This window comes from Scomber japonicus, chromosome 4, assembly GCF_027409825.1.
Source record: "Scomber japonicus isolate fScoJap1 chromosome 4, fScoJap1.pri, whole genome shotgun sequence".
In the NCBI taxonomy this organism is placed as follows: domain Eukaryota; kingdom Metazoa; phylum Chordata; class Actinopteri; order Scombriformes; family Scombridae; genus Scomber; species Scomber japonicus.
Genome location: NC_070581.1, coordinates 16,908,246 through 17,050,563, shown reverse-complemented (window position 1 = coordinate 17,050,563; position 142,318 = coordinate 16,908,246). Strand labels below are relative to the sequence as shown.

Here is a 142,318-nt window from a genome sequence, read left to right as displayed (position 1 = left end):
CTCAGAAACATCTGAGAGAAAACAATGGATGGCTATGAACTGTAGTTTATGAGCCATATGTACCAGATGTGAAATATATACTTGTGTCTGTTTTTTATTACCTCCAGCCCACATATCAAAGGTCTTTGTCTCTAAGAGCTCTCCTGTCACCCCTGGAGCAACAAAACATTAGTAACATGTTAAAAATCACACATTTAACAAGAGCTTAAACTATTAATACAACACAGTGTGTTCACCATACCATTAACCAAAGCTATGTTAAGTCCTCTTCCAACATTGTTCTTCACACTGCTCACTAACCTGTTTGACAGAAACACAAGAGGTTGAAGTGCTAACTGAAGCTCTTTAGGAAAACACTCCCCTGCATGTATACATTAATCTACATACTTAAATATGCTGTCTAGCAATTGAGAAGCTTTCATAAATATGAAAAAAACTAAAGACAAAATCAAAGAAATAAGGGACAGACAGACTGAAAGAGTACTTGCATTCAGCTCCCCAGACAGCTTTAGAAGCCCGGTTATGCACAGAGGGGGGAAAAGAACAGAGTGTGAAATAAACAAAAACAAAAAAAACAAAAAAAACTCAAATTGAGACAGCAGGGGAGACAAAGACATCGCTGAACAGAAAGAGAATGGTAAACACTGGGTCTCACATCTTGTCCTCCAGGCAGATTTTGGGCCCGATCACATTGGCAGCACCAGACACAAGGCGGAAAGCCAGATGTTTTGGGGGACACGGAGCTGAAAGTCCACATTTATACCTTCGAGGGCGGGGTTCAGCTAAAGCATATGATACATTAGTCAGTGAAAATAAAAGAAGACAATAAGGACACAGCTTCACCAATATGATAGTTGATATGGTCATATGATGCTGTTCTGTATACTTACCGGGTGTTGGTTCTTCGCTTGTGCCTGCAAAAATAAAGCATTATTGTATGATCTATCAGAAATATTTGCTACAAACTAGTATTTTATCAGTTAAGCTGTCTATAGTCTCTAAAATGTCAGACAATAGTCCACTGCAACCAAAGTCAAAAACCCAAAGATTTTCAATATTCAATTATGTAAAAACACAGCAAATCCTGACATTTGAGTACATGGGAGGGGCATTTGGAATTTTTGGCTTAATAAATGCTCGCAACAACTCTTTTGTTTTACTCATTTGAAAGACTACTTGTACTTCTCTTACCACTGAAGAAATGCCGCACAGATGAACCACTTTCCCCACCAAATAAGGTGTTTGCCAGCAGCCAGGTGAGACCCACCAACAGCAGCACAGCCACAGCTCGCATGGGACCTGTCAAGATAAACAGGATACACCAGCTCAGAGAAAACATACTTAAGATTTCAACCAGACCAGCAGTTCCCATGTAAATGTGATGACATTTTTCAACCAACCTGTTAATCTCATGTTTCACTGTCTCATAGACCTGGACAGAAAAAAAGAGAGGGTGGCTAAATTAGGACGGTTTTAATTTCATCAAAGTTTGCATAGTGTAGTTTCACATAGTGGCATAGGTTTGGTGTATTTTTTCTATTCATTATGACATAAGGGTGTAATGATGGAAATGAAACTGTACTGTCGTTTCTTATAAAAGAAGAGTAAGGAGAAGAAAAATAGGGCTGCAACAAACTAATATTATCATTATCGATTAATCTGATGATTATATTTCTTGTCTAAGTGATTATTATAAGCGAAACCTAACCTGCAACACAACCAGTGAATGTTAGAAATAAAGGTGAGCTCATTGAACAAATAACAGAAGTCAAGTATCTGGGGATAAGTTTAGATTTTCAGTTACATTCTAAAAGTCATGCTACTGTTTCAAGATGATAAGACACTGCCTGATATTTGATTGTGCCTTAATGTTCATAAATTCAATGACACTGTCCTTTAGTGTACCCACTGGCTAACCAGTCAGTAATTACATCCATAGTCACAATCAGGCCCTGAAATCTTAGACAAAAAGCAAAAAGGGTACCATCATTGCCACATTCTCAGTAAATACAAATTTTAACTTTTAAAAATTATCGATCCTCATTATGTAAAGCTTGTGTTTAAACATTTAAACGGACTTGCTTCTCAGCCTCTGCGCAAAAATCAATAGACTCCAGAGCTCCAGCAGATCCATCTGAGCAGCTTCAAGGGAAAACTGTTAAGTCTCATTCTACATAATGCATTTTGCTCAGACAGCTTTTAGTATGAAAGGAGCTAAAATCTGGAACTTGCTACCTTTCCATCTGACATTAATTCAGCAACAAAAACCTGTACTCATGTCTAGTTTTATATATGTATTTTCTTGTATTGTACCATGTTGTATTTTTTATCTTCTTCTTACCCTGTGCTTTATTGCATTTATTATATTTCTGTATTCAGTTTACCTCCCTTTTACTTCACTATTTTAACCTATTTTCACAAAAGCCCTTCAGGGACAGGTGTTGCAAATTAGCATCTGCAATAAACACTGTGACACTTGCATGGGACAGCAGTTTCAGCCTGTCTATTATTGTCACTTTCATTATTAAATTGATCATAATAACAACAACAACAATAATAATAATAATAACAATAATAAACTGTATTTATAAAGCACTTTTCAAAACAGCGTTTCAAAGTGCTTTACAGTGCAGTAGGAAGTTCGACAGTACAAGATAACACCATAGAACAGACATAAAAATGTAAACATAAAAACAGGAGATAGATAAAAGAAAAATAGGTAAAAAGATAAACCTCAAATAAAATCAGGAAATGCTCTCTGATAAAAGTATGTATTAAGATAATAACAATAATAATCAGTTGCTTGAAAAAAAAGTTCACAGTTTACTTGGCTGCTGCTGATTTATCGATTACTAAAATAGTTGGCGATAAATTTAATATTAATCGATTAATCGACTAAAAGTATTTCCAAAAGGCCAAGGTGACATCTTCAAATATATTGTAATATCTACGATAGTCCTCAAACCAAAGATATCCAGTGTAGTACCATATAAGACTTAAGAAAACAGAAAACATTCACATTCAGGAGGCTGGAATGACTCAAAAAGATTGAACCATTTATCAAAATAGCTGACGATTCATTTAATAGTTGTCAACTAATCGATTAATCACTGCAGGCCTAAGAAAAAAAGATAGTGCAATAAAACGAAGGCAGATTAAATTCAGTGTATGTACAGTTACCTAATCAAAAAATGTCTTAAAGTCTTGGAGGGGGAACAAAAAATATCATACCACTTGCAATTCAATTAGTCACGGGGTAATTACATGTATTATTCATATTTGTATTGAGTCACTGAACTTTCTTCATGACTGTCTTATCTTATGAGTCTTTCTGTGCCAGATGGCCCAGCAGGAATCACGTTTGAAGGGAATTTTAAAAAACTAAAAAAACATTGCAGACACTAAGCAAACGCAGAAGTCCCTTGACAACACCACCCACCTCTTGAATATATTCAAATACCTCCCCCTACCTTCTATGTCCAGGTTTCTAGAGAAATGCTGTCGTTTCTTGTCGACTCTGATGGGTCGTAATGAACAGTAAAGAAAAGCTGTTGCTCTTGCCAAGCCGGGACTTTAGTCTATTTCTTGCGCTGTTTCCTCATTGAGGCTCTCCTAGTGTAAAACAGTTGTCATAGAGAACACAAACTAAAGCCGATATGCTCAGTCGACCATTTACACGAGTAAACTTCACGCTTTCAATAGGCAAGTTGTGACAATTATCCTCCACATCTGTCTTCCGGAAATAGTGCCAGCAGCCAGCCAGTGCGCACGGAGTCTGCGCAAGGCCGTCACGTGACCAAAACAAATTAGATTTTAATTACATATTTATTTCAATTTATCATTTCTGCCTTTAAATTGCCTGGAAATCTGATGTTTTACAAATGGGAAAAATATCTAAATATATATTCTTTTAAATTGAAAAAAAAAATGCCGCGCGAGCACAACACCTCCTCCTCGTGCACACGCGACAACTGTACTCCAAGCTCAAGATGGCGTCTCGTAGTGCTGTACTGTCCATGTCCAAAATAATCAGTCCATTTTGGGGTGGACGCCTTGGAAATACGGTTAAAGTAAGACAAAGAAAATACGAAACTTATTCTGTTTAGTAGGTTGTGAATGTTTGTTGTGTGGCTTTGAATGAAACGCTGTTATTTTGACTGGACACAAGGTCAAATGGTTGCTCTCACACAGTCATATTAGCAAGCTAGCAGGCGTCTCCCACATAATATAATTTACTGCACAGCTGGTTGCACTTACAAAATAAAACACATGCTCTAACACATTTATCTTAATTGTGTTTTTCAGGTATTCGGAACAACTGTAACAAGTCACAGGAAAAAGACCTCGCTCACTGTGAGTCTGTCAGAATGGGTTAGATGTGATTTTGACAGATTTATTGCACATTAATTGGTTTCCAGCTTAACACTGAATTAGGATGTGAATAAAGAAAGCACTGCTACTCATTTGTCTATTTCTTTCCAAGCTGTTATGGCTTTGGGATACACGTGGATACTTATTTTGTCTGCTTTTAAAACCTGGGAGTGCTCTGTATCTGTTTTTCTACTCTCTGGGGGAGGAGAAGTTATAATTCCTCTGTATTTGCCTCTATTTGGATTTAACATATTCCTCTATTAAGCTGTCAAACTTACTCCTGTCCTTCTGCTTTCCTTGCTGTCCATCTTCATCAAAAGAGAGAAAACATTGTAAGTATCTGACTGGCATGACCCACTACACTACAGTGCATCACCTCACATTTCTTATTCTAAGGCTGGGTGATATACAAAAATATGTAAAAGAAATTAGCACAATAACTACACAATTGTTTATTGGCATGAAAATCGCCCATCAAAACCACTTGGGATTGCAGGGGACTGTTACGTGACCTAAGAACAAACCAGTATGATAATAATATACAAAAGAAATATTTCTGAGCCTTACATTACACCAGCAACTTGTCACTGGCTAACATTACCCCATTTGCCTTATGTCACACACATGCTTTAGCTGGAGATTTTGCTTTTTTTTAGTCCATTAACAATCATTTGTGCAAATTGTCAATATTAACAAAAGCATTCCAAATGTATTTATGAATACTGCGTACATTGCAGGCAGTCTGTATTTTTTAAATTTAATTGATTCAAGTCAACCATATTGCAATTTCCTTCATATAATTTTTGTCAAATTGCATTGTTATTGGGTGGGAATATGGTAGCAAGCAGAAACATGTTTTACCTGCCAGATATTTTTTTAATTTTAAAAAAAAAAAGAAAGAAAAATAATAAATTCACAATACCATTTTTATAGCGTCCATTTTTTTATTTTATTTTACAGGGTTTAATATGTGAGATTGGGAATGCAATATTTTCTGGCAGTGTAATCAAATATGAATGTGAGAGCATCTTTAAAAGCAAAATGAAGTTTTCTGCTAGCACCTGCATTACCATGTTGCAAACATGTTACAAGCAAAAGATAAATAAAGAGAGGCAAATACATATTCACTGGGATGAATGACCTTTCTCAAGAAAGTATTGAGTCTCTGCAGGGTGATTTTCATACTGTGCTGGCATTCATTTATAAATGGTAGGTTGGAAAACAATCTAAAAATATAAGACATATGGTAACACATCAGCAATGATGTATATGTGTATAAGTGATTTGTAGTTCAGTTATCAAGTTAATGTATAAAATATGTTACAGCCCCCTCCAGCAAAGTATGGAGGCAGACACACTGTGACCCTCATACCAGGAGATGGAATCGGTCCAGAGCTGCTCAATCACGTCAGAGAAGTTTTCAGGTTAGTAAGACTGATATTAAATCCTGTTTGAAAGTGTTAAAACAGTATAGATAGATAAATTAGTTAGTTACCTACCTACCTTACCTTGTGGTTTGTCACCATGCTGTAGGTTCACCTGTGTGCCTGTGGACTTTGAGGTAGTACATGTCAACTCTGCATTGGAGACTGAGGATGATATTAGTAATGCCATCACTGCCATCCGCCGTAATGGAGTTGCCCTCAAAGGTAAGCAACCCTAGTTTTTCCCATGTCAACTTCAAAGTCACAAGCAGAGTGTGATAATGAGAACTTGATGCTGTAGTTTAACTTTGCTTGCTTAACTTTCCTGATAGGTAACATCGAAACCAAACATACCATGCCACCATCTGTCAAATCCAGAAATAATCTGCTTCGGTAAGAGTTTTAGAGAAATATTCAGTTCCCTTGATAAAGGCTTTCTTTTGTCTGATGGGTCACATTTATTTTATAATAAAGTACTTTGTTTCTGGTAATGCCATTCTCTCTCTCCCTTGATGTGTATATCTACAGCACAAGCTTAGACCTGTATGCCAATGTGATGCATTGCCAGTCCCTCCCTGGAGTTCAGACTCGCCACAAGAACATTGACATCATGATCATCAGGGAGAACACAGAGGGAGAGTACAGCAGTCTGGAGCACGAGGTCAGACACAACAGAAACACAATCAGTTGTACTGCCGGCTGCAACACACACTTACATTCCCTCTTTTAAAAACCATTACTCTTCCTGTGCCTGTCCTGCCACCTTCTTCTCCTACTATCCATACACTATTAAAATACTAACAAAAAGCATCTTTCTGATATACTTGATCGGTATTGGTGCCCATACTTAACTTATTTAACAGATTGATATTGATCCAGATTAGATAAAAGGGAACGAGAATGTTGAAATATGGGCCCCTTCAACTATAGTGAAGAAGTGATATGTAGTTACAGCCTTACAAACAGATAAAGGACCTAAGTCAGTCACAATCACAAATTACTGGGAACAGTAACTACTGCTTTCTGGTTGACACTGTCTTTGTTTACTTTCTTCCTTATTACCTTTGTTATTTTCCTTCCTCTAGGCACCTTAACTGCATTCAGTTTGATCTAGTTTGATCTCGTTTAGTTTGCAGTAGTCAAACTTTCATTGTCATTTATTCCCCATTGGTCTTGTCCACTTTTAGAGTGTGTCAGGGGTTGTGGAGAGTCTCAAGATCATCACGAGGAACAATTCCCTCAGGATTGCTGAATATGCCTTCCGATTGGCCAGGGAGAAAGGACGGCGCAGGGTCACCGCTGTTCACAAGGCCAACATCATGTAAGTTATTCTGGACCAAATGTATCCTGAGATTGGTCTGGCCTCCTGAGTCTTACATAATACTTTCTTAGTGCTTGATGTGTTAAATGTTCCACTCCAACAGGAAGCTTGGTGATGGCTTGTTCCTGCAGTGTTGCAAAGAAGTGGCCTCTGGTTACCCAGACATCACTTTTGACAGCATGATTGTGGACAACACCACCATGCAGGTGAGAGTTGGTAACATCTGCTTGCATCCAAAGATTTATTTTTTTTTAAATGTTGCACGATCCAACTTCTGCCTCCATGTGGTATTTTAGCTGGTGTCCAAGCCTCAGCAGTTTGATGTGATGGTGATGCCTAATCTGTATGGGAACGTGGTGAGCAATGTGTGCGCAGGCCTTGTGGGAGGGCCTGGCCTTGTGCCCGGGGCCAATTATGGTCATGCCTACGCTGTCTTTGAAACGGTGAGTGCTAGACAATTTGTGGTTAGTACAACAGTGAATGATGCCTGTGTGATAAATTGGAACTCAAGATTTTTGTCCTTTTTTTGGCCTATATTTCTGGATCCCTCAGGCCACAAGGAACACAGGGAAGAGTATTGCAGACAGGAACATTGCTAACCCCACTGCCATGCTGCTAGCCAGTTGCATGATGCTGGACCACCTGAAGTAAGTTCTCCCAGCTAAAATACTTCCAACACATTTCCTTGCTGTGTGTGTTCCATCCAAGATGCAATGATGCAAGTAATGTTAATAATTTTTTTGCCTGTTGTTTGTCTCCAGCCTTAACGACCATGCAAGTTTGATCCGAAATTCAGTCCTCACTACCATGAATGAAACCAGGGTGAGTTTTGCTTCACTGATGAGGCCCCATCTCTAACCTGAATCACTGCCATAAAGCTCAACAGTTGTCTGGCATGGGCTGACAGGCCCTGACAGCAGGTCTGACTTGTTTCCTAGTGGGCATCACAATACATTCACAGCGCAGCATTATGTCCTTTCATTGTAACAAATGTCTTCTGAAGTGCTACGCTGTGTGATGTCGGCATTAATCACAGCCTTCAAGCTCATTTTAAAACCTGATCTTATTGTCCAAGGCAGCAGACCGATTTTTAGAGATATGGTGTGACATTAATTTTATTTTCCCCCGTGGGAAACTGTTTGCAAAGCTATACAGAGAGACTCATTCATCAATGCAACAATTTCAAAGCATTTGGTGCTTTTGAACTTAATTTGATTCATGTCTGACCGCATTAGTGAACATCCCTTTTTTCTTCTCTTTTTTTCTCCCTTGCAGTTGCACACAGCTGATATCGGGGGTCAGGGCACCACATCAGAGGTGGTCCAGTCCATCATGAGGAACATCCAGAGTAAAGGGCAGTTCACAGCTGATCTCTAAACCACCTATGACGACACTGTACTCACACACAGACACACTCACTTATCAGGGGTGTAGGTGTGAGTTTGAACAGGTGTCTCTATCCAGAACAGGTGCATAGTATGAGAGAGGATGTCCATGCATGTCAGTTTCCATAGCGTCAGGTCTTATCACTGATGTTTTCTTTTTTTCCCTTCTTGTTAACACAGCTCATCGACCAATCTGTATGAACAAACCTTTGTCAACAGCTGTGTGTTTCACATATCATAATGACCTTTTGATTAAATTCCATTGTCACTCTTGTTAAATGATAAATGTTACTGTAAGCATCAGTCTATTTCCTGAGTTCACCGGGTTTATTCAGTTGGAAATCTGTGTTCTGACAAATTGTTATGGAACATGAAATGGCAGGATATCAGTCACCACATTGTGACATTATTAATATTTTAGCTTTTCCAAAGCCCCTCATTGTTGTATCATTATTTATTTTCCAATTTTGTTACAGCCTTTTCCACCAATCTGCAATTTTTCATTTAATGCCTTTTTTGTCACCCTAACTTAAATATCAAGTTGTGTACTGTACTGTCCTGTATGTTCATATCAGATCAATTGTACTATATGATTGGTGATGTAGCTATTTCATCTATACTGTACTAAACAAATAGAGTAATGCTTGTGCCATAATAATCTTTTCACAGATGTGTGGATCACATCACAAAGATGTACTGTTGTCTTAAATTCTAACCAGATAAGAGCTCTTAAAGTCGGAAATGAAAAGGTTTTATCATGCCCGTGGGTTGCATATATATTGTATAACGTATATAGTATCAATAAAGAAATGGTCAACCTTAAACTGATCTTTTTTGACATAAGTCTTTATATGAACCATATCTGATAGTGACCAGACATAAAAACGGTCTTTGTATCGCTAAAATCAGTTATTGCTTATCTTGATTCTTTGCTTCTGCTTCCAATAAAGAAGCTCTTTTCTGGCATCCTGCAAGATTATTTTGCTCCAATTAAGATAAAGCTCATGATCTTTCCGTTTGTTTTACAATTTCACGCTCCATCAGCATTTCATGCTCCATCAGCCTCTTGACGAAAAACACTGGATGACAAGTTGCTGCTTTAGATTTAATCACTAGGGGGCAACACCACTTCTTAGAGTTGCCACTGTTACTTTGAGCAAATTATCTACAGCTGAATGCATGTGTGCTTCATTAAACACACCATCTGACAAGGACAAAATGCAGGATATATGTGATCACTGCAGATCACTGTATGCATGTTACTACTGCTCCTACTGGTGTGAAAAGGCTGCAGAGAAATTAGGGACACAAAAACCTCTGGCAGACAAATTGTTCCACATAATTGGAGCTTAATTCTTGTACTGTGATTTCTATGAATAAGGCTCTTGGGCTCAGGCCACTTATTTTTAAGACTAATGTGAAGATTTTTGGCTCTGCTCTTTGTTGAAAGTATCCCAATTTAGCATAAAACCAAGCCACTTTATTATAGTTTCACCTAGTAAAACTAACCACATTGTAGTTTCATTTTATTTACTCTGACCACACTGCCATCTCATAGTGCCATTTTAAAGGAGTCCCCTGAGCCTAGGGGAGGAGCTGATGTGTTATAACGCCACATCATTCAACAGTGACCTCCTGTTCCCATATATTGTATAAATAATCCCAGTCCGTCAGTGATTGGTCCTGTGGTCACAGGGGCACATCCCATTGTAATTGCACTGACCAATTTATCTTGTGTCCAATTCTGTGGGAAAGTTTCAAACTGTTCCCCTGTGTTTTAATTTACATGTGGAGTTCTTTGTGTTGAAGATTTCTTTTTTTTTCTTTTTTTAAGATTTTAATAGTCCCAAGAATCACTAATCATACAATGTGAGGATAACTGCTTGTGTATCTCGAGCTCTGCCAAGTGGCCGTTTTTAAAATCTTTCCCTCCCTCTCCATTCATGTCAGTTATTCACTCTACAGAGACATGGAGTTGGCTTGTTTGTATCTTCACTCTATTTAATTCACAATCAATCTTTCTTTGTTGTACTTTCTGTAGGTCAGCTTTTTCTCATCATCTCATTCCACCTGGGTGTTTACTTCACACTGGCTCAAATCATTTTCATCACTGTACATGGCGTTACACCCTCTTTCCCTGGTCACCCCCTCACCTCTCTCTCTTTCTCTCCCTCCTGGGCCCTGTCCCCTCTGAGCCTCTGCTGGAGCCAGGCCATGAGGCAGAGGGTCACATTTTATGGAGAGAAGGGAGATGTTGCAACAGACCATCAGCCACTTAACCTTTATGAGCCACCATTCAGTCTTTGTATAAACCTGCGAACGGCACATCCAGCTGTGCAGTTTTTGCTCCAAGAGCTGCCTCTAAAGGGACTCAAACTCTCTAGATTTTTTTCTTGTACATACCTCATTCTCTGGTGTTAGTTAACCATGCAGATAGCTGAATGTGCTCATGTTTTCAGATATTTATCTCAGATATTTGTGCTTCTATCCCAATGCAATGGAAAAAATGGAAAGGAATTTGGTTTGTAGTGCATACAGCATTGAAAACTGATTTGGAAAATTCGACACCAACAATTTCTTTCCAGAAGCTGTGTCCCTTTTACGCTGGATAATTCGCAGACTGCACCGTTCACAGCATGTTCTGATTATCCAGAATAATAAGGACACTGCCTGGAAAGAGATTTTTACGAATTTTGAAATGTTATTCTTTAACACTGAGCACCACAAACACATGTTTGTACTTATACTAATTCAAGGCCTGAACAAATTAATCAAATCTATCTGCATGCCAAGCCACCAGAGAGGTAACTCTAACTATATGGGAATATTTTTGTTTTTATAATTTGGGCAAAGTGATGCTTTACCCTCAACTTTACTCTCAGTCCATCCATGTTGTCCTGGTCTCTAAAATATGATGATCTCACTGACTCTGTTCATACAGGGAAATTCTGTGATACTATTTTTTGTAATTTCTCCTCATTATTCTGTCCTTAAAAGAGTACATAATTTTTGTACCATATACAGTCATACAGGTGTGTTTTATCTGTCTAGCACTCAAGTAAACATGTGGATGCTGGCTAGTTCACCAGTTTGGATGTCTTTTTATATTTTTTTTCCTTGATCTACAACTTCTCCCTCCTTCTCCTTCATTCCCCTGTTCTCATGTCTCTGTTTAATGTTTACATCCGCCTCTCTAACATAAACGCAAATCTGAGAGGTTCTGTCTACCCATGGGATATGATGCTGATATTGAAACATGTGGGTTTATTAGCCATTAGTTTGCTCCAGATAATTTTGGAGCCTTCCCTTTCTCATTCTTTCTTTCTCTGTCATTCTCTAAAACATGCACTAGTCCGGTGTAATCCAAGATCCAGTTTCCATTTCATATGAACATGCTCCCTCTTTCATGTTGATCATCACCACAGTGCAGGTGAATGTAATCAGTCAAATTGCCTCTGATCAGGCTCTGCAGAGCACAGCTGCATCCAGTCAGCCAGCTTTGCTCTCTCTTAATGGGGCTTTTCCCCCCCTCACAGCTATGGCTTAGCTACATTTAAGATACGTCAGCGATCAGCTATTCTCCACTAGTTAGGCCAGCCTGTGTGTGTTTGGGCCTCTCTGTGTATTCTCTTGGCTTTCTCTTCAGAGGGGTTTCTAGGGGCTTCCTCAGCATCTAATCAGAAAAGAATTATGAACAGGTAGTTTGGAGAAGCTAGTGGTCATGTTTGCATTGCATAAATCGATGTAAAAAAAATGGCATGCAGAAAAATCAAGTTGGAAATGGACGTGTCTGGAGAATGGACTCAGTAAAAGTGGGGAGGATAGTGAAGTTTTGGTTGGGAGGGGGAGGAAGCACGGCATAATATATCTTGAAGACTTGGGAGTTCACTGGTCTGTTCACTGAGCTGTTGATACACTTCATCACCACCTTATCTTTTTGAAAATGACAGGAGACAATAAAGCATTTCACTGCTGCACGTCTCTTTATCAAGGGCTGCACAGTTATTTTTCTTATCCAAGGTTGATTTTAACACCAGAGGGATACCACCTTGTGAGATAAAATGCTTATAAATGCAGCTTTTCTAGCAGTGAAATTATTATTCAATTATCCTCATTTGAAAAATTGTATTTTCTCCATTTTCAATTTGGAGTACTGATAGCTAGTCCACCTGCAGTGCATGCACTACTTCACTTAAGCACACACCAAAGAGCATGTGCAGGCTGACATGGTGCTTGAAACTGGGTCATGTAGTTAGACAATCTAACACCCTACATAGATAAGGGGGGTTCCCCACTCTGACCTCATAGTTAAAACAAAGTTACTTATTTGAAAAGAAACACATATGCTTGTTTTATGTGTCTCTCACACATGTATGCAGCCAGTATGTAACTCACTGCAAATCTTGTCAAAGAAAAAAAAAACTTCTGTTGTGCTATCTGTCTTTCCAATTTGGGGCTCCAGGCAAAGTTGTGCTGTTTTGCGCATTCCGGTGTCTTATATGTACTTGCGCATCTACAAATGTTTTTACTGCAGCCATGTTGTCAGTTCCAGGCAGTGAAACTAATTCCACCTGTGTTACACGCGCAAGACCTTTACATAGCCTTACTTTGGTATTTTGCACTGTCAGAGGTCCAGTGTGGTTAAATGTTGCATGGGGTGCTTTATTGCATTGTATCTAAATAGGAACCTGTCTGTCTTGCTCACGTTTCCTCCACTACCACACACATCCTTTTTTCCCCTCCACCCATCACTGAAAGCCTCTTGGCAACGTTAGAGTGAGGAGAGCCTGTGAGCTATTTCTGTTTGGTTTTATGTTTATGATAAATTAGAGGGCTTGGGTTGCTAGCCGGGTCTTCTGAGAACATTGATATGTTGTCTCTCATCGGAGAGAATCTGTTAGGGTCATTGCAGTACTTTAGCCAGCTGTACACTGGGAAGGAAGGGAGGGAGGGAGGGAGGGAAGGAGGGAGGGAGGGAGGAGATGTAAAAGCAGTGATTGATTGGATATTGATGGGCTATTTGTTCCATCTAAAACCATTCTTCCATCCTTGCCAATATTCCTCCTGTTCTCTGTTTTCAGCCCGCCTTTCTCTCTATCTCTGACTTTCGATCTCTCTAATGCTTTTAAATGTTTTACCATCTGTGCCCTCCCTGTGAGTTCAGGGGCCACTGCCACAGTTACATTACATCAAGGCAAGCATGTTGCACTCATGACAACCAGCATTACACTGCACTGATGTCATTACAACTGTGCTTCCCTGAAATCGGAGTGGCACTCTGACAACTCAGCAACCCCCCACTTTCCACCTCTGTGTTCCCTGCAGATCAACATGTCAAAAACTGTGTGTTCACTCGGTTGCCAAAACAAAGCATATTTCTCAGTGACACTCACGTAATTTAATCTAATACATCTCTCGAGTCCAATCCCTGTCCAGTGACTCAGCTCTGTGTGCACAGTGAGCTATCAACCTGGCTAGGATCATCTCCCACCTGTTGCCGTTGACATGCTATTAGGAAAGTAAATATCAGACATAGTATAGTATCATTACTACCTCTGCTAATATTTACCCCATCATATAGAATATTTTTTGGTCATATATATGAGGTATATATGGAATATATAAACACATATGGTTGATGTAAGTGTGTGAAAATCTTAATTGAAAATTCCATAAATAAACAGATATAAAAGAGATATGCAATCCTTTTACATCTCCCAAAATGAGAGGTGACATTTTTACCCTAAAGCAAATACATTGTGCCATTGTTAATGTACCACTTTACAGTAGCTGTTACAGTTAAAAGGGCATAAGCTAAGTTTCTTGAGTTTCTCCCTTTTCTCTGTCTCATATAATCTGACACTGTTTCCTGATTTCCAGCTATTTTGACCCCCTCCCCTGTCTTGAATGTCTGCAAGACCCCCTCGCTCTCTCCAGGTGAAGCATCTCTAAGGAGTTTTGATGAAAACAGATTTCTGCAAATCCACCAGAAAACACAACTTTGATTATATTTTTCAATTCACTGTGACAGCTCCAAAGGATTCTAGTCGGTGTTGCTCTTCATAAATGCTGTCTGAATTAAATTTGAAGGCTTGGGGTGGGGGGAGAAGAAATACCATTGTTCCAACAAAACCTGAAGTAAGTTACTGAGGCTCTGTGGCAGACGGAGCTCATGTTATTGTGTTCATCTCTCAGGCTGTGAATATCAAGACAAAATTATATTTAAAAAGCGGTAGAAAGAAAATGAGCATGCAGCATTATCAGAGGAGTGGGATCTGGGGGCTGCAGGAGTGAATTTGTGATGCATGTGATCCTTAGTCTCTGCAGACAGGAAGCACTGTGTAATTTTAACAAGAATTCACTCAGGGCAGGCTATCAGTGACATACTTACTGTGACCCAGTGCAAAAGGCAGCTGAGATGAGGAATATATGAAAACACAGTATAATGATGACCCAGCTTCCAGTTTCTCTTTTATCTCACCATCTTTGAATAGCACCAATCCACCCAGTCTTTGGCTAAATCCAGAAGGAATGAAGAAGTAAGCACTCTCTCTCAGACTGTTTTTCGCTGATCTACTGTAATTAGGTTTTCTCGCTTGGGACGTGTTTCTTGGCTGGAAATTCAAGATGTAATATTAAAATTATTTCTTTCTAACCTTTATCCTGCTTTCGATGGTGTCTTAGGGAACAGCTGGGAGAATCATAAGAGACTGAAGACTGAATAATGGGACCATTCATATATGTTTCCTTTATATGTATTTTATAAACTGATAAACAGGGTTTTTTTGAAATATATGATTTCCAACATTCATATCCTCAAGAAAAACAGTTGTTATTGACTGTGAGGATTCTGCACTATTTTTTTCTCACATTCTTTCAGTGCTGACCTGATACTTCTTTCAGCAACCCTTCAAGTGCACATACCTGTCTGGCCCCTTGCCCCACTTCAAAGCCCCTCCACCAGCCTTATCCATGGCTTCATATCATCCTATTGCCCAATCTTAAAAAAAACAGCACACAGAGCCCAGCTAAAGATAAGCAATGTGTTGGACATATGGCTTCATTTTTCAGATTTCGCAATGACCTCATGCTGTAGTATTACCAAACGGTTACCATGTATATATGATTTGCAGTTTCTTGAAGGTGCTGGTGTTAACAGTTTACTGTGTGCACATTAAAGGCACTTATCTGATTTAGCCAAATCTAAGCTCTTACACTAACTTTAGAAGTGCAAAATCACACTGTGTCTGTGTGGGGCTTACTTTGTGGTGTGTTCTGGCTCATTTCTTCTAACTACAAGCCAACAAATATTTCTTCTACACTCTCCTTGTGTATCAATATCAATCATTAAATGATTACACTGAATTGTGGAAAGAATTCTAAAACAAGCTATGTGCTTATGTGTGATCACCCAAAGATGTTTTTAAGACTTCAGAAAGGGAGAGAGTTTACAGGAAAGGGAAAAAAAACTGAGTGAATCCTTCCAGGAGGCAGGTGGAATTAAAGACTCTGGAGAGTGTGGAGTGTGGAGTGACACTGAATGGCACGAAGTCAGGACAATCATAAAGCTCATGCAGGCTGTGATGCCTTTCGTTCTCTCTCAGCTCCTGCATTGCCGGCTCATTTTCCATGGAAATATAATACAGAAATTAGCTTTAATCCCCTTTCTGTAGCACAAACTGCATTCTAAATATAACCCTTTCATGTCTATTCGCAACCTTGTTCACACCCATTCAATGCCATACAGTCCCATAAAAATTTAATTCAGACCATTGGTTTTACTTGGACTTCACAATCAGGACATCTTCACTGCTGCTTTAGAAAATGCTTTAAAACCAACAACAAATGACATGTATGTATTTATTACTATGGAATTACTCAGACTAATGGCAACATGATGAGTAACATATGACCCTATTAGCCAGGCCGGGCTGTTTATGTAACTCTCAACAGTATATGACCTATTGTGCTCAGGAGATCCGCTGTAGAGCGAGGAAGAACAGGGGCCACCCTGGGGTGGTTTACGTTATATTTTGTGCCTTACTTTAGCCCCCTAATGCGGCAATCTGTGTTTGGTTTTTTTAATGTCATATTTTTGGGCTTTTTTGCCTTCATTCGAACGTAGCTGGCATAGAGGCCAACATATTCTGCAGTTACTTATAAAGGTATGATATGGCATTCAAAAAAGTGACATTCACTTGAAGCAGGAAGGACTCACAGCAGGAAGGAAGTGGAGAAGAGAACAGCTATGCACTGTCACTCACTGAAACTTGTCATCCATCCCATTTGGCCAGTTGAGAGAGCATCATTGCTGCCATGTCACAACCTTGTCATCATAAACACAGGAGTCCAGACTGAGCAGGAACAGATGGAGAAAGAGGCAGAGCTTGCGCTGCCATGTTACGTTGCCAGTTCACTTCAATTTATGCAAGATAACACGGGACATAAAGCAGTTTGTTCCAACAATCCCAAATTCCAAAATTGAAGTCACACTTCTGTCTTAAGAGAGGGAGAGAGAGAGAGAGAGAGAGAGAGAGAGAGAGAGAGAGAGAGAGAGAGAGAGAGAGAGAGAGAGAGAGAGAGAGAGAGAGCAGAAAACTGGTACACTTAGATCTTTTTATGGCCTGAATAGTTGAACTTGCCAGAGCAGGCTCTGTTTTCTCTCCCTAGGAGCTGTAGGGTCATGCTCCTTGAGAATATGGGAACACTGTCATAAACACGGTCACACTACAGTACCCCACTTTGTCACCTGAGATTCGATGTCTTTGATGTGAATGTGTAATCTTTGATGTGAACGCATCAGATCTGCTGACAGTCGATTACAATCTCACAGCACATTACCATGCTACTATGTGTGTCTGAATATGGTCTAACAAAGTTACTCCATTAGATTAGTATTCTTGGTCAGGCTGACACTCTGAGCCTGATCAGGTGTTAAGATTAATTTTACCCGTGAGAAGACTTCTTTAAACAGACATGGGTATACAGGCATCCATGCACATGCACATACACATGATTGCATGTAGCACATACACACACACACACAGAAACACCAACCTGAGCAAGGAGGGCTTCTCTATGAAGGACATTAACCTGACACCTCACACACACACTACGGTGACTGACACACTTAATGTTTCATTGACTGTAACAGGAGAGGAGCACCATCTTCCTAAACACCCTCATTTATGTATGTATGTGTATTTGTGTGTGTCCTTTTTAATAGCCCTAATCACTTTTCCTGTAATTCCTGCCTCCTATTATCATGTCAGAGATTTTCCACTTCATGACCCAGCAATTTCCTCCCAAAGGCAAAAACAAAAAGTCGGCTCCTTTTCTCTCCTTTTCTCTCCGCCATCCTCTGATCTCTTTCCTCTCCCATCCTCCTTTGGAGCCTTCCATCCTTGAAATCCTCCTCTGTCCCCCCACACCCCACCCTCGCTTCTTTGCTTGTTGAATAATGAGAACCAGTCTGGTCCTTAGCATCTTTAAACTCAGGAAAAACTCAGATCTGCAGTTAAGACACATAGCAATGGTTTCCGTATTATTTGAACCGTGCCTCAAAGCAGAGCAGTGAGTGTCTGAAAGAGATAACACCCTCATATAAACACATATGTCTGGTTAAGTAGATTGCAGTGGATGATTGCACTGCAGTGGTCAGTATGGTTCAGTGCAGGAAAGTGCATTTTTCCATGTTTTCCCAATCTGTAGTTACTTTTTATTTCCATCAGATTTGCCTTGAATCCTCCTATGAAATATACTTCCACTGAAAATTCTCAGTCCAAAGCAGCATCATGTCAAACTGGGATTTACACTGCCTGCCACATGGAGGTGGTTTGTATTTATACACTGTGATAAATCACAGTGGTGAAATAATTAGGAGCAAACCTTTTAGCACACTCTGCTTTGCATAAGTCAGACATTAGTTACAGTGTAGAAAGAGTTACTAGATGAAATTACATGCAGCAACATATCATTGCATGACACTTAGTATGTAATGGACATAATGGTTAAATTATAGTATGGGGAAGCCTGGTATTTCATAGTGGAAACCCACACAGTAACAGAGACGCACAAACACACAGATACCATCAATCAGAGGAAGAACTTACATTGACATGTAAACATACCACAAGTGGCTCTCTCTTTTCTCTCGTTTGCCACACAGAGAACTATTCACCCCTTTTTCCCAGTCTGCCTCTCACTTCACTCCTTCTCTCTTCCTGGCCCCGCACTCCGCTCTCTGCAGCCCCTGACACTGCACTCATTCAAACCCCATCCAACTTTTTCCACCTCCGCTGATAAATAAACACCATCATCATAATCATCATTAGCACTATGACGTCAGAACTCTCACACACGCAGAGCCAGGTATGATAAGTTAAAAATTTGGAAACATGCACATACATACATGCAAACATGTGCACACACACTCCCTCACCGTATTTGAACTGTTCCTTTCCCACTGGACATAAACAAAAGCTTGTTTTGATAGAAAGCACAACACCTTTAATGGGGCATGAGTTTGAGGTTGTATGTATATGTTCACATTTGGGCGACAATCCATCTTCCAACTTCAGTCCTCGTTATGTGAAACTTCTACAGATGATTATCAACATGCTTGTACAGAAGATTTGCTTTTCTCCTCAGGCTTCCTCTTCCGACTCTTAGTATGTACAACATGAGATTGATACACCTCTGTTGTCAATGTTTTGTTTTTTTCCAACCGCAACTCTTTATTAATCTCTTCTATTTTGTGTAACACTGTCTCACTCAGTCCGTCTTAAGGGGTTAACAGAGGGATGTTCCAGGATTCAGGCAGATCTGTCTAAACAAACAGCTGCAACACATCTGGTTATCTACATTTGAACGCCATTTCTCTCTGCTCACATTACTGTTCCTGATTGTTAAAAATCTGTCTTGCATCAAGCTTCATGCAGGTACACATGGCATGATTAACCGGCTATAACAGGCCCCACAACAAAAGTGAGCTAATGGGCTCCTATTAACCATCTACACCACCCGCTCTCTATATGCATTGTGTATATACCCTCTCTTTTGCCTCCAAGTATCAATCAAGCAGAGCCCACTACACATGGCAGTTTAATTATATTTTGCCTAGAGCAGCAGAAACCAACTATTACTTCTTTGCTGGGATACCAGCTGACCCCAGGTTTGCTGTGTGTTTGTGGTAATTTCATTAAAAGAAAAAAATTATTTAGGATTATGCATCATATCAGCTAAAAGAGTTTCAAACAGTATTTTGCCCCTCCACAACACAGGGCCTCAAGATTATGTAATGATTTGGCCTCATTCTAAAATACACACAGCAAAAAAAAAACATATCAAAAACATGGAACAAAGATTTTCTTGAGCATGGGAAATGTATACGATGTATATAATTAAACAGGAAATATACTATAAATAAACACCATGCACCATGTCCTGAAAATAAACACCAAACAAATTGTTACAAATAGAATTGAGGCGTGGCACAGAATAAAAATAACTCAAGGTTAACGTTGCTTACGATTATAGTGGTCCTCAATTTTCATTGTGGTGAGTAATAACAATGCAGGAGCCCCATTAAGGCCTTCGTCATTTCAACTAACATTGTGCTATTAATCAAATAACCACTAACCAGTTGACACACAGTGAGCCAAAGGCTTTTGAGAAAATGGTCTAATTCAATTATATACATTCATACGGAGAAATTTTGACCTGTGGATTTACACATGCACCACTAGTGCATCCTGCCCTGAGTGCATCCTGCACACACTGCAGTCCTTGAATCCAGATGTAGTAAGGGGTGTTGGCTAATACTGAGAGAGTATAAGAAATATTGAGGGCTAAAATGTCTTAACACTGCCAGTTTATCCCAGAGACCCCTGAAGTGCACAGACTGCTATTCACCACATCTGCATCTCCATCTGCATACTCACTTCTCACACTCACGCTACTCTAAACAAACTTCCATCTGTATGGAAACATGCGCTGCACTGCGCTGCTAACTCAAGTATACGCTCTGTGTAAACACATATTCACACGACTACACCACCTCCCACAAGCACTTTGTGCTTACAGTCTGTTTTTTCTGGACCATCACAGGCACAATGCTCCTCAACAGTGCTCTTTGGTCCACTCTGACGTCACTGGTTCTCCCATGTCCTGTTTTCTCCTCACTTAATACTGACAGATACCCCCCCCACACACACACACATTCCTCCACCCCTCCCCACCCACTTATTTACCAAGCTCTCTTCCTTTCCCCTTAATCCCCCTAATTCTTTCTCTTCATGGTGTCTGTTTTTCTTTTTCCAGGATGCAGATATCCACCATGCAGTGTCCACTGCTTTCCATCCATTTTTTACACTTGAATTACAGCAGATCCAGATTTTCCTGTTCCCAACCACTTTGTTTGCCACAGAAGATATGCAGGATTGAGGAGGATAGATAGACAGATAGGGAAGAAAACACTTCTGGGAAGAGAACATTCAAAATTTATTGCAGCCTCCCTTGATTGATTGTTCAAATGGCACTTAAACATGGTTCTCATTGGTGGATCAAAAATCATTTTTCAAAAGCATCTTCATGCTGAGCTAAAACTATGAAAGCAGTGTTCCCCTCAATTGTTTAAATGACTTGTCTCTGGCTGATTTTCCTCTTTTTTTTCTCTTTCCCCTCTTTTGTGTGCCCTTGCTACCTGGTTCTTTTCTGATGTCAATATGTTTGCTTTGTTGTTTATCCTTCCCTTATCTGAGGCTTTTGTGTGTTTGCTGTGCACACAGAAAATCCATCATTGCCATCTAGTAGTAAGGGGCTCTGACAAATTGAGCAGAGAAAAAGCAGACCAAGAGAGGTGCCACAAAGAGGATAAGAAACAGATAATAAAGAATAAAACAGACTTACATTTTTTTGACAGCTGCTGTTTCTGCATCCCTGCAAATACAAACCCCAGACCTTTCTGGTTCTCAGGACCTCTGTATGGTACACGCTCACGTACTGTAAATATCAAAGCTGCACATAAAATTAGAAATGTATGTTTTCCCAAGTCCTACTGGCTCCAATTTCAGTCTGATAGGATGTGTCTTTGACTGCTGATTGGCTCTGAATCAAGAAATTAGCCTCTCCTTGGTTTCCTATAATCTTGTATGCTGTCATGTTTTAGTATACATTCATGACGAGCAGAGTTTCTGTGTGACAGCTTCTCTTCATAAAAAACAACTAATAGGAGCATTTTAGGGTGGCGAGTGCACCTGCAAAATGTTGCTGGAATAGATACAACAAGATGCACGTGTTGGTCTGCATTTCAACAGTTGGAATATTTTAAAAGGGAACCATTTTAACAGCTTTCATGTTGATCATAATGCCTGGATTGGGCTAATCAAAATGCCTGGATTGGGCTAATCCCACTCCTTCTGTTTGGCTCAGAACATGACATTTCACATACACACATATAGCATACTTTCAACCCCATCTTCATTTTTATAACTATTTGTCTCTTCTCTTCTCCCACAAATAGATGAACAGAAAACACACAGTTTAGCTGGCTGATTTTTGATCACAATCATAGAGCAGTGCTTGGTGTAACTTATTCTTTTTGATCAAGTGTGAGATACCCCTGTGTGATCCATCTGTGTCTATAATGGCCAGTGGATCTCATCATTCTTCACAAGCTTTCATTAACATCTAATTTGGCAGTGGGAATCAGTTCTGCCGCTCAGATTATCTATCTATGTCTCCCATAGCTATTAGAATGACAAAGCATGCAAAGATAATAGCTGTACTCCACCATGAAAAGTGGTCATAGCTATCTTACTGTGACCATACGCAGAGCTGTGATATAATGAATTAATTCACCACTCCACGCTTAATGCTTTGAAGTTTCGTAAACAGATTATGTCATGGACAATCTGTCTTTACAAATGAGCATAGAGTAAACACGACACATTTGCATCTATGCTCTTTTTTAGCAGCAGTGTTTATAGAGAACATCACGTCGCTGAAAGAGCACAAACTGGATCCTCAGCAACAGCTCTGTGTCCTGCCAAAGTACCTCTTCAATACAGATGTCTCCAATTAGCTGCATCTATCTCACAATTCTAGTAAAAATTTGATTAGCTCATTAAAACCAAAGCATTGATAGTTAGTTTTATTCCATTGGTGCACTGTTACTTTAAAAGGAATCAAAAACACACAAAAAATGTATAAAGACATATTTTTGATATCTGTAAACCTGGAGTCCTGCAATGTGTCACTAACACTGTGCAGTTTTCAGTGGAACTCGATTTTTCATTTGTCTCACATTGTGATTGTCTAGAGGTGAAAAGACGGATATGTTAAAACCTCCACAAATAAAAGAGAGACAGACCAAGAGACAGAAAACATTTTTTGTTATTTGGGTAAACCCTGTCAGTGAAGTGGTATTTATTATACTTGATTAAACTATTGACAACTGAGGGTATGAGAGAATTAACTACTTGCCCAAAATGGAGTTGGTATGTTTATTTTTAACAATCAGCAACAGGTTTGCAAGAGTGATTCATGCGTGTAGCATCTCATGGAAAAAAAGCTTTAAGAATAATAACAGTAATAGGACCTTTGATAGAAATAAAACTGCCCTGTATTGGCAGGGTAATATCCCACAGTGTCTTTTTTTGGTTAATATGGATTCATGCTAGATGAATCCCAAATTCTTCGTCTGTCTCTGTTATTTATGGGTCGGCTGAAAGTTAATGATTCCCTCAGATGTGCCTTAACTTTGCACTGCCAGCTTTGTCAGACCAGGTGCTGTTCTGTACTCCATGCACTTCTCTTCCTATAAAGCATGGCCTAATCCAGGTCGTCCAACAGTAAGACAAATAGCTCTGTAGGACTTTTTGTCTTTCAGAGCAAACATCCACTTAAGCTTCATCTCTCTCAATGTTGAATACGATGGAAGCCATGTTTGTGGACTCTGGCTGAGTCTAGAGGAAGCCAAGCCACACTTTGGACTGGAAAGTGAACTTGATTGAGGGACTGTTTTTGGATTAATATCAGTATATTTCAGGACTGTCTCCACATCTGTCTTGTCCAGGCAGGGGAAGGCCTCTGATTGACCACACTTCTGACTCCTATAATCTCAATGCCACATTTTTTAAGATGATTGTCAACACTTTTGTTTGAATTAGGAGGCCTCTCAGAAGAGTCAGTGAAAGGTCTTTGCAGAAGAGACTCCCTCTCAGAGGAAAACAGCTGTCCTTTTTATTTCTGGTACAATACTAAGAGCTGGAAATAAGTCCCGACATGTGGGACAATGTCCAACAAGAAATCTCAGAGGAAAAGTTGTCATAGATTGAGACATTTAAAGGTCTCAACATTACTTTTAAGCTTATTGGAGTTCTGCGACTGCAAATGATGCACAAGAGATGACTTGATGATAGATATTAGTATTAGTGTTATGATTGATGTGTTCCCAAATAACACATATTAATATTTTGTACAGTGTCTTTTGCTACAAGTTTGTGTTTACATAATCAACAAACTCTTATCTCTTTGTCACCCAATCATGATGATTTAATTAGCCAGATAAATCCTTTTCTATTGTTGCTACAATCTCCCTGCCTCCCTTTTCTCTTGCTTATCAGTTGTCATGTGTAGCTATTAAACAAACAAAGTGGCTGGTGGATTCATTTAGCTGCTTTACCACTTTGTGACCAAATGTCTCCTAAGACCAGAGGACCCAGGATAATCACATTAGAGTGATTCTCAGGGAGCTTACAGCCCCACCTCCTCAGCGGCAGGACAGAGTGGTTCCACTGAAGGAGATATCTGATGTGAACCCGGTGGCACCGCTGGGGGGAGAGAGCCAGGTTTTCTGAAATCACGGGACAATCGTGACTCGGCTGGCCAAGGATCAATGGTTTGGGGTTCGACAGACAGAAAGTGCCCCATGGGTGCAGCATACTGTCTGTGAGTGCAGGGCTACTGGATATTATACTTGCAAAATGTCTGTGAACTTCAGTTACCTTATTAACTGTAGCTTTGAGGTAGAAAGTAAGAGGAAATTGCAATTTAATTGTCAAAACAAATTTTAGCACACACCCAAAATTTGCCTGTGTGGTTGGATTGTGTGTGTTTGTGTGTGTGTGTACATGAATTTATAAATTAATTCATTGTGTACACCTGTGAGTGTTTGTGTTCATACGGAGAGTGTGCGTGTGTTTGTATGAGAGGGAGAGATAGAGAGAGAGAGAGAGAGAGAGAGAGAGAGAGAGAGAGAGAGAGAGAGAGCTTTGACATTAAAACTAAAAGACAGCAGCATTTTTTTTCTTTGTTTTTTTCATGCATTAACCTTCACTGCTCTTTGTATACACCAAAGGCGTGACCTGCCGTGGGTCCGGCTGACTCAGCCATACCTTGGATGGGTGGAAGTAGCTCCACCGGCTCTTGTCCACGAGCAACAAAGAGATGGAAAAGAACAGAGCGCAAAACCGAGGAGGGAGAGGTTTGAATAAAAAACACGAGCGGCATGTATCAATGACTTACACAACGCATAAATCATTACAATGAATAGGTGGTGCTTCCCTCTTTTTGTGTCACTCACACACACACACACACACACACACACACACACACACACACACACACACACACACACACACACATATAAACATTAACTTCAGAGCAAGTTTGTTCATGTAGGCTATATGTTTATGCACATGCACACACATACACCACGTGCACCTGCAGATAAACAACTACCTTTCTCTCTGTGTGTCTTTCATACACTTTATAAGTATGTATACACCCTCCCTCTACTGGCTGCACGCTCCACCCTCAGTCCTAGAGGACAGGCTGGTTGACCCAGGAGGAGGGGATAGTGGGGGGAGGGAGGGGGCGAGGTAGGAGCGCAGGCGGATCTCAAATTCATTTCTGCTGGTGGTGCTGGAGGCACAGCACATTGCAAGAGGAGCATAACGTGACGCACAAGGAGACACACATGGCAATCAAATGGATATCTCTGACATACATTTTTGAAGTACAACACAGCAAGGACAATACAGTCAGCAGGCGCACAAACGACTTGCACAGACCTTTTCAAAACTTCTTTGTCATACTGACCAAAAAAACAAAAAAAGCTACCTGGATTTGAGGTAGACACATTGACTTTTGTTGTTTTTGCCTGATTCATTCAAGAGCCAGCTGACACTACGCTGAGCGAAGAGGACTTGGATTGACATAATTGAGGATGTGAATCTTTTGGATACAATTTTGGACAGCCTCTTGTCAGACAGCTGCACCGCTAGAGTGGATCATAAGTGGGTAAGTGTCTTTTATTTACTCTGTGATGGTGGTTTGATTTATGCAGTTAATAATACTTCTGATTATAATTCTCCTTGAACCACTGAATGCCAAGTGTGCAGCAAAGTGGTCCATACTATAGGATTCAACCTTGTTCACATTGTATTTGAATAGATTTGTTTACTGTCCAATGTAGGTCATGTCTCTACCTACAGCCTGCATTAGACATGGATATGTCACTCAAGCTCTGCATTCAATACTTTATCATTTATTCTGTCTCGGTTCATGTTATCTTTTTTTTTCATTGTATCATCAACGTGTGTGCTGTATAAATAAGTAACAATGATACAGCTTTATTTTCACTGTCTTATTACATTTTTATGAATGAAGAAAAAATAAACAATTAATTTTCAATAACACCATGCAATTCACCTGTTTTAGAAAATACAATTATAATATGATTTAAACTAATTAACATATAAATAATATGTTAGGTATATTTGAAAATATTCCCCACTCTTTGTTAAACAATTGCTCGTATTTAAAGAAACACATTTACATGTGACATTTACATTAATATATGATCCTTCTATACAAATTGTCTGCATGTTGTCATCTGTTTATTTCAAATGACTGAATGTCATGTTCACTTGATTCACCAAAGACTAAACATACTACAAATAAATCCTTTGATGAAGAAATTATATTTACAGCATGTATGTGCCATCTGTCAGTCCTGATTTAAACATGAAATATAATTTAACATAGACAAAGAGTATGTTGCACACAGATGAGTGTGCTTGATTGAAAAATATCTTTCACACAGAGCTTTTACACACAACCTAATTCAACATTTAAATAATCAATTAATTAAAACATGTAGTCTTCTTAAGTTTTTTTGGTGGATTAAGAAAAGCTTGAGGGAGCTGTCATGTAATGATAATGGACTGTACTAGTGATGGCTCTAATGCTTTGTCCCACAGCCACTGAGACGAGGGGGAAAAAAAAGACACACACCTAGGGAAAAGGACACGCGTGAGAAAGCTTACCATGCACTGACAACAAGGTGAGAGGCGACAGAGGAGGGAGGCTTCTAGGTTCACCTTCGGGTGCTCGTCTTTTATGTGTGTGTTTGTGTGCCTGTTTCTTTGTGCATGTGTATGTCCTGCCCATATTTTTAAAAGGCAAATCAAAGGTCTTCAGATGAAAAATTAGATTTGTGATCCCAGAGCAGCTGTGTGTTTATGGTACACACACATTCTCATCTTCAAAGTTCGTAGATTTATGGTCAAAATACCTTGAAGGGATTTTTCCATCAATCTTACACTTTCTTTCTTTCTATTTTTTTTTTTGTGTTTGGCACGGTCTACAATATGCACACATGACTTCTATGATTGTAGCCTCCTTGAGGAAAAATCATCATCATCATCATCATCACTGTTATTTTCACGGTCAATTTAGTCTGGTCTCTAACAGGGAATCATTTCATTGTGTTTATTTCATCATGTGGTATGGATATGACCATATCAGCTACAAACCTCCAGGCCTACTTTAGCTGATGTGGTAGCAAGGCGGCCCAGTTTCCACTCTTTGGGGGAATACTCTGAATTTTATATCAGTTGCATGACGTAGAAATGCCTTTTTTTTGTTTGTTTTTGGCACGTGTTGGTTGGCAGTGTGCTGGTTAATAATCAATAACAAGAAAAACAGTCAGTGGTCTTATAAACAGGCTTTATCAGAGTTGATAAGGGGTCTTGGACCTTCTTCAATACCAGACTAGTATTATGGAATTAAATTCAATGCAATGTTTGTGAACACCAAACCCAACATGAGTGGTACTGAAATGTTGGTGAATAATGACTGTATGAGTGTGTGCAGTGAGGTGTGGTCCCGTGGATTAACATTTAATGGATTGTTTGGGCAAGATACTTTTGTTTCTCATGTGGGCTGCAGTCTGCGGCAAAGTCTTTAACCTGAGTGACACCCACTGGAAGAGGACGAATAAATCACGGGTACAGAGTAGCGAATCTGATTTTTAATGAGTACAGCAGGTGCCTCCAGAAAGTGGAATGCATAAATATATACAATGAGGATCCACCTGTAAATTAAACCCACTCATTCATATGGTAAACTGGTGCTGTGTGAGAGTGCCAATTGGGAGCTAATTTACTGATATGTGGAGTTTTAAGAAGAAAGTGTGGTCACATCTGCTTTATCATGCAGATGCAATGCTGCACAGCCACAGCCCAGTGTGTGGCACCACATGACTCATCTGGACCTTTATTGTGCTAGAATCTATTGATCCCTATGTAAATTAAGTCTCTTGCGTTACTAAGAAAGCAGCACAGAATGCCAAAGCTCAAGTATATCCCATGGTGTGATCTATGCTTGAGTCATATTGTTTACCTTCACTCAGGCCAGATCATTTGAATTCTGCTTCTTGATGCCAAAGTCTTTTAATGAGGATGTTAATTAACAAGCATATCAGAAACAGTTTCCTCTGTAATTTCGATGCTAAATGACAGGTGATGGTGGATTGATTATAAGACAGAAGGTGAGAAAATACAGTGTTTGGGTGAATGGAAAGAATTGGGAGAAAAATAACAGGTGAGGAGAAAAAATACAAAGGGGCAAAAGAGCACATTAGAGAAATTGGTGATGGGTTGTTTGAGTGTACAGTGTATTTGAGTGTGTGCTAATGAAGACAGAAAGGTCCTCATTAATCAAATTGGGTCAAACCAGGTCAAAGGGAACTAATCAAGGGACTGACATGCAAACACAAGGAAGTGATGAGTCTTCCATTATGTTTGGATTATTGCTCCCAGTGCCAGAGCACCTGTTTATCTGCCACTGCTGCCACCACCGTTCCAAGTTAGAGACTGATTAGCTTAAAAGCTGCCAGGCAGGCCCATCCACACTGTCAGTGTCTTAAAATGCAAATAAAAGGTGCTCTGTGCATGAATAGTGAGTGAAATTTGTTTCCCTCTCATGTAAAGATGACAAAACAGGAATACAGATGGGCAGTATTTTGACATAATAACATATAAAGACAGGAGGTTCAATGTCCACTTATGTTTCCTATTTTTATTTAAAATTTCAATTTCTTATTTGATCATGCGTAAAACCTTACGATAGCTGCATTTACACATTCAAAATGAATTAATTTACCATTTTCTACAAATCCAAATATACTTTACTTAACTGTTTTGCAAACTTTTTACTTTTGCTGCTGAGACATTTAAATGCATTTTCTCATAGTTTTTCCACATACTTTCACACATTATGAAACTTTGTTAGCTCATTATAGAAACCTGATTGAGTTATGAACTCCATCACAGTGTAGATCAAGTCTGCATTGTTACATTACTGCGAGGCTCAAATGTCAGATCAATGTGTATCAAACTGCATTACCACACAATGATAATGCACTGTTGTCAGAAATGAACGCTGACGTGATTTTTGCTGTGATTGATCGTGCAATGTAAGTTTCAAAAGTCTTCTAATTGATGTTCATATCATATTGAAAAACAATGGCAATTTGGGAGTGTAAAAAAGTTTTTAAAAAAATGCTATCTATCTACATAAAAGTTAAGGCACTAAACACTTGTAGACACACTGGTATGGTCGTTTAAGTTTATTCTTTTTATGTTTCCTTCGACAAACTACATTTTAGTTCAAAATTGTTTCACTTGCCTGACACCCAATTATAACCTCTGCAAAAGTTCAGAGTTAATTGTCACATTATTTGTTCTTGCGGTCAACCACATCTTGGATTACTGAACTTTTTCTCACCCCCAAATGTGTCTCTTTGATACATTTGGTACTTGACATATTTTAGGATGGTTAAAGAGGGCTTTGACACAAACAGATGTGGCCATAGCTGGCACATGATGTTTCTTGTCAAAGCGACCAAAACATGTGTGAACAGCAAGAAAAGGGGAATCAGATGTTGAGATATGTGAACAGTTGGTAGCTGTAATGTTTTCTTGCGCACTTTAAGTACCTGTTTCTGTCATCCCTGAGGCACCGTGCTGCGTGGGGGAAAGCTGTATAGGATGGAGAGGACATGAAAATTGATGGTTGCACACCGGCTTGCCTCTGGAGAGGAAAGTAAGGGAGGGATCGACTCTCTCATTAATCTGAGTGAAAGCTTTAGAGTAAAGAGAGGAATGAATGCACTGCACTAACTGCTAAAGGCAGCGTCCGCAGTCCATCCAACACAGAGAGATGGAATAATTTGTGCTTTACATTAAGTCGATCAGACAGATGGGAATGCTATGCTGTGCTTGTGTTATTAAAGAGAGAGTAAAGCAGAATACATTTTCAAAGACAGGGTATGTAAAGGAATACATTAACTATATCCAACACAATATTTACCTTCTCTATTTACCTTCATTTTACAGATTTGCTTTAGGACAGGAAATGTCAGTGCCAGAGGTTTTGAGCTATGTGTGGGTCTCCTGTGGTTGAGCCATTGAGCAATTTGAAGACAATCGATCTTAATTTCTTGGATGTGCAATCCATGTAAATGAGACATGAGCATATTTGGAGAAAATGCAGGAGTTTAAGACAACAGGGACCAGTTCCTGAATTTCTTAGGAAAACATTACCAGAAGGCCAGAATGATCTAATTGTGAATCTGTTCTGGATAAATGTCTCACACACTTATAACAGATAAGTGTTGAAGTGATTAGAGACAGCTCTTATTACCAGTTATAAATCCTTTCATTTAATTTTATTGAATACTAATTGAGTGTATTATTTAACATTATTAATACCATGAATACATTCAGTATAATAGCGCCTACGAAGTCATCAAAAATCGTCTACACAGAGGCATACTTGAAAAGGGATTTCATGTCAGAAATTAATCACATGGGCAAATATACATAATGAGATTATAGGGCGGTGTAAGGGACCGCAGCAGCACAAAGAATCCTCTTATGAATTATACTATAATTACAGAGAGGGGTTCCAACAAAGAGAGGCCAGGAGATTCTTGATGAAAAATAAGGCCTTGTTGTATAAACTCTTAATAAAAAAAAACTTGAAAAAGAAAAACCATAATTAACAGATTATAAGAACGCATATTGCTTGCTTTGAATTATAGGCATAAGGACAGACTCACTGCGTCTGTCCAATGCAGATTTAAGAAGAATGTTTTAGAGGCCTGACCTGGTTTCACCATTTACAGCAGTGCTGTGGTCACCCACTGTGACAGAGATTCACTCAAACCAAAGAGTTGTTGTCTGACTTAAGAGAAATTAATCCGCTTAGATTCTCCTCTATTCACCTTCATGTTCGGGCGAGAGGTCCAGCTGGCCTGGCATGTCATGCATCCATCTGAATACATTCCTCTGGCAAAGCCAGCATGCAACACCTAACAATATGTTCTGCTGTGTTATCCTAGTCACCCAGCAGCAAGTGAGCTATTAGTAGCAAATTGGCCATTAGGTCTACATGGAGTAGTGAGAACCACCTTGTAATATCTTGTTAGTCACAGTCAGCTGTACAATACTATCACTAGAGTTTTCCTTCCACGTTTAGATAAATGGAACATTTCTATGCATCCATTAAGTGTGTATACCTTACCACTCCCTGCACATTAGTCAAAATAATTTGTCAATAAACTGTCACTCTGTGATAACTAAAACCACACAGCTCTCTTAAGTCCTACAGTATATTTATCCAACTCCCCTTTCATTATCTTATCATTCCCCAACTCTATTCTTTTACATTTCTGGACTGTTTTTTCAAATTGTCCTACCCTTTTTCCACACTGCCTTTATCACTTTTCCTTCATCTTCCTCTGTTTCTCCTCCAGACTTTCTTCTACATGCAGTTTATTTGACCAATACTTCCCCCAGCATCCCACAACTCTGTTTCTTAAATTGTCATCTCATTCCCATCAACAAATAAATTGTTCAAAAGAACGCAACATTGTTATTTTGAGCAATTTATTTATATGCAAAGAAAAATAAACAACATTTATTGAGATTCGAGAGACCGAGTGGGGAAAAAGAAGAAAAGAATGCTTGGATGCATGAGAGAAATATGGAGCAGGGGAACAAAAACACAGGAAAAAAGGAATGTATGGGGGTAAGCATGGGATGTGAGCGATTATGAGAGCGGAGGTGAAGGGATACGAGTGGTGGGATAGAGGGAAAGCTGTCAAATCAACCTTGAGAAAGTATGAAAAAGAAAACAAACTATGCTGGACTTGCGTCAAACAGAATGAGAGGAATTAACAGATGGACAAACATACAGACTGAAGACTTATTAAAAAACTGGAGACACAAACATAATATTCACATGACTGCATGATTGGTACGGTCTATAGCTTTCATATCTTTCACTAACACGTCATAAAATGGCTTAATTTAGAAGCTATTCATGGTGCACAGTGTTAAATTGTAAAAGATGCACTGAAATCAAGTGAGGTCTTGTGTTAAATCCTTGCATCAACAAGAATCTTTAATAAAAGCCCAAGTGTTTTAGTTTGATTCTCAGTAGGGCGACAAAGATAAGAATTACTCAGCTGACCAATTTGTGGGCATTTTGCATGTGATTTAATCAAGAGGACAGACATGATACTGATGTTATGATATTTCAGAACAAGAAAATTGTTTGTTCATAAAATCTTGGTAGAATCTGAGAAAAGACAGTCTTATGACCCTGGACCATACTGACTCCTGATGACCATTTTGTGTAGGGCCATTAATTTAGCACTCTCCACAAAAAACAAGAGGTTTCATTATCTTTACAACATTAACACTTTTTCTTGTTTCATAGGAATGGCAAGCATCAGTGTGGAAACAGACTGGGATGGGCTAGCCCTCTCCTCTCTGGTCGCCACAGGAGGGAGCAACGTCTCTTCTTCGTCTTTGTTTGTGTCTGAACTGAACTCCCTCAACACTTCTCAAAGCCGGGGATCCTTTTTGGGGTTTTTCCCAGATAATGGTTCAACTACCACGCCTCACACCCTGCCCCAGCCCAGAATGAGGGACCTGGGCCTGGCCCGGGCAGAGATTGCAGTGCTCGGGTTGGTGCTGGCTCTCACCACTCTGGGGAATAGTTTTGTTCTGTGGGTGCTGCTGAGGAGGAGAAAGCACAATGCACCGATGCATGTGTTCATGGTCAACTTGTGTGTGGCAGACCTGGTGGTGGCTTTTTTTCAGGTGAGTTCATACTTGAAACCATTGTAGAAATATAAAGTATTAGAGTTGATGCTTTGTTACTGTCAAATATGAAGATTTTCTGAGGGGGTTCCACAAGGGTCAATTCTTGGACCTTTTCTTTTTAACTTGCCACATTGCCCCCCCCCCCCCCCCCCCTCTCTCTCTCTCTCTGTCTCTGTCTCTGTCTCTGTCTCTGTCTCTCTCTCTCTCTCTCTCTCTCTCTCTCTCTCTCTCAGTCTCTCTGTCTCTCCCTCTCAGTATTCATATATGTATATATATATGTATATACACACACATACATATATATACATTTATATCTATCTATAAATGACAGGACTGTCTGTCTGTCTGTTATTCGCATATCTCTTTTGAACCGTTCATCCGAACGGATTTCAAACGTGACAGGTGTCTTGCTACGGGCACAAGTAAGTGCAGTGCCAAGTTTGACGTTGTTTGGATAAGAAAGATATAGATAAATATATCAGTATAAGAAGCACACATTTGCTGTTGCCACTCTAGCCACTGGCCACTCCCCCTCTCACACAGCACACTGAGCACAGCGCAGGACCAGAGTTAGAGAGGGTATAAGGCAGCAGAGCTTTGGCAGCTACAATGTGAAACACACTTCAGACCCTCAAAAAAATGGATCACCCAATTAGATCACTGTGATGTTCTCTTTGTCAGATATCCCAAACCAACAAGGCTCCAGCTCATTCAGCATACACTATCCAGAATGCTCACATGTACACAAAAACATGAACATATTACTCCAGTACTTACATCACTTAAGTGGCTCCCAGCGCATCACAGAGTCAGCTTTACTATGCTACTTAAAGTCTTTAAAGCACTTAATGGTTTGGCTCCCCAGTCAGACCTCTCAGGTCATCAGATGGTGCTTTTAGCTGCTTTGGTCTTTTTCACTGGAGCAAACTGCCTGATGAGAGTTGGTAATGTTGAGGGGGGGAAATCAGGTGCTCTTCAAGGATAAGGCAAGTAGTCAAGGAAGGATAAAAAAACCAATGACTCTGCAGTTTACTTTTAATAGAAGTCCATGGTATTGATTGGCAGTCTAAAAATGTTGGCACTTTATTAGGCCTGTATATTTATTAGTTATTCAGTTTTTATCCATGATTTATTAAAGGATTTTTAAACTAAAAACTTTTCCTATTTCCGAGGCTTGTTATTAGTTACAAAACCAACAATTTGTTAGTCTTTTAGTCCATAGCTCATTGTTCTATTCCGAAGACATAAATCTTTGAAAGTGGCTCACAAATATATAGTTTAATTTTTAAAGAAGGCTCAGTACCTTCCTGAAACTACTGGGCACTCTAGCAACTAATTTGTTTGGGACTACGTTCTGCTGCGGATTTATGCAAATCTTGTGCTCTAGTAAATGTATATGGCAACATGACAGTTTATGTGAGAATTGAGGTAAACTATTGACTACAGCGCCCATGTTTGGGCAACAAATATGTGGTTCGCTGATGCGTTTTTAGACAAAAATGGATTGTCCAAAAACTGTTGAACTAAAGTATGCAAACATGGACACTGTTCGTTTCTAGGATTTGTAGGATTGGGTCTTTTATGGTATTTGTTAAATATCACCTTTGTTTCTTTTCTCTGTTTGTAAGGGGTTGAATGCTCTGCTTCTGAATGCTATATTAACCACTTTAAAAAATAACAGCCTGTTGTTTTAATCTGTGTGTCCAGGTTCTTCCCCAGCTTATATGGGACATCACAGAGAGGTTTCAGGGGCCTGACTTGCTTTGCCGATCCGTCAAGTACTTGCAAATTGTGGGCATGTTTGCTTCCTCCTACATGATAGTTGCCATGACAGTAGACCGGCACCATGCCATCTGTTGCCCACTGCAGGCTTACCGTGGGGGTGCAATGTCCCGCTGGAACACTCCTGTCATGGTGGCCTGGGGCCTGGCATTAGTCCTCAGCATACCGCAGGTAGGGAGGGTTGGACACACACGCACACACATACACACTTACAAACACACACACACACACACACACACACAAACCAAACGTATGTTGAAATAGGAAATGAGGGTTCAGTGGGTGTTCACACCCTGATTTCTACAGTAGAACTCAAGACGTTCTAATTTTAGCACCATGAGGTCACTGAAGTTCAGTTGACGCAGGAGAAAACTGGCTCATGTCTGTGGGTGTGCTGACCCCTTCCTTTATTCGATTTGTCAGGTGTTCATCTTCTCTCGCTCAGAAGTGGCTCCTGGAGAGTACGAGTGCTGGGGTCATTTTGCTGAGCCATGGGGTCTGAAGGCCTACGTCACCTGGATGGCAGCGGCTGTCTTCGTCCTGCCTGCCCTCATTATTACCATCTGTCAGGTAATGCTGGTTGTACTGATCGATTTCACAATCTGCACAATCCACAAAGCCCATTGACTAAGATGACGTGCTGTAGGCAACATTATCCAACAATGAAGCATGTGGCATGTATAAAATGCTGTTTTGTTTTCATGGCGGTGCATTTGGCAGGCATCATTTGATAATTCATATGGGACTGTGGTTGGTGTTATGTAGCATCCCATGGTGGATAGGCATTCTCGGCCGTCTCCCATCAGCCCTACTACTCTATTTAGGGAAAGATATTTCCAGGGTCTAGTTATTTCCCCTAATTAACACAGCACTAGGAAGACCACTGCTGAGACGGCTGCTCAGAAAATCTGCCCACACTGAGAACCTCCTGGCAGGAAGTGGAATGTACCAGATCTCAGCCAAACATAGAATCCTTGACCATTTTTCATTATCGAATTTCAGATTGAGAGGCCTCTTTAGACACTTTGTCAGAAGTATGAAGCAGAAGGAAATAATTCTGAAAGTTGCAAGTGACTCAGATGAATAAGTATCATTATACTTTACTGTACCATATGGTGCTGTGGATTGGTGTGTGGTGTCCAATTAAATCATGCCCTCATAAATGTGTTTTGAAAATGAAATGTGGCAGAAGAGATTGTTGACGGTAGCAAACTATAAACAATTGAGTAAAAATATATGGAAATATGGGTGACCTGTTGTTACTGGATTTCAAATTACTGTTTTAGTTGCTCAGGAGAGTATGAGGAATCATTTTCCTCCAATAAAATTTTATGGTAGCAGCTCTGTAACAGAGTGAATAGCAGTATTTAATAATGATGCGTAAAAATGTCTGACACTGGTTTTATGGCTGATGGGGAAGACCAGTACACACTCTCCTTTTTGTTTCAATCTCCTGTGAATGTTAAAGCTGAAATGAAAACAAAGCTAGTATCTGTATCTGGCATGTGCTAGTCCTAAAATTTAATCCTCAGGCCCAGAGGGATTTCAGTGATGGAATGTCTTTTGCACGGTTTCCCTCATTAAACTGTGCAGATTCTTGAAAATATTGTTATGTTTCAGATAAGAATCTTTCGGGAGATCCACAATAACATCTACTTGAAGTCAGAGAGGATGGTGATGGCTGAGCTGAAGAAGAATCAAATCCTTTTCCGTTTCCACAGCTTTAAGAAGGAGGATGAACGGGCCCGGGAGAGGGGGAGACAGGCATCTGGAGGAAGGGGCAAGGATGGGAGAGGAGGACAGCTCCTGAAGGGTGTGAATAATAACCCTCACAATAACAGCCAGGTGGGGGAATGTTACGACTATGTACCATCCGCTATTCAGTATAACAGTTGCCGTGGTGAGGATGGGACAGCAACATCGCCAGCACAGCAGCAGCCACTGAACAACTCAGATTGTCAGGAATCCTACACATCCTACGAACTGGCCTCAGGCTCACCTCGCTGCTCCCTGGATTATGCTCCTGCTCCTGTTCATCCTCCAGCCACTCCACCCCCAAGCATCACTAAAGCCATGTCCAAAACAGTGAGAATGACCCTGGTCATCGTGCTGGTCTATACTATCTGCTGGTCACCATTCTTTATTGTCCAGCTGTGGGCGGCCTGGGACCCCGACCCTCCAGACCAAGGTCAGTTACAAATATGCTTTATGGGTGCTGCTTATCCATGATGTCATTTCAAAGAGTTGCTCTGGTACAACATTGCAACATTCTGCCCGACTGTACAATTCACCCTTAGAAAACATCAAAAAAGTGTTATAATTACAATGTAGTTGTTTTTCTCAGATTCTCTTTAGCACATTTTATCCATAAAATTACCCTTAATGTGCATCTGTTCTGCACATCAGGCAGCCAAAAACAAAAACTTAACGATTGGATCTGGTTTATCACAACAACCTCTGATCAGTGCTGTTGCAGTGAGTAAGACTGAATACAATCTCACTCATTATTCCATGCAACACCTAGATGCAGCTCAGATGTGGTAACCATGAGTGAAAGTCAAGGTAAAAAGAACAATGTTTGTTTTGATGCACTGCCCCTGGATGACATCACTGGCCTCTGTGCATTTTGGCAAACAAACAGCATCTGTTAATGTCTTCACTAGCAGCAAGCAAGTAGTTACTGTAGCCTTAAGTTGTGGCTGATATAATGGACTGAATGGATGTCCTCTGTCATCAGAGGCCAGTAAATAACTTGTTTATATCCCCTGATGATTTGGCACCACTGCCAGATGTTGACATTTCATCACACAGTGTATGGTATGTCAGCTTCCACACACACATACACACAAAGTGTATTCACATGCAGAAGTGTGCATTTAGATGAGTACTTTCAGGCTAGCGGCTCAAATCACAAACACAGCTGATTACTATCAGCTTTGTATTCTAAAATCTATTAGTTCTTATCTGTTGTCATAAATTGGCATAAGCATGTTTAACTTATTACATAAAAGACTTATATTAACAGAAAATCAGAAAAAGGAAGTACGTAGAGGTTTGTCCATCTGTGATATTTACAGTCCTTTCTATTCCTGAAGGAAATGAAATAAAAAACAATAGTCAGGGTTAGTTTATATTCAAACTGAATAGATAAACATATTTATGTTCTGTTCATAAAAGAGCAAAGAACAATGTGATATATTTGATCATTTGTCCCCAGTATGGAAAAATCTTACAGCTCACAAACTGTTCTTGTGAAAATGAAAGTTTTCATGTTTGTTTCTGCATCTGTGTGTATGTGTATTTGTCCTCTGCAGGAGTGGCCTTCACTATCATGATGCTGCTGGCCAGTCTAAACTCATGCACCAACCCATGGATATACACAGCTTTCTCCAGCAGCGTGTCCAGAGAGCTGCAGAACTTGCTGCATTGTCGGTCGCGACCTGGCCGCCGGGGCTCCCTGCCTGACGACTCCACTACCACACACACCTCCACCACCAAGGACAGCCTGTACTGACAAACGCAGATGAGACAGAAGCAGACATACAGAGAGACATGTTTGAAAAAGTCACGCGTGTGTGCACACAGGACCGTTGCAAGGACTTGCTGTAGGGCACAACCCTGCCACCACCACCACCACCTCCTCCAGCGTCGCTGCCTGAGAGCAGAGACTGCTGACCTCCACCAGATGTTTCCATCAACAAAGGACAGATGTACCATCAACAGGGCCTCTTTCTGCATTCAGCTGTCCACTTCACCCCAGCAGTGAGGAAGCGTGTCATTGAAGATGTCAACACCATATTATGGGTGCACTATGGATTACATAATGGCAATCAGTAATAACATCTGTAACGCAACTTGGCCTTGATGCAAAGAGATTTTCACCTCAGTTGCTCTTGAGTTCGACCTTGTGCATTGATTCATAGAAGAGAAACTCTTGCTATACTCAGACAGAGCAGAACAGGAGGAATGCAAGGGGTGGATCACTGCATTAATGGCTTTGCGGCACGCCTAATGTACAAAGCAGCAGACAAAGCTATGGGTGTAGAGAAAACAAAAGAGCAGTCTGAGGGAAAAAGAGAGAGAGACACACACACACATGCATGCAGACTGCTGCTGGAGTGAAAACAGACAGGGGCTGACATGGATGTTAAGGCTGCAGGAGCAGTCCTGAGAAGGTTGTAGTTGAAATTTAATAATGTGAACAAGGTTTGTTAAATCAAAGAAAGTGGATCAGAGTCGGATGCTTGAGGCTGAATTCATAATCACTCAGGAGGAATACAGTTTCTTGGAACAATGGTGATTTGTTAGTGAACTGGACAGGGATCCATTTAAGAGGACGGTGCAGTGGAGTCAAGTCACCGCCACCATGAGGACGTGGAACACCATGGATTAACACAGACAGAAACACTCACAAACAAACAGAAGTGTGAGGGGGCGGGTTAGGCCTAGAAGAATACAAATGAACAATCCAGGTTTCCGCAACCAACCGGGACACAATTATGTGATTGTATTTCATACAAACACACCATATGAAGTACAGAAAATGAGCTTCCTGTCATGCTCTTCTGGAAGAACACAAACGTCACAGGAAGAAAACAAGGAATAAGAAACATTCAACAGCATTCCATGAAAAGTGACGAAAAAAATAAAGTATATTTATTGAAAATGTAAGGCACATTAGATATTATTACATCTTGTGTTAGATAAATGTTGAATGTAAATCATACAATTATAATGGTCCGGTACATGTATGTTAACAGAAAATAAGGAGATTTCTAAACCAAAGATTTTTTAAAGCTTGGCAGTAGAATCAGTTCAGGTCCTCTAACAATGAAGATTCTCCAAAGCTTCAACAGATGAGACATTATGTCTATTAAGACATTTAAGAAAGTGCTGCATGTCAGTTAAAGAAAAGCCTCATATCAACAATGAAAATACTCCCAGTCAAAACCAAGTGCCTGTAATGTCAGAGGACCTTTTCAAAGGGGCCTCCCTCACCAGATTAATCTTCGAATGATGTCAGCCATGTTATTCTTAGGCAGAGCTACCAGCAGAGCAGGGATCATTGGATATATTATATCACACCATGAGCCATGAATTCTTTTATCTACTTATTTATTGTTGTACAAATGAAAATATACACATAAATATACATTTCAGTTTCTGTTACTGATTGATAATTGTGTACAGTTTTTATATCACATTTTTTCAGTGTAAGTAAATATGCCCCTTAACTGCATGATAGACTTAAATGATAATGTTGTTTTATTTGTTGTTGTTGTTGTTGTTTTTTTTTAAAAAGTATGATTATATAAGCTACTGGACATATGCCAATGTGATAGGTTTCTGTGTGTATAAAATGAGATTAGCCTTTACTGTATATGGTCAAGATGGCTCAGATGAGAATATCTGTGTTTTTTTTAAGCTGTTCAGTCACTTTGGGCGAGTTCAGTATATCCTTTTTTTCCGTTATGCGAGTCAATGGGACAATACTGGGATGCTTTCAAGGTGTCTTGGGAGTACACGTCTGGGTCGAAGGAGAAGCCTCACCTTTTCCTCTTTGCGGCCAGGGTGTTTTGGCTTTCGGCACGTCGCTGTGTATTTGTTCCCCAGACACAAGCCTCCACTTTGATTCTTTGCCAAATGAAAGGCTAAAGCTGCAGCATCCCGTGTCTCACTTTGTTATATCAGGAAATAGATGAACTTCTCCCAAACCCTGAGGGTGTTCATGTATTTTTCTCTTCCTGACAGGATGTGGAGAGGTCAGAGGATGATTCTTCGCTGTTGAAAGAGCCAAACTTCACATCCATCCAGCCTTTCAGACTGATGAGAGATGCCAAACATACTTTACTGTGCATCACACTGTCTGTACAGCCATTAGCGAGCATTACAGAAACTAAATAATGAATGTACTCCAATACATGGAGAATCTTGCTGTTACAACCACCTACAAGTATCCATTATAATTAGACCCATCATTGCAGAGAATCTCCCTGTGATTCTGCTTTGTTTCAGAGGGCCTGACCTCATCTGTTATCACCCCAACCACCATCACCCCCCTTGTCAGAGCATATGATAGATGGTCTATAGGGTAGGTCATTGCTTTTTGTAATCATGCACTGTGTGTCTGTATGCTGAACATTCTAATGCTCCAGGTTTTCAAGCTGAATTGAGGTTGATGTCTAAACTCAAGGTCACTTCTTCATTACAGAGCTTCCTGGCAGGCCTGTGGGGGTGGGTGGGGGGTATAAGGGAAATAAATGATGCGGCTTTGTGGCTGTCACAAGGGCAGGAAAAAAGGTGAACTTCTCTCTTGAAATCATTTAGGGTCAAACAAGGAGTGCATACAGTGGCTGTGGAGAATGACGGAGCACCCCCAGCCTTGACAAAAGTCAGTATAAATCAGACCTGGAGCCAGGAGCTTTACTATACTGAGCAATGTGTCTGCATTGCTTAACTCTAGACCCCTCTGCAGACCTGATGACTGCTGGCGCTGCGAGTAAGCTCCTTCCAAGACACTGGAAGGCATATCTGGCCCCGAAAAACTTACGCAACTAGCCCCAGTTTGCGTGTTAGCCAAGAGCACTGGAGCATCATACTTTATAATCAGAGGAAGCAAAAGAAAAATAAGCAGAGCAATCTATCTTGACTTTTCAAAACATGCAATTTCTTTCACTCATCTCCCTTCAGCTTACTTATTTTTTTAACTTGCTGTCTGTTAAAGCAGCTGAGAATTCATTTTGAGTTTGTTGCACTCAAAAACATTTTCTCACATCGAAAGCATCTGCACCTGGTGTCTTTATTGACAACAATTTCACTGCAACTATTTTCAAGGGGATTTTTGCCTAATATAGACACACTATACCTGTAATGGTGGCAATTATGATTCTTTAGAAATTCAGTCACTTAATTCTTGAGAGAAGACAAAGTGCTCACTGTTTTTAAAGGGGTTATTCCCAGAGCCAGGGGGATCAAGGCTTTTATCGCTTGCACCCACCTTGTTTTCATTACTTAAAGCATGCTTGTGTCTACGCTTCAACGGGGTTACTTTTCTTCATAGTAAAAACTGGCATGTGGACAGTATGTGATAAAAGCCATTTTACGGGAGCTCGTTCAACATGCTTTCATTGGATTTATAGGCAACAAAACAATTTGTTGTGGTGTGTCTGCTCCTGTTTAACCTGCAGTATTTCATGGCTCATGGACCAGTTTTGAGCGCTGCACGAAAATGAAAAAAATGCTCTATTACAGTGGTTGATCTTTCAGTGTGAAATGTGGAGAAGATGTCTAATATGATGAAGGTAAAGATTAACAAATAAAAGAGAGAAAAGGGGATTTTTTACCCATATATGGCTGGTACTGGTGCAACAGCATCAATAGGCAAAGCAGACTAGAGAATGCCCAAACAGGACAGGAAGAGGGAGATAACAGAGGAAAGCACAAAAGCTTGGAATTGACTGTGAGTTTATTCACTCCACTCCAAACATAGTCCAACTGTTGTGGTTGAAGTGGCTATACATATAATATGCCTGTACACTGTACACGGACCTGTACATCCGTGAACTGAGCAGAACAATAATTGTTATTGTAGTGTAAGGAAGGGGAAGTGGACATGAAAAGATACTTTTTTCTGATTATTGTGTTAGTCTACAGTTTGTTGACCTTGTTCAGCTTTACAAAAAAAGTGTGAAGAACTAAAAGTAAAAACAGTGCTTGTGGCAGAGACAGAAAGTGTGACTTCATGTGAGAATCATTTGTGTGACGCCAGTTTCCACATTGCTGAATCTCACTAAGCTCATTGGTGTCTGCCCCCAGAGTTGGTGCTTAACACACCTCTGTCAAAGCAGATTTGCTCTGCCTCACAACACACACGCATACACAGATCTTTCTACAGTAGCTCCTATTTCTTATTAAAATTATGTCTTATGTAATAATTAATTAATTAATTAATTAATTACAGACTTATGCATACAGCATATCCACAAAGTTACAAGGTGCTTTGCATTGGTAAATCAAGATTATGTTGTGTAATTATATAAAAATAAATGTGATTCAGATTTGTTTGTTTAATGTGACCTCGAATTAGTATCTGAAATAACAATAATAATTACTATTATTTTAAAAAACCACAGATAAACATTTCACCACTGAAAGGATAACTTCCTGAGATTGCAATCATTGTGAAACCAAAACAAAATATTTTATTCCACTTCCGCAATTATCTACATTGCTGTGTGGGCTGGAGTTACACACTCTGAACTCTAACACACAACAAAGAGAGAGAAGTCTTGTGTCATCATTGACTCAGCGGACCTCTTTGAGGGTTTGTTTGTTCATTCCATTAATACCCCTCGATCAAGCCATCCCTCACTTCCCAGAGTTTAATAAGTGACTTCATTCGGGATTGTCTGGATTCACTCTGACTACTGTCTTTTCTGAACTACCAACACTGTGATGTCTCTATTGTCTCTAGGAGAGGACGAAAGCTGAGATGTGCTTACACCACCAGAGTGTCTTGTGTTTGTGCTGACAAAGCTGCTGAAAAACATACGATAGTTCTTGTGTACACTTTACATTGTGTTGCGTTTATGTTCGTGAATCATGTTACTCACAAAGTTTACACTAGTCTCATGGGAGTCAGTGAGAAATTGCAGGTGTGCTCTTCTGGACTAAAAGTCAGGCCTCTCTGTTCTGTACAGTGTGTGCAAAGAGTGATTTAGGCCAGCTACAGAAATAGACACGCTAAATTTAAACCTCTGTAACAAATCAGATGTAGAAAAGCAGAAGATTGTTCTAAGTGCCGATAAGTGTATAAACTGAAGTGAGGTTAATGTAAAACATAACAGGGGCTCAAAGACCATTATGCCATGTGTTGCATTATGTTAGCAACAGCTGATACTGAACCAGTAAGAATCACGTGTAATCTTTGCATGAGGAAATAACTGGCCTCACTCTGTGGACAACTGGGGATTTAAAAACAACACAGAGCTGCCACAGTGTGTTCAGCTGGTGGCACTGCAACACAGCAAGCCAGGAAGACCAGGAAGGCTCCCATGTCTGTTTACCCATTTAGTACCTGTAACGTATTTTATGTTGGTGTTCACTTAAAGAAAACATGACAGGACATTAGCTGATGGTATGCAGCAGGGTATAGAGCACAAACCTCTCCATGAATATGTCATTTCAGAGGGACAGTTATGTCTCTCCTCTGTGGACAAAGATAGCCTCAATATCCAATGGGAGTTCAGCTACGACCTCAGCATTGAACATGTTTATAGCAGCAAAAGCAGAGTTTTGTTGACTACTATAAATCATATTAAATATAGTCAGACTATCAATTATTTTATAGTAGGAATCATTTTTCATCAGCATTATATATGGATATTTCTCTATGGAAATACTTAAACTGTTAATCAATTCAAATAGCAACTACGTCTTAGAAATATCTGCACAACCAATCTAAATCTGCTTGGGACCAGTTATTGTTTGATCTAGATGAGGTCAAAAGTCTGTTGAATCATCTAGACGTTGCCAATTTACCACTGGCAACCAAATGAATAAAAAATATAAAAGAAAAAGGCTTAATTGTTGACCTATTGCTATGGAACAGAAAAGCATGAATCTTCCAAACTGTCTTGTGGTGAAAGAGGAATATGTAGAAAAGCCAGTCTGTGACTGGATTATGACATGAAGCAACATATTACACTGGAAGAAAAACAAGCCATTTATTCATTTTAATGGAAGCGACAATATCAACTTAGCCTGTTCAGGCCAGCCAGTGCAGTCACATAATTGTCAATTTATATGCACAGAAGGCTTGACCTCTCTGTGTTGGTATTCTGCACAGCTGTACAAGTCCCACTCTGACCAGTGTATCCACCTGGAAGGACCAGGGATAATCTAGTCTAGATGTACAAGCATCTTTTAGGGCAGGACCAAATACAGAAAATATTCTTTTGTTTGTTTTGTTTATTTATGTGGTTGTGGTGAATTGATCTGGTTTTACAAAAGAAATTAATAATAATTACACATTTCCAGCCATACTGAGAAGACAAACTTGTGACAAAATGAATCTGTTCATTGATAAGACTGACCGCATACAGACACAGTCTGAATACAAAAATACAAAGACTGCTTCTCTTGCTCCTCATCCAAACGGAGATCACGTGGCAAGGTTCTGCTGGTTTGCCACAACACTGGATGATGGATCGCTGGTTGAGCTATTCAGTCTTTAACGATCCAGTGGTTTAAAAAAAAAGGATTGTGGATCAGTTTATGCTTGGATGGTGCTCTTTGCACTGAAAGCCATGTAGTAGACCAGAATACCAAGAAGGGCAGCCACCACCTCAGTAGACACCCATGGGCCGTTCCACGCACCCTGGAGAGAGATTTTTAAAAAATGGGATGTTACTCTTAACAGGTCAATCATACCTTTCATTTTTTAAATTAAATAAAATAAATTATGAAGAAGAAACACTAGAGGATTCATTTCTGTATTTTTCCCCCTCCCCTCTGAACAAAATCTACATTTTTCAGTCCAATAATTCTGTACAGTTAAGTACTACATCATACATACTACAAACTACATCATTCTCTCCCCTGGCTAGAATGGACTACTGAGCATCTTCATAAAAATGTTTTTCATGAATGAAGGGCTTTGAGGTAAGACTTAGAGAATGACTCTTTTCCCTATAGAGCAGCATGGTTAATGCAATAGTGTCCTGGGAGTTATTAGATCTCATTTACCACAATTCATAATTACAAAATGCTTGTTTAAAATTAATGTCTACTGCTTCCCCATGGTATAATAATTGTGATTGCACTCTTGTGTGTGGTCTGAGGGTCTGTAAGAGGCTCACCCTGTGGTCAATGTTAACAGAGAAGAGAGGCTGGATGGCATTTACATCTTCATTATTTCTCTGGGCCTGGAACACAGAAGCAGCACATATAATTCAAATTAAGAAGCTTTGCCTTAACAAGACAGCTACATTTAAAAACAGCTGCATCACACAGGCATTAAATGATGAGCTTATCAACTGAACATTACACACTCACCTTGCGCAGGGCACTGTAGGACTCCTCATCGAAGAATTTGACCTGGTATGTTCCAGAGCTGGCCTGTTTGTGAGGAAGACTCCAGGACACCTAGTGGAAGAAGTCACATATTGACAAATTGTTAAAAATGTATTTCAGCAATATCTGAACTCTAAGCCTATTTGGACAGTCTCTCCTCTGACATATTAACGGTGTTGCACTCAGTAGCACATAGTACTCAAATCAACCTTTAAGTGTTTTGGTTTAAAAACAATAAACGAGAGCTTGAGCAATGTTAAGATTCTTGCAACTTTCACACCTTATCAATCGCTGGCTTCAACTAATGGTTATTATTTTAATTACCAAATAATTTTTATTATCAATTAGTTGGCTTGTCCTTAAAATGTCAGAAAATGCTGATCACTGTTTCCCAGTGCCCAATGTGACATCCTCAAATATCTTGTTTTGTACACTTTTATATAAAATAACTTAAAATGTCAAAATAGCTGACAACTGATTGATTATTTGTTGCAGATCTAAGTATTCGTTTCATAAAGCTAAGATAAATTGTGGAATGCATTTCTCCCTGTGACACGTTGTCTGTGTTCATTGAAAAATCTGATTTGTGATTTGGATTTGTGACACCACACAGTTGGGAGCCAATCTTGGTTCAATGTTCAACTTGGAAGGGGTGATGTGGAAATTTAAACCTTGCAGAGCACATACACTGAGAACTGAAGTAGTAGTGGGAGTAAAATAATAGACATCTTGTGTCTGAAAGCTAAACCCACTTATATCTTGAAACAGGTCTGGAGGGGGATCTTTAAACTAACCAAAAACTTACAAAAGTTGTGATTGAAGCCAAGCTCTTAACCAAAAACGTGTTTTTGTAGAGTTCTGGGTGGTCCAGAACAAGGATCTACGTGTGTAGTTAGCAACTGAAATTTGCAATTGGACCACGCTCTACTGCTTATCTAGTGGTTCTTCTCCCTTTGAGATCAAGTACTACCCATAAAACACAAGCACAGTGAGATACAGCGAGAATAACTGCTGTCAACAGCGTGTATAAACTTTAGATCATTTCCATACCTGGTACTTGCCCACGTCCTGTCCTCTAGTCACAGGGAACTGTCTCCCATTGACATCAGCGTACAGAGTCACACTCTGGAAAAGACAAGACATGACCATCAGTGATCTCTAAAACACTCCCATACACAGTCTGAGTGAAGTGTTGCAGGAGGACACTTACCTGTGCTCCGTTGGCACAGGCCAGGCTGAGCTCAACGATGAAGACAGACTCTGAGGAGATGACGGCATCTGAGGTGGTGTAGGCCGACGGAGTGATCACTGGGTCTGTGCAGCTCTCTCCTGAGGGCAGAGCTGAAGTTAGCTAAACATCTAGGACAACAAGGCACCCTTCAAGCATCTCACTACTACTAATAACCCCCGTAACCTCGTTCATTTAGGACACGTGTGGAAATGATGTGACATGAGCCGATGAATGAGGTGCTAGTTAGAGCTGCTTAGCACTCCAAGCTAACTAACAAACCTCCGACAACCAGAGCTACTCCGCCGGCTCGGTTCCCTGCTGACTTACCTGAGCAGACGGCCACTAGTAGGGCGAGGAAGGCGGCTATCCGGATCATCGTGGTGTCTCAGGTGTTGCTAGTTGTTTACGGTCTCCAGCTGCTGCAGCTCTCGGCTCCTTTCTCACTGAGCACAGGGAAGAAGTCCACCTCAGCGCACAGTCGGGACACTACTGCGGCTGCGCAGCAATGACGTGGACTGTACTGCCGCAGCGTATTCTGGGAAAGAACTCTGGGCGACACGTCATCTTACCTTCATTTATTTTTCTCTGGCATATCCCAGTGATTTTATAGAAATTACAATTAATAATTGAAGTCTATGGGAGAAATGATAGACCTCAATTGTAAAGTTGGAAACTCTTTGCAACTTTGAAACTAAACTTCTTTGACACACTTTGGCCCACAGACTGTCCAAACTGTAAACGTGTACTATGCAGGATTTTTTTGGTTGTTGTTTGCAAACACAGAGTTGGCCCCATCTCAGCCCAATTTCTGAGTTCCTAATTGGAAATCTCGACTGGAACACCCCCTTAAATCCTCACCAGCTCCAACCTCAAAATCCAAGACAGTGGCCCCAAGCATCAACAGTGTGAAAGTTGTAGTAATGTCCTGTTTATTAGCAATATTTCCTTATTTGTGTCAATTAGTAATACACATAGCACTGTCCAACAAAATACACCAAAATGCATTTTTATCAGCTGGTATTGCTATCAATGGCTTACCTGGCTGGAATTTGTTTTCTGACTTCTAAACTGGAATGATTCAAACTTGGGTGTGACATTGTTCCCGGCTCCGACTTCCAACCTCAGAGGTAAACGGAACACCGCATGTGAGCAGAGAGCGAGAGAATGAGCAGCAGGCCCGGCACCAGGATGAAGTGATTGCATATTGTACCTTTAAAATATTGCCACAAGCCTCCTCTCTCTCAATGTAAATATATCTCCTATACAAGTTAAAGGTTTTGAGATCTATACCTTAATAGATAGGATATTACACATTGACACAAACTTCCAACATCAGGCTGAAAACAAGAAAAGCACATTTTACATAGAGCTGAAATGATATTTTGATTCTAGGACAACGAATCAACAACCATTTTGATAATCTACTGTTGTTGTAGTTACTTCTAGGCTTTTTAATTTCAGTTTCTCAATCGTGAGATTTGTTGTTTATCTTTGTCTTTTATGATAGGAAATTGCATACTTGGTTTTGGACTGCTGGTCTGACAAACAAGCAATCTGAGGACTTTATTTTGGGCTTTAGAAATTGTGGTTTTATAGATCAATTAATTGATTAGTCAGAGAAAATAATCGGCAAATTAATCTAAACTAGAAAACAATTGCTAGTTGCAGCCCTAATCTCACGTGAGTAGGGCTGAGAAATGAAAACTAAAATGTCATGGACTTATTTATTTTAGAGGCAACAACAGACACTTCTTAAAATTCTAGTTTACAACAACACCCGTAAATCTGATTGACAACTGTAGATTTTATTTATGTAAAAATAACCATATAATTCCATTAGCAGCACAATTAATTTCAGTCTCAAAAAAGCGCAAAAAACTACAAATTCCAGAGAGAGAGAAAAAAAAAATCATAATCATGATGTTGTTGATTAAAAATGAACAATTGTTGTCATTGTTACACTCTTTCAATTGATCTCTACTAATTGAAATTAAGCTTTGTCGTAAGATCAATAAGGAAGATCTCTATAATCACACTCTGTCTTTAAATAACAAGGGTAAACATTACTATTTCTCTCTCACTTCCGCTTTCCAACAAAATCACCACAACTGACCAATGATCTTTTTAGGTGCGTTCCTCTCTAGCCAACCAGACTAGTGCTGATCTTCCAATATCATTGCAAGTTTATTCAAAAATGTAATTTTTCAAAGAAATTACTAACATTTTCTCAGTTCCTTCATGATTACTAGTGATAAAGTATCATGAAACATCAAGCACCTAATAACTGATGACTACATGATTCCTCTCTAATATGGTTTTAGTTTGAGTTTGAAATGATCCCAGTCATGACCCTTTTTGAGTTCTGTGGTTTAGAAGACACATGTTGACTGCACAAACAGAAAAAGCCATCTGACTATGGATTTATGAAAGAGCCTCTTACAATTCCTGGTATGACTTTCAGTTATCTGACAGTTATGGGTTTCAAGCCTCACTATCAGTTATCTAACAGTCATACTTTGCAGATTCAGATTTAATATTTTAATATATGATCATCTCATAAGATATGTTGCATTAAACTGCCCAGCCCAATAATCTCAGTCTCAACCAGCTTTTAAAGTATTAAAGTGCTTTTTACATGTTTATGCAACAGCACAGGTGTAACTAATGCTGACAGGCTCATACAGAGCTGTCCCTGTGGAGCCATCATTGTGTTTTTCTCCAATACATTTCTTGAAATGGCATTCTTTTTAACAACCCCATTTCATATTTTTAGTTTTTGTAATACAATCTGTTTTTTGATTCTGTTATAATAATATTTTTTAAAAAGCCTACCTATAATGAGGACCTAAATAAATGTATGAAAGTATGTAAAACACCCATGTTTTGCAAAAACAAAAAGAAAGCTTTCAGAATAGACAAAATATTTATTTGGCATGTTGTCTAGATATACAGTTTAAAACAAGTTACAAATATTTAATATATACAAATCCCTTGCAGCAACAGTGTTCACAGTATTCTTATCAACTTTGTGCCTCCATCTCAGTTTGGTAAACAGACATTTGAAGAAGCGTGGGTATGTGCTCATATGTAGACGTGCAGTGCTGACTTAAAGTCACTGAGAAAAATTGGCCTTAACTGGAAATAGTTGAATATATCAACTACTATACAAATGAAGATATTCATAAGTTATAACTACATCCAATCATACACAAGTATAGCAGTGCATTTCAAGTAGGTTTCCACATGATACTGCATGTCTACAGTCAAAATGGGGCTCTGCTGTACAAAACACGAATGAAAGAGCTTCTGAGTATCGAGCCACACTGAAGAGATGCCCAAACCAATCACAGGGACCACAGAGTAGTGACTACGGGTCAATAATCTAATTTTCTAGAAATAGATGTGTTGAAAGCCACTGTCAGGGCACCCTACACCTCAGTGTTCATTTGTATCATCTATTGTTGATGCCTGTCCCCTCAGTCCAGTGGATCTGCCACTTTAAACAGTCATACTCTCCCCCTGCGTCCATCCTGCTTTCCTTTCCTTTGTAGAGCTTGGGCAGAGGGAGAGGAGGCGGTGGAGGAGGGCTCTTGCTGCGTTTGCTGTGTGGCTAGCTCCTTGAAGACTGAGTCCATCTGGCGATAGACCTCCTGTAAGATGAAATAAGCAATGTTGATGAGAAAAAGACAAAACTGTCATTGTTCTCTGCATTGCCTTCAGCTCAAGAACTTCTGATTTTGTTATAATAAATCACTTTTATAATGGTTTATCATTGATATCTAATGCTTTCCTTTGTAGTCATCCTTCTTCAGTATAAACTTGCTTTTTCTTTTGAGCTTTCAGGTAATTACACAGATTAATCTATTGTCCCACCTTGTCCCCCAGTGCTGCAGAGCATCTAGACCAAATCCATTTATTAACAACATATTAACATTTACAGCTACATGCTTGATGTGTTGTGGTAAAAAAAAGAAGTTATTAATAACTTAGATATTGTAGTTGATTGACTAATTTCTGTTGATGGCTCCTTAGAACATGGTAAACCCATGACCCTTTGTTAATAGACCATTAGTAAATCATTTAATAACCTATTAGTCACAACTTAATGCACATGCTGCCAGTACTTTAAATCCAAATGAGAAAGAAGACAGACCTTGTCTACTCTTGCAGTTTCCTCAGAGGATAAGTGATCCTGACACCTGTATGCAGAAAACACAAAACACATTTCATATTTATTTCTTCGCGTAACCATGACAACTCAGATGTAACAGTGCGACATTCAGTGCTACTCACTCTCTGCGCACATAGCCAGGAGAGTGGCCCCGTCGTGGTTTGCCCTGTGGCCCCAAAGGAATCTGGAGCATTAACTTTCCCGCTGAAGTGATGCTGCCCCCTATTGGTCCCCCTGCCAACTTGTTATGGTCAATGGAGCTGTTGCTGTTGGTTCTTGGACGCCCTGCCTTTTTCTGTGGAAGTGCTGCAGACGAGCTGGTGCTTTGGTCAGCTGAGAATCCCATTTCCGCCTCTGTTTGCGCATCACATTAAAATTGTTTTATTTTTCAGAGACACCATCACAGTAAAAAACTAATACAATCATTTAAACTCACCATCTTTACTATGAGAGTACTCAGCGTCCCCATCTCCTTCATCGATGATAGGCTCGCTGTGATGAAAACATAGTTACATAATCAGTCTATTATACATTTTGTTAATGTTGTGTGCATGCATGTGAATGTGTTTTCTCTTACCAATCATCCTGTTCCAGTGTCATGCACTTCTCGTACACAGGGCCTTGTACTTCACTCTGGCTGGGGAAGATGCTTTCATGCTGAAGGATAATGTTCTTCACCAGGGCATTGATCTGAGGCTGCAGGGTGACAACATCATCATCTTGGTCCCCTCTTACCAGACTTGGGCCAAAACACACTGCCAAGTTGTAAGGCTGCATCATGTTCTCATCACTGTACTGAGACACACTAGAGGTAGGAAGCAGCAAGAGAAAAGAAAATAGAATGAAGCATTACAAAAGTACAAAAAAGATGACTTGAGAGGCATATAGAGGGAACATCTCCAAAATATTTAATAATACACTATTGAAACTAGTTGTTTTGTATGTTTGTTATTTAACACAATAGTAGTATAAATAAAATGTGAAAAATACATGCCCATCACACTTCTGGCAGATCAAATGTGTATAAGACATTAATAGAACTAAACATTTTTATTGTTTGGTCCCATTAGCTCCTTTCCAGAAAGACACATTTTGATTTGAATGATACACACAATTCTTTTTGCCTATAGATATACTGAACAGTGATGGCTGCATGAGCTACAATACTCACTGATGAAGGAATGCAAAAAGGTATCTCATGACAATGATGACTGGCTCTGGGAAAGAAGAAATGACCATTTTGAGCTGAGTAGCTCTCTCTGACTCGTTCTTTATTTCTGAGAAAAGATGATGAAAGATATAAGCTTGCGTGGTCATTCATGGCCACACTCATTTCACATTTCAACATACACCAACACACTCACGGGCAGATTCAAGGAGTTGGCTGGTGCTGTCGATGGGGAAGAGTGGACTCTCCAGACCTCTAAAATAGAGTTTCAGCACTCCGGCAACAGAGTCCAAATCATATCTCTGCTCACCAAGGGGGTCTTCTCCTGCAATGAAGCCCACAGCACACTGCCCCACATTATTAACGCTCCACAGCATGAGGAGCTACTTTAATGTTACATACCTGACATGTCAACATACAAAAATTTAAAAAAAACACGGGTCTACCTTGCTCAAATGCATCCCTCAAATTGTTGACCACCATCTGAGACCCTGGCACCCTAAAAATCCCCTCATGGTGGAGACCTGATGGACAGACAGATTATTGCAGGTCATCAATATGTAAAATAAGTCAAGACATCTGGATTAAATTCAAAAATATATTTAAAGCCACTATGAGTTGAATTTTTCACATTAAAGCATCTATTTATTCTGCAGCACTTATAGCATTTATTCTGATGGCATGTAAAAGGATGCTAATTTTCAGAGTCTACACAGAGATTTTAAGTCACATTTTTACCTTGAATATGTCTTAAATAGACCTCTCAGTTTTCAGTCTTAAATACTCACCATTAAGGTTGATAAAGCGAATGCAACTTTCCACAACAATTGGAATCTGTTGTCCTGAAGCCTGAAAGAAATACATTTAATGATTAATTTTCAAAAGCAACAAGTCAAAAAACAAAAAAACGAAAACTGAATATGCAGATAAACAGAAAAGTCTGAAAGAGGAAATGGTGAGATCATGATGGTAGTTACCTGTATGAAAGACAGCATGTCTCCATTGAAAAGTTTGTGATTGTGTATCAAATTGGAACTTGAGTGATTTTTCCTGACACGCATAGACTTTCCATTAAGCCTGCAGAGCAAGATACCACACCATGAACACAGAGTTTATTCTGTCTTGTTACAATTGTGTAACTTCTACAGAGTTTCATTATATATCTTATAATTATTATATATACACTATAAGACCTCATAAAATATTTATCCCTACCTTGGCTGATGTTCAGTTGACGCTTCAGCTAGGAAGATGGGAAAAAAGGGGGGGGGGGGGGGGGGGGGGTAAGAACAAGAAATGAAGAAATGAAGAAATGAGAAATGCATTAGAATGATTAAAAAGTGAACACTTTACTTACAGTTAAAAAAAGGAACAACAATTTTATTTTATTGGTAAATAATGCTGTACAATGCATTAGTTCCTATATAACACTCAGCATTTGGCCTTTCCCTGTTGTGAGAAATACAGAAGTGATACCTTTTTCAACAGCCACTTTAAGCAGGTCATGCTTGGCTTGCAGTTTAGCCACCAGAGAGCTGCCAACAAGGTACTCTTTTACTCTCTGTAAAATAACACAAGTTTTAACTTTGCTGTTGACATCATTTTCTGTGGTTCTATCATCATCATCATCAGTGTCAACCAAACCCTCATCGTCAAACCAAAAAAAACCACATCATAACCACCAACTGTATATTATCAAACACCTTCCAAAATTGTGCCATTTCTGGTCTATTACTTAAAAAACAGACTCACAGTGAAGTAGAGGTTTTCTATTTCCAGCAGGCTGGCCCTGCGACGGGCCACAGTGTGCTTGACTGCCAGGTTCTCAGTGCTGCCCTCTTGAGATGAAGTGCTGCCGCTGCTGAGTTCCAGATCATCGTCACTAATACCCTCCAGCAGGTTGGACTGGGCTGCTGACATGCTCTTAGTGGCCTGTGTGACAGTGGCAGGGACAACAACTGGTACTGACCTGTAGCTGAATTGGCTGGGTGATCAGCTCAGAATATGGATGACTCAGATGTTCAGTCTGACTCTGTACTAACTGGCATTTTGATGATGATGTGTAAAATAGCAGTGTCAGAAAATATTATGTTGGTTTCAATCCGATTAATAAGCTGAGTTTGAGTTGAGGTTTAGTGTTTTTGTCTATGTGCATATTAATGATTAGGACGATTTCTAGCAGCAATTACTGACCAATAAGTGTAAATTACTTCTAATAAATTCTATAAGTGCTACGGTGCTTCTTTCCATATTTCCTACAGGCCCATCCTTTCCATTCCATGCTTTGGAACCACACAACATAACATGAGTAGATACAGTTGAGCCATAAGGAAAGTGATAAGGTGGTGTAAATGGGTTGTGTGATGTTGCTTTACCTCCTCGGTTTCCTGGATTATTGCCTTCAGTCTGGTTTGTATCTGTTTGAATCTGGTTTCCAGGTCACATATCATCTCACAATCTGCACTAACTTCAGAAACCTAAGAGACACAAGAGGTGATGCCAGACAGCTAAGAAATGCACACACTTACTAAAAGGTGTTTACACAAAAACACACACATGCACACACCTGGTCTCCATCATGAGGCTGATAAGGGAAGCGAAGGGGCATACAGAAGGTGTTCAAGTGGTCCTGCAGCAGGGTGTCTCTGTCCCGGCTCTGATCCAGTTCTGACACAGACCCTTCGAGCTGCTGCAGTCCTGTGCTCAGGTTCTGCTGGGCCCGCCATCGACTGGACAGGTACGCCTGCATCACCCGGCCCAGAGAGACGTGGTACCCTACATCTGCACACTGAGGGTGACAAAGAAATCTCAATATCGCCTGTTTCATGTGGCTGCTTTCAGATAATCATGTCTTCCTTAAACACAAACTTTTAGGTGTTATGGCTGGCATTACAGGTCTGACAATACACTAAGATTCAGCATCTAAAACCACACACACACACACACACACTTACATCAATAAGAGTTGAGATGTCCTGGAGGTAGTACTTATCCATGGAAGCATTTGCCGCAGCCAGGTTTAGGAGGTATTCATTTCGGGCCTTGCTGCACTTCAGATATATATCTTGGACTTTAACTTGTCTCTGTAACCCAGAAACAATCACCAATAAGAAGTGAAACAGACATGCATAGACATTTCTGACCATAAATCTACATAAAGGGTATTTATTTACTTTTTCTATCAACCTCTCCAGTTTTTTGGCACTCTGCTTCTGTTTTTCTTCCTGTTTCTCTGCCTCCTTTAGCTTCCCCTCTGCATACACATAGTCTGAGTGGTATTGGTAGTATGTCCGCCATCCCTGCACAGACACATACAGCAATACTTTTCTTTGTTTCTTTAAAAAAAAAAAACCTGAAAAATGTTTTGGGCAATTGGGTTCTCACTTACAGTCTGTAGCTCAGTGGTAACCTTGAGGAGTCCATCTTGTAGCTGAGTACAGATGTCTTTACCCTGGAGTGGAGACAAAACAACAGTGCAAGTGAGTGAGAACACAGTGAGACACTTTTTTTAATGGGTAGAAAGAACTGGAAAGACAAGTGGTAGCTTCGTTTGGATCAGGTGAGCTACAGTGTGCAGGCACAGACTTGTCAATCCTTCCAAATGCATAATGACAGGCTAGGTTTGTGGCTTATGGGTCAGTGCTTGCATCAGTACCTTCTTGGCAAGACGTTGTGTGTACTCCAGGCAGTTTGTGAGGGGTTGGATGAGGAAGTTGCTGCAGCTCTCACTCAGTCCATTGTGGTCCTTACTTTCTTGGCGAGTCTGGGAAAGCAGAGCCAGCCAGACCTGAGACACGGTGTGACTACTGGGTTCTTTTCTGAGAATATGTAGTGAAGAAAAGGAAGGGAAATAGGGACAAATATTTGAAAGAGTCGAGGAAAGCGCAAATGAACTGTGTGTTAATATTATAAGCCCTATCAAAAGGCACAATCACTTTTACCTTTTGATTCTGGAAGTAAACCTTTCTGCAAGTTTTTCCAGTGAGCGGGAGTACTCGCTTTCAATCTCGCCCCTTCGCCGGAGGTAGTCTGTTAGATCCTGCAGCTGCTGGCTCTTCTGCTCAAGTTGCAAGTCCAACACTTTCAGCTGATCTACAAGTTGGCAACGCACTTCTGAAAAAGAATGAAAGAGTTGGGGGTGGGGCAGATAAGGAGTTACAGACGATGCAACAAGAAACAAACACGTACAAGAGAATATGACTCATTGTGAAAGTGTTGCTGTAGGTGACAAACTGATTATTTTTTCACTGTAAAAAAAGAACACGTGTGAAGATGGTGTGTAGTAAAGAGGTGGAGTAGACAAAATGTTATACATAATGTTCTTTCCCTTCACATCATTATTTTTACCTTTTATTTGTGTGTCGTAGTCCACTGTACCAACCTTTCTGAGTTTTACATGAGAAGTCATTGTTGCTCCAACTGGGTGGAATTCTGTATAAACAAAGTGATTATTTTATCATCCTACCATGTAGTGTGAAATATCAGCCGCTCTGTTACTTTTATCTCTCTTTCAAAAATAATACTTTATACTGGTATTCTGATCTTATCTGCTAACAAAGTCTGACAAAAAAAGACTTTCCACTGTCACACTCAAGCATGCATATCTACCAACAATGACACTCCTCATGCTGAAACACCCCCTGCACAGACCATGCAAACTTCCTCCTGCTACTGAAAGAGCCAAGACAGCGCCTTCATCTTACTGTAACACATCTCTTGAAACGGGTGCCCCTCTGCTGTGCTCTGCTGAACGACAGACAACTGGAAAACCAGTTGGCATGTGTTGTCTGCTGCACCGGTCAAGCTGCAGAATTGCATATGGAGCGAAAATAGCTCTAGCAACATCTCAACTGGCCTAAAAATAGGGGCGAACCGTGAGGCTTACAACCCTGTGGGGATGTATGCTCAAGACTAAAGGTGGTTTTACTAATGAAGTTGCACTACAATCGCATCAGTACGCTTAAAGTATATTCTGTGTACTCAAAAATAAAACAGTGACCACAGCTACTTTCGACATTGTACTTTTACAGTTGATTTCCCGCAACTTGGACCACTGGAAATATTCAAAATGTAATCTTGTTTAAGTTTAAGAACTGGGGCGAGTTGATCTGACTGAGACTAAGCTTTAGACAGGATACATCTCAAAATTAAAAAAGGATAGATTTGCAGTCTGTCCTAAAACAACAGTCAGGCTGAGTCAGATGCTCAAATTAACACTGAAAGCATTTTTCTAACTATAATCATTCCTCCTGTTCATACTAACCATGAAGAGATCCCTCCATAGTGCATTCTGTATGAGGGACAAAATGCACAGTCCTGCTTCTGTGTAAAAGTATATTTAAAAGTTTATTTGAAGCTAATGTGAGGCTGACAGCTGTTCAGGCAGTCAGGTTGCTGAACAGCTGAAGCAACCATATGCACTTTGTTGTTATCGTGTACTGTATATTGTGTTTATATGTATACATATGAATGTACCGTGTAAATAGCCTATAGGTCTGTAGTGATGTTTTGCCGTTTTGGGATGTTGTGTCCTTTGTGTTACAACAGAGAGAGCCAAAGTACAAATAACCCATTATGTTTTTATTACACGTGACAATAAAGATTAACTTGTGTCCACCATTTGAATAAGTCAAATCAGTATCTTTGAAAGTTTCTGTCTTTCTAGTGCCAGATTCTCTCTTTTTATCTATCACAATCCTTCGGCTGCAGCTGAACAGGAAGGAACAGGAACACTGTCGAGACACAGAAGGAAATTCTTACTAAAACGACTAACTGTGGAAGATATCCACTCTATTTGACTTAGTCAGACGGCCAAAGCCTCATACTATTTTCAGATAAACTTTCAAATACTTCTTTGCTCAGTCTCAGGCTTGTTTTTCTTATCCAATCTCTTTCACTGTAAACACACTTGGAGCTAATGGTAGTACAAACAGGAGGAATGATTACAGCGAGCAAACCTTGTTTCAGTTTTCATTCGGACACCTGACAGTTGTTTTAAGACGGACTTGAACATCTGTGTATCTATGCTTTAAGTGTCCTCACTGAAAAATGTATCTAAGAGACTTTGGTTGATTTCTTTTTAATCTTGATGAATAATAGGAATTAATACCAATACACATTATCTTGGCTTATTCCCAGCATACTAAAGATGAAATGGTACCAAAGAGACTATGACTGGAGTACCTCAATGCATGACAGGATATCTTTTAGAGAGTATCAGAAAGGGGAAGAGTAGCGCTTTTTTTTTCTTGCTGGATTATAACCTCATGTACACACTCTCTCACTCTCTCCCTTAACTTCTCCTTTTATCAGAAGCCAAACACCGCTCATCAGCACTCTTTTACTGAAAAGTGCAGTCATCACTTTTTCCAACTGAAACATTTACCAATTGACCTGCTAAAATGAGTCTGCTGTGTTACAGCAAACCCAAAACTCCCTTTAAAAAGGGGAGAGACTCATTTTTCCAGCCTATGTCACCCTTTTCCATGAGCCCTTCCATTCTTTCTCCATGTGATCAGCAGTGAATCATCACCTCCTGTCGTCACAATCTGCTGCAATGTTTTATTAAAGCTAATCTTTAACTCCATTGTAAGTAGGTTTACAGTTGCTATTATAGGAATGCTGCATATTTCACAAGTACCAACACATAGATGCTGCCTCAACTACTCAACGGATTGGCCAGAGGGCTATGTCTGCAGCCAATAACAACATAATTGTAATAATCAAGTGGCGCTATCTTTCATAACACCCTCAACATGCAAACAAAAATATGTTTATTAGACCTAAACTGGCAAACTGTCCTATTTTGATGAGACATATCTGTAAACAAAAATCAATGAAAGTTTAATACATGCAGTAAAAAAAAAGAGTCCTACCTGATGTAGAGCAGTCCTGACTTGTTTCTTCTCTGGGCTGAGGCGACTAAATAATGCCAGTTAATAGCACAGAAAGCGCTCAACTGTTTCACCTCCCCCTCACATTGGACACGGATGGGTGTGGGTGGAGTAGAACTCATCTCTCTGACTCTCTCTCTCTCTCTCTCTCTCACACACGCATCTCGCTCACACATACAATTTGAGGCATCTGTGTGTGATTGTGCAAGTGTGAACAACTGAAAACCTCTCTGAGTCAAGTCCTTCCTTTCTCTTTCATGCTTCCTACTGAGCTCCACAGCAGGTTTTCAGTTCAATCAAACACCAGCTGTTTTCACTGATTAGACCTTCCTTACTGGTTATTCATAGGCTCCTGAATGAAATCAGCTGCTATAGTGTTTAGATGCAAAAACAACAATAACAACAACAATAAAAAAACAAACTAGAACACGCTGGGTCCTGTTGGCACAAGACAAGGCAATCTACCTTATCACGCTCTACTTTATAGCTACTTATCATGTCAACTCCTCATGTCACGTTCCACTGTTAAAAACCTACTTGATTAAAGAAAATAGTCACCACAAGCTTTCACACATATAAGTTGAAAAAAAAACTGTATGCAGTGTTGTTGCCCTCTGTCACCTGAAGGTGATGAGTGTTATATGCCATGGAGGTGTGAAACTAAGCAACTGCAAATTTGTGACAAACATTTTTCTGTAAAGGTCAATGTGCAAAATGTGCTCTTATCTATCTTGTACTTCTCTCTCACTGCTGTTTCCTTCCTCTAATAGACAATATGATGATGTTGCACGCTCAGCCTTAAATTAACTAAAATAACCCCTCTTAATCAGTTTAACAAAGGACATCTTCATTAAAGGGCTGTGATGTACTATTAATGCTTTCATTTTAAAGCTATGTCAAAACCATGAAACATTCCCCCACGTTATTTAATGTAATGTCCTTTTTAACTTTTGAGGTCAGATATTTGTCAACTTTATGTTGAGTAACATGTTTGTGACATAACCCAAAATGTTGCATTATCATTAAGATCTATATAGGATCTCATATAGGTTTTTTTGTTTTGTAGCTATATGTGGCAATCGTGGTGAGAACTACAGTCAGTGTGCAATGTGCGTCAGAGAGCTCTCACAGACAGTGTACATTTTTATGCTTCCACTGGGTGTCGCCAAAGTTAGACCTTCTCAAAAAAAAACTTGACAGTGCAAAATTTTTTTCTTCTTTTTTTCACACAGTCAATGGAAAAACATTTTATGGCTCCTGTGTAACCTCTTTACTTGCTGTGTAGATGGTGTTCCTGTACAAAGTCAAACAATGAGTTTAGATATTTCCCCCAATAATGACTGTTATCAGACTGTAACATAAGTTTATAACTATGAAGCAATGATATTTGCTTCACATCAAAAATGATTGACTTCAACCTTTTACTCACTTTTTATAATCCAAACATTAATATTTAATTAAACATTAATTAGTCGTGAAAAAAAATTGACAAATTAACTGACATTGAAAATAATTCTTAGTTGCAGCCCTACAACAGCTCCTATGGTCGCTTACTGAAATAAGTGCAAACCAAGAAGTTTTATTTGAAAGATTTATTTGCAGCAAATCTGTTAAATAGTTAAGAGACCAGATTGTGACAAATTGAAAAGCACAGGTTGTTTTCAATACTGTAACTCTCCCAACTTTGGGCCACTTTTGCTAATGCCGACAGCAGTCCAATAAAAACTTTAGGTAACACCCTGATTCATGTCATTATCCAAGACTCTTTGCACTTGAGAAAAAAAACAGTGATGGAGAAATATCATGGGAATGGCTTTGATGCAAAGATAGTCACAGTTTGTAAAGCCAGAGATATTGTCAAATACAGATAAAAAGAGGAAGTGGGGAGTGAATTTAAAAATGTCTAGAACTGCAGTGTCATTGTGAATCAGAGGAAGAATCTTTAACGTCTGTGCTTTCTGTTGCCTCGCTGACTTCACTCAGCTCTTTGCTCTCTCCTCCGCTGTCTCTCTCACTCTCTCTCTCCTGGTCGCCAGACCCTGACGGGCTCTGGCCAGACGGTGCTTCTTGACCCGAAACACGCACGCCAGGCTTTCTCAGCTGTAGGACACAAAGAAAGAAATCTGACATATAGAATCTGCTCATTTGAGTTCAGTAGTGCTAGCTGTGCCCACAAGGAGCTGGTGAAAAGCACATCAAAGGAGCGCTATTATAATTTGCCATAGTGAATAAAGATGGAGACTACCTCATCAGCCATGTGGGCGAGGTCTCTCTTCATGGCGTAGGCATCCTCCCCATCTGCATAATACTTAGGCTCTACCTCACTTATCCTGTGGAAGAACAACAAAACACATCAGTTACAGTCAGTGCAAATACCACTGAGGTCACATCTTTGATAGTTTTTGCCTGGGAGCATTGGATTTAAGCAACCTAGAGAGACGTTACAAATAATATTTTTTTTTAAAAACTTAGTGTTTTATAGGTTTATTTTGAACTGAGCAATGTATCAATTATATCGATATTGTGATAGGAGACTAAATATTGTTTTAGATTTTGGATATTGTGATATGGCATGAGTGTTGTCTTTTCCTGGTTTTAAAGGCTGCATCACAGTAAAGTGATGTCATTTTCTCAACTTACCAGACTGATCTTGCTGTTCTATTATTAACCTTTACCCACTTAGTCATTAACTACACTTTACAAATAAAATAAATAAATGAAAAAAAAAAAAATCAGCATTTGCCCAGAATTTTATTCCTAGCATTGTAAAGAAGGCTTTCAAACTTAAAATTCATAGAAATAACAATTGTACAGTTAATTGGACAAATGAAATATGGAAAGAGCAAATAATTGAATCATTTGTTTTTAGTATCTGGTGCTGTTGAGAGAACTTGTATTATCTGCAATAAATGAATATGGGGAAACATTCTTTAGCTAATATTCAACTAATATTATTGGTCTAAATCACTTCATGATGTCAGTGTTTCTGAAAATCCCAGGAATGGCTGTGCTACCTGTACAACAATATCCATAACGGTATATACATTTCAAATAAAAATACTGAATTAAAAGGTGGCACATAAAAGACTTACTGGAATTTGAGTGTGTTTGAGTACAGGTGCAGGGCTGCCCGGTTGCTGCAGTAGTATAAAAGTAAACACATATAGTCAGAATATGAGCACATTTTGTAAAACACGCAAGAATGTATCTGAACCAAACAAAGACACCAAGTGTACAGCGAGTAGACTGCACACTGTACCTTTTGCGGACATGAAGCGAGACATATTTAGCATTGAAGTTTTCTATCATGGCCCGGCTGGCCTGATCCATCAGCTTCTGAGCCAGACCCAGACGCCTGTGGGAGCGTTTCACTGCCTAGAAGACACAGAGAAGGGTTTTTGTGTTGCTCGATACAAGCCAACAACAATACTGTTTATGTGATAAAAGTACTAGAAGGGATGTATGAGATGTCTCTTGCCCAGTGCCCAGACTCACCAGGGATGTGATGTGTCCATGGGGTACATCATCTGGGTCTTCCTCCCTAAAAAGGAAATCAAATTAAGTCTTTGGAACACATAATAATTTGCTCAAGTGATGTCAATTTGAGAAATAGAATCCCAGGTACTCACATCTTTGCCAGCACATATCCCACTATTTTGCCATTTTCGTCCTCTGCAATGTATGAGAGCTGAAACCAAAAACAACAGACGATGTGTGTCAAACATACAACCTTAAACACTGTAAATGAATGGGTAGGAGGTGTGGTTTTAGCAGAAACAGCAGAAATGGGAAAGACCACAGTGACTGACCTGAGGCCAGGACAGTCCGTGATAGAAATAGTATTTCATCTGGTAGTTTTCTGGAAGACAGAGCAGGTTACAGTGCTGCATGTTCATGAGGTCCTCCGGCTGCAGAGAAAGAAAGAAAGAAACAGTGTCAGACAAATGAATGACACGATGCTAATGTCATAATCGGCGATATATAGCAAACGTGCAGGCTGCAGTAACTAGCTTAGCTCACAGTTAGTAGCCACAGCATGGCAGTCGAGAGGATTTCAGTTAACTTACCCTGGCGTTTCGTATATTCATCTTGTTAACTTTCTCGGTACCGGGATTGTGGAAACTGTAATCAACTATACTACACGGATCAATCAGTTCATAATAATTAGGCTGTAAGGTTTGAACAGCTCGTCCCGCTGGCTAGCTAAGTCGACTTTTTAGCAGCGAAGGGAGGGGAGGAAGGAGCGTGCCACAATAACGAAGCGTATTTCCGGTGTCAGTGTGTGCCCGTCCTTCACAATAATGGTGGCTTAGCCTTTCATGTGGCATACAAATGTTCCATGAATCGTTTTTATTTTGAAGAATGAGAAGAATGGGGATACTACGCTGCAGATCATTATCGCTAACTTATTAACTGTTGCTACATAATAGAGCTGAAGCAAGGCTGTGTTCAGGCCAGTGGTTCTCAAAGTGGGGTCTCGGGACCCCCAGGGTCATTGAGGGTGCTCTAGCGGATCCCCAGTAAAAAGGACAATCATTTATTTTCACTATAATTTACACAATTCCACAAAGACTTAGGCCAGATGTGTGCCTGTTCAGGGGTCCATGACTATCTAGAAAATTTCTAGAATCCTACGGGGCCCCAAAAGCCCCAGACTTACTCCATGTCTACTATTTGGAAGAGTGGCAAAAGAAAAAACTATTACTTTTATCAAAAGGAAAAGAAGAAGGAGAAGAAGACGAAAAAGAAGAAGAAGAAGTTACTTTATAAACATAAGCTACTGTAAACAACCATGGATGGAATATGAAATGAATGCTGAAAAACTAGTAGCCTATTATTAATGGTAGTTATTGTAAACAAGAATTAATAAAACTCCACATCACCTTGCAACATCATCTAGTTTTAAGTCCTTAATTATTTAATTATTTTAGTTTAAGTCTCCCACCACTTTTTCCCTTGTTCCTTCAGTTAGATGTTTGAGCTTTACTTTGCAATTTGACAGACTTTCACACTCATCTGCTGAAGTGGAAAGTTCCTCTGAACTCATTGAAAATCCAGTTTTAAGAAGTGGGGGCAATAAACTGGATTTGCAACATCACAACTAGTTTGGAAGCCAATCCTGGTTCAGTATTCAATTCACACAAGTTTTATGTGTAAGCACAAACACTGAACATTAACTTTACAGTGAAGTAGGAGACATCTTGTGTTCATTAGTTGAATTGGAATATATTTGCATATTTAAAGAATATGGATTTTTTAAATGAGGGAAAGGAGTAGAGATTTTAGTGTGGTAATAATAGGCTACTTTTTTGTTGAAAATCATATCAGACATACATTATTGTTCCAAAGAGAGTATTTTATAGTCTTAATACACATCTAGGGTGAATCTTTAAGCTATCTTGTGTTCACATGCTTCATATGTCTTAATATAGTTGCTCCCACACAGAAAACTCTGCGGTCCATTATTGCAGCACAGGAGCAGAACATACAGTCAGCTTTGCTACTTGATGGGAATTTGGAGTAGACATGATATACACAATATGAAGAGGGTGAGTGTTGAAGTCAATAGAAGCAAATTCAGTTTAATTAAGTAATGATGTGTCCCACAGCAAAAGTACTGCAGTTCCTATAAAACTTGCACTGATGTTGTAATGCAGAACTCGAGTTGTTTTAAGTCTTTAGGGTAAGTCCAATTTAAATGACATTCCTTATGTTCATACTATTAGAAGATCACTTACAATGTAAATGATGCGGGACAAAACCACAGTCCTAATGTGCAAAAATGTTTTTAGAAGTGTATCTGAAGCTATGAAGCTTCAGCCATCCAAATGAGTCGAATCAAGTGGAAATCTTTCAACATTACAGTCTTTTTCGTGCCAAAGTCCCTGTTTCTGTTACTTACTTCCACCAAAGCTCAACAGGGAAAACACAGTTCAAGCAAACACAAAGAGGGAATTTGATGCTTAAAAGACTGTACGATTACAGCAAACCTCTTTCAGTGTTCACATGGACACCTGGCTGTTGTTATCATGAGTTTTCACCATTAACATTACACAGCATTTGATTATGATACTTTTAAAGCTGTCTAATAGTGTTATTACACTTAGACAAATAAACCCTAATAATTCAGTATTCAAAGTATGTGGCCAATACTTGTCTGTAGCTGTCTTATTTATTTTCTGTTCTTGTGAGATTTTATCAAGTCAGAGTTAGAGACTTGAATGTTTTTGAGAGTCTAATCTCTAAGAAAGTCAAGTATCACAAAAGTCAAGTGTTAAGTCAACTGAAATGTACTTGAGCTCAGAAACTTCTATTCCCTCATTACAGCACAAGCATTACACATTACACACATTACTCTCTCAATTTGCTATAATTTGACAACCCCTTATTCCTTGTGACTTCAAATGAAAGGATAACATAGGTGTCCAGGAAATTGGTAAATTAGGGTGGGATGGGATTATAGGTTCTTTGTTGCCTTTTCACCCTGTTTAAAAAAATAACTTTGAATATGAATTTATGTCTTAATATATTCCATAAAAAACAAAAACAGAAAACATCTCCCTCTCACCATTAAGTTTCCACATCACACTCTTGTAAGTTACATACCGGACCAGAACTGGTTAGTCACAAATCATGCTAGTAAGTAGTACACACCTCAAATTCAGTTTTCAGGTAACACAAAGAAACTTCACACTTGCAGCAGAGGGGTGTGTCAAACTTTACAGCCCATTCATCCAAGTGAAGTTACAATAAGTTAACACATTTTTGAGTGGAGTTTGACTATAATATCACTGGTCCTATGTGTTTCACCTGAATGTGGAGTGTACACCTGCATTTCACATCCAGTGGCTTTAAATGTGTTGAACTGCATCAGCTTTTTACAAGTTTGTTTGGTATTTTAAAGGACTCACTTTACCGGTTATATCACCCCATGGCAATTATTATTAGTTTACTGTAACATGGTCCAATCCAGTTCTTTCAACAAACTCCATAAGGACTTGAGTTGAAGAACTACATTGCCTGAATACTCAAAGTAATTGGCCAATGTTTTAGTTAGTCTGCTTCAGGTAAACCAATGGCATCAAATCAGCAAGTCAACATGCAAATCAAGCAGGTGTCAGTAGGGAGGGACTGTGGAGGAAACGGATTGTTTTTTGGACAATAACACTCGTGTGCCAGGCGTTGTCTTCAGCATTTCACAAACGTCCTAAATATACGTCTTTTGATAATGTTTTCACCCAGAGGAAGATTAGCTTTCAGATAGGAGGTCTGTTGACTGATGGCGATGTCAGATTGCCAGCCTGCTGCTATTTCTTAGAGATGTGAGTTTAAGTAAAAATGTGACTCTTGGAAGTTTTGGCTGTATTTTTTGGAGAAACGGGAAAGAGCGACAACGACGTGGTTTTCGAGATGGAGACCGATCTGAGACTGGAGTCCAGTTTGTGGGTCGGGAATAAAAGGTACCGGGCGCTGCTGACTGGCTGGCATTTCCATTGGACCGAGGTAGATAAGAAGAATCGAGATAAGAAAACAAGTAGGTGGCACCTTCACTCCAAAATATCAGTGGAGTTATGATATCGCTCTATAAGGAATATTACACCGAGTTTTATTATGCAGGTCACATATGTTTGAATAACAATTATAATGTAACTACACACAAGGAAATACTTTATTACAGTCACCTTGTTTAAAGCCAGAACATGTTTCCTATAATTTGCTTTGAACCAGCATAATGGAAAACAAGATTTAGAAGTAACCTAGGAAACACCATGAACAACAATACAAGCAATTTTGGACTATTACAACGAGGGAGTGCTTTAATAACAACTACCTGCTGAGTACATGAAGAACAAGTTGAACAGCACAGGCATGAAATACAACCTGCTGGGACTTTACTGAAAACACATGGAGCCCTCACACACCTCCTGGGGCAAAGTTATTACATAGGGGTTGTCCTTAATCTGCTGTTGTCACATCAACACCACAATCACCATGGTGCCTTACCACATTTCTCTCTCTTTCTGTCGCCATCACACACTTATCCACAGAAAGGGAAGTGAAGAATGAAAAGCAAAAACAGTCCGTTTTTAGGACCTCTGTGTATGTGTGTTGGGAATAATAACCGCCTGTGTCCATTTAAAAAAAAAAAAACCCCAAAGAGAACATAAATAGTTCGGAAAATACATTTTGACTCATCATACAAGATCTGCAACTGGCAATTTTTTTCATTATTGATTAATCTGGTTGATATTTTCACTGTTAAAATGTCTATAAAATATCAGAAAATGGTTAAAAGAAAATGCCTGTGAGAACAGGTCAAGGTGATGTCTTCAAATGTCATTGGATGATAGACTGTTAAAGCTACCCTTACCTTTGTTACATTTTTACACATTTGTTTTGTTTAGGTTAAAATGCTATTAATAAGGTAATGGCACCAGTTGACACCAATGTCCACCAGGCATAGAAACTCATCATTATTCAATTCTCATAATACTCGGTGAAAACTCTGACCAATCATATTATTCGGTCCGAATGCGGGGATGGGATATAGGAGGGAGGAGGGGTTGTTGCTGTTCAAGTTGAAGTACTGTGTGAAATACAAGAAAGGTCAGAGTCACTTTAATCAGACAAAAGCAAGTTTTTCAAGTTTTTCATGTGTGACACCTCAAATCCTTATGACTGAAAGAGCAGAAATCTTTTTTTTTTTTGGCATGTTCCTAAAATAACTGACAGTAGTTTTCTATTGATTTTCTGTTGATTGACAAATTGATTGGTCTACTAATCATTGCGGCTCTATATCATACAGAAGTTTAACTTATATCAAGGACGATGTCCCAACTCCATAGCTTATAAGAGAGCCCTACCACTGGAACAGTTAAATGGGACACACTAATTTTTAATTTACATCTGTGCTGTGAGTTATCAGTAAACATGTCTGATGTGAGGACAGTCCATGGTCCTTCCAGTGGTTAAAATATTCTGTTCAGTTTACACTGTGTGTGTGTGATTAAAGTTTCAGTGCCTGTGTCAGAGGTGGTCGGCGTGGAGGAGGGACGGGTGGAGATCTTGCCCCAGAAGTCAATTGAGGACACAGACAAAGACTTCACAGGTGGGTTTACCTCGGAAACTCTCGGAACTAAATAAGAACTGCTTATCTTTTGCTGTTGAGGTTATAATGAGATATTAATAATTTACATACAAGAGCACAACACACCGGCCTTACATTTAATCAAATGTGTGCCTGTTATCTCCACATTGTAACAGTTAACACTGTGGTTTCCATCATCATCCCTCACCAGTTTTTTATGTGAAGCGTAGCAGCAGTGGGGGCTTGAATGGCTTGCTATGGAGACTGGGCCGGATCCAATTCAGCTGCCCCAGTCGGGTCCTCAGAGACCAGTGGACACAACACCTAAGAACTGCTCTAAAAACTCACAGTAAGTATTGACAATGAGACAAAGCAGTCAGGTGATATCGCAATAAATTTTCCTCCATCAGCTGCCTTTCAACAAACTGTCCTGTTTCTATTGTATCTTTCAGGTCCTGTGCACCCCAGCAGATTGTTGGTGTTTATCAACCCTTTTGGAGGAAAGAAGAAAGGAAGACAGATCTACCATTCTTTGGTCGCACCTCTGTTTGAGCTGGCCGGCATCAGTTGTCATGTAATAGGTAAGAAACAACAAAACTGTACAATACTGTAGTAAAGTTTAATTTGTCACTAATTCAGATTAATGCTCTTTTAAGTGAAGGATTATGTCCAGTAGTGGAAAGTAACTTGTACATTTACTCCAGTACTGTACTCAAGTACAAACCTGATGCACTTGTACTTTACTTGAGTATTTCAATTTTATGCTACTCTGCTCCACTACATTTCAGAGGGAATAATTGTACTTTTTACTACATTTGTTTACCCCTTATAGTTGTTAGTTTCTTTTCAGTTTAAGTTGGGTTTTTTTATACAAAAAATAGCATTTTTTAATATTAACTGTTGCTTAAATTGTATGTTCATTTCTCCTTTAAATACTTGCTATGCAATTTAGGCTGCAGTAGTGCATGAAAAGTCCTATATAAAGTATTGTTATTATCAGTATAAAAATGTATGCACTTGTATTTATTAGTGAGAAAACAAACAGTACAATATATTATAATAATAAACACTCGAAAAGAAGCCTACACACTTTAAGAACATTGTGCTGATAATAATTGCATACTTTTACTTCAGTAACATTTTGAATTCAGTACTTTTACTTGTAATGGAGTATTTTTAGACTACAGTATTTCTGCTTTTATTTAAGTGAAGTATCTGAATACTTCCACCACTGGTTAAGTCAGACAGATGCCTTAGTCTAACTTATTTAATGAAAAAGAAAAGATGATAATGATATTGATTTGAATCATAACTTTTTTGTTTAGTAACTGAGCGGGCAAACCAGGCCAGAGACCACCTCCTGAAGAAAGACCTGACAGGCTTTGATGGGTAAGAGAGATTAGCACCCGTGTAAACACTGTGGTGTGAGAGCATTGCAACTGCTATACTTGCAGAGAGATGCTTTCATAACAGAAGCCCTTGTGTTTGTTTACAACAGTGTGGTGTGTGTTGGCGGGGATGGCATGTTCAGCGAAATACTTCATGGTTTGATTGGGCGGACACAACAAGAGGCCGGCCTTTGTGAGAATGATCCCTCTGTGACTTTGCAGCCTTGTCCGCTTCATATTGGCATCATCCCTGCAGGTAATGACACTATAAGCAAGTATTAATGAGCTGATGGAGTCTGATTTACAGCTGTGACATACACATCCGGTTATATTGTGTCTGCAGGTTCCACAGACTGTGTGTGTTACGCCACAGTGGGAGTGATTGACCCTGTTACTTCAGCTTTGCACATTATCATCGGTGAGGAAGGATCTTCATAAAAATAATCCTTTAATCAACATTTACTCTTTTTTGGAAATCAACCACCTAAAATACCTGAACAATTTTGCCAATTCTTAGTCTATATAGCCCTCTCATTTCATACAATACCTTGCAGGAGACTCTCAGCCTTTGGATGTGTGCTCAGTACATCACACCAATGCTCTTGTGCGATACTCTGTGTCTCTGTTGGGTTATGGCTTCTATGGAGACGTACTGGCTGAAAGTGAAAAACACCGCTGGATGGGACCTCTCAGATATGACTATGCAGGTGTGCACTGATGATTCATTTAGAGAAAAAATGACTATATGCTTATTCACAACACATCCTGTAAGATTCTCTATATTTATATTTAGCTTGAAGATAAAAAGATTAACCTGGAAACTGTCACTGATAAGACTGTGACTAAGAAACAAGAACTTTGTGATACATGCTTTTTTTTAAAGCTTTTTATATATATGTTGTACCTCTAAGTTCCTAATTGCTCTCTTTTTGTCAAGGCACAATGGTGTATCTGAGCAACAGAAGCTATGCAGGCATAGTTCAGTATCTACCAGCAGACCCTCTGCTCTCCAGCCCCAGAGACAAAACACGCTGCCTCTCAGGGTAAAACACCAACTACTATACACTACATAAAGAAGGGAGTATACACAGTACAATTAAAAGCACAAAAAATAAATAAATAACATAAAATCAACCTGTACACACTATAGATCGCACTCCTAAATGTTGTGACGTGGTGATATTTTAACACCAATAAATGTAGGCTACTAATGATCTGGAAGTGCTATCTATTGTACAGACTTCTCTATTTTCATATGGACTTTGTTAAGCACTTAGTATTCACTGTTAACACATGACTTCTTCTGTGCATTTCCTGTATCACAGAGAATAACTGTTCATTATTTTACTTTTTCTATGACTGTGACTAAGCTACGTGAGGTAAACCAGGCCTCCCTTAAACAACAAAACCAAAGTGAGGTTTTATGTCATGTCTTTTCACAAGTCCCAGTTTTAGATCTGCCAAAGTGACTCAACCCTGAGAATAAGAGTATAAAATGGGTACAAAATGACAATGTGGGAAGAAGCCCATAGTGTTGTAACATATGAGCTTCTAGAAATGACAAATACTTAAAACAACAGTGAGGTTCCCAAAGGAACATTGAAACCAGTTTTTCCTGCAATGATCTTGCTGACCATTAGAAAATTCCTTGGTTATGTATTTACAGTGTAAGTAATGGGGGTGAAAATCCACCACCAACACTCTCTTTGTGCAAAAATGTATGTAAGTTTATCTCAAGCTAATTTGAAACTTCAATTGAGTCAAATCAAGTAAATATCTTTTAATGTTATAATCTTTTTAGTGTAGTTAATTTATTTATAGAGCACAATTAAAAATGACATGTTAACCAAAGTGCTTGTTAAAGCCAAAGTCCCTGTTTTTGTTACTATTCTTCCACCACAGCTCAACAGGGAAACAGTGTCCAACAAAAAACAAAGCAGGACTTGATGTTAAAAAGAGAAGTAAATGTGGCAGATATCTACTTGATACGACTAATTCAGACTGCTGAAGCACCATATACGTTTTAGATCAACTTTTAAATGCATTTTTGCACAAAATGACTGTGTGGCCACACTGTGGATTTTTGGCCCCCATTAATTACATTGAAAGCACATCTTCTAATAGGCAGTATTAACAGGGGGAATTACAGGACTACAGCGAGGAAAACCTCTTTCAGTGTTCATATGGACATCTGACTGTTGTTTTAAGACAGACTTGAACCTATCCTTTTAACCTTGTGAATCTTAAACGATTTTAATGAGAAAGAGAGAAAGTGTCCCTGGAAGAAGCATCATTATTATTAAAGTACCCGTGTAATGGTTCAAATTCACTGCTTGTGACACCGTAACTGCTACCACCCGCAGCAGGGACTCAGGTGTTGGGTGCACCCTTAAGGAGGGTAGGAACCATGGCATGAGGAACTTGATCTGGATGAAAGATGAGCCTTGGTCTCTTGTTAGAGCGTACAATGCCTCTGTCTTTGTTTGGTTTATGATGCTCTTATGAATAAATGACAAGGTCGTGGAGCTTGTTATTTCACAGACTTCCAAGCAGAGTGAAAACGCTTTGTGTTGCCTGTGTGTGTGTGTGCGTGTGTGTGTGTTTTTCAGATGCAGTGTGTGTTCCAAAAGCACAGAAAGACTTTTCCCCCACCCTTCAGATTCAGGCTCCTTGTACAGCTCCCACTTCAGCCAGTTCAGTAGTGACTCTGAAGAAGGTAATCACATATATACACATAGAAGTCCTGGGTTTGGGTTTTGTATATTTTATCTCATTTATTACAAATCATGTAAACTTTACTGCAGCGGTTTTGGTTTATGATCCCTTAAAATTAAGTTTATTTGCTGCCCCTTGCTTTTTGATTCAGTTGTACAATCTGTAGTGGGAGAAATTATCCATTGCTTTACAAAAAAAGTCAAAAAACAAAACAACTTTAATAACAAGCAGATATTCATTAACATTCGTTAACAACTTGCAGAGGTGTCAAAATCACTTGTAGTAGGCAATGGATCATATGTCATATCATAAGATAAAATAGTTGAAAGCACAAAGTGATGTAACATTTTTGGACTGCATTACCACACAGCATTGCTAAAAATGAGTCAATCAGAAGGCAAGGCAGTTTTATGTATATAGCGCATTTCATACACAATGGCAACTCAGTGCCATTATGTATGAGTTTCTGAGTGAGTCACACAACTCACTCAGAAATCCAAAAATATACAGTTTACAGTTTGTTTGGAGCAATGCAGTGTGTATGGTGGTCAAAAACACCAGTACGACCCTTCAGTGTTGTGTAGTATGTGCAGGCATTTTTTTTTTTTTTTTTAGCATAGCATCTTCTCTCTGCCTCTTCAGGTGAATGGGTGAGTGTGGAAGGCAGGTTCAGATGTGTGTCCCTCACTTGTATGTCAAGCTCATGTCCCAAAAGTCCTCTTGGCCTCTCTCCCTCTGCTCACCTGGCTGATGGAACAGGGGATCTCATCCTGGTATGGGACACTCACCCACTGGGCTTCCTCAAGTTCCTCTACAGGCACACGAGCACACAAGACCAGGTAGGTGCACTTTCACATCAGAAAGCAAGGCTAGACTAGCATGTTTAGAAGCTGCTTAACCCAAACTCTTTGCCACTTTTCTTAGTTTGACCTGCCATTTGTGGAGGTCCACCGTGTGAAGGCTGTCCGTTTTTCTCTCCCTGCTGGCAAAGAGGAGGAAGCGTTTGAAGAGACTGGTGGGTTAGATGAAGAAGAGAGAGGACATGTTGAGACTATTAGCAGGAATGGATCTCAACAGCAGCTGACAGAGAGAAGCATGGGGCAGGAAATAGCAAACGAGCAGAAATCGGCGACCCCCTTCCTGTGTGGTCTGTGCTGCAGCAAAGCTCCTGCTGCATCAGTGTGGAATTGCGATGGAGAAATTCTGCCATTCACCAACATAATTAGCAGGTAAGAGAGGACAACCATGCATGCTGTGTTTTTGGTCATCTTATATTGTATTTTCCTCTTATGGTTATAAACTGCAGCTCAACTCAGTCATATACTTACTAATACTAAAAAAAATGCAAGGATGATTATCTCCAATAGTAGCACTGTTTTAATAGTATTCCCTCCTCTCAGGATTCATGGCCAGTTGGTGCGTTTGTATGCCAGGGGCATTGAAGATGGAGCCACCATGCACAGCTGCAGCGAGGAAAACTGTGAAAGGGCATGAATGTCACACATATATAGTATGTAGTATAATAGCGTCACCTCAGTCTTGGATTATGAGAGAAAAGACTGTTTCGCAGCGCTAATTTTTTACCTGTTAGATTAGCCAGCCAGCCTCACAGTCTGTCATAGCCAAATATTTCCTAATATTTCAAGTACTTTAAAAGGTTTTAGCTTTGGAACAATGAAAGAAATACTATTTATTCTTGGACATGTGTGTTTGTTGAGTACTGCTTCTTAAAAAGAAAACTCTGTGCAGGTTTGTCTACAGAAACAATTTATCCCACCTGACACTGTCTACAGTGTGTATGCAGTTTTTGGCTTGTAAACTTTATTTATGTTCGCTTTCATAGAATATAATCATGACCCTGACTCCTTTTATGCTTTATTGTTCACAACAATAATTCAGCAAATGCAATTTGTCTTTTTAAGAATTTAAATTAAGAATTATTATTATTATTATTGCATACGGTAAAAATCAAACAACAAGAAGTTGCTTAAACACGTTTGTTTTTGCTTTACTTCCGACGGCCCTCTGAATACTGGAAATGGTCTGTTTAGTGTGTATGAATTTGTGTGCATGGGTGTGTGCTCGTAGATTGGAGTTCCCCTGCTAGGCCACACTCCTGGTAGAAAAAGACATAGGTGACAGGAAACAACATCAGTCGGGTGTGGTCAGTCAATAGATATCTACCAAATTTTAAAGCAAACTGAAGTCAAAACTCGCTCATGCATTGTGAGAGATCAACTGTTACAAAATGCAATATTCATGTGGTTTTTAGCAGTTTTGATTTGTAAATGGCTTAAAACACCTACCTGGAGGTCGCTCTTAACAGAAGTAGGACATTTAAACGTCCCCTGTGACTGACTGTTGACAATACCAGACCAACAGGCCCTGCTTGTATAAATATTATTTGGTGTAGTAGTTTTGTGTGCATCTCGTTCAGTGTCATCATGGTTTAGTGATGACAGTAAACACTGGCCTGCTGATTATAGAGAATAAACATATTTTCTTAACAAGTGACTCTAAATGAAAATAGATTTGATCCTATACTCCATCCACATAATGATGGTAAACTGGCTGCATTTATATAGTGCCCTTCTAATCTCCTGCCCATTCAAACCGCTTTAAACTGCATGTCAACATTCCCCCATTCACACATACAGCCATACAAGGTGCCAACCTGCTCATCATTTGTACTCATTCACACATCACAAACACCTTTATAAGCAATTTGGGGTTCATTATTTTGCCCCAGGACACTTCAACATGCATACTGGAGGAGCCGGGGATTGACCCACTGATCTTCTGATTAGTGGATGACTCTACCTCCTTAGCCAACGACAAACAATCATATTATTAGAGATTTTCGAGTCTGGTGTTAGGTGTGGGTAATGCTGTTTAGAAAAAAGAAAATGTGCAGGCAGAAGAGTGAACTAATTTTCAGTGATTACTGAAGTTATTTTAATGTTCACATTCATTGTTGTATGATTAGTGATGAAAGCAGTGGTATTTTTTTAGCATGCAGACAAAAATCAAACAACGATACAGCAGTGAATGATTGCAGTAAACTTTATTGTTTGTAAACTTGCTCAGTGAGTGTGAGTGTGTGTAACTGAAGGCATCATGTTGTGTGGGGCTGCACCCACTTGTATGTTCCCTCATAGTGGAATCCCACCCTCTTCACGAGATCATCTGCCTCGTTTGGTCCGCGGCTGTGGATCCAACGAAGAAAAGATGAGAGAAGAATGATCAATGTAAAGGAAAATGTGCAAGTGCAATGTGCATGTATGTATTTCTGTTTTATAAAAAAACTATTTTACCTTCCATATATGTAAGGGATGGGTTGTGTCTTCTCTCCCTCTATTTGGTGGAGGAGGGGGGTGAAAATTCTCCAGGCCTCCCGCAACTCATCACTGGGGCAGAAAAAGGTATAATTTAGGTAAAAATACCACATTAAAACTGAATATTAAAATAATGACCTATGACAGAATATGGCACTAACCTGCGGACAAAGTGCATTTGATTTCCACAGAATACGTCCAATATCAGTCTCTCATAAGCATCTGGGAGCTTCACATTCTGGTAGGATAAGACAGCAGATATTTAGCGACTGTGCATGCTTATTTCTATTTGCAATAATGTATCTTAATGTGAAGGACAGGCAAACAACAATGAAATGTCCATTCTAATGCAGTTCAGTCCAAAATAACATCTCAACATTCTGTCTGAATTACTGTGCTCAAAAAATGTCCACCATAGCATTATTGAATCTTTTACTTGAAACCAAAACCAGAATCTGCACAATCTGTAACGTCATTTTGATGTTTGTTGCTTACACATTTCCACTTGTTAGGTCTTTAATTGGATTGGATAGAATTGATTTTTTGATATAAAATATGTGATGTGAAATATGATCAGTAGATTATTATGTGACCAACTTTAGAGTTTTAACAACCTTTCTTAAACCTATTTGATCTACACTTATACCCAATTTTTAGTTTCATTTACAGCATCACTATCACCAAGATATATTGATTATCTATCAAATACTTTCATACACCAAGTCAAATACTAAATATTAAATTTCATGATATAGTTAGGTAACAGTATGTTGAGAATCAACATTTTATCATTCAAATAAAGAGCCACAAACTTATATCAACAAAAAATTACAATCTTTGTACAAATAAAGTGATTTATATTGATTTGAGAAAATTCTTAAATCAATGTACATGATATAATATTCAAGACTGACAGTTGGCCTGATTGATGGACCACTATGGATAATTTAAGTGAAGTGAGCCTGTAGTACCTTGTATCTGCTCCTGTAAGTGAGGTCCAGCTCAGTCTCCTCTGGGCTGAAGTAAACCCCCGGCCTCTTGGTCATCATTTTCAGGTAAATTGCTTCGTCCGGCTGCACCCGCACCACTAGTTCATTCCTCTGGCAGCTTTCACCAAAGATATCCCCTGGCACATCTGTGAACTGCAGACGCACTTCTGCCTTACGTTCGTTCAGAGCTTTACCACAGCGCAGAATGAAAGGTACTCCTGGTAGTAGGTTGGAAAAACATAAGAGGGAGAAAATCAGAGGAAAAGGTCACAAAATGTCAACCAAACAGTATTTAAGTGATAAAACAAGGAAGGAATTTTTTTTTTTTCCTAACCATCCCATCTTTCATTATGGACGTAGACCACCGCTGTGGCAAAGGTTGGTGTGCACGACCCTTTTGGTACAGTGGGGTCATCGAGGTAACCCAGCTTAGACTGGCCCACCCCCTCTGGGTCACCCACATACTGGCCGAGCACCACATCTGACATAGTAACAGGAGTTATACACTTCAACACCTTCACCTGAAGTACATAAAAAAATACAGAACAACAGCATTGCAGTGACATGAAAACATAACAAATATGCACAAACGTCCTGCTTTTCCCTATCATCCCATTTACCTTCTCATCCCTCACGTCATCTGGACTGGTGGAGGCAGGTTTCTCCATGGCAACCAAACAGAGCATCTGCAAGAGGTGGTTCTGCATGACATCTCTATGTTAAGAGAAAAGAACCAGAATCAGGACAAGGAAAGGTGCTAGTTTAACAAGATCTAGTGTTTTTTACTTTTATCTGAATGTACTGTCTCTCACCGAATAATACCAAAGTCATCAAAGTATCCTCCACGCCCCTGAGTGCCGAAAGGCTCCTTGAAGGTGAGGACCACACAGGCCACACTGTTCCTGTTCCATATGGGCCCAAAAATGCGATTTCCAAATCTGGAAATAAGAGAATAAAACACAATCATCAATGACAACCTTCTGCTTTAAACTGGTGGTAAAGATATGAATCCATTGTAATTTTGTCATCCTGTTTTCCATGCTGTATTTGTCTTCTATTCTATTGCCTTGTCTGTCATGGGAAAGCGATCACTCCTCTGTTGCTCTTCCTGAGGTTTCTTCCTTTTTTCCCTCATGTTGAGGGTTTAAGGAGATTTTTCTAATTCAAATAGAGGGGCTAAGGACAGGGCATGATGTATGTACAGATTGCAAATTTGTGATGTGTGATACACACACACAGACACAGACACAGACACACACACACACACACACACACACACACACACACACAAAATTGACTTGACTTAAAGTGCATGAAAATGTGTATGGAGTTTTCTACCTGAGCACCATGAGGTTCTGGACCATCTCTTTGCCCAGATAGTGGTCTATGCGGTAGATCTGGTCCTCTGTGAACAGCGAGGACAGATGGGCTGACAGCTTCTGTGAGCTCTGGAGGTCACGACCAAAGGGCTTCTCAACAATGACCCTGTTCCAACCTCTGCAGCAAACATAGCTGATTAGAATATTGTGATCAATAACAAGTAAACTGTTGTTTTAATAGACTAGTGAATATAGCAGACACTGACTTGAGGCTCATGCAGTGGGCTCTGATGTTTGTGCTGACATGGTGGTAGACAGTGGGAGGCAGAGCCAGGTAGAAGAGTCGGTTGGCATCTGCACCCCCAGGCAGAGATGACAGATGGGTGTTGAGTTGGGCGAACGAGCTGCCGTCATCGTACCTGCCTCTCAGGTAGGAGTTTTTACTGAAGAAAGCTGATAGACACTCACTCTCTTCATCAGTAACCTGTGAAGAAATAACAAATTCCAGCATACCACGGTCCAACATATGATATTATACATGAGATTATATTCAACTAAACTGCCTTAAAACAAACACTTTAAATGCGCTACCTTGAGATGAGGCAGGCATGCTGTCTTGATTTCTTCCACTGTCAGGTTGGACCGAGAAAAACCCACAAAGTAGGTGTTGTCTGGGAGCAAGCCATCTCTGAATAACCACCTAGAGAAGGAAGTCAGTCAAAAGCAGTGATGCAGAACATTGTCCAAGGGTCAAATACATCATAATAAAATGTGACTAACCAACTTTTGGCAACTCTTTCTTTAATGGGTGAATGAGCAGTGAGTCTTTACTCACCATAAAGTTGGATAGATCTTCTTTTTAGCAAGATCTCCCTGTGCAAATAAAAAAATATAAAAGCAGATATGATCACTGTGTCTGTAAAAAATCAATCGAGAGTCCAAAGAGTAGGTAAACTTTAGAAATGAATGGTCACAGTGTGTGGCGTGAGTGGAGTAATGTGAAATAAAGACCAACCAGAGAGTCTTTCAAATAACTTTGAACACACCCTCTTTGCACCTGAGATTTCACGGACAACTTAAATATATTGCTGCTATTAACAAAAAGAGGAAACGTAAATAAGGATGACAGATAAAAACTACATTTGCAAACTTGTGCTGGGCTCAACGTCAAAAGCATAGCCTACTGCCCAAATGTTGTTTTTTTGCCACAAATTATCCCCTTCTTTTAATTGCATGACAAAGGAAAAAGTAGATGCAGCACATTTCAGTCAACATGCACTCATTCCCCAGCTTTCTTTCACTGATTACCACACTGCAATATTCTCCTATGAGGCCTTTTGTCAACTCAGTCAAGTCGAACCCTTTTCTCAAACTGTCTTTTGGAATTAAAAAGTAGAGGTCTAGATGAATTAACTGACCTTAAGAAACATTACCATAAGAAATCAAGTAAAGGAGATATTTTTAAATTAATTTCTAAAGATCTTTGTTCAGCTGTTTTGAAAGGTTATTGAATGGAAAGTGTACGAGTTATGATTTTGGATTAATAGATAGTAGTAGTCATTATTCTAGTCATAGTGTAAGAAGTTCAGACAGAGTACTCACTGAGGCTCCCAGGATGATGAATATGTGTGTGTTGGAATGACTAGGCTGCTGCTCTCCATAGAGCTCCTTCCTAAGCTGTCCAAACACCTCAGAGCGAGTCAAAGGTTCAGCACTCATGTTCTGGGCCATCTGCTCTCAGTCTGTCCCTGCTGTGACCACTTTAATTTCCCTGTGGCTACATGACACACACATGCACACACACTATATGGCGAAATCCCAATTGTCATCGTTGCCTTGCAGAAAAACTCAGCGAGTTAATACTGCCACCTAGTGTTGCAAAGGAATAATAGCATCCTTTGTAAGGTATATGACCTCTGCACTTCAGTCCCTACAATCCAGCAGGTTGAGTTTATGGGACAACTCCACACATGAGTCATATCTGTAAATTCCATCAGATCCGCTTTGCCTGTCAATCTGGAAGAACTCCTTTAACTTAAACTCACATTTCAGGTCTATTAAAACAAAGCTGAAACAATGCGCAGGGTGTTTCTTGCCTCTAAACCACTCCTTAGATAAATGTTGCACAAACATTTCCTAGTACCTGTGACAAGAAAGTTTAGTGGCTTTGCTGTAGAGTTCTTATCTGTACATAACCTCTGGCGTGGCTATTATCACAGGGCTGTAAAGAGTAACGTGTGACTATGATGTCAACCTAATGCCTTATTGGTTGATTTTATTATCTGTAGCTCCTGTAACCACCACAAAGAGTCTCAGTTAATCATTGTTTCAGGATATGGTGAAATCAGTGAATAAATACCAACCAAAATGAACTAACATAAAAGCACTAACATAAAATTAGTACTGACATGCTGTACAGTTAACAAGGGCAGATCGAAGTTGTTGGTTACAACTAAACTATAAGTCCCTAATTCACTGGGAATCCTAGAGAAATACATTATTGGTGATAAATGATTGAATGATACCAAAGATTGTTTATGACACAACAAAATAGAATTTTTATTTATTATTATTTATTTATTTATATTAAAAAAAAACCCAGGCATTTCTTACTCCTTAGTCAGAATTGTGCATAATTTCACATTTCAATATTAATTGTCAGACTAAAATGCCACTAAAAAGTGATTTTACAGTTCTGAGTGTAAATAAATGCACTCAATTAAGATCCATGCAGCCCACAGCCGTTGTCCCGCAATCCTGCTGCCACTCCTGAATGCAAAGTCCACCCTTGGTCCGAAGATCCCCAAACACCTTTGAATGTCTCTCTTGAGCTTTCATCATGAATAAATTTAAAACAATTTAAGGCCACCTCAAGTGTCTTCAACAGTTGTGACTGTCTTCACTTTGTCCTCCATCTTTAACTGTTCACTGAGTATGGCCAAATGCCCCAAGCTCCACAGCAAGTTCTGCTGGATCAATGTTGAGTTGGCTCTTAGAAACCAAGTCTGAGGAAGGGGACACAAGGTGCCACAGATCAGCTGATGAGGACACTGGGAGGTCAGCTGAAGGACCAGTGCTGGTTGAGGTCAGCAGCATTACACGGTTCCATCAGAATTTGTCCTCCTCGCAGCTGTAAACATTTCCCGCTACTGGGATTCTTTAGAAGATTTTCCTGCAAAGTAACATCAGAGAAAAGGGTGAAACAAGACAGAAGCCAAAAATAAATATATCAATATATAATGCTTGTTTATTCAGCATGAAATGCCCCTCACCTCTGTAAGGACCCACTCCTGATGTGGCGACAAACTGGTTCCCTTCCCCTTTAGCTGGCATGGCTCGATCTTCACTGGCTCTGGCTGAGGTGTGGCATGTAGACACAGCTGCTTTCCAATGTTATGACGCAGCTCCTTATGAGACGTATACTCAAAGTACTAGAGGAGAAAATTGTCCAATTAGATACCAAACTGTCCCAGACAGAAATTATTTTCACTTCTAATCTTAATCAAGAGTGAGTCAGAGTCATTGTACCTGGTTGCCTCCCATGTTGTGACACTGGTACATAATCATAGCTTTGCCTCCTTGGTTGGCCTCACCAACATCCAGGCATGTTTGAGATCCTGAGTTTCTTAACTGGTGCAAACACAGTCACACAGCAACAGTAAGATACGACCACAGTTTTACAAAACACGTGCAATATCCATATAATGATGAAGAGAAATGGGACTCACTGCTCCAAATTTTACTGGGGTCAAGTCTGGAATGAAGGCCTCTGGGTAGACTGTGTTCAGGTACCAGGTAAAGTTTTTGCACTTCAGCCTCTCTCTCAGATTAACACGATCAGAAATGTCCCCATAGTTGTGCTATAAAAGAGAACAGAGGGTATAGACTCTAGCTAAAAATGTGTGGGAGGATGTGTGATGAGTGGCATTGTATTGATGTGCATTTAAGGTGACACTGACCTCTTTAGCCATAGTTGCAGCGTTCTTGTTGCGGCGATAGAAGATAGTCTTGTAATCGTCCATCCAGACCTCAGCTAGGCGCACCTGGTTGCGGGTGATGACCTCTGTGCCCTTGGGGAAGGTGTGTGGGCTCTTGGTGCGGAAGACATGGCCAACCACAGAACACGGTATGATCTCCAGCTGACCCCCACACTGCCACACCTGTAAATCACATTGCACACAAGAAGCAATTCAGACTGAGTTGATAACTACAGGGTGGCTTATTAACTAACATTTGGAACTGAGGGTAAAGAGACTTACCCTGAATGACATCTCCACGTTCTCACCACCCCAAATCTCCATCTTGTCATCATACGTTCCAATGTGTTCAAAGTACTTCATTGAGATTGAGAAGAGACCTCCGGCAAATGTGGGTGTTCTGAAATTTTCATAGGCAGACACAAAAGCTTTAGGCACTTAAATGATTCAGTGTGTTTTAAGTGAAACCAACGTGGTCCTTCTTACTTTACTGGGTAGGTTTCATCCTTCCGCAGCTTCCTTGCATCCTCAGGGATTTGCTCCCAACCGAAAGTCAGGCTCCAGTCAAAGTTACCTCGGTTGTAAGCGCGGTTGGTGGCCACGGGCTTGTTGAATTTAAAGTGGTTGAGGTCAATGGTAGTGATCTCTGGACTAACCACAGCAGTGGGCTCTTCAACAATGCGGGCCAACAGGGGCTCTAGCCAACCATGGAAACACTCACCTGAGAGGGGGGGGCAGAAGGACAGAGATAACTTGATATATTTTCAAATCTGTTGTATAAAATGGATTTTCTGCAACCATTTGGTTTCAGATGTAAAGATAAGTATAAACAGAGGGGAATCGCACTATAAATTATTTCAATAGAGGCTGTGGGTCAGATTAACTTGTGTATTGTTGTTGCTATTGTCATTTTGTGTGTGCACGTTTCCTCACAGTGTGCGTCGAGAAAGGTGAGTACTTCGCCCTGAGCAATACTAGCACCCAGTAGCCTGGCTGTGATGAGGCCCTTCCTCTCCGGCTGCCTCACTACGCGGACAATCTTCAGCTCACGTACATATTCCTCCAGTTGGCTCTTCAGGTGATCTGCAGGGAAAAACAACATATTCTCTTATCTTGACTTCAAGTAAATCAAACATTTGCTGCAGTGATGTACTCAGGGTACACCTTGACAACCACTGTGTAGTTACAGGTGCAACAGAGCACACATTTCCCCATATCCAATAATAAAAATGTTTAAAAAACAGCAATGGGTGTAGATCAATAAACTTTCAACCAGGATGTGGTCAGTAAAACAAGTCTTTACAGCCTAGTATTTAATAAAGCACAAAGCTTCCCCAGAGAAGAAAAAGTCAAGACATTGGTCATAACTGTGAGATAGCAATGAAGTAGAAATGCTGCTCGTACAACTGGGTCACATTTCCTTTCTAAAAGCATTTGTGACCACAACACATGCCATGCAAGTTTTAGTACCAGTACAGTCACCAACCACACATTCTCAGTGTTAAGACAAAGCCGTTGCACTGGTAGCAAAAAGGGAAGCGTGGGTACAGTAAGAAGCCTGTTAGCTAAAGCTAACGGCTCATTAACTTATGCAAGATATGTAACCTGTAAAGAGGATATTTCAAGCTTTCAAGGGTTATTTTGAGACCGGATTTGCCCTGCATGGCTAGTCAAGCTTGTGTCAACTGCTATGTGGTTTCTATTTTAATTAGAACAGCCTACAAAGAAACTGCTACATTATTATTAAGATATTAGAGGATGAAAATGTCCTTCTGTCTACTGTAATTTGGCTTTTTTTTCTTCTACACTCACTCAAGTTTGACTGACTTTTGGTGCCAGAACTTACAAGATATAAACACCCAAAATATTAGCTGTTTGCACCACAGGTGTCGCTTGAATGCTGCAATAATCTTTGCTCGCATTTTGAGTAAAGGCTAAAAAGCATGCTTCTTTTACCCATGTACAAGTCAACAATTTCCTATATATGTTGTATGTATGTCCATATATGTTTATAATAACAAACATTTATGGACAACTAGATAATGTTGCTACTCTATGATTATACATGACACTTCCCAAATGTGAACTGTTATTTTCTTAACATGTTGGAGTGTAAAACGTTCCTATGCAAAACACATTTCAAAGCTACACTCATATGTCAACAATAGGCTTCTCTTATCAGAATTGTTGTACCACATTTGCCAGTTCTGAAGGGTTAGATGTTCTTCATCACTCTATTGTCAAGTTGGTGCTCACTGCTGTAACTGGCATTTCAATGAAAGCCTTGTGCATATACCAATAGTAAAATACAATGGGTTATTATAATTTATGACACTGTTGACTCTTTGCACACAAACCTCTTCTGCTATTTGTAAAGACCTGACTGTGCAGACGTGTACAGTAAGCTGCAAAAACTACATCACTAACAAAACTCTGTTATCAATACTCTCACCTAACAGTAACTGGAATGCTCCTTTATAAATTAATACATACATTATAACTTACGCTCCCATAAAATCATGCGGGTGCTCTGCAGTTGTCCACATATATTTAAGAAATAAAACATAAAAGTGTCCCATTTTCTGTCCCATGTGTTTTAATAATGTCTCATCATTGTAAAACATTTCCTCCTAACTAACTGCCTGATTAAGAAATAAGAGTGGATGAAGTGACAAGAATGTACTCAGAGCCTCTTTTTAACCAAGTCTTTCCTCTGCAAGCGAGTCCACAACTATGTTTTGTCATTAGTGTTTCTTTTTGTCTCACCTGCAACACTGGCGTCATCTACTAGGATGATCTCTTTCAGCAAGATAGCAGGAGACGTGTGCAGGACACTGTAGACCGTCCTCAGGAGGGTGGACCAAGCCTCATTATGGAAGACTATAATAACGCTGGTTGTGGGTAGAGGGGGACAGCGACGAAACTTTCTGTCTACACACCTGGGAGAGATGAGTCACGTCAGAAATAAAACGAGAGACAGTGAGAGAAATTGCATAAGAGTGAGAGGCATATGTGATGAAGTGAAAGTCATGTATAACAGACCACTGTTTGTAGATATTCAAAGTCTACTCACTCGCACTTTAAATAACAAATTGTTCAAACAGTCATAAACAATACGCCCATTTTAAACTTTGCAAAAAGACATAGCTCAAGGCCTATGACAGCTGTGACATGTTCAGATGTCTAGTTGGACACATTTTTACGATACAGAGGCTGCACTTAAAGCAACACAGATAATGTTTCTCTAATGTCTCAGTTATCAAGTATACTTCTATGCTACACTCACCTTTTGTGGTTATATTCAGATTAGCTCAGTATGAAAATTAATGTAAATAATATGACACTCTGAACATGACCCAGACTAAAATGCAGGATATTATGTGGCCCTGCTGTGTACATGTTGGTACAACAGTGATTAGACCAAACTGTCAGATTATTATAAAAGGACACATTCTTACTCTGGAGGCCTCGTGTCATCCCCAAGACTACGGCTGAGCGAGATGCGGTCGCTGGCATACTGGTTGAAACAGTGCCTGGTCATGCCCTCCTCCTGCTCCTTCACCTCCTCTGGAGTCATGTGGTCTTGGTGAAATTCCTTCCCATCAGCCCCTTGGCTTGTGGGGTCCTGTGGTGGTCTCTCCAGATGAGGCTTGAGCTCAGCCTGACTATAGTATCCATCGGGGCATTTCATGTCCGTGGTGGACTGCGCCTGCACTGGTGGTGGCGGCTGTGGAGCTCCAATTTGAAAGCCGATATTGTTGACCGCATCTCTAACCATGACCATCACCTTGTCCCTCTTGTCCACCAGTTCCTGAAACCAGGGGTCCCCCGCAGGTGAAGAGCCAACATCCCTCTGAAGAACCACCAGAACCACCATGAAGAGAGTCCCCCCAAGAATGGCTAGTTTCAGGGGGCTCATGCGCCGGCGTATGAACAAACGCATGTTTCAAAATCGGTGTCTCAAAGCTGTTCAACAGGAAAAAAAGAATGAATTCCTAAGAAGCTGACTGCAACACATTTAAACAAGAAACACTACATTCAAAAGCCGTTCCTCTCTCACCTCTCTCACCTGCCTTTGCTTGCTAAACAATCAGTAAGTTATTCCGGCAGCTAAAGAAAAGGAGATAAGCTTGAGAAAAAAAACACAAACTGGTTTGTGCGTCTCTACAAGTGTCATAGTGGCAGGTGATCCAGCCAACCTCACTCCTCCCTCCCTCCCTCCCTCCCCGTCTCTTCAGGAAACAGTCCCACAGGGCAGGAGCAGAGAACATGAGGGAGGAGGAGGAGGAGGGAGGAAGGGAGGAGAAGGAGAGTGTGAACAAACACACCACACCTCTTAGTAAACACCTGAATTCACCTGCTCCGGCCATAGTCCTCCAGGACCCACGTGGCAGCAGGTGGGTGCAACAGTGACAGCACTGGCTCAACCTGAAACTCCCACATCGGTTAATGAGTGACGCACAGCACGTTGCTTAAGATACATGCCCCAAACACACCTCACTAGTGATGATCAACTGTCATCTGCTACAGGAAGTTTGCTACAGGGAGCATGACAGAACCAGAACTTCATAAAGCCAGTGCACAATAAGAGGCTGTTTCCTGCCCTATGAAAGAGGATATCATAGCAATGTAGGACATCTGCGTGTCCTAGGTGATCACTGTTCAGAAAGAAACTCACTCTTACTTGGTCATAATTAATTTACTCTATTCTCAAGCCAGCCTCCTTCATAATTGATTTCAGGGGACACTCTTTTGGTGTCCCAGAGAGGGAAACAACCAAGGTCCACTTTGCTGCTGACTCTTCTAATAATAAATTATTCTAGCCAGTATTACTGGAGTTTTGACCTCTCCAGCTGACTCTCCTAACCAGTTAGCCCAGTTTGTTGTCACCACAGTTGCTCTGCAAAAGAGGAGGAAGGAAAATATTCAACGGAAGTGACCTTCAACACAATATTATGCGAGCCTTAAAATGTGGATTGACTACATTACAGTATATTCAATCAGGCCAAGTGGCTACTAGATAATTCAGGAAGAAATAAAGATTCTTGCCAGGGACATTATTTCACAAAACACTTTCATACTTCCCAAAGCTTAAAATAAACTGCGGTTAAGAGCTACTGAGAAGTGACAAAACTGTTGCTCTTGAAAGCTGTTCAGTATCAAAATGCAGGAAGAGTTGCAAATTCGCTTTCATTCAGTCTGGGCAGGCTAATTCAAAACTCTGATAAGACATTCAGTTATGCTCTCTCTCTCTCTGCTCTGCTTCTCTAGAAATCACATATTTGACAGATGAATTAGGCTGACAGTCAGTGTCACCCTATGACACCCAGACGCTGCTTAAAAAGATGGACAGTCATGAGTTTGTCATTCTCCAACATGCCGTCTCTTACCTTAAAGTGACGAACACTTGCTGCTTATCTGTTCCGGTGTATCTATTTCTCAGTCCGTCTGTTCGGAAAGCTTCCAGGCGAACAGGTTGTAGACTTTGCCGTTTATCAAACAAAATACTGATCGGTGTTTTGAGCGCACCAGGACACGGCAGCTCAGTCTTGACCTCCCGGCTTTCCCTTTGAAACCAACAGGTGCCATTTGTTGAAATGATTAGCTGGAGTGAGTCCCCTGCTGGCAGCGCACGCCCTGAACATTTCCGCTCAGTGGTGATGAAAGCGTGAACAGAGTGTGAGACGAGTTCCTCATATCTGTAGACTACTAATGCGAACAAATGCAAACACCACTTCTTTTTGTTTTTTTTGTTTTGTTATTGTTCACATATAACAGATGCCCCCCCTCCCCCCACCGCCAAAAAAAGGAAAAAAAGAAGAAGAAGAAAGTACATGTATATTACTGCAGAGATATAACACAGCTACTACTAAACATGTAATCTGTGTAAATGTATATGATACAAAAATCACAGTGCACAAAACAAAACAGAGTAACATGATAGAGTGTTACAGGCACATTTACAAGTCCCTGTATCATGAGCCTATTATAGCAACATTAGTGCTTTTTCATCGGGGATTAGGAATTTATGTCGCTTAATTAATGCTCAGCATAGAGTGCTGTAAGTGAACATTGCCATTACCTCAACAGAAATTCATTATTCATGTGCAAGCAATTAAATACTCTCTCCTGTATCGCCCTCCTGAAATTGTAACCTGGTTTATTCAGAGAAGGAGAAGCAGGTGTTTCTCAGGTTACTGTCACAGGGGAGAAATCTTGATTGCAGGCTGATGATTGACATGAGGTCTAAATTAAAGCCAAACAAACACAACAACACTAAGTAGGTTGCACTAAACTGTGTTGTTGGAATAAACTGCAGAGGAGGTCATTTGTTGAAGATGATGAGAATGAATTTGTCTTTGATTTTTCCACTGTTGGGGTAGAAGTGTTTGACTTTTCTGAAACAGCAATAATCATAAATTTGTTTCCAGCTACCTCCAAAAAAATGGAGGTAAATGGTGCCCCAGTTCTCCTTTGTGAAATTAACTTCCAGTCAGACTCTACCCAGGTGTAACAACAGAAATAACAAACCGTGAACACAATCAATGCAAAAAACAGCCATTTATTAATTTCTTATCCAAGGGGAAATGAATCAAATCAATCATTGCACTATTTCTTCAACCCAGACACTTTTTAAAAGGAAAACGCAACAATGTTTGACATTTGACATGGTTGACATTTCATCAAAAGGACAGAAAAGAGGGACATGTGAAAGTGAGGATCTCTTTTGTAGCCTATTGAGGTGGGATTGTACTTTAGGCTCATACAGAAACAAATTAAACACCTGGTGTACTAAATATAAAATACACCCTCACTTTTCAGCAAATAAGAAGGCCAATCAATTTGACTTCTAGTACAATGATTCAGGGGTTTTCTTCAGTAGTAAATACTCTGTATTACATACATTCATGGTATTATTGTTTTGAATGACTAACTTGGGGAGGGGGTCAGGCCACCAAGGCCACCAAGTGCCAAATACAACCAGATAGTGTCAAATACTATAAAGTTTTGAATATTGATCCATGACGTACTCGGACTGTGGAACCACATAATGTCAAGGCAATACTTGTGAGCAAACTGCATACACTTAATCCTAAAGCTGTCAGGAAACCAGTTTATGCAGACCACACAACGTAACACAATCCAAAATATACCTTTCACAGGGTTTTGCTTATTTAGGTCGGAATGAAATCAGTCAAAATCACAGTCCAGTAAAAGGCGCATTATTCTCTTCAAATGATCATTTGACACAGGAAATCAGGAATGGACACACAATTCTGAAGAATAATATAAAACATGCCTTGCAGCAACCAGTTTGGCATGAAAGCATTGTCATACAGTATCATAAAAACCTCACAGTGAAAAGTTACAGTATGCCCCTTTATAGATAAAGATCAGCATTCAGTTATGTATGCTCACATAACCCACACACACACACACACACACACACACACACACACACACACACACACACACACACACGGTTCTCACGCACACTTATAGAAAAGGTTTCATAACAATTTAACAATCTTGCTTCAGTACCATGATACTAATGCAACTGTTCTTCCTTCATTTCATACTTCCTGTTTTGGCTCAAACCAAAAATACATTGCAGGGAGTGAGTAATCAATCATACATTTCAGTGAATCGCAGACACACTCATATCCAGACTGTGGCTAATCACAGGCTGGAAGAAACAAAAAAGGCCCTGATAAGAAACTCAGAAGTTCAAGCCAAGGTTGTTTGTGTTTTTCTATCTGCGTACATGTGCGTGTGAGTGTCCTCCATCATGAATAAGTCCACAAGAAAAAGAAAAGTGTTTGTCGCTATCAATGACAGTGACATAACCGTGGCCTTTGCTGTCAAAAGACAAATAAATTACTTAAGATTACTGTACGTTTTATACAGAATCATTACTGTGTGTTTCATATCAAACATTTGTTCTTTGGTCATTTTCATCCTTCATGTTGTCCTTGCATATTTTCTTTATTAGTAACATAGTTGTGTTTTTTGTTTACATATATTTTCTTTTTTTGTACAAGTTCATCACAAAAATCCATCCGCAGGAAAATAAATAATGACTCCAGATGAAATACTTGTACTATTGCTCATAAAACACAAGCATAGCCACTTCTGTCCTAAGGCAACTAGGCTTCATGATCTCTCGAGCAGCTTGGGAAAAAGCCTTCAAACATGAACAACGTCCTACATGTGTGCATCCGAGTGTGTGACAACATACAGACAGGCCAAACTTGCCTCTGTCGGACGCCCTCTGTCCCTAGTGTGTTTGCACCGTGCTTCAGCTGACCGCTCCGTCTCTCCGCAGTCTCTGTCTTGTCGGTGCAGTGGGAGTCACGCTGCGGTCGGTTGGCCGGTCTGTCGTTAACTGCCCGGGGGACCGCTGGTGAGGAAGTAAGTGGTCATCTCCCCCTTCCCCTTCACCTTGACAACACCTCGATGGTCCAGCTGATATCCGTTTTTGACCAGCACGTGGTACAAGTCCGTGGTCACCTAAGAGAGGACACAGACATTTGACACCCAGAATGTGAGACATTCAACCCTTCCCAGGAGAAACTGTGTCAGTCCTAGTCTCTCAGTGAATAATCTCCCTAAAGGACAATGATGAAGGCATAACATAAAGAACGGAATATTAGACACAGCTGAAAGGTTTAAAAAGAAGTGGATTTCATATCGTTTGCTGCTGTTGAGTACAGTATTCACATACCAACCAGTGCTAAAGCAACTAACTGTTAAGCGGTTTAACTGTCAAAACAGTTGGTTGGCAATAACTTTGATAATCAGTTTACCATGTTATTCAAGTTATTTATCAAGCAAAAATGTTGCTTTGCACCATGTTTAACAATTATTTCACTTTGTAACACTTCCCTTGCTAATGGGGAGTGCTGTCAATATAATGGTTTATTGATTCATTACCGTCCATCCTTATTAACCAATAAGAGATTGTTCTGGTTATGGAGGAGGGTTTTTAACATTTTTTAATCCATGCTATGACTGCTTGACTCTGATGAAGACACAGTGAGCGTTGTTTGCATCTGAATAAACTGCACAAGTGAATTGCGATGGACACTTTATACTATTTTCTTTTAAAACATTTAATAGACATAATGATTCATACGTTATTTAAATTGAAACAATTAGTCGATTAATCAACTGATCAATTGGAAGAGTGAATCTGCAATCTGCAATTATGAATTGTTACAGTTGTTTAATTAAGCAAAAATGAAAATGAAAAAAATAAATGCAATATCTTTGAGTTTTGGACTTTTTGTGGACAAAACAAAACATTCAGCTTCAGTTCTCAGACATTTCAAAGACCAAATGATCGAAACAGCAGACTTATTAACAACAAACACATTCTTTAATTCAAGCTCTAATAATATCCCTGTGACCTGCAGGAACACATATTGTACAACAGATGGCAGCATTGTTCTAACTGTAATCTTTCCTGCAGCCTGTGACACCTCACTGGCAGCCTGTGGCCCCTCAGTGGCAGCATGTGGCCCCTCAGTGGCAGCATGTGGCACCACAGTGGCACATAACTTAATTGAAGTCTTGCTGATCCCCCTGTCAACTCTCTCTCTTCCTATAAACTCTGATCTTCCTTTCTTTCATCTTCCTCGCTGTTTTCTCCACCCCATCAACTACCAACTCCCTGAGCAGTGCCTTCTGGGATACCTGATACCAGAATATCAAATTAACATAACTGTAACCACAAAATATGCGTAAACAAAATGTAGTAGAATAGAATAAAGAATCATGAAAACAAATCTGGTTGACAGTGAGTCTTTCAGCTGCCAACAGAGTGCCACAGGCTGCCACTGAGGTGCCACTACCTGCCAGTGCCACTAGGAGGATCCTGGCTTCTCTTTGTACAATTGATTCACTACAGCACTAAACTAAGATGGTGTTTATCACATATTCCACATTTCAAAATAAGTGTTCACTGTTAACGACATATCTATGAATGAGGTGGTGAAGACTCTGGCAGCCTTGCACTTGACTGATGCTGCTTATCTGAGGAACATGACTGAGATTTCCCTCTTGAAGATGATAATAATGTGGTAGTTGAATGGCCTCTGCAGGGGATTCAATTTAGCTTTCTGCCTTTCTGGGGGGAAATTAGAGCACCATTTTGGTTAAAAACAGCATGTCCGGTACTGAAAAGGATTCTTGCTCAAGGGGGTCTTCTGCAGAACAGATGTATGGACCTGAAATTCTCCAGCTCAGTGAATCTTCCTTCTCAATGTGCCACATTGCAGCCAAATAGCTAAATTAAACGGGGTGCACTCACTGTATCTGTAGCATTGTTATCAGCTCTGATACTTCTGATACTTTCATGCTGAGCATAAGCAAATGACTGTCTGACTCTTTCAGATACCAGAAACAATACTTTCAATTGCATGTGGATGATGATTAACATCGTTCAGTCAGAGGAAAGTAATCTGCTGTGTGAGCTGTTTTTCACAAAGAAGACATTCATGCTGAACTTGTGCAAGATTTCATATTGATGATTACTAATAACTTGACTAAAGTGCAGTGGAAAATTCACAGCTTTCACAGATGCTGTTGAAGGAGTGCTTGTTGAGGTATTTCATTTGGTATTTTGTAGAGCTGAAATGATCAGACAATTTGAACTATTTTATGACATTTTATAGTCAAAATAATAAATTGATTGATGAAGAAAGTATTTGACTGATGGTTCATGATGTGACATGATATGCTATGGTATTTGGAACTCAGGTCTTTTCAGAAATAATGATAGCATGCAACTCTAACAACAATTAAAACTGCAAAACACTTCTATGATCAAAGTTAAAAACTGCTGTGGATGTCTGTGTGTGATATTGTACCTGGATGCAGTCTGGTACTCCTGTGCTGTCCATCCGGCTGGCCACATTAACTGTGTTACCCCAAATGTCATACTGGGGTTTCCTGGCTCCAATCACTCCTGCTACCACCGGGCCCATGTTCAGTCCTGAGAACAAATCACCAGGCTGTGTTATTTTGTATTAGTTGCGCCATTTTAACTCAATTATAATGCTGAAAGAAAGTAAGTAGATCACTGTAGTTCTCCTTCAAGGAAACAAATGACAATCAAAAGCAATATTATTAGATTATTCAGGCTTACCTATCTTCATCTGGAAGTTGTTGAAGGAGTGCTCGTTAATGTATTTCATCTGTTCCCTAAGCCTCATGGCGTAGTCTGCCAGAGCCAGGATGTGTGAGCGGCCCTCTTTGTCATAGGTAGAGTCATTGAGGCCTGAGGCAGCCATGTAGGTGGAACCAATGGTCTTGATTTTCTCCAGCTGACGGAACTTCTCCTCACTGATGATCTACAGAAGAGTAATCAACAGTGTGTAAGAAGATGAAAGGAGACAAGCAGAAGCAACACTTTAGCACTAGGTCAACAGCTTGCTAAGTGGCAGAACAACACACACATCCAGGAAAAGGTGACTGTAAGCTGCATAAAATAAATATCTAACTGAGCCATGTTTGACAGTATATCTAATAAATGTTTCCTTCACTGATGTGTTTCGTGCTTTAATTTTCATTCATCTTTTCCCCCGGTTTTTACTCTCTTCTCACCTCGTCAAAATCTGCGATGATCTCGTTGAGCAGCCTAAGACATTCCACTCCCTCATTGTTAGCCTCCAGCTCCACATAAAACTCGGAAAAGTTGCTGATGGAGGCAAACATGACAGCGACACACTCACACGACTGGTAGTACAGCTCGTCATTCCGTCTCTCTCGTGCAAGAAAGTGGGCAGCTACGTCTTTGGGTAGGATGTTGTGGAGCAGGCGGCGGTTATATGCCTGCAGCTCCTCCATCTCCTCCTTTTCCTCTGTGGCCTGTGGAAGGTCGGGGAGATGTGTGGCTCAGTCTCACGGTCAGGTGACAGAATTCCTGAAGTACTCACATCTAGTTGAAGTTGGTGAGTTACATAGTAGTAGTAGCCTCTACTTATTTCTACTTGATACATAAAACACTTCTATTTACCTGCAGCTTCCAGAGGAAGTCAAGGCGTGCGGTGGACTCCACCTGCTGGCCGTGCAAGTAGAGAGCCAAGACAAACACAGTCAGAATTACCGGGGTCATAACCTTTAGGGATACCTTGGTCACGCTCTCCAGGCTGAGAAAAAAAGAGGAGTTGACAAGAGTCATGAATGAGTGTCCTGCATGTGAGTACAAATGTATAAAACCCAACAGATCCCAAGACATACAGAACAAGTGAAATATACTTACCACTGTTCTGTTTCATTGAAACCAAGTCTGGAAAGCAGACAAGAAAAAGATGTGTCTATGCTAAGTACCATATGAGTCACTGAACTACATTAGGCAGTACAAAACATAAAATAATGCAACTTACTGTTTTAGGGAATCATTGACAGGTGATGGCCTGTGGAAAAAAATAGAACATATTCAAAAAATAGGACATACCATGAGAAACTAGGTCTTTTACAATCTAAACCAAATCATGAAAAAGTAGACCATGTCCAATCAGAACCACACTATTATGAGAAGGAGCTGAACTATCCAGGTTGAAAATTGGGAAAGAGCGAGTGTATGCATTTGTGTGTGTGTTCCTGGCAGGGGACTCACAGGGTGTTGGCAATGACCAGCAGGTCTGCATTGTCAAACAGGGCCACCTGAGGCCATTCCACCAGCAGGAGGAAAGTGAGCTGGATGAGCAGCATCAGAGCCAGCTTCCCTATGCTGCTGATGTGGAGGAACACAGAGCAGGCCAGCAGGGTCAGCAGCACGCTGTAGCTGAAATACTGCAGCAGAGAGAAGACAGCAAAGGAGGAGGAGGAGGAGAACGAAGGTTTAGGAAGTGGACATTCAGACATACTGTCTGTACAAACAGTAAAAAGCACAAACTGTAGGCATGCACCTGAGTATTTGCGTGAACACACACAGATAACAAGAGCTGACACACATGCTAAAATGTTATGGAACTGACCTCAGGGAAATGGCAGGGCATGGCCTGGCTAGAACACAGAGTCAAGCCGTCCTCTGCTGTCTTGGTCAAGCTGTGCAGCAGGCAGAGAGTCGCTGATGTGTTCAGCTCATTGGCCACGCAATCCTGCAGTTTGTCTCTGCTGCAGGTAAACTGGCAGGAAAGGAGAAAGCAGTCATTAAACAGCCAATAAAGATTTAATAGCAATGAGGAGACAAACCCAAATGTTATGCTGAAACAAAAAGCTGCAATTATAAAACATAATACACAATATATCTTGCATGTTTAATGTATGCAAAAACCAAAGCTTAGTTTACCATAAATAGCATTCAGACATGAAAGTTATATAAATCTTCTCATCAAGCTCAAGTGAGTGTATTTCCCAAAACATCAAACTATTTCTTTAATCCACACATACACAATACTTAATAGGTTTATGTAATGTTGGTAAACATGGGAAAATGTGATGGCTAAAAATAGAATGAACCCCATCTGCTACAGTGACAGATTATGATTAATTACAGCTCAACCCCTAATTATAGCATTCCCCTCAGGCAAATTGGTCTTCAGTGCCAAGTGCCAAGATGTTGCATAACTTCTTCAAATGTCTTGAAAATCTCATGATGTAACTGATGGATTAATGGAAGAAAAGACAAATTAATAGGGCAGACACATAGACCCTTGCCTAATTTCACTGTGTGGAACAACCTGAAACATCACGTTGCGAGTCACAACTGTTACATGATACAAAAATGACAAAATGAGAGAGCCCTACCATGTTAGCAAAGGAAGAGATGAAGAGGAGGAGGATGGTCAAGACTCCCACCAGTGTGCTATTTGCACGAGACTGGACAATTTTCTTGGTTACAGTCTGCAAGACAGCTGGGAAGAGCTTATACACAGACAGCAAGAAGAAGATCAGATAAGAGAGAGTTAATACCATTAGTGATGCTGGCTGAAGACATGTGATAATGACTCTAATCTAAAGATGTCTGCAGGAAAAATCATATGAGTTGTGAGGATCCTTGTTCCTTACTTTGATGCAGGAGTAAATGGCACAGATGAAGAGGATGTTGGCAAGGATGATGAAGACGCTGATGTATAGACCAAGCATAAGTGTTGTTCTGCGGAAGAGAAGAAAACAGCCTAATTAGGATGTATAACTGTCATTAACTCCTCATAAACTAATCAAGACCACATTTCCTGTCCACAATTCAGTATAACTGGGAAACTGGGAAAGGCAAGTTATTGAGAGGAGACTTACTTACTTTGGGAAAATGATCATCTGAATGAAACAGATGCAACAGAAAACAAGGAGTGTGCAGGCCACATATCCCCCAAAACGATCATCAACCTTTTTGGAGTACTGAAAATAGAAAATCAATGAGAAATAAGTTGCTTTGTAGCTCAATTAGTGAGAAAATAATCTGTTTATTTTACAAGGAGTTATGGTGAATTTCAAACTAATTCTCATCAAAAACTGACCTTTTTCTCAAGATCTGCAGTCTGAAAAGTGAGTAAGAACTTTTTGACATGGTCTTTCCTCAGCTGGTCGATGCTGCGTGCATCTATAGCCCGTCCAAGAAACTCATCCACCTCATCCTCAGGGTTCAGGGCCTCCTGAGCACAGCGGCTATGAGGTAGATGGAACAATAGGTCACTGTGTGGTGTGTGTTTGTGTCTGTGCATGTGTGTGTGTGAGTGAGTTGGCCTATGCTGTGACAGGCACGATGACTCAGAGCTAATATGTTATTAGTGCTGGGTTGGATCTGACTGTATAAAACCAACAGTGGGCTCCAAAGCAAGACCACAACAGTGACAGTCTGCCGGTCAACGGCTAATAACAAAAGCCAACCCTAATAACAGAAATAGGGGCCAAAACACTCACTTGTCTTTGCTGGATGCTTCATCGATGCCCTGAGAAAAACAAAAGCAGAGAGAATTAGAGTGAAAACAAGAGCAAAAAACAGAGACAGTGCAGGAAAGAAAAAGAAGAGGAAATGGGAGAGATTATCATGTAGCCACAGTAGAACTAAAAAATAGACAGAGACTCAGACATCTGCATAGTTAATCCCTGTGAGCCAGACTGATGTTTTAATTAATGCTTGGAGGCTTCAAATTACACCCTCTTTGCCCCTAGGGCTCAAACCCTCTGAGATGCAGAGGACAAAATGAGGAGAGGGGAAGAATGTAGGAAAGAAAAGGAAATGAGACTTGTAGGATAAAGAGCAGGAGGAGGTGTGACAGAGAGAGAGAGAGAGAGAGAGAGAGAGAGAGAGAGAGAGAGAGAGAGAGAGAGAGAGAGAGAGTGAGAAAGAGGAATATCTCTAGTTGCAGCCTTATCAGATTAACTCCAGTCATAAATGATGTGCTGGGAATCCCTGGGAGCCCTATTCTAACTCCTGTTTGTTTGAATTGAAAAGGTCAATTCTTCTTATTTGTCTTGTATCATATTTATAATCATTTTGTCACATTCAGAGACACAAATTCACATTTTTTATTAATTTACTGCACAGAGCATTTCCTTCATTCAGTGTAAACAAGACTGAGTCTACAGCCCTGATAGCAACTCTGTCAGGCTGTGCTTAAGCACAATAACAATGTCAGCATGCTAACATACTAATGCTAAAAATGCTAACTGGTAAATATTTAAGAGGTTTACCACAGTCACAATGTTAGTTTGGCATGAGAACGTTTGCTAATTAGCACTAAACACAAAGTGCAGCTAAGGCTGATTGGAGTGTTTTGTGGGTATAAGGTCATAAACCAAAGTGTCAGACAAACTGAAGTCTGACCAAATTGGTGTACTGACCACTCGACTAAGCGACCGACCATCAGACGACACTGCTATCCAGTCACCCTGCTAGCATGACAACCACAGCAGAAAATAATGTTGACTTTTTCATCTGTTTTCAGGGATTCTACAAAAAAAGGGGGTTTGATTTAAGTATGTTAGGTGTATAGTGAATTTGTCTTTACAAAATACTTCTAACCCTTGCTTCTAACCATATAAGAAAAATATCTAATAATAACAACCAATTTGAGGACATAGTTAGGAAGGATATTTATGATTTGACTTCAGAGGGTGGGGAGGATGACACAGGAAACTGGATATAGACAAGAAGAACAGGTGCTGTGTGCCTGACTGAGTGCTCCCTGAGTGTGTCTCACCATCTGCCTGAAGACTTTGGACTCCTTAGTTCTGGAGAAGGATCTGTCAGGCACCCAGCGTGGCATCAATCCCTCGGCAGAATTTGCACGTGCTCGCTGCATCTTTGCCATCATGGCTTTCTCCTCTTTCTGCGAGTGAAGAGATCCCACCCGGTGAAGGTGTTAGAGTGGATGCTTCAACAAATAAGGACTTCTATGTCAGGTGACAAGCCATTATATTGTTAGTGTGAAATATAGCACTAGTGTGAAGTTCAGACATGAGTGTGTGTGTGTGTGTGTGTGTGTGTGTGTGTGTGTGTGTGTGTGTGTGTGTGTGTGTGTGTGTGTGTGTGTGTGTGTGTGTGTGTGTGTGGGTGTGACCATGTACTGACCCTCTTCTGGCTGCAGCCCAGCACTAAGAAGGTTTCAATGTTGTTCTCTTTCAGGTAAGCGTTCCTCTCTCCTCCAAATCCTGGTTCCACCTCATAGTCTCCGTTCAGATACTGCAGCGTTGCTTTAGTGATGTGGATACGCCTACATGCACGCACACACACACACACACACACACACACACACACACACATATACAGTGTCAGAAATTAAATGGCCTATTGGAGGATGCATCAGTATAGTAGCAGGTGGGGAGGGAGGGACTTACCCAGCCTTCCCCCCAGCTTCCATTTGGTTGGCAAGCGTCACGTCGTTGGACCAGACATCAAATTGCCACTTGCGCAGGCCCAGCACCCCACAGTGAACGCGCCCGCTGTGGATGCCCACCCGCATGTTCACATTAACACCCGTCACCTCTCTCACCAGCCTGCAGATGCACACACACATATGTACACGTTATTGTCAAAATCTAGTGTCACCTTCAGCCTCACAGTGTCTCGTCCATACCCCATGTGGCATAAACAAGGCAAGAAATCTGAAAACTTAACCTTCACTGGAAAATTACTGTATGACAGCAAGGGTGTGTGTGTGTATGTGTGAGTGTGTGTGTGTTTGGTTTGACTCACGAGATAGCTTCAATCATATCTACTCCCATCTCCACACAGCAGTGGGCGTGGTCAGCCCGGGGCTCAGGCAGCCCTGACACACAGTAGTAACAGTCCCCTAGGATTTTAATACGCAGGCAGTGGTTCTCCTGTACAGCAAGGACACACACACACAGACACAGACACAGACAGACAGACACACACACACACACACACACACACATTTAAAATATCAGGCCCTGAATTACAGTTAATACACCAGCATGCTCATGTCAAATATAGAGCTTTTTATGCAAAATTTAGATGACTCATCAGTCTCAGCACAGTCTAATTGATGTGTTACACAATGCTTAAGTAACCACCCCCACACACATACACCCACCACCACAAGTACATCATGATGGCTGTGTCACACCGTTAAGACTACAGACTGCATGGTTAAAGTATATAAGCATCAGCAGTTTAAAGTTTTGCTGTGAAAGTGGTGACGGCAAGTGTCAGTTCTCACCGAGGCCAGTTTGTCAAAGCGAGCAAACAGTTCATTCAGCGTCATGACCAGCTCCTGGGCCGTACACTGAGATGCCAGGCTGGTGAAGCCCTCAATGTCTGCAAACAGTATACTGGAGAGGAGAAGTGGTGGTGGTGATGGTGGGAGGGAGGGAGGGTTGGATAGAGGGAGGGGAGAGAGATGGTAACCAAAACAGACAGACAGGAAAAGAAAGACAAAGGAGACAGAGAATGAGATCAATCAATAAAGTAGAGAGGTAGTTAGCATGGTCTAGCGCCTCCCTCCCTCCTCACTGTCCAGCTACCATGTGAGGAGGGGAGAGAGTGAGGCAGACATTTGTTTAGCTCTGGCTCTCATCATCTAGGCCAATGTAGGTCACCTCCTCCAGCCCTTCCCTGTGAGAATCACCACTCCTCGTCCCCCTGTCTGCATGCCTTTCATAGCTAACTTTTGATAGTAATGAAAGTAATGAAAGGCGAGGATAAACAACACCACAGACGCTTCCAGTTGAAGGCGACAGATGGCGCTGTTGGTCCCGTGAGGTCATCCACTGGGGAAGAACTGGCCTTTAATTACAGCAGTCCACAGCTTGTCTGCATCTCCCGCCCTTACCACTGTGAGCTATGATGCATTAGTTTGTAAATGGTCAGTTCAGCTGATTTACAAACAAAAGAAAATCTAATGGTGTCTCGTCACATAGTAGTAGTAGTTTTAGTGAGTTGTAGGAGTTTTTTAGCACAGAGATTTCTGCCATCACTGTAAATAGTTTTCAGTGGGAGTATTCCTAAAAGTGAGTGAGAACATATTGCTCTTCTGTAGTTCGGGTGAACTGACCCTTTAAGGGCCCAATTAGTATTTTTTTCAACATGTAAAATCATTGACATGTTTACTTATGGATAAAAAATAAGCAGTTTTGAACTTCTTTTGCTTGACAATAGTTAGAAATATAGGCCTGTTTAATAAACATTAGTGACCTAAATAAACCCTCGACAGCATCAGAAAACAGTAACTTGGATTTGTTTTGTCTAGTTGTAGTGCTTTTAGAAAATGATCCGTGCATCAACTTGGGAGAGACAGCAGGTTTTGGTCTTGTGTTACATTTGGATAATGGATTGTCCCTGTAAGTTTACACCTTGGTAGAGAAGCAACGTTGCAACAGATTGTTCCACTAAGTACATCACCTGAATCTATTTGGGTCACCTCTGACAGGGGATCTCTGCTGCAACCTCGTTTCATTGTCCCCTACCACCATCTCCACGACAACCTGAACTACACCGGCTGGGCTCAACAGTAGGCTAATGGATGGAGAGCTGCAATCACCTGTTAGTACTGAGTTATTCCCACTCGGGAGGTGAAATCCAGTGGTGAGGGCTGAGACAGGGGGCCAGCAAACTTAAGGTTTGCCTCCCATCATTTGCTACAGAAAGCACAGCAGTGTGCCTAAGTCAATATCGTTACTGCAGCTGGTGCTGTCAGTGTCAATAAACAACAACATGCATAATACATGCTGTCAGGGAAATAGCTGTTGGAGTGACTCTATAACTGACATATCAGTCAGTGGAGTGAGGTCAAACCCGCTAGTGCTAGCTGTGATAGCAAAGTAGACAAGCTCTCCGACATCTTCTTGAGTGCGTGCCAGTGTGCCTGTGTAAAAGCATGTATGTATATTTATCTACCTAACATTGTCGTGTTTTTGGATGTAGATCTTGTGGAACATCATATCTTCCTTTTTGGCATTGATATCAGCCTTCATCTCCATGGCAACGTGCCTTGGCAGCACTGACAGCAGTAGGCGCTCCTGGGAGAGACAGAGAGAGGGAGAGAGAGAGACCCTTGATCAGAACTCACACACACAGGATATAATTATATATTTTATTTAGATTATATATATTTGAATTGTGATATTTATAAAGTGAATTTATTTCTGAAATGTATTTTTCTTCATTTGATTTTTGAAGCTTTGGTAGTATCGTTGTTGTGACATTCATGCCAATAAAGCACATTTGAATTTAAATTTGAGAGAGAGAGAGAGAGAGAGAGAGAGAGAGAGAGAGAGAGAGAGAGAGAGAGAGAGAGAGAGAGAGAGAGAGAGAGAGAGAGAGGGAGAGAGAGAGAGAGAGAGAGAGAGAGAGAGAGAAGGAAAGCGAGAGAGAAGGAAAGAGAAAGTGGCAGACAAAAAGAGAGAGAGAGTACCTTAGTTTCCTTATTAAGAATACATACACTGTTCAAAATATACATACATGTACATGTATTGATGTCTGCATACAGTAATGGTCAACATTCATCATATCTGTAATGCTTTAGCAATACTGTATTTTATTATGGCCATGCCATTAAGGCTATTTGAAATTGAATTTGAATTTGAGGGAGAGAGACAGAACAGACAGAGAAAGAAATTAAGGACAGACAGACAGACAGACAGAGAGAGAGAGCCCATTCATTTTCATCAGTTTCCACTGTTAGAATGCTCAATGAGTCACACTGCCTCGTTGGCATCTGCGTGGGAACGTGTTAGTCAAATAGAGAGCGGAGATACTCCAGAACATATTGCTGACCTCGAAAACCGAGACAAACAAATTGGACTAGAAAATGGAGACACACATTTGTTGCTCTTTTGCATTGCTCTTTTGCATGTGTGTATGTGTTTTTTTTCCCCTACAGAATGCGGGCATGGCTGCCTCCCTATCTCATTTGCTAGAATATGCACATGTGTGTGTCTGTGCACGTGTATGTGTTTCTTTGCATGTGTGTGTGGGCATGTGTGTACCTGCTGCTGGTTTTCCCTCTGCAGGTGCAGTCTGGCCTGGATGTATCCTCTTGTCTCCTGGAAGGCTTGTCTCTGGGAGACCTCAGCGGGGTAGTGAGTACAGATCCCAATCATGTTAGTGCAAAGGAAGATCAGCACATTGGCACTGATCTGAAAATACACAAACATGATAGAGAAGATGATAAGTAAAACATAAATATAAATATGAGAATCCCAACAAGAGTGCACGTGCCACATCACAAGAATACAGTGAACTCTGCCTGGCCTGGGTGAGGTCAATAAACCAAATGGATAACACTCTATGTCATAGGATTTACTGCATGGAGAAAAATTCCTCAAACGTCTGAGGGGCCATTAGATGTGATCTGGTTAGAGATGATGAGCGCGGACTCGTGGTCGCTCTGCAAGGGGACATTCTCCTCACGTCGCACTTGGAATGGCAGATAGGAAGCCCAGAGGGTTCAATGTGATGCATGACTGGGGACACGTGAAGACTGTGTGACTCCAGTTTTCTCTCTACTTGAGTTGAAAGTTTTGACTTGTCTTTATAGCATGTATGGAAGCCATTAAAATGAAGAAAGATGGCAGATTCATCCAGATTGTGAGAAAAACACTTTAAGGAGATACAAAAAAAGGAGATGTTATGATCCCAAAAAACAGCTTTTCTTGTTTTGTGTGACAGATGCAGCCAATAATGTAACTTAGTAATTCTTGTACCCAGTGCAGTGAGGTATGTTGGTTGAACAATGAGGCACTGAGAATACTGAGGCACAAACCATATAACAGCATTATCTGTGGCTTGAGTAAATGAAGTTTTAGATACAGTGTACAGTTAGCTTTGTGGGGTCGTCAACCTTAAAAGCATTCCTCTGCACTGGTGCAGCTGCTTTCTGTGTGCGCTCGTGTTTTTTTGGTTACGTGTGGTAAGCCAGTGTGTAAGTCTGTTAGTGATTTCTCTTCTCACTAGTCCACAGCCAAGACCGAACATCAGAAATGGAGCCTTGGGCTCTGGACTTCCCCTGCACTCTGAAACACACACATCCACGCACAAACACACACACGTCTTCTCCATGCTCAGAAACACACTCCAGCCTGGGAAAGTCACTTGACCCATGACCAGAGCACAGAGTGTTTCCTCTGAAGATGATATCATCAGTAATGAGAAAAAGACATGCATGCACAACATGCACATAAACACTGAATTTCAATCAGTTTTAGTTACAACATCATGACTAAACTGGATCACTTGAAAGATCTCATCACCAGTACCAGCATTTCTGAGTCACGGCCGGTATGTTGCAAAACCAGTGTGTTTGTGTGTGTGTTTGTGTTTGTGTCTATGCGACAGACAGTCAAAGAGAGATACATAACTGGAGATAGAGGATGATTATCTATTTACATGCATACACTGCATGTTTCCAAGTGTGTTTGTCCTTTCAAATGTGAATACAAATCTAATTAAGGGGAACATTGACCAGCTAACCTATCCACACATGGGTGACAAAAAAGGAATGCAGGCTGTTGATCAAAACTCCCAAAGACAGAAGGAAAACACACACACACACAGCTTCTAACTTGTAGTGTGATGGCAGGCTTTTTTTTCTACCACAGTCCTGAGATGAGGTTTACACTGTATACACAAGAACTCACCATTTGTCGTCACAACAAGACAAAGAAAATCTGACAACCTGTGCTTGAAACAGAACACCATTACAACCAGACAGCGGCAGGCAAATTGCACTCTGTTTGTTCTGAGACAGAGTCGCTGGTACCTTCCTATTCCACCTGAAAATAAATGGCCAAACTCGATGAGGAGCGCCATGGTAAGCCAAACACACTGATGACTCGCAGATGCAGAAGCAAACGTGCCTCTGATGTACCAGGGTGAATACCAATCACTGATGCAGCTGATACAGGCGGAGAGCAACAACATTAGTCAGGTTCGCTCAAACAGGTTTTCAGGAAAGAACAAGAAGCATTTTTTCCTGAATTCCTTGATGCCAGATGACAAGGAATGCTTGATGCCAAATGTCAGACAACTTTCAAAGATTCAGATCGAAGCTGTGGAGATGCGTGAAACACCACATCATCAGAGGATCAGGTGTAACAACTTACAAAGAACACCCAGTTGTGTTCTTTTAATGACTGGCTGAGCAATTTGATCTAAGCGCAATGTTGAATTTGTGCTGCACCGTTGATCAATTAGCGATTAGCCTGTGTGTTCACAAATCGCTGGCTTCCTGGTCATAATGTTATAGACCACCAATGTAGATGTGACACTCTAATATAACGTGATCACATTAATTCCAAACAGACGGCCCTGAAGGCAGATAACTGAGTTAGTGGCCCGTCTGAGATACAGGGCCACCAGCAGTTCCCAGGACTGCAGCAATTCACTCAACTTACATTCGACCAATTCAGCTTCCCATGTGAACTCACTCAGATTTCGATCCAAGCAAAGACAATTCTATCAAATTGATTTTGATAGTTTGGCAACAAGAATAGACTAAGCTTAAAAGCAGCATAGGAGGTCCCACATTTTGGGATTTTGTGTATTTTTGTTGAATGGGAAAATACACAATAATGCATTCAATAAACATTTATTTGCAAATGCAAGTACAGCATCTGTTGTAACCTCTAAAAAGCCCCAAAATATCACTCCATTGAGGTTCAGCGTTACTTAAACTGAGCAACAATTGATCGACTACATCTTGAATGATAGCTCAATATAATAGCCTGATAACTCTTAATAAGTGAAACTAGAGTGTAGGGAAACATGATGAACACAGCTTGTGTTAATGCCAACTTATGTGCTTAGTCACCACACAGCCTGGAGATTAGAGGCAGAAGCATCCACAGCGGCCTTTGAATAAATCTTGTGTGTGAAGCTGTTGATGTGTGTGACTCCTTTTGGACGGGCAGCTCTTTGATCCTGAAGCTTGTGTCTGTTGCTGCACTTATATCATCCAGGCCTGCAAATCCAGCACAGACCCATGGCCACTCTGACACTCCCCCTTCACTGAAGAAAAGGGAGCAGAAGAAGCTTCTCTTCGTTAGCCAGTGCCACTCACTTCCTAACGACTGAGTTAGACTACAAGTATCTTCCATTGATGCCTCCTGACCATTCTTCCTGCAGAGTTTTGGCTCTCAAAGGCGAGTCTGGCTCCACATTTACTTAAGCGAGGACCTCTTGGCGGTGAAGTTAAAAGGAGTCCAAACATTGGCTTATAAGGTGCGGCACCCGGCAAGGTGCTTTATAAAGTAAGGCAGGCGGATAACATTTTAAAGAACCAATGAAGGAAGGGGATGGAAAAGATTTTTGCTAGGCAAATACACTGCAAATCCATTCTGTCTTTAATAATATCCTACTGGACAATTTCCTCATGCACAAGCACCCTGGAATGTACATGTGCACGGATGCAGTTTTCACAGCAAGGTCGTCAACCATTCATTCACAGACTAAACTTTTGCAACAACTGATTAGTTGTATTCATCAAGAAGTTGTGATGTTTTCATGACATTTACTGTATTAACTGTGTTAAGTTTATTCTTAAGCATGTTCAACAAAGGCACTTGTTAAAGCCTCACCTGTGAACAGAGCTAAAGTTGCAAATATTATAACTAATATTAACTCCTGTGATAATACAGTGAGAGCAGGTAAACAAAGAGCTGATAACCACAGATATGACAGGCTGTCACTTGCTGAATACAGGCAGCCATTGTCCAGGTAATCAATGTTTGGATTTACCCAGAAGTATTTGAAAAGGGCTGAAATAAAAGATAAGTTCAGCTATCCCACCAACCCTGAGCTCTACTAAAGCCAGAGTTTAAAAGGCCAGAGTGCTACATCCCATAAGTCAATTCACAGACTCTGGGGACGCTGCTGTTGACAAGGGGGCTACTCTCCAGTGAATGACCTTTGATAGGCATCTGGAGCTTTTAAAATGTCTTACAGAAATGAACGTCAAAGCCACAGAGTGCTGATCATAGACTGAAACTATAACATGCGGTTCCAGAGTGGTAAAAATAGATAATACTATGAGACTTTGTTCCACTAGTTCAGATCTACTTGGGGTTACTATAATGTGTAATTACTGACATAAGAAAGAAGCCATTCCTTATAAAGATAAATGTTGCAGAGGGGTGGGGGTGTCTGTCTTTGCCATCTTGGGTCCCTGCCATCTGGAAACAGACCTCTGTTTTCGTCATGGCTTGGGCCAAACCAAAATTGGTCTCAGGCGACCAGTAAGGCCACGAAGTAATCTTTGTGAAACGGTGAAGCAAATTCCACAGAGCTAAATAGAGCTGGAACCAGGCTGCACATCTGTCAGAAAAACAGATCCCGAATTAATACTTGTGCATAAACAATGTCCCAACATCCTGGAATCACTAAGTAAAATAAACTGTAACCACCAACTGAAACTGCCCACTCAATTTTTCTAATTTGACCAACACATTTTTCTCCAAATCTAAAGATTATGAACCTCATTTATCTTTCAACTTCAATATCTCAGTCTTCAATTTATTCATGGCTAGCTTAAGTTTAGTAGTTCCAATAAGATGTTGTGACAATATGATCATTATATAAACAGAAGCATGTAAGCAACAAAGGACTTACTGGCCTGAGAAAAACAACTTCCGGTAAAACTGGACACAGTTTAAGTCATAAGTCTATGTTGTTGGAGTCACTGGAGAGCCTTGAATGAGACTGTTGCAAAAAAAAAAAAAAAAAAGTAGGAGGACTTCACCATCTTATTAGTTTCTTGTCACTCACTTGGATGAATTGCATCATATAGTATCCAGGGTTTAGATCTGTTCTAAGACATTTATCATTGTCCCTCTTCCCTCTACCAACATTTCCTGTCACAGTCACAGAATAATCTTGCATAAAATTAGTGTGCAGCTGCTTCAGTTTAAGTCCATTCAGTTTTTACTTTAGACCAGGAAATAATAATTCTGATGACAATGAATTATATGGTATAGAAAATGTCAGAAATGAGGGAAAATAGTTAAAAAAAACTGTTTCCCAGAGCCCAAAGTCACATCTTTAAATAACTCATATTGTAAACGGTTCAAATATATTCAATATTCTTTCATAAGATACACACAAAAAAACTAGCAAATCCACATCTTTAAGAGATGTCAGAGAATAGTTTGCATTTTTGCTCATGATACGAGATTAGTTTCAGATTAACTACCAGTAAATGTACTTATCAATTAATCGGTAAATTAATAATTGCGTTGTGTTTAATCTGTTGTGTGGTCTGTGTTGTTTTTTCTGTATTCCTGATGTAAACTAAGTGCCCTTTTGGGACAAAGAATAAAATGAATCTGAATCAGAATCTTAATAATTGATTCATTTTTTCTGCTTTATTTTATTTATCGATGTTTCCATGTTTGTGGTCCTCTAGATTTCATTTGAATTATTACTTTACAGGTAAAATTACTTTATTACTGGTGAAATACATAATAAAAACAAGCAGTATTTCCTGCACCTTTGTATTACCTGAGCTTAATATACAATAATGTAATGATGAGTACACCATGTCGGTCTGTCAGTGGTCATGACTACTCAGTGGTTCGGGGTCAGTGTTTGGCTGGACAGACGGAGGGGGGAGGAGTGGGCAGGGCTGGAAACAACTCTCTTCCCAGCTGTGTCCTCACTAACCCTCCACTTCCTGCCCACTCACACCCTCACAGGCACAGCTGCAATTACAGCACATCGGCTATAAGAACACTAGATCTGGTTAATTAGCCTTACCAACCAACCAACCAGCCCCATTCACTCCTCTGCTGGCCCCTCTTACAGATTCAAGCTGTGCGAGGGAGTCCAGGCCTTGAGCTGCGTGACTGTGAGCTAAACTTCCAGGAATTCCTAATTCTGCTGCTATTGCCTCCATCTCCTTTTAAGCACAATGTGAACCCAAGGCCACCATTTCACTTTGACAGAGACCAATGTAACATGAACTTAAAGGGACATTCCCAAATTGGACAGTGCTCCTTACTATCTAATGTAACTAAACTCAAATCCTGTAACTGCAGACTAACATTTTTTGCACTATAAAAGATTTGTTTTTACTTCTAGCCAGAATGTCTTTTAATAGTGAGTAGGAGAATTAAGTGAGGCAGCATTAAACTACATCCAGTGAGGCCAGATGCCAGAGCTCCTATAAAAACATACAAGAGTTTAGTTTCACGGTTCAGTTATATAAGCATTCAATACTAAGTACCTCTGCTCACAGTTTCAACCACTGTCCTTTCCTGTTCTATCTTCTCAACCATACACAATATTGACTTTTACTACAAAGCATACAGATCAATATCGGGACAAGAACAACAGGTTATAGTTTAAACAGCAGAAACACGAGAGCAGTTTGGTAACTGCATCAGCTAATGTTCTGGCTCAGTCTTACATGATTTGCTCAGTCGAGGATGAGCTGATACTGAACTCATGCATATAACACATCCGCCTTCTGGGCCGACTTCAGGAAACGTCACATGTGACATGTTTGTGAAGCCTCAGATATCAGCAGTCCTTCACAGGGATAAAAGTGCTAACCCGAGTTCCAACATATAGTTAAGTAGACAAGATGAGCGGTTGAACTGCTATGGTAAATATATACACACTCACACACACACACACACACAAACACACATACGTACATGTATGTATGTATGTACGTATGTATATATATATATATATATATATATATATATATATATGTATATACAGTACCAGTCAAAGGTTTGGAAACACCTTCCCATTCACTTGAATGAGAAAGTGTGTCCAAACTTTTGAATGGTACTGTATATACATATATATATGTGTGTGTGACAAAACAGTCTTGGAAATTTGACATATTGAATGACAAATGTAGAAGCTATAGAAGTTCCTCTTTACAACATAATATATCTTCCAAACCTCCGACGCCCCCCCCCCCCCCCCCAAAAAAAACAAAAACAGTGCTGTCTTTCTTTTTTATTTTTAATGTGAAGGGAGGAGGCATAATAAATTACACCACAAAATGATGAGTGCTTTTTGAGCTTTACACAATGCGCAGTGTAGGTTAACCCTGAGTGTGTGAATTTACATCATGGGACCAGGGACCTTGTTATTGTGTTGACATCATTCATTGAGAATGTGAAAATGACATGCAGTGAGATACTAAGGTTATGTGCTTTAAACATTACAGTTAACCATATAAACTATCTACACTGGGTAGAGAAAATAATTTCTCTTTCCATTTAGTCAGCTGATCAAGTGAATGTTGAACAGACGGAGCAGGTTGAAGACTGTCTTTGACAATAAAGACGTGGGTTGTGTACAGTGGTGTGGGCATTTCAACAACAGAAAGGTGTTCCCTGTTTGTTTCGTTTTGCTGAAGTAGTGCTTTCTCACACTGGCCTGACATATGTGGGTGCTGTATTAACACTGTCATTGTTACTGGGATAGCAGGATAACAAGACAGTTGGCCAGTGTGATGGTGACCTTTGACAGAAAGCCATTCACCTTCCTGTCACCAGCACTAAGGACTGGATGTACTACACTCAACAGGATCCACAGTCAAACTGCCCTTAAAAGCCTGAGGGTGTGCATGCCACACAGATCAACATTTAACACCGCTAATGGATTCCTAATATATATCTGTTGGCTGTCTTCCATGGCAGTTCAGCCTTAAATCCCTGTATTTACTTTTGTAGAGAGCAAAGTTGTTAGTAAACCATGAGCTGTTATTAGAAGCCAGCGCTTCCTCATCCCCGATTCACACACGCTATTATTAGCTCGGCTATTATTTCCCTTATCGTTGGCTGTATTTTAAGAGCAATATTTCGCTTATCACTAATCCTAATTGCTCCCACCCATGGTGGTGGAAGCTATCCGGGTTTGTATCACTGCCTCTGGTTGTAATACAATAAGTGGATGAGTCACAAGCTCTCTCCCTCTCTGAAAGGAGGTGGGGTTGGAAGTAAAGGGGGGTTCTATTATTTAAGCCAGTACATTGTTCGGCCCCAACAGTACCTGGTGGCAGGTTCTCACCATTTGATAGCAGGCAAGTGAGCTGCTCTGATCCACGCAGACAGACGAAAATCACACACTCCACTTGGCCCGTGTTTGTGAGTGTACCTAACGTGTGTACTGGACAGATTCACTCAATAAAAGTAGGACTGAGTATCAAATTTCAGTACTTACTATACTGACTGAAAAGGCGTGTCAAGTATTATAAGTTGGCATCAAATGCCTGACCAAGGTCTAAGTCTGGTTATTTATTATTTTATCACATATACATTGATCAAAGTTTAAGGCTGCATTGCATAAAGGTAACATTCTTTATTACTGCTGATGCTACACAGATGCAATAAAAGTTTTGTTTTTATTCCTCAAAAAAGCATTAAAAAGTTGTATTGATACCAAAACTCAGTTACAGTACTGTGTATAGTATAAAAACTTAATACCAGCCCTAAAGCAATATTAAGCAATGTAAACTCTGATTCAGTTAACAAAAACACAATCTTTCAGTATCACAGAGAGCAAAGGGTATATAGAAGGCAAACATCATAAATAATTGCGTAAAGTTTGAGGTAGTCTGTGTGGCTGTTGTCAGGTTTTTGTTAAGTAACACCTATGTTCTGCCCTAAATGCATTGTACACGCCTCTGTCATGCCTGTGACATTTCATTGATTGGTATCTTTTTCACCAGTGTTATGCTGAGGGATCAGTATGTTTCCACTACTCCTGCATTCGTTGACCCCACAACAATCTGCCAAAGAAACAGGTTTTTCCTCTAATGCCGGAACAGCACACAATAACAAAAACACAGACTATATGTACTTTTGAGACTGTGCTCTCTTCCTGACCTACCAGTCAATAGCTCCTCTTTAGAGGACTCCATTTGGGATTTGGTTATCCAAATTTATCCTGCTGCACACAAAAAACACTTGTGTTTGGTTCCTTGTTAATCCATGTATGACAACTTGCTTGCCGGCTGCTTATAAATTCGTAGAACTAAACAATGGTACCGTAAGTCACATAATCCCCCTTAAGACATATAGGCGTATGGGAGCACAGCTGTTCATACTCAAGTTATAGAAATACATACTGTATATCAAAGCAAAAAGTCTCTGCATGGCACCGAATGCCCATCATCTAAAAGTTACTTCTTGTCTCATTTAACCACAAGAGAGAGTGACAAAACAAAATCACAAGGGACAGGTGGTCTCTCACAGGGAAGCACTCTGAGCGCCAAATGAATCTGTTTTGGACCATGTGATGCATGTTTGTTTCAGTGTGTGTGTGTGCGTGTGAGCACTGGCTCGTACGTGTTTGACTTCCAGCCACAGTCTGAGTGCGTGGCGCCATGAGGTGAAATCATAACAGGTGACTGGTCCAATGTCGCCCAATCCAAGGAGGCATTTTCCACTGAGGACTGTTTCAGCTTTAAAGTATGTGGGTACATTTCTAAAATCAGACTTGATTGTGTACTCCATCTCCCAGTCAACATAATGAGAATACACTAGGTGGTAAAAGATAGTCCATCAGAATTGCTGTGTGCTAAAAACCAAAGGCAACAAACAATACCACATGAAGTGACAAAATGCTCTGTGCCACTGGCCCTGTGTGGAGTGAAGATGCGACATTGGAACATTCAGTGTTTCTAACAAGCAGAAATCTCAGAAAAACATTCACATTATCAAAGAATAACAGGATATTGGCAGTTTCTTCCAATCAAAATGCTGCTGGTCATCAGCCAGCTGTCATGACTTGGAAGTAAAACTGCTTCGACAAAATCAGCTGTCAGAGCGGTCTGTGGCAGTCTTTTTAAACCAGATGCAGTTAAAAATGTGAAGCGTGCTAAATCCCAGTGAGCAAAAGTGAAGATGAGTGAACAATGAACTGACTCTTTTGTGGCCAGAGCAACCTAACACAACATAACATCCATGCTCATTTTACAAATACTTGAAATTGCTCAAATGACAGAAAGTTATATAATAATTTAAAAAACAGTTTACTCACCCTGCACTTTTGTTAATAACATTGTTTTAATGTTAGCCGATTAAGAAGAAGATTTTAATGTTTATGTGCAGTATTGTGCAGACCACTGCTCTAAATAAGTATTTTTTGTTTTAAGGTTAGAGTAAAAGCCTTCTACTTATGCTGACGGGTGAAGAATGAATTTTAAAATGATCATTAACAAAACAACGGTTTATTCATTGAATGATTCTTTTAGTTTTGACCAAAAACTTTTATGTCATTTTAAATATATATTTTTACTGATAGGCAACATTGTTTATTATAACATCACATTATTATATCATCATTATAAGATATTAGAATTTAACATAGCAAAGGAAAAGATGATACAAGAATATATTATATATATTTCATAGCCTTCGAATATTTTTTGGAGGACAAATTATAAGACTGGATCTGAAATTTTCCATAATGCAACTGGACAGTGTCTTTCATTTGACCCTCCCTGCATAGTAAATGCCATCCTCTTTCACACCCCATGTCACAAAATCAATTTAAAATAACATGATATCCAATTTTTGTTTTAAACTTTGAACGCTCCCTCTGGAGCCAAAGGAGCCATAATACATCATTTTTCACAAGCTCAGCTATACTTGTATCCTGTATTGTGACTGAATGTGCAGTATATTATCTTTATGTTATACTTGTACTGTCATAAAACAAACTTCAATGTTCATAGGGTTACTTATTAACCAACTCAGCATTTTAACTGTTACACTTGTACTGGTTGTATTCACAAGGCATTTTGTAAGACTTGTGTGTTTTAAGAATAGTTGCCATGTTTTTCCAGTCTGAACCAATGATAAGCCAATGACCAGTGAGTAGTGATTTTCTCTGAGAAGGACAGCACCACCATCTCTTGATCAACATACTTTCAATGGCAATCTCCCAAGCAAATGTATTTTAAGCCTCATCAGATAACAATGTAAGAGATAACTTTCACATTGTCATCACTGAAATCTAGACAGCAGAAACCATATGTAAGATTGAATGAGGTCCCACTGAACCCTGAGCTTGTAGCACATTGAAGACACTTCAAGTGAACAGCAGTGATGTAACTTGGCTCTTCCTGAAAGCAGTTACACCTTCATTTCTGTATGGCTGTCTGAGGAGGCCCTTCAGAGCAGAAAGATCTATGGAAACAATCCCCATGAGTTGCGTGAGCTCAATCTTAGCTGTGAAATAAAAGGTCACTCCATCTGAGGGGGATATTGTGAAAATGGAATTATGACTCAGAGAAAAAGAGAGTGAAAAAAAGTGGAGGGAGAAAAAAAGAGAGAGAAGAGACTGGCAGTCCTTTTACAGTCGGGTGCGTCAGCCTCACATTATTTCACACTCTCCAGTCATGGTCACCCCCTTGTCACCGCCATAACCTCCACACCCCCCTCCCTCCCCTCCCCTCCTGCTTCATCGTGGAGGTCCTTCACAAAGACTCCTTTTGTTCTTGCCGTCATCGGTCTCACATCTTCTCAGCTCTGATCCTGCATGAACATCTCCACAGGGAAAATACAAATAAGGGAAAAACAAGGCTGGGACACAGAGAAAACTGGAGGATGATGAGGTCCCAGAAGAAGAAACCATCTTTCCCAGATAAGGGAGTCTGGCCAAGTGACGCCAAGAGCCAAAAAGTTTGTGTGAGCTTATGTGCATGATATAGAGGGCGTGCCAGACTGAATGGAGTCTTTCTGTGTTCAGAAAACTGCAAGAAGCTTGATGCCAGACTGAGAGACACCTGCTGAAACTGACTGACTGTGACACACTGTGTTGTTTTCTTGAAGAATAAAGAAAATCACCCAGAATTTTCTCTCTGTTTAAAGATAGTTATGTACAGATGTGTTTGAAAAGTTTGATAACTCAGAATAAACAATCCCGAGCAAAGCTGATGTCATTTCCTCCATCTCTATTAAAAGCTCATGAGCCCAAGAGGGAGAACACAACCCTGTAGCAGAACAGTGCAAGGCCCATGTCCCATCATTGATTGCTCAGGGAACTGGAACGTATCGTGTTGGGGGGGGGTCTAGGCCCTTAGGCAGGGCAGCGGTCCATCAGAAGACCAATGTAACCAACCAGGGCTAAAGTATATAGAGGCAACAGACCAATGTGCCTGTAGTCACCCTGTCTAGTCTGGGGCATGGACACATAATACATAAGCTCAATGGACCAGTAGAGTTATGTCAATATCGCCTTACTCAGAGTGGCTCCACATTCATCTGGTTGCTTAATAGCAATGGTTGGTAGAGAAAACCAATAACATGCCTAAACATAGACTACAGTTCAGTCCATATGTGTGTCTGGAGTTATTAATATAACCATATATTTTTATATTATTACCAAGTTCATGACCTGATTCTTTTATTCTTGTGAGGGTAAAAAGGACTGACCATAAGTAGTTGGAAAACAACATTTTAAAGGCTTGCTGAAACAGATTAGTTGGTACAAGATCAACGGAGAATTAATTTTATAATTAGCTGAGATTATTAACCATTTATTTCCTACTTCTCTCTTGGTGCTGCTGGGATCACCCCCCATTCTGCCACCTGCCTCTTAAACTTATAACCTAAAAACCAACATTCTGGAGAAAAATTAATATTATTGTTATTATTATCATTTGTTTGTTTGTATTATCATTATCATTGTCATTATTACTATAATTAATCTTCCATGACACTTGATCTTCATTCATTATCATTATTGTTATTACACTTATCATTAATTGTTGTTTAATATAATTTTGTAACTGCCAGAGATTATCCTTGTTTGGCTTATATAGATTTTTTTTAGGTTGTGTGATTTTATGTGTCTCTTGTTCAAATTCTTAAATCAAAAGGCGCAAAATAAAGTTTTATATTAAAAAAATACTCGACAAGGAAAAATGCCAAACATCTGCTGTTTCCAGCCAGGGTTTTCTCTTTTTCAGTGTTTAGTATCATTGTAAATTTAACAGCTTGGTGTTTTGGAATGTTTGTCGGGGAAAAAAAGCAATTTGAAAATCTCAGGCTCTGGGAAATTGTGATGTGCTTTGTCACTATTTTCTGACATGTTTGACAAATCTAATTTACCACAAAAGTAATCAACAGATTAATTGTTTTGAAAGTTGTTCATTACTTCTGTTGTGTAAGTACAGATATTGTATCTCTAAGTACAAACTAATACAAGCTGAGTGTACATGTCATTAACATAAACACATTGTACATTATGAGAAAATGAATGTTGAGGTGACAGCATGTACAAATTAAGGAATAATTAGACAAAAGTAATGAAGAAATATATTTACAATGTGTTGGGAGCTGAAACCATTATAAATATCTAATTATGTTTATATTGTTTTTCCACATCCCCTAAAACGAAGAAGCAATCATCTTGTTTTCCATCAAATTCATTGCACAATCTGAGTATCCCACCCCACCCTGTTTCATTTTACTACAATAGCCTCCTTGTTTTAGGGAATTGCAGCCTGAATGGCACCATGCTACATTATCATGATATTCCTCCACAATGCAGCTAAACGGGCTCATTCAACCCAGATGACCTTCCACAAACCCCAACAGAGTTGCCAATAGCTGCCCTACAGCACAAAACATAGGCTCATTAAAAATCTCATTTGAAAAGCTGCTGAGATCTACGGCACCATCTACTTTTAGTACAGCACCTTTGACATGGAAAAGGGATTGAGGAGTCTGTACAATGTTTGTCCTATATTGATGAGAGGAGAAAGTAGGGCGTTTCTGCTTGTGAATACAGTAACAACATTGTGCTCAGTTGTAGGATGATAATAGTTGGTTCTGACAAGCATGAGTTTGAGAAATGTGTCAGCTGGGATACTAAAAGACAAATCAAGAATTGAACTTTAAAACAAGAAGAAACCCTCTAGTTCCATGGTGTGAAATTGATGACTACTAAAAGAGTGTTAAAGGTGTTAGTAAAAGGTGTCTTCCACCTAATTATTGTTCTACATTTAAAACGTTTTGCTATACTGTTTATTCTGAGGGATCCATTCCTTTCAATGCTTTATGGCAAAATTCGATTTACAGTGTTTCTACATCAATGTGATGAAGTACCTTGACTGGTCAGGTATGTAATGCACGAAAATAGTCATCTCTGTGTTATCCATGTACACTTTCTTACCCAAAAGTCCAGAAATATATAGATATTTGTTGATATTGCAATATAAAACTATACTGTGACAGAAGAATATCCACATTGCAAAACCCTAAGACAAATAAGTAGATAAGAGCAAACATCCCTCAGCCCTGATTCATTATTCCTGCTGTTACTCACCTGTTTGAAAATGAACTTGTCTTCTAGGTTGAGTTGCCATGCGGTGACTACGTGTATGGTGGACAGCACAGCTCCACTGAGCACAGCAGCTCTCATTCTGACTGGTAGCAGCGTGTAGATAATGTAGATGAAGAAGACCGTCCACCAGATTCCCTCCGAGGCACTGCGGGGATGCACCATCAGCACCCCAAAAACCTGCACTACAATCAGCACCCCGATCACTAGGTAGCTCACAATCCACATGTAGTCCTGGTGGAAGCCATTGCGGTTGCACACCACCATCATGGCCAAGAAAAGAGCCATAGCCACAGAGAGTACGGAGACGTAGGCCACATCAGGTGTTGTGTGGATGCAGTGGAAGGCCAGCATAACCCCACACACCACGACCAGCACCCCCATCAGCATGGTCAGAGAGCTCTGGTTGAGTCTGAAGAAGTAGCGTTGGTACAGGCGCTCAAGCTTGGCTGACTGAAATTTCTTAGATTGGAAAACCCACACAATCCGCATCCAGCAGTCCGCTGCTGTCATCGTCTTGCAGCTGCCCTCAGCTAATTCCCCTAATTCTTCCTCTTTCCTGCCCTTCAGTTCACCATCTTCAAAGCCCAGGTTCACAGCCTTTAGAGCCAGATCCCCTCCACCACCCATCCTTTTCCCGTAATGGTCCTCCTGCCAGCCACAGCGCAAGCCAAAGCTACCCCCACTGGTACCTGCTCCACAGTGGTAATGCTGAGGGGCCGCATTAGGGGGCTCAAGGTCCTCAGGGTCCCTTAGGCAGCTCATGTAGCGTGGGTTGCACAGTGACGAGCTGTCTTTCCTCTTTTTGCCATTGCGTTCTCCCCATGCTGTCTTTCGCTCGTCCACTCTGCCTACAAAGAGGCCTCTGGGCCACGACATTCTAAACAAACAGAACACATGAAACAGTGATGAAGCTCAGGCATTTCATCTGAACATGCTAAATGTCAATTTAAGACATGGTGGTGTATGATTTGAGGATACTCTCACCTGTGTGGCCTTTACTGCATGTAGCAACACTGCGCTCTTTGGCCAGGCCACTAATTTATCCCAGCGATTACACACCATGAGCTCAGACTGGCCAGAGGTATCACAGGTGTGTCTGTGTCTGAGCTGCCCTCCTTTGTAGAAACAGTCAGTGTGTCAGCCCTATACACCACCTTGTGCCTCTGTAGACCACCTGTTTTATTGGATAAACACACAAACAATACACATGATGTTGTTGAGATTGCCAGAAGAACTATTGCCTGAGGACAAAGATCATTATGGATACATTATGAAAGAAAACACACATTTGTTGTACTGCATCTGTTAATGGGGCTACAGTGTGCATTAATGCATTGTGTGTGCCTGTCTTTATGTGTATGTACTCTGGCATAGAGTTTGACAATCAATAGTAGAGACAGGGAATAATATCTAGTAAATGGCTTGTCCGTTCCACTCTCCCTCATCACCTTCCCCCAGCAGCCCGAGACAGCATTTCCATGGAGATGATTCGCTGTTTTGTTTGCAAAACACAGGATTGTGACAACAAAATCATGCAGAAGGTGCTGCTGGTCATTTTTTTTCACTAAGCCAAGTTGAAGAGAGTCCTGTTTCAACAAAGGTCTGCTGATTGCTGGATTTTTAAACATTTATCACAAGGGCTGCTGGAGGAGAATGACAACTCTTCTTGGTGGATAGCACTTTGCTACACTCCATCACTGCAATCTGCCCCAAACATCTTAAGAGGGCAGGGATGGGTGTGCTCTATTTGACAACAAAGGCCTACTGAGTGGGCACCATCCAAGATCAAGAGCTCTCCAGTCCAGATTAAATTGTCCATGCTTCCCCCATTAGCTTTGATGACTCACTATGGCTGGCTTCTGGCAGCACATGTCAAGGACACTGCTAACCTCTAAATTTAATAAGCAAATCTCTGCTAGACTGACTGAGACAAACAGTGGTAAGGGCACACATGAACAGGACACATGGCCAAGTTTACAATGGAGAGCAGCTTGCAATATGAGTTGCTCAAGCACATACATCTTTTATTTTATTGAACTAAAATAGAAAGCATGGGTTGTGTCAAAAACACATAATTTTATTGAATATAACATTCCTCAATAGCTATATTTCAATTAAATTATCTCTGATAATTGACTAGTAATAGCCAAACCCAATTATTACACATTAGTAGTGTAATCAGAATATCTCATAATGAGAGCATCGATTGAGCAAATGACCCAGTGTGGGATAATGCAAGTATGCGGCCAGTTCACCTTCTGTTGCAAGCTTCCAAGCTTCCAAGCTTCCAGCAGGAATAACCTCAGTCCTCGACTCACCTTTGATACATTTTACGACAGGTCACGCAGCGGCACGCGGCTCTTATGTAATATACAATATCTACATGCGTGCAACTGCCTCGGAATATGAATGTCTGTACAGCATATGGGGCAATTTGAGTCAGCCGTCCTGCGTGCATCACAAATGAAGAGAACGGTGATGCTTTTCATAACATTCTAGCAATGGAATAAAAAGCAATGCTTATTTTGTTATGTTTCCCATGACACTGTGCAGAAGCCACCCTTGTCATCAATGCTAACATAGGCCTGATATCAAATTAAAAAACAAACAAACAAACATGTTTAGCAATCACACGTGTAGGCCCAGGCTGTTTGGTTGCGGGCGGTCGGCCGAAGCGCATTACATAACAGGACGCTCCAAGCTGCCTACAGGCGAAGTCGACAGCTCTCCATGTTCAAATGTAGCCTCTTTAACCACACTACACATAGAGAGACTGTGCGACTGGATGGCCTGAAGTCAGCCGGGAGTCTGCAGGCTGCAGAGGAAAGTGCAGCTCGACACACATCACCGCCTTTACCAACTTACCAGGAGTAAAACATTCCGTCGGGCAACTTGCTGTGGCTCCAGCCTTGGCAGCGGATCCCCCTGATAACGCAGAGATGTGCAGCCCATCTTATAGAACTAATGTACAGAAATATCAGGGTCTACATGGGCCTGTCTAGCTCAATATAAACGTCATTATGTTTAGACTCCAAACAGGTCAGTTGAAGAGCAGATATTGGTGGCAATAATGTGGGCCAACATGCAAACTATACCACAGCTCTCAATCGTGGCTTCACGTCAAATGTCACGTTTAAACAAAGTGGAAATGAATGTGAGGACTAAGAGTGAGTGCAGTCCTGCAGAACAGTTCAGGCTCCTCAACGGCGCCGCAATCACCACAGTGAAAACACTGGAGTACAAGTCAGCTGTTGGCATTTTTCCCTGCTGTATCCTCTTACTGCATTTCGGTTTAGTCGACCTGCAACAAATTAACACTGTGCAGCAGAGCAGTTGCCCAACACAGCCGCGGGAAAAGAAAAGAAAGAAAGCTTAACAGAGGCAATGTACTCACCATCGGATATCCTCGTTACAGGAGTAACTGTGACACCGCAGTGGAGCTCCAGTTTTTAGTCTTCAGTCCTCACGCAGCCGATGCGGGTCTGTCCGTCTGGAAGGTTAACAGGGAAGCGAAGAGACACTGCGAAATCAGCCGGACAGCCTTCGCTCTTCCCCAGCCGGAGCCACAGTACATTCCCACCGCCTCGACCTCCCCGGACCCCCCCCCCCCCCCCCCCCCCCCCATTCTGTGTGTGTGTGTGTGTGTGTGTGTTTCTCTCTCTCTCTCTCTCTCTCACACACACACGCACACAGACACACATGAGCTGCATTCCCATTCGTGAACACATGAGTCCCCCTATGTGTGTGCGTCTCTGCGTGCGTGTGATTTACACCCCCCCCCCCCCCCCCACACACACACAATTAGCCACTTTATAAAGTAACAGCGTCACCCAAAATATAACATAGCCTTTTCCCCCTTTTTGTGTCAGAAACTCACGCATTGCTGTTACCCACCACACTTATGCAACGTTATAGCACCATCTAGTGGATTTATAATAACTGCAAATGTCCTTCCAAGCAGTCAAACTGAAACAACTCTACATTGTTTTTTATGATGTGTTACAATTATGAGACATTTTTAGTAGCCTAAAACAAAACACGTTTAGTGTTTAATGTCCAGCCAGCCAGGAAGGAGCCAATCACGTGATTTAAGTACGAGCTGTAAACCGGTAAGGTGTGTTGACATAGAGGAATCTGTTGACTTTTCATCCTACTACACACCCTTGAAGATCCCACCTGGTACATTAGGTAACAGAGAATTGTTACATTATACATAACAATAGGCCTATAAATATAAAGTAGAACTGTGAAATAGATAATTTAATAATAAACCTACAAGCACAATATTTATAGCCAAATAAAATAATTATAAAATTACTACTATATAGCAAAAAATAAATATATCTATGATTAATATGCTTTTTTCTAATGGATTGACATGACATTATTGGTACACTTCCTGTCTACCTTTAAATGCTTTCTGCTGTTTCAAAGAGCTATCAGACCAGATAATCAAGACAGAGGATCTTCAGTGTCCCCAGCGTCTGCTCTGAACTTGAAACAAACCTGCATTTTCATACTTTGCACCCTGGGAATATTGAGAATGATTTACGAGACAATCTTTATTTTGAAACATTGTCCTCATACCAGTGATTCCAACACCACACTCAAAACATGTCTTATGAGGACTTAACAGTAGTCAAGCTTTCCCCTTCAAACGTCTCAGGTTCAACATTATTGTATTATATGCTATATGTGAATGTTGTAAATCATTTTTATGTGTTAGCTGCTCTGTGCTGTCATTTTTGTTATGAAAATTAATAATCTATGTCAAGAGACTCTTAGTTAAATCAGAAAAAAAAATTAAAATACCTGTATTTGTGACAAAATGAGTACTGTCACATTAAAAAATCTGGAAGAAATAATATATGTATTTTTGCCCATACACGAACTGTTATTGTCAGTTTGTCCAGCAGTCAGCGCCACCGATCAACCTTTTCTTGTCCTTTCTCTCTATAGAGCAAATCTTTACAGCAAACCATTTCTCTACAGAGAAACTAAGATGTTTGATGAAAAACAACATAAAAAGAATCTTGTGGGTGTAGTTTTATAATCTGCACACCGCAGAGGGACCTCACTGCTTAATTTGCCTAAATTTATTCCTGCAGGTGCAATCTGTTGATTGCTACCTACAGCAACAGTTGCCGATTGTGTTGCTATTATTTTATCTGCACATTTGCCAGCTTTAACTACTTCAAAGCCAGCGCAGCATGGAATAAATCTAACCACAAAAGGCGATTCAGTCCACTTTATGTTCCCCCTCTGTGTGTAGCAGATATTACTTATGTTGTGGGGACAATAATGTGTTTACAGACATTGTGGGGACTCATCTCCAGCTGATAGTCAGGGCAGATACTAAGTTAAAAAAAAAAAAAAACTTCATGTCTATTGAAGTTCATGAATCAGTGTAACAAAATAAATTAAAGTAGTTTTATTGTATAAGTTGCATAAAAGGGAAACACTCAACTTTTAGCTAGTTTGCCTCCTAGCTGATAAATTAGTGTAGCTCATTAATATAAATTGTTTTCATGTGCACAGTTGATTCAAAACACTGCAACAAGACTTAACATTTGATGTCCACTGCATTATAAACCATTTGTCATATATGCTGCCTGTTGCTCCTGCCATGTTTCAGTTTTGTGAAGTTTTCATATCTGATTTTAAAGATTAAACATTTAAGTTTTAGTTTTTTTAGTTTAGTGTAATTTTAAAAAAATAAACTTTTCATGGAAATCATAAGACTTTTTTAATGTACTTTATTCAAAGCAGAGTATTTAAGTACATCTTACAACATGTTCAGGATCTTCATGCACAGAAGCCAGCCCTGATGGCTGGAAGTCCAGGGCTCGCCAGTTGAGCATATTCCCTGGTGAGAAGTTTTCACCCTTCTCATAGGCTCTGAGCTCAGTGGGAGAGAGGACATAATCCCACATGTGGACCTTAGAAATCATCCCAATGAAAGACTGTTTTGCATCAAAACCCCCACCATAGGAGTCCTGGTCTTGGCCCAGGATGATGATGGGTACTCCAGTGATCGGCTTCTTAGACGCTACGAATCTCTTGATTGTCAAGTTGCCGTTCACCATCAACTGAGAAAGTCCATCGTCAGAGTTCCAGGTAGTGCACATGCTGTGCCAGGTGTTTGGGGGAGACGGCAAGGACAGGAAGTCTGTGCTCAAGTCATTAACATGCACCCTGATGACATCTTCTCTGGGCTTAAACAGAAGAAAGGCATTTTTGTGCACAGGAGTAGCCAAAGAGAAGAGGCTGTAGCCCTGTGTGATATCTGTGATGAATCTAAACAAATAGACCAGCTGTGAGAAGATGCATTGTTTTAAACAAAGATGAGAAACTTTCTGATCCACAGTTACCTGAAACAGACAGTCGCAGAGTTGAGCGTGGTTTTAGTTGTAGCTAGTTTCACATAGTCACTTCCACCAAGTCTAGGGAAGACAAACAGCTTGCCTGAAAGATCTGCAAAGGAGGAAAAGCAAAACATCAAAACTCTAAAGTCAGGAGACACCTAAAATCAGAATCCTCTAGCTCTATTCAAATTAAATGCCACCATTTGTTCTGTTTTGACTGAACCAGAGTTGACATGCTTACCTTGTGTTGCATAACAAGATGCAAAAAGCACTGTTACAAGCAAGAGTTTCTCCATCTGAAATTTAAAGAAGTCAATATTAAAGTCTCACAGAAGTTATGTACTTCTTTCAGTCATCATAGTTGAGAAACATCTGCAGGTTTACACAGACTTAAAAACCCATTGCATGATTTGAAACTTGATGACTAGTCTCTTACCTTTGTCTTTATCCACTTCGGATGACCTGGATAATCTGAGCTTGTTGGACCTGCCTTTATATGTGCTGGGCAGAGCTGGCACAGTAGGTGAGTTGACTTAGTTCATCATGGGTGATCTGACTAATCAAGCTCTCCTTTGTCTCTGCAGTGGCGGTTGGTTTGGCAAATAAAAAGTACTGACTGAGCTCTGTTTGTTTGTGTCCTCTGCTGGAGGGGAATGCATTGCAGCAGCAACTTATGCTATAATGGGTTAATAGATAGGTTTAATAGATATTTATTTTGATGCATGGTATGCAAACATCCTCTTATTCATTTCCACCAATTTTCTTGTGCACACCACTAGTTGATAACCCACAGAGCATTAAATATAGAAGTTAAGGTCCCCCTCCAGACACGTTTCAAGATGTAAATACTAAATACTAAATAATTTGTTTAGTATGATTTTTCCACAAATCATCTCATTAAAATCCTTGAAACTACATCTACTCCTTCCCCTACTCCACTAGTCTGCTTGATGTTAAAAGATTTTGTTTAACGGTAAAAACTTGAACATCTCTGCTGCCTGAACTGATGAGAAGTTTTACAGTAATATCCACTGAATCTGGTTGGCAACAGAAATATTAGATTTTTTTTTTTTTTTTTTAAACTGAGCAAATAAAAACAAAATTACCTGCATGGCTGTTTTAACCTCTTATTAACTGAGCATCAGAAGAAAATATTAAGATATTATTTCTCATGAAATTGTCCTGTTGAATTAATACATATTTTCAGTATGTTTAGGCCTTCTTGGTGTGTGTTCAGTAGCTAGAGCCTTATCATTTATGTAACACAGCAATTTAATGGGACAGTCGTATCACTGATGTCAACGTTAGTGATCACACACTGCCCGGGTACACCTCTTCAAGCTGACCTGGGCACGGGTACAGAGCAATCACACTAGTCAAACGAATGTGCTTGGGCACAGTACCAATTGCCCAGTGTGAAGCAGAAAGTATCATCTTCACCAGATGATGACCATGGTGGACAGGTCTTATTTTTGTAATAATTTAAGTGGAAAATGCTTTGTTCCAAAGTATCCTATTTGAAATTTCGGAAACCGTGGCTGGCAATTAAACAACCACATACAAAGACAGAATTGGTTTGGTAGGTTAAAAAATCCTGCTCTGCTCTGCCTGCGTGTTGTGTCCATGCCCAATGTGTTTCAGCCGTTAGTCAAAAATAAACATGTAACAGGTGCAACAGATCGAATGCGGGTGTAGCTCCCTCACTTCTTTTGTCTGTTATTTTTGGATCAATCAACGCTGTAGAGTAAAATCAGGGTTTATCCTAAGCTCCAATTAAAAAGTCAATGTCATTAAAATCTACTTTACTGCTCATTAATTCACGCTATCAATAACTATCTATCTAGATGTATTGCTCAGTTTCATGGGGGAAGCACACATTAAATCCTTTTTCTGCCTCCACCTGTATTGAAATCCTGTTTGTGTCGCAAGTTTGATGTGGAAGAAATGAAACTCTCGGGTCAAGTCTCCATCATCTTACAAGAAAGCATTCATTTTGGGCTTGGAAGCAGAGTGTACACTCGAATGAAATATAGAATGCTTATCATTCACATATAATCCCCATGCTTTGTACAGAGACACAAACAACCAACCCAATAACAAGATAATGATTCACCTTAATCTCCCACCCTGGAGACAGCCTGACCGTATACACTGATCTCCGGCAAGGACACATCTTATTTTTACGGCTGGAGCCACTGAAGTATAAAAGTATGATCCAGCAGATACAATGCTTCTCAGAAGACCACTCAGCATTTCAACAAATTTCCATCGCTGTCAATATTTTTTTCCTGAGACATCAAAAAAGCACCACTCTAAACTGTTTTACACATATCCTTTTTTGTACAGCCCTATGTACACCATTTCAACACAAAGAAAAATCAACCTGATCTCACAGAAATATGTGAAATGACCACTTTGACAGTTGCTATCTATGATTGGAGCAGAGTTTACAAAAACTTTAACACATTTTTTACTTAATCTCAAGTTCATGTTTTTGCCTTGAAACATTCTTTTATTGTTTCAGCCTTCTCTTTCCGTTGTAATTTGTTAATCAGTTCCACAGGCCACATTTAGATTATTAGTTTTGTACTGTCAAAGATTGCAGTGAACATGGCAGCAGAACTGAATAAAAAACACACAGAGAAAATTGTCATTGTTCACTGACAAGCAGTCTCTTCTGTTCTTAAGCTCAAGCAAGCCCAGAAATTATTCCAAAGCAAGGCTATGGGAAACATAGGCAGTTTCCCATTTACAGTCAAAGATGGGGGCAGAAACTACATAGCCACAATGTCATGATAGCTTACATACGGACAATGTTCAGTATATAGAAAAAACAGTAACTTACAGTAAACCAGTGTCTTTGAATACAACATTAATTCTTGCATTTTCAAAACTTTTTTTGACCACACCACCTTTCCTAGGCATCTGTCAGCTCTGGCTAGCTATATTCTTAATTTCTGGCAGTGATAACACTAACACAGACTACATAAAGTTAGCTCTACTGGTAGTGATAAATGAACTAAATGTGTCCCAAAACATTAACCAGCCGCACAGTTTAAGATCACATAAACTCCCCTCACACAAGTAACGTTAGCATGAAAGCAATAAAGTAACATTAGCACAGTAACCTTTCACAGGATATTTTGCGCTCATTCTGATTTGTAATGTTAGACTAGTGCACTGCTCCAGCCACACTGGGCTTTAGGAGATCAAGCCGAGTGCGCAGCTTGTGTTTCAGGAACAACATGGCTGGTTATTCTTTGGTTGTGGCGTGAGGGGTGTTTCGGTATGTTAAGAGGAATGTGTTCAGCCGCTGCTGCACAGATGCACTGCCTCTGGAAGCTTTCAAGGCATGTTTGAAAGTCTGCATGAACCGTTCGGCCAGTCCGTCATGGTATGGTGCAGAATGGATGTGCTTAGAGACTGCGTAAAGTGAATTCAGACATTTTCTTCTAAACACATTAAAGTCATAAATGTATTTCTAATAAAAGGTGTGAAAAGCATTTCAACCATTTAGATTTGAATTGTGGAGCTAGGCCTCACAAACTGTTTTTCAAGATTTCTGTGTTCAGGATTTAGTGGGCGGGTCTGAAAATCACTGCTGCATTATGTAACGCAGCAGTGATTGGCATAAACCCACCCCTGCTGCTTTAGAGGTATAAATACATTCAGCGCACACTACTACTACTACTACAGTCTATAGTTAGCCAGTTTACCTCACCTGTGGGTGTATGGGGAACCAGGGATTTAAGGGCTGTCTAACCATTTGTTCTCTCTCTTGCTGCCTCCAGACTGAGACTTGCTTCCACCTGCCATGTGGAACTAAGTATTATTTCCTCCTGCATTCAACACTTCACACAACATACTCCACTCATCCATACACTACATGAAATTAAATTTCATACATAGGTACTTTTGGTTTATTTTTATCTATAGTTTACCTTATATCTGTTTAGTTTGACCTAATTTCTACATAAATGATTTAACCATTATTTACTTTCAAATTAAAATTATTTACTAATAAATTAATTTCAATTCATTATTTCATGTGTGGACTCCCTTTTTGCCACTCACTGGCCCGGTTGTAGCAGAAAAGTCCTTTCTGTGTAGTGATAGTAGTGAGTGTCAGTAGCTGCCTTGACTCCTCTTTGACAAGTCCAGCTTACTGAAGTGTTGGCCTCCAGCTAGGGAAGCGAAAAGGTCCTCAGTATGTGCAAGAGGATATCTGTCCACACAGAGAGCTGGGTTGATTGTGACCTTGAAGTCACCACAAAGTCTCACTGTGGCATCTTTCTTGCTGACAGGAACCACAGGTGTGGCCCAGTCACTATGCTCCACTGGTGAGATGACGCTGAGCTCAGTGAGGCATGTCAGTTTTACCTCCACTTTAGGTGGAAGAGCCTAGGGCACATTAAGTGGTGGGCAAAACTTGGGCATGAAGTCAGATTTGAGGGTCACTTTAGCTTTAAATCCTCTCAATGTGCTAAGCTCATCAGACAAAACAGTGGGAGTGTCTCTTCCATACACTCCCACCTACCTGGCTGTACTGCATACAGGGTCTTCCAGTTCAGTCGGCCACAGTTTCTGCCGACACAGCGTCCTCCAAATGCGCGCCAAATTCACAATGTTCAGAAAGTCCCTTCAATACTGCCACATACTGCACCACAGACTCATCGTCCTCTTGGTCACGTTTGTGGAAACGGTATCTCCCCACTATCACAAGGGGTTTTGGGGCAAAATGTGCCTGTAGTTCATCCACAATATGTTTATCATCCACATCACTAGGCTTTGTAGGAGCTGTCAGACTGTGCAGTAATCCGTATGTTTTCGGCCCCATCACACTAATGGCGCTTTTCCACTATACAGTTCCAGCACTACTCGGCTCGACTCGACTCGACGCGGTTCCAAGAACGACCTTTTCCATTACAAAAAAAGGTACCTACTCAATGTGGGTGGGGTCGTCATAGCACGGCTCCACGAAACTGCCGGGACTTTGTTTTATACGCGACACAAACACATAAACAATGCAGGACATGGAGGCGGTAGTGTATTTTCTGCTGTAAGTGGCTTTTGTCACACACAAAGCAAGAAAATTGAGCTGTATGGCTTAAACACTGTTGCCGGTATTTAAAAATGCCAGGTTTGATTCTTGTGTGGGACGGGTCATGACTCTTCCAGCGACAACTCTTCTGACCAATCAGTGGCCGGCAGTCTGTTGACGTCACATTTAGTATCGGCTCGGCTCGCTTGGAACCTCAGCAGAGCAGTTACTAAAAAAGTACCAGGTACCAGGTACTATCCCTAGTGGAAACGCAAAAAAAGTCAAGTCGAGCCGAGTCGAGTCGTGCTGGAACTGTGTAGTGGAAAAGCGCCATAAGCAGCATGCACTTTCTTTCTTTCTTCTTTTTTTCATTAGCCAGGATATATTCAAATCGTTCAATGTACGTTGTCCACTGGTCCCCGGAGTCATCAAAGGGGTCCATTTGTCCAATGATGCCAGCCATAACGTGTCTTCTTTGGTCCACGTGCAAAGACCTTCGAAGGAAGCCACCACTGAGACTAGCTTGCTAGCGTCTTCATAGCGTGGATGTCTCGTCCAAAACTGCACTCCCGTGGCGACCTTCAGCGCTCAATAATGAGGAAAAGTTTCCGGACTTCACAACTCGTGGCCAGTTTGTTATGTAACTCACTTATGTCACTAATATGTCTATGTGCAAACAATTTTGGCACAACTCAGAGCGATACGCAGACACATTGGCTTCAGCTTACAAAAGCGACAAAACACGACACAGCACAGCATGCTGACACTGCATGTTGAACTGATCACCAAAGCATGGAGCAAGTTAAACATATTAAAATGTCAACATTTTCACAATTATGTTTTAATGATATTCCATTTTTCACACAGAAACATTTCACACTCTATGTAAATTATGTATACAGCCTAAGTTGCAATATCATCAGTTCATGTAAGTGGCTCAGTGTATCAGTTTCACTTTCTGCTTAATTAATTGTTTTGTATAAACAAAACCAAAAGCACTGGGAAAAGTTGTGGGCTGCATGGTTGTGTATGAGAGATATACGGTGGCCGAGACCCGCCACAGCTGCAAATAAAAGTAACGCTGCAAACAAAAACAAACGCTGCTGCAAATAAAAACAAACGTTGCTGCATATAAAAGAAACGCTGCAAATAAAAACAAACGCCGCTGCAAATAAAAGAAACACCGCAGCAAACAAAAAAAAAACAAAACCGCAGCATATAATAAAAAAAAACGATGCAAATAAAAAAATCCACGACGGAAGTGGATTACCGGGGACTGTTTTTGCCGAAACACTGGAAGAAGAAACAACAACAACAGGACTACGAATTGGAAAACGAACTAGAAAGTAAGTGAAAATGGTAGTGTTTAATGTCGCTACATGTACTTTTTAATGTGTTATTTGGTCAGGCGATGTAGCCCCAGGTTTGAAGTTGAACTGGAGAATGCCGGTGTATTGTTAGCTTCGGCTGCAGACACTTAAAACACGCTGTTCCGCCTACGGGACGGGTCGGAGGTTGGGAGGTAGCCACAAGTCCTTCTGAATGTTTTAAACACCAACCCTTAAACATATTTATTCATGCCGTACATTGTTAGAAAGCATAGGTTGCCCTGATTCATTCAAGACCACTCACGAATTATATTGGTTGCTCACAGCCGTAATAGTATTTGCGATTGGCTCGGCTAGCCACTCAGCTAAAGTAAAAACAGCTATAATCTCTACATACCTTCAAAGTCTTCCCTTTATCCACAACGATCATCTTATGACTCAGGACTGTCTGTACAGCTCGCCAAGTATCCATTCTTCGTGAAATACTTTCCTCAATATGTCCATGTATTTAGTCCAACACGTAACGTAATAACACAAATAACAAACCATATACGGTCCCTTTTACGTCTTTTCCTGACCTACACGTACAAGCAACAACAACAACGACAGTAATAAGCTGCCGGTGTCGTGCCAAAAAGTGATCGTCTGCCAGAATCTGATTTGCGGCCGCGGGAGCGCGCACAGCAGCCCGTTGAGCGGTAGCGCTATAAAACGTCTGATTTTCTTTGGATTAAACGGTCATAATATGCATATACACACAATTATCACACATTATCACAACTGTGGCCAAAAGAAGTGTAGTTTGTAGCGAAATAAGACATGGCAATTACGTGATAGACATGTCTCTACAGTGTGTTTGATTTATGGGTGTGTTTTCAAGAAATTATCACTTTTGCAATGATCCTTGTGACTCTGCATTGTTTTTTTATCTGATCTGGGCCCTACGTAGTATTTGCTTCCCATGTTTGGATGTGTTTTGTATATCTAATATTATTGTTGATGCCTACTGTTAAAATAACAAACAGTTTTCACCTGCCAAAAATTGATTGGAGGCCAAATGCAGTTACTGAATGGTGATGTCTGCCTAAAAATGACTTGATCTCATTGAAGAGCTTCATAATATAAACTCTAGAGCTCACAGGATAGTTTGGAACTCTTTTAAAGGACCATTTCAACACAAAATGGGCTTTTTCACCTGCCAAAAATTGATTGGAGGCCAAATGCAGTTACTGAATGGTGATTTCTGCCTAAAAATGACTTGATCTCATTGAAGAGCTTCATAATATAAACTCTAGAGCTCACAGGATAGTTTGGAACTCTTTTAAAGGACCATTTCAACACAAAATGGGCCTTTTCACCTGCCAAAATTTGATTGGAGGTCAAATACAGTTACTGAATGGTGATTTCTGCCAAAAAATGACTTGATCTCATTGAAGAGCTTCATGATATAAACTCTAGAGCTCACAGGATAGTTTGGAACTCTTTTAAAGGACCATTACTACACAAAATGGGCTTTTTCACCTGCCAAAAATGGATTGGAGGCCAAATGCAGTTACTGAATGGTGATTTCTGCCTAAATATGACTTGATCTCATTCATGAGCTTCATAATATAAACTCCAGAGCTCACAGGACAGTTTGGAACTCTTTTAAAGGACCATTTTAACACAAAATGGGCTTTTTCACCTGCCAAAAATGGATTGGAGGCCAAATGCAGTTACTGAATGGTGATTTCTGCCTAAATATGACTTGATCTCATTCATGAGCTTCATAATATAAACTCCAGAGCTCACAGGACAGTTTGGAACTCTTTTAAAGGACCATTTTAACACAAAATGGGCTTTTTCACCTGCCAAAAATTGATTATTGCCATTAATTTGATAATGAAAAGTGTTTTCTTGCTTTAAATGACTTCCTATTATTCAACAGAGCAATATTTAGCTCATTATAGATTAACCTTTACTCTGTACCCTCTGGAAATGGTGTAAAGGGCCAATGCTACGCAGAAAATGCAGTTTTTTACTTGCCAAAAATTGATTCCGGCTCCAAATTTGATACTGAAAATGGTTTTCTGCCACGATATGTCTACATGTAACTCTTCAGAGTTATATTTACCTGATTATACCTTAACCAGTACTTTACTGTTGAATGTCTGCCACATGACTTTAAAAATATAGAACTTTCCTAGACTGTTATTTCACGATTTCCTTTTTCAAAAGTCTTACTTTATTAAAACCCTGATTTTTTTCATTTCTCAATGTGAATCTCAGTTTTAAAGCAAATAAGGAAAAAAACAAGTTAACAGTTATACTAATATTGTTTCCCAGTGCTGTAGTAAACATTTGTAAAAGATTTAGCCTTTTACAACGCTTTCTGTACTTACAAGTCAAAGTTATGTCTGTAATTACTTCATCATTCTCCATTTTCATGCTTTATTCCAATAAAAATGTGGTTTGAAACTGTAAGAAACTTTGCATATTTTGCTGTTATCAAAATTTTAATGACATTGATGCAATGGACATTTAAAATGTTCATTTTATTAAAAGACTGTTCAAGTAACGTTGCACCAATTTTTAGATCATTCATAGATCATTCATGAGACACAGGGGGCTAAATCCCTCAAGATGGGCATGTGAGACCATGCCCCACCCAATTCAAAATTATGCAACGTCCTGTGGGGCCTATGCATTGAAGGTTTGTATTACAGTATGATTAAGCATACTATAAGAATTTGAATGAAAGTAATGTTTAATCACAAGCAGCAAAAGCTCTTGGGTCATCAAAATAGCAAGTTTAATTGATAATGTGCACACTGTCTATTGATGATTTGATGTAGTCAATCTAGAAACATTTACTAGAGACGTCTGAAAGTTGTAACATGTATAAGTTGAAGCTAATGTCAGTCACATTAACTCCATCATTGATTAGATGATCTAAACTCTGAACTTTGCCTTAAATGTTTGACGTTACACAAAAGCATGTTTAATAACCATGCATGGATGCAAAGGCATTACAACTAAATTCATTAAAAAATTGCACGGAACAGGTGCAATGCTCGTTTTTGTCAGTACAGCTAAGAGTATTACTCAAAAGTAGGGTTATTTGATATACAGAGGAAGAAAGAATGTAAAATAGTTAAGAATGTTCTGGCATTCCAATTTTACATGCACTGGGTTGCTTTAATTAATTAAAATTACACAAAGATTAAAGCTAGTGTTGGTGTTGGGCATTGTATAGTTCAATGACATTCAAATGTTTATTTTAAGATTACTGTTCCTTCCCATGATGAATCCATTCTTGCATCTTTTATTCACAGTTTGCTGAGTGCATCTTGGGTGGACTGCCCTTGGAGTTTGACAACTCCACTACAGGTGTTTTCAATATAAGAGAGTGCATTGCAGTCTCTCTTCTTGAGAATACAGGTTTTTCTTTTTTCTTACATTTTAAAATGAGCATATATTAGGCTCATTTGCTCTGACAAACATTGCTCATAGTTAAGAAAATTATCTTTATTCCTTGTTTTGGCAGATGACTTGTCAAACCTGTGTCATATCTGTGGGGAGCTGGATGGGGACACCAATTGGGTAACTGCTTATGTTTTCCTTGTCCTTCTTAAGCTTTTTTTTTTTAATCCAAACATTATTTCTAATTTCATAAAAAAATGAATACACAAAACAAAATACACTTTAGTGTTTAATATTATAAATGTCTAATAATTTCAGATTGGCTGTGACATGTGCCCACGGTGGTATCATAGGACGTGTACAAAGAAGCCAGACAGAGGAAAAAAGACATTTATTTGTGCAGCATGCCAGTAGCAAGGGTAGCTACTGGCTGGTAACCCCAATTGTATATAGTTGCATTTTGTTTATCTAATGTATATAGTAGTATTTTTGTATATATTTGTTAGCGTGCTGTTAAGACATTTTATGACAGTTAATAGTTCATAGTTCATGTATGTAAGTATGTATGTATGTATGTATGTAAATAATAATAATATTTTGTGATGACATGTATGGTGTGGCTTACTTATTTTAAGACGCTGTTTCTACATTGTTTTATTGAAGACATTCAACAGTAAAGTACTGGTTAAGGTATAATCAGGTAAATATAACTCTGAAGAGTTACATGTAGACATATCGTGGCAGAAAACCATTTTCAGTATCAAATTTGGAGCCGGAATCAATTTTTGGCAAGTAAAAAACTGCATTTTCTGCGTAGCATTGGCCCTTTACACCATTTCCAGAGGGTACAGAGTAAAGGTTAATCTATAATGAACTAAATATTGCTCTGTTGAATAATAGGAAGTCATTTAAAGCAAGAAAACACTTTTCATTATCAAATTAATGGCAATAATCAATTTTTGGCAGGTGAAAAAGCCCATTTTGTGTTAAAATGGTCCTTTAAAAGAGTTCCAAACTGTCCTGTGAGCTCTGGAGTTTATATTATGAAGCTCATGAATGAGATCAAGTCATATTTAGGCAGAAATCACCATTCAGTAACTGCATTTGGCCTCCAATCCATTTTTGGCAGGTGAAAAAGCCCATTTTGTGTAGTAATGGTCCTTTAAAAGAGTTCCAAACTATCCTGTGAGCTCTAGAGTTTATATCATGAAGCTCTTCAATGAGATCAAGTCATTTTTTGGCAGAAATCACCATTCAGTAACTGTATTTGACCTCCAATCAAATTTTGGCAGGTGAAAAGGCCCATTTTGTGTTGAAATGGTCCTTTAAAAGAGTTCCAAACTATCCTGTGAGCTCTAGAGTTTATATTATGAAGCTCTTCAATGAGATCAAGTCATTTTTAGGCAGAAATCACCATTCAGTAACTGCATTTGGCCTCCAATCAATTTTTGGCAGGTGAAAAAGCCCATTTTGTGTAGTAATGGTCCTTTAAAAGAGTTCCAAACTATCCTGTGAGCTCTAGAGTTTATATCATGAAGCTCTTCAATGAGATCAAGTCATTTTTAGGCAGAAATCACCATTCAGTAACTGTATTTGACCTCCAATCAAATTTTGGCAGGTGAAAAGGCCCATTTTGTGTTGAAATGGTCCTTTAAAAGAGTTCCAAACTATCCTGTGAGCTCTAGAGTTTATATTATGAAGCTCTTCAATGAGATCAAGTCATTTTTAGGCAGAAATCACCATTCAGTAACTGTATTTGACCTCCAATCAAATTTTGGCAGGTGAAAAGGCCCATTTTGTGTTGAAATGGTCCTTTAAAAGAGTTCCAAACTATCCTGTGAGCTCTAGAGTTTATATTATGAAGCTCTTCAATGAGATCAAGTCATTTTTAGGCAGAAATCACCATTCAGTAACTGCATTTGGCCTCCAATCAATTTTTGGCAGGTGAAAACTGTTTGTTATTTTAATAGTAGGCATCAACAATAATATTAGATATACAAAACACATCCAAACATGGGAAGCAAATACTACGTAGGGCCCAGATCAGATAAAAAACAATGCAGAGTCACAAGGATCATTGCAAAAGTGATAATTTCTTGAAAACACACCCATAAATCAAACACACTGTAGAGACATGTCTATCACGTAATTGCCATGTCTTATTTCGCTACAAACTACACTTCTTTTGGCCACAGTTGTGATAATGTGTGATAATTGTGTGTATATGCATATTATGACCGTTTAATCCAAAGAAAATCAGACGTTTTATAGCGCTACCGCTCAACGGGCTGCTGTGCGCGCTCCCGCGGCCGCAAATCAGATTCTGGCAGACGATCACTTTTTGGCACGACACCGGAACTATGTAGCCGTGAGTTGTTTCCACTCTCGTTAGTGGTCTCCCCGTGTTAGCCGAAGCTAACAATACAACAAGTTCGTTTTCCAATTCGTAGTCCTGTTGTGGTTGTTGTTGTTTCTTCTTCCGGTGTTTCGGCAAAAACAGTCCCCGGTAATCCACTTCCGTTGTGGCTTTTTTTTATTTGCATCGTTTTTTTTTATATATATTATATGCTGCGGTGTTTTTTTTTTGTTTGCTGCGGTGTTTCTTTTATTTGAAGCGGCGTTTCTTTTTATTTGCAGCGTTTTTTTGTTTGCTGCGGTGTGTCTTTTTATTTGCAGTGTTTCTTTTATATGCAGCAGCGTTTCTTTTTATTTGCAGCAGCTTTTGTTTTTGTTTGCAGCGTTACTTTTATTTGCAGCTATGGCGGGTCTCGGCCACCGTAGAGATATGATCAATATAAATGTGTCATTAATGTCATATACGTTCAGCCATCATAAAAGCACTGTTTATTCTATGAGAGAGTTAAGAGAGGTAAGTTTCCTTTCTACTGGGTGTTGGTGTTTCACACTATTAGACATTTCTCACTATTAGACCCCCACTTTCTGCTGTTACAGTAATAAAGTGGTAATGTCTAAGCCAGGTATCACTGTCATAGTGATAATGTCTAAGCCTATTCAAATATGTTGGATCCAATCACAATAAACCATTGTGTAATTCAAATGAAATCAAATTAATCTGACAGCAGTGTTGTGACTGAAAGTAACTTGGAGAAGCAAAATGTTTCACGGCACACTTTTGCCTTTGGCCAAATGTATCTAAAAAAAAGCTAGACTGTTGTATTTTTTTGACTGAATGTGTCCCACACAGTGAGTATCTTTTCACAAATAATTTAACACGCTAGGTTTTTAGAGAACTGGTTATAGTGGGGGTTTTTTTGGATGAATGTTTGATGTATTCATTGTACTACTAAAATAAATAGTAGGTGCTCTTGTTTTGATCAGTAGCATGTTCATCTGTGGTCTTTAAATAAAATAATAACTGGGTGCTTTAGTTGCCAGTTCAGTGTTGTTGCAGCAGTTTAATCAGCTGTAAGCATGTGTCATAATGATTTCCAGTCTAGTGGACATGGTTTTTGCGTGGGCTTGGATGGGAGGGGAACTATACTGGAAACTGCTTGTGGTTGTGACAGCACTGCATAGTATCTCCACTGTATCTGTGCATGGTATGAGAGCTGCTCACAGACAGCACAGAAGCACTAATCATGGCAGCACAAGAACAGGGACTTACCACAAGATCAATAGAGGTGGCGGTCTAGGTCTAGGCACCCCCAGGTGCAGGTTGTGCAAAGATGCTCCTGAGACAGTTCAGCACATAACAGCATACATGGAACGCCATATCAAAGTGGCTGGCATAGTGTACAGGAACATCTGCACTGAGTATGGGCTGGAATTCCTACGGTCAGAATGGAAGACACCTCCTAAGGTGGTTGACGATGACCAAGCTCAGATCCTGTGAGACTTTCAGATCCAGACTGACAAACTGGTGATGGCTAACCAACCGGACATTGTGTTGATCAACAAAGAATGGAAAAGGGCAGTGGTGATAGATAGACAAGATAGACAGTCAGCCAGTCAGTGATAGCAACATCAGGAAGAAGGAACATGAAAAACTCCAAAAAATATCAAGGTCTGAAAGAGAAGCTAGAGAAGATGTGGGGAGTAAAGGCAACAGTGGTGGCAGTAGTAATCGCAGCACTGAAAGCTGTGACCCATAAACTAGGAGAATGGCTCCAGCAGATTCCAGGTACAACATCTAAGGTCTCTGTTCAGAAGTGCGCAGTCCTATGAACAGCTAAGAACCCTCAAACTCCCAGGCCTCTGGTAGATGACCCAAGCTTGAGGAAAACACACACCTACCCCCATGGGGGCATGAGAGAGGGATTTTTTTAATAAACTCTGTTAAAGAAATATGTCTGACTTGACAAGATCCAAAGGTGTTCTGCACCTGAAACTGGACAGTTCTTGGCAGTTCTTTCCCTATCACTGTCCTGAACTTTAAACATACAGAACACATTACATGACAACCATCAGAGACAATAACAGAGTGGCTTACTTTTTCCTCTGTGGCAGGCACTATGATTCTGATCCTACTGCACACCTCAGTGTAGGCACTAGGGATTTCAGACCAACTGCCACAACAGTGTAAACAGTGAATGAAGGGGAAAGTTGATACTGTTCCTTGTAGTCTGCAAAGAACAAGAATCAAGCTCAGGGCCCTCCATGGTCAGTCCTCTGACAGTCTTACAGGAAGAGATGAGTATTTCTAATGTCTGCCTCTGACCTCAGAAGCTGTTGAGTTGAAGAGCATAATGACCATGCCAGACAGTGGTTAACACAGTAGTACCTGTGGTTTCCCTCCTGAGTTTCACCAGTTAAATCAAGCCTAAAGATAAGATAAGATATTCCTTTATTAGTTCCACAGTGGGTAAATGTGCATGATTACAGCAGCAAAATGGATAGTAAAATAGAAGAGCACTAATAAAAAAGAATGAGAAACAATAAATAAGTTAAAAAAACAACAACAATAGTGGTAAAACATATAATAAAATAATCGTGACATTATGTACAATTGTATTGAGTGATAATATATATTGTTAATGCACAGATTTAAAGTGAAAAAAAGTATATTGCACAGTTGAACTGAAATTAGTAGTATACGGAAATACGGATATTGCACAGTAGTGAGCATTAAAAAGTGCAGTTTGTGAAATTGTCCAAGTTGTGTGGCGGGACTACTGGGAGCAGCACTGATTGTACAGTCTGACAGCTACTGGGAAGAAGAACAATATAAATGCTACTTTGTTTAGCACAAAAGCAGGCAGGATAGTATGATGATTCAACACAGTATATTACAGTAGTCTTATATAAGCATTGGTTTCTTGTTTGTATAGGATTGTATAAGATCTACTGTTGTACGTTTATTCAGTGTAATTCATAGACTGTATGGTATAATTGCCTTTCTGAAAATGTTGTCTCAATACTTTATGATAAAGGTGGCACGCCTTTGCATCTGTATAAAACTGTAGCCCTGCAGCGCTCTCTGGTGGATAGGAGGCACAAATGAGTATGACTGGAAACTGAAAGAGCAGTGACACTTTACACAGTAGTGGCACACGTGTAGATTCCGGCTAGGCCTTTTTTGCCACGCACTTTTTCTCTGTATTAACCTAACTGATTCCTTACAATTGTGTATTAGTGCAAAATTAAATATATTTTCTTCTTGTATATAACCTATAGTCTGTGTGTGTGTGTGTGTGTGTGTGTGTGTGTGTGTGTGTGTGTGTGTGTGTGTGTGTGTGTGTGTACAGTGACTTTCTCCTGTCTTTTTGACATTGACACCTGAGTCGATTGGCCCTGTGTAGACGTAGGGCGTTTACAGGAAGTGAGGATGGCCAAAGTGCTGGATCAGTGAAAACCGAGACGACCCGCATCTCGTCCCTGCCAATACGCCTACCTGGACAACTTCAGCCATGCTCATCCTCAAGACGTGCCCTTCCCTAAAACAGCGTCCCAATCAAATAAAGTCATAGGAATTTGAGGCTAAATGAAATAGGGATTTATGACATTCAGTGCGCATGCATTCATATGTCACACACAGAATTCATTTTTTTCTTGGGCACTTAAGGGGGCGAAAACGTTTTAAATAACTGGGTGTAAAATATATGGATGGAAAGAAAATCAGACACAAACTCAAGAGGGCTGGTGCCAAACTTACGGATGATCATCATATTCAAATTGAAAAGCAGAAACCCGACAAGAGGCTGCAGAAATCCTCCGGGGACTGGGTTATGTGAAAAGTGCAGGTCTTGCATAATTTATTGAGACAACTGTAATTTATCCATCCGTGTGTCCGTGCGTATGGCTTTGTGTACAGTCATTGATCATGCCGTGAATCCACAAACTGCAGATTTCACAGTGCAGATGTCGCCGGAGCTTCACGTCCAAATGAAGCGGTGAGCAGGAGCAGCCGCGCCGTTCCCTCCTGGGTTGTGAAAATGTTTGGACGAGGCACGGTGCTCCGCCTGTAGTTGATGCTTTGCTTTACTGTACAAACTGTGGCTGTTTTTCCACCCAAGTTGAGGGCTGAGGTGACCGAGATCCCTGTTAGCTGCGAATGTCCCTGACCAATTCAAGCGTCTTTCTGCTCAACGAGGTTGGTTTCATGTTCAGTTTTTCCTCCTCTTTCGCATCTCTTCGGGGGTGGTCGAGGTAATTGACGGCTGAATGGGGTTTGGACTGATGCTGTGCGGTAAAAGCGGAGGGGCTTTTAAATCAAGCTGCATGTATCGTGTTGCCTATTATTATTATTATGATGTTGCCCTCGTACATAAACAAGCGGTGAAGGTGGAGCCAGGTCCTTGGTGGGAAACTGATAATTAAATTAGACATGCTGACCTCACTGGAAATCTCTCACTTCGAAGTAGAGGAGAATTGGCACTGTCTGTCTGTCTGCCAGCAGAAATTAGAGACAGATGGGCTGCAGAGGGCTTTTTAATGTTCCTGATTTATTTGGGGGTGGGAGTGATGTGTTTTTTTCTTATGTCTTCACTGTTTTGTTGTGATTGTTTGTGGGACCGTATTGAGCACATTGAGGCAAACTCCTAACTACAGTAAGTTGTATCTTATATGTTAATTCAATCTTGAATCATTTTTTACCAACATTAAATTATTCAGCTGGAGCAACAGATGAAAAATCATCTATCCCTGTCGATCTGTTAATGCTTTCCCCTTATCATCAGAGAAGTAGTTATTGCTGCAGGTTAAGCAGTAATTGCACTTGGGCTATAGCAATCATTTTGTCACTTTTTACACATGCAGCCAGAGTGTGATACAAATGTTTTTACTCATAAAAGTACTAAAACAGTAATACTGCACTGTACTCCTGCTGTAATATACGTATATCCTGCTAGTGTCTGCTTGGGATATGTCATCATGGCAGGTATCAGTTATACCTCAATCATCCAAAAAACAATGACACCAGGAAAAAAATAATATTTTGAAGGAAAAGCTCTCTGTCAGGAAGTCAATTAAAATACACATTTAAAGTCTGCCAACTTGGAACATATACTAAAGGGGGTGTTCACTCTTCATTGGAAACCTACATGTTCACAAATCAGCTTCTAAAATGAAATGCATCCGATCATAATATAAATCTAATAACAATACTACACTGACAAGGGTTATTCTGGAAAATGAATGCTTTTTGTTTTTAATACTTAGTAAATTATAATGATATTAAGATTGTACACTTGGCTACTCTATCCGTTTATACTTGGGTAATGTTTTGAATACAGCTTTTTAATTTGTATGGAGCATTTTTACAGTATTGTCTTATTTACTTTACTTCAGAATATTATCTGAATACGCCTTCACTAGTTGATGAACAGAGAACAAAGAAATATAATTTTCAACTGATGATTTAATGATAATGCAGTACTTGACCATTAAATTCCTAAAATCTTTCATCTTTGTAGAGAGACAGACAGATAGACAGACAGACAGTGAGGGAGGAGGTAGATTGTGGTATGCTGGTGAGATAGTCCATGATCCAGGACACCACTGGCATCCATCTGCATCTCTATGAGCTTGTCGCCCACCTAGAGGGCCTGCATTGTGTTCAAGGTGCTTGAAAAGTCAAAACACATGACACTGACTGTGCTGCAACCCATATCCAACTAGGAAAAGGTCCTAGAGAAGAAAGGTGATTGCATTATTTGCATCAGTGTGTCTCTGGGAAACAAACTGCAGGAGGTCTACCCAGTCTCTCAGAACAGGTCTAAAAGAAGGTGCAGCAGATTTATCCTGTGTGCTGGAGCATTAAAATCTCTCCAGCATCTTGTTGAACCAAGTTCGGCACTTACTAAACATCAAGCTGAAATGGGTTGTACACGTTGTGCCAGTTTTTTTGATTCATTTAGAATATAATAAGTAATAAATAATACATTTTAGGTAGTAGCATTAAATAGAACAAAACTAGAGTTTGGTGCTTATGAAATATTGTTTTGTTTCATACATATTCAGTACACCTTCAATTAACATTTCAGTTGTGTGCAAAGTCTTTACATGTTGTTCATGGTCACTAAATTGCACGAAAAATTCAAATAGTCAATTATATGGAAAGTGTGAAAGACTTCAAAAATGCACAAATTGTTCACCAGCTTAGTTAAAGTATATAACTTGTTTGTATAATGCAAAAACGCTCCTTAATTTGATAATGTGTCACATCATCAAGCGAAATGGGATTAAATATTGAGTAATGTTTGACAGTTGTTTTTTAGAAATGATTACAGTTAAGTTTTACATTTACGGTTTCCACAGACTTCATGTTTAGTGGTTTGATTAAACTACTCAGTGAGATAACAACCTCACCAGACCTTATGTATAATACACTGTATGGATGTTGTCACCACATCAAGATTATGTGACTATGTGACGTGCTGCTTGGTGACACTCTCCCTCACTTCACTGGCATCCCACCAGTCTGTTTACCTCATCCCTCCTCCTGGTGTGTGTACTTCAAACAGGGATCAGGTCTGTGTTGGAACACATGCTGTACCTGCATGTCTGAACCCATCACGTACCGTACAAACCTCATGAAAGGATTTGGCAGCAGCCAGGTGTCATCTCCCTCCACTCAAATATCAAAACGCAGCATCCCCGGTGCCTTAAAATAGCCGCTCATCCATAATGCACCAGCAGCAGCTCTGCCCACAGAGGCGCTTCAAATGGGACAGACTGACAGACATCTGTACTCAATGCTCGGGTGCAGCTCCTAAAGCCGCTCTCACTCTCCTTTTTCTGCCTTTCTCCCGCTCAGCACAAAGCACCGTGGAGTTTAACTTTCAAACCTTCATTCATTCATGTTTTATTCACATCTACTGCTCATACTGAATTGGAATAGATGCCTCCTCCTTCTCTCTCCTTTTTTCCCCTCTGCCTCACTGTTTCCTGCAACCCATCCTATG

The 142,318-nt window shown here is 40.1% G+C and overlaps 11 protein-coding genes across 12 annotated transcripts in view; 3 read left to right on the top strand and 8 right to left on the bottom strand.

Moving 5' to 3' along the window:
- Positions 1-3,734, bottom strand: part of fam3a (FAM3 metabolism regulating signaling molecule A) — a 6,940-nt gene extending 3,206 nt beyond the window's left edge. The window contains exons 1-8 of one of the 2 annotated variants that reach the window (XM_053318162.1): positions 3,471-3,734; positions 1,401-1,432; positions 1,192-1,299; positions 891-914; positions 656-782; positions 242-300; positions 102-152; positions 1-11 (exon numbers count right to left, since the gene is read on the bottom strand). The exon at positions 1-11 is cut by the window's left edge and continues 74 nt beyond it. In XM_053318162.1, coding sequence (XP_053174137.1) covers positions 1-11; positions 102-152; positions 242-300; positions 656-782; positions 891-914; positions 1,192-1,299; positions 1,401-1,413 — 393 coding nt within the window. In that variant the 5' untranslated portion in view covers positions 1,414-1,432; positions 3,471-3,734. Of the gene's footprint in view, positions 12-101; positions 153-241; positions 301-655; positions 915-1,191; positions 1,300-1,400; positions 1,433-3,470 lie in introns of both variants that reach the window. The other variant, XM_053318161.1, reaches the window with a different exon arrangement.
- A 237-nt stretch (positions 3,735-3,971) lies between these two features.
- Positions 3,972-9,329, top strand: LOC128357427 (isocitrate dehydrogenase [NAD] subunit gamma, mitochondrial-like). Its single transcript, XM_053317778.1, has 12 exons — positions 3,972-4,070; positions 4,306-4,353; positions 5,698-5,795; positions 5,905-6,020; positions 6,128-6,188; positions 6,324-6,456; positions 6,983-7,116; positions 7,220-7,322; positions 7,413-7,559; positions 7,669-7,763; positions 7,878-7,938; positions 8,392-9,329. The coding sequence occupies exons 1-12, from the start codon at positions 3,990-3,992 to the stop codon at positions 8,491-8,493; spliced, it is 1,179 nt and encodes a 392-aa protein (XP_053173753.1). The 5' UTR covers positions 3,972-3,989; the 3' UTR covers positions 8,494-9,329.
- Positions 9,330-32,578: 23,249 nt separating this feature from the next.
- On the top strand, positions 32,579-38,310 carry LOC128357783 (vasopressin V2 receptor-like). The gene is made up of 5 exons (XM_053318154.1): positions 32,579-32,962; positions 34,673-34,918; positions 35,171-35,317; positions 36,368-36,935; positions 38,062-38,310. Exons 1-5 carry the CDS (start codon positions 32,579-32,581, stop codon positions 38,259-38,261), a joined length of 1,545 nt encoding a protein of 514 aa, XP_053174129.1. The 3' UTR covers positions 38,262-38,310.
- A 6,148-nt stretch (positions 38,311-44,458) lies between these two features.
- Positions 44,459-47,544, bottom strand: ssr4 (signal sequence receptor, delta). The gene is made up of 6 exons (XM_053318156.1): positions 47,379-47,544; positions 47,031-47,149; positions 46,871-46,945; positions 45,803-45,892; positions 45,607-45,672; positions 44,459-45,125 (listed from the first exon to the last, which is right to left on the bottom strand). Exons 1-6 carry the CDS (start codon positions 47,425-47,427, stop codon positions 45,021-45,023), a joined length of 504 nt encoding a protein of 167 aa, XP_053174131.1. The 5' UTR covers positions 47,428-47,544; the 3' UTR covers positions 44,459-45,020.
- A 2,411-nt stretch (positions 47,545-49,955) lies between these two features.
- Positions 49,956-59,342, bottom strand: arhgap4a (Rho GTPase activating protein 4a). Its single transcript, XM_053318151.1, has 22 exons — positions 59,266-59,342; positions 56,738-56,821; positions 56,332-56,503; positions 56,046-56,208; positions 55,779-55,841; positions 55,564-55,689; positions 55,345-55,473; positions 54,957-55,178; positions 54,766-54,867; positions 54,143-54,322; positions 53,867-53,951; positions 53,606-53,633; positions 53,368-53,467; positions 53,179-53,239; positions 52,837-52,914; positions 52,587-52,715; positions 52,394-52,499; positions 51,800-52,027; positions 51,659-51,714; positions 51,345-51,576; positions 51,205-51,250; positions 49,956-50,701 (listed from the first exon to the last, which is right to left on the bottom strand). Exons 2-22 carry the CDS (start codon positions 56,796-56,798, stop codon positions 50,558-50,560), a joined length of 2,511 nt encoding a protein of 836 aa, XP_053174126.1. The 5' UTR covers positions 56,799-56,821; positions 59,266-59,342; the 3' UTR covers positions 49,956-50,557.
- Positions 59,343-60,860: 1,518 nt separating this feature from the next.
- Positions 60,861-63,523, bottom strand: naa10 (N-alpha-acetyltransferase 10, NatA catalytic subuni). The gene is made up of 8 exons (XM_053318155.1): positions 63,351-63,523; positions 63,093-63,191; positions 62,913-62,971; positions 62,779-62,824; positions 62,543-62,658; positions 62,376-62,420; positions 61,529-61,613; positions 60,861-61,383 (listed from the first exon to the last, which is right to left on the bottom strand). The coding sequence occupies exons 1-8, from the start codon at positions 63,369-63,371 to the stop codon at positions 61,201-61,203; spliced, it is 654 nt and encodes a 217-aa protein (XP_053174130.1). The 5' UTR covers positions 63,372-63,523; the 3' UTR covers positions 60,861-61,200.
- A 3,164-nt stretch (positions 63,524-66,687) lies between these two features.
- On the top strand, positions 66,688-73,968 carry zgc:158263 (ceramide kinase family protein). The gene is made up of 13 exons (XM_053317954.1): positions 66,688-66,817; positions 68,297-68,392; positions 68,583-68,720; positions 68,824-68,952; positions 69,697-69,760; positions 69,870-70,015; positions 70,103-70,177; positions 70,314-70,466; positions 70,697-70,802; positions 72,369-72,475; positions 73,117-73,313; positions 73,399-73,703; positions 73,875-73,968. The coding sequence occupies exons 1-13, from the start codon at positions 66,694-66,696 to the stop codon at positions 73,966-73,968; spliced, it is 1,734 nt and encodes a 577-aa protein (XP_053173929.1). The 5' UTR covers positions 66,688-66,693.
- A 1,553-nt stretch (positions 73,969-75,521) lies between these two features.
- LOC128357782 (glucose-6-phosphate 1-dehydrogenase-like) lies at positions 75,522-79,898 on the bottom strand. The gene is made up of 12 exons (XM_053318153.1): positions 79,720-79,898; positions 78,953-78,990; positions 78,709-78,817; positions 78,384-78,601; positions 78,137-78,295; positions 77,611-77,736; positions 77,419-77,512; positions 77,133-77,319; positions 76,781-77,016; positions 75,971-76,047; positions 75,789-75,881; positions 75,522-75,680 (listed from the first exon to the last, which is right to left on the bottom strand). Exons 1-12 carry the CDS (start codon positions 79,846-79,848, stop codon positions 75,590-75,592), a joined length of 1,557 nt encoding a protein of 518 aa, XP_053174128.1. The 5' UTR covers positions 79,849-79,898; the 3' UTR covers positions 75,522-75,589.
- A 756-nt stretch (positions 79,899-80,654) lies between these two features.
- Positions 80,655-87,606, bottom strand: galnt6 (UDP-N-acetyl-alpha-D-galactosamine:polypeptide N-acetylgalactosaminyltransferase 6 (GalNAc-T6)). Its single transcript, XM_053318152.1, has 11 exons — positions 87,485-87,606; positions 85,553-86,060; positions 84,861-85,033; positions 83,028-83,177; positions 82,581-82,815; positions 82,377-82,494; positions 82,077-82,277; positions 81,846-81,977; positions 81,646-81,747; positions 81,390-81,548; positions 80,655-81,289 (listed from the first exon to the last, which is right to left on the bottom strand). The coding sequence occupies exons 2-11, from the start codon at positions 86,035-86,037 to the stop codon at positions 81,176-81,178; spliced, it is 1,869 nt and encodes a 622-aa protein (XP_053174127.1). The 5' UTR covers positions 86,038-86,060; positions 87,485-87,606; the 3' UTR covers positions 80,655-81,175.
- Positions 87,607-88,642: 1,036 nt separating this feature from the next.
- On the bottom strand, positions 88,643-120,408 carry LOC128357787 (adenylate cyclase type 6-like). The gene is made up of 24 exons (XM_053318157.1): positions 120,215-120,408; positions 117,805-117,994; positions 116,803-117,697; positions 102,495-102,644; positions 101,404-101,525; positions 99,728-99,839; positions 99,241-99,368; positions 98,883-99,041; positions 98,617-98,758; positions 98,246-98,374; positions 96,963-96,991; positions 96,560-96,707; positions 96,343-96,440; positions 96,111-96,198; positions 95,850-95,966; positions 95,078-95,227; positions 94,717-94,892; positions 94,484-94,513; positions 94,360-94,386; positions 94,114-94,246; positions 93,702-93,965; positions 93,244-93,448; positions 92,966-93,090; positions 88,643-90,605 (listed from the first exon to the last, which is right to left on the bottom strand). The coding sequence occupies exons 3-24, from the start codon at positions 117,694-117,696 to the stop codon at positions 90,477-90,479; spliced, it is 3,555 nt and encodes a 1,184-aa protein (XP_053174132.1). The 5' UTR covers position 117,697; positions 117,805-117,994; positions 120,215-120,408; the 3' UTR covers positions 88,643-90,476.
- A 2,183-nt stretch (positions 120,409-122,591) lies between these two features.
- LOC128357590 (serum amyloid P-component-like) lies at positions 122,592-124,619 on the bottom strand. The gene is made up of 4 exons (XM_053317953.1): positions 124,532-124,619; positions 123,622-123,696; positions 123,192-123,294; positions 122,592-123,117 (listed from the first exon to the last, which is right to left on the bottom strand). Exons 1-4 carry the CDS (start codon positions 124,617-124,619, stop codon positions 122,595-122,597), a joined length of 789 nt encoding a protein of 262 aa, XP_053173928.1. The 3' UTR covers positions 122,592-122,594.
- Between the last annotated feature and the right edge of the window lie 17,699 nt (positions 124,620-142,318).

Excerpts from the sequence above, each read along its gene's own strand:
- LOC128357427 (XM_053317778.1), top strand. The coding sequence starts at position 3,990 with ATGGCGTCTCGTAGTGCTGTACTGTCCATGTCCAAAATAATCAGTCCA. Across the intron at positions 4,071-4,305 it reads GCCTTGGAAATACGGTTAAA|GTATTCGGAACAACTGTAAC; the intron begins GTAAGACAAAGA and ends TGTGTTTTTCAG. Across the intron at positions 7,117-7,219 it reads GTTCACAAGGCCAACATCAT|GAAGCTTGGTGATGGCTTGT; the intron begins GTAAGTTATTCT and ends CCACTCCAACAG.
- LOC128357783 (XM_053318154.1), top strand. The coding sequence starts at position 32,579 with ATGGCAAGCATCAGTGTGGAAACAGACTGGGATGGGCTAGCCCTCTCC. Across the intron at positions 34,919-35,170 it reads TAGTCCTCAGCATACCGCAG|GTGTTCATCTTCTCTCGCTC; the intron begins GTAGGGAGGGTT and ends TCGATTTGTCAG. Across the intron at positions 35,318-36,367 it reads TCATTATTACCATCTGTCAG|ATAAGAATCTTTCGGGAGAT; the intron begins GTAATGCTGGTT and ends GTTATGTTTCAG.
- ssr4 (XM_053318156.1), bottom strand. The coding sequence starts at position 47,427 with ATGATCCGGATAGCCGCCTTCCTCGCCCTACTAGTGGCCGTCTGCTCA. Across the intron at positions 45,893-46,870 it reads AGGACGTGGGCAAGTACCAG|GTGTCCTGGAGTCTTCCTCA; the intron begins GTATGGAAATGA and ends TTCTTCCACTAG. Across the intron at positions 45,126-45,606 it reads CTGTTAACATTGACCACAGG|GGTGCGTGGAACGGCCCATG; the intron begins GTGAGCCTCTTA and ends ATCTCTCTCCAG.
- arhgap4a (XM_053318151.1), bottom strand. The coding sequence starts at position 56,798 with ATGACTTCTCATGTAAAACTCAGAAAGGTTGGTACAGTGGACTACGAC. Across the intron at positions 56,504-56,737 it reads CTACGACACACAAATAAAAG|AAGTGCGTTGCCAACTTGTA; the intron begins GTAAAAATAATG and ends ATTCTTTTTCAG. Across the intron at positions 50,702-51,204 it reads AAACTGCAAGAGTAGACAAG|GAGGTCTATCGCCAGATGGA; the intron begins GTCTGTCTTCTT and ends TTCATCTTACAG.
- naa10 (XM_053318155.1), bottom strand. The coding sequence starts at position 63,371 with ATGAATATACGAAACGCCAGG. Across the intron at positions 63,192-63,350 it reads TGAATATACGAAACGCCAGG|CCGGAGGACCTCATGAACAT; the intron begins GTAAGTTAACTG and ends CTTTCTCTGCAG. Across the intron at positions 62,659-62,778 it reads ATGGACACATCACATCCCTG|GCAGTGAAACGCTCCCACAG; the intron begins GTGAGTCTGGGC and ends TGTGTCTTCTAG.
- zgc:158263 (XM_053317954.1), top strand. The coding sequence starts at position 66,694 with ATGGAGACCGATCTGAGACTGGAGTCCAGTTTGTGGGTCGGGAATAAA. Across the intron at positions 68,721-68,823 it reads AACTGCTCTAAAAACTCACA|GTCCTGTGCACCCCAGCAGA; the intron begins GTAAGTATTGAC and ends TGTATCTTTCAG. Across the intron at positions 70,467-70,696 it reads TCTCAGATATGACTATGCAG|GCACAATGGTGTATCTGAGC; the intron begins GTGTGCACTGAT and ends CTTTTTGTCAAG.
- LOC128357782 (XM_053318153.1), bottom strand. The coding sequence starts at position 79,848 with ATGGCCCAGAACATGAGTGCTGAACCTTTGACTCGCTCTGAGGTGTTT. Across the intron at positions 76,048-76,780 it reads CTTACAGGAGCAGATACAAG|AATGTGAAGCTCCCAGATGC; the intron begins GTACTACAGGCT and ends TTATCCTACCAG. Across the intron at positions 75,681-75,788 it reads ATCCCTTACATATATGGAAG|CCGCGGACCAAACGAGGCAG; the intron begins GTAAAATAGTTT and ends TTGGATCCACAG.
- galnt6 (XM_053318152.1), bottom strand. The coding sequence starts at position 86,037 with ATGCGTTTGTTCATACGCCGGCGCATGAGCCCCCTGAAACTAGCCATT. Across the intron at positions 82,816-83,027 it reads CACCTTTCTCGACGCACACT|GTGAGTGTTTCCATGGTTGG; the intron begins GTGAGGAAACGT and ends CCCCCCTCTCAG. Across the intron at positions 81,290-81,389 it reads AGGAGTGGGTCCTTACAGAG|GAAAATCTTCTAAAGAATCC; the intron begins GTGAGGGGCATT and ends GTTACTTTGCAG.
- LOC128357787 (XM_053318157.1), bottom strand. The coding sequence starts at position 117,696 with ATGTCGTGGCCCAGAGGCCTCTTTGTAGGCAGAGTGGACGAGCGAAAG. Across the intron at positions 98,375-98,616 it reads TGGGCTGCAGCCAGAAGAGG|AAAGAGGAGAAAGCCATGAT; the intron begins GTCAGTACATGG and ends CTTCACTCGCAG. Across the intron at positions 96,199-96,342 it reads CAGATGATCATTTTCCCAAA|AACAACACTTATGCTTGGTC; the intron begins GTAAGTAAGTCT and ends TCTCTTCCGCAG.
- LOC128357590 (XM_053317953.1), bottom strand. The coding sequence starts at position 124,619 with ATGATACTTTCTGCTTCACACTGGGCAATTGGTACTGTGCCCAAGCAC. Across the intron at positions 123,697-124,531 it reads TGCTCTGTACCCGTGCCCAG|CTCTGCCCAGCACATATAAA; the intron begins GTCAGCTTGAAG and ends CTACTGTGCCAG. Across the intron at positions 123,295-123,621 it reads CGAAGTGGATAAAGACAAAG|ATCTTTCAGGCAAGCTGTTT; the intron begins GTAAGAGACTAG and ends CCTCCTTTGCAG.